A 144,179-nucleotide genomic window follows, 5' to 3' on the forward strand; every position below is an offset into this window, starting at 1 on the left:
TCAGATCAACTCATACACAGCCAATATAGTGGGTACAAATACTAAGGCTGTGTCCCCACAGCAACTCACACACAGAGCATCTTTATAGTAACTCACACAGAGCCCATAGTGGGTACATATACCTAGGCTGTGCTCGCACAGCAACTAACACATAGAGCAGGCATAGGCAACCCTCGGCACCCCAGCCATCCCGGACCACACCCTCCACGATGCTCTGCCAGCCTTATGGGGGATGCAGTCCACAACACCCGGAGCGCCGAAGGCCGCCTACCCTTGACATAGAGCATATAGTGGATACATACACTGATGCCGTGCCTATACTGAGGCTGTGTACACACAGTAACTCATACATAGAGCATATAGTGGATACATATACTTAGGCTGTGTTCTAATAGTAACGCATACATAGAGCATATAGAGGATACATATATTTAGGCTGTGTTCTAATAGTAACTCATACATAGAGCATATAGAGGATACATACACTGAGGCCGTGTTCTCATAGTAACTCATACATAGAGCATATAGTGGATACATACACTGAGGCTGTGTTCTCACAGTAACTCATACATAGAGCATATAGTGGATACATACACTGAGGCTGTGTTCTCATAGTAACTCCTATAGAGAGCATATAGTGGATAAATATACTGAGAGTGTCCTCACAGTAACTCATACATAGAGCATATAGTGGATAAATATACTGAGGCAGTGTCCTCACAGTAACTCATACATAGAGCATATAGTGGATAAATATACTGAGGCAGTGTCCTCACAGTAACTCATACACAGAGCATATAGCGGACACCTACACTGAGGCTATGTCCCCACAGTAACCCATACCTAGAGCATATAGTGGATACAAATACTGAGGCCGTGTCCTCATAGCAACTCATACCTAGAGCATATACCGGACACACACTGTTCATACATTAGAGCATGTAGTGGAAACATACCGATGCTGTATCACCACCAGTTCATGTACAGATACTGAGGCCCGGTGGTCTCCTGTGCAGCATATTCTTCCAATGTCTGCAAAGGCCTGCTTATTTGTGATAATGCACAGATAACAGCAATCAATGCCACATACCTTGATAGAAACAAGTGTGTGTGTGGACTTGGAGCTAGGTTTTTCAAAACCTGTCATATACATATGTGTACTTCAAACAGACACCCAGGAAGGTTCTCTTACCTTGGATATTCCTCTGACCCCAGGCTGTGGAATTCCAGCAGACTTTGTACAGCCAGGATATCCATTATTAGCACTCTTTTTCATAGCGTCTCATTGCATTATCAGCACTCCTTTGCACAATGCCTCCTTGTATTATCAGCACTCTTTTTGCATTATCAGCACTACTTTGCGCAATGCATACTTGTATCATCAGCACTCTTTTGGGTACATATACCTGCACCAAACAATATAAACTTACCTAAAATGCTCACCACACAAATCTCCTAAATGTGACCTATTTGTTAGAAGGAAGCCTAAAATAAGCAGCTGGGAGGGACTGAAAGAACAGAGACCCAGGTGCCTATACTAGTTTTAATCCAAACTACTAATGCACTCACCTGAACCGTTGCAGGACTGAGTTTCAGCGGAAAAAATGGGGATTTGAACAACTGACAGCCTAAACTGTTTAAACTACAGGCTTCCATCTGTACCCCATATGCCATTCATCATCACCATACAAGGTGGAACACAAATAATAGGTATACCCCGGCAGTCACAACTCTGTTGGGCCTCATGTATGCAGTGTACCGCTGTCAACCCTTCAGGGAGAGTTATGGGTTAGACTCCGGATTGCTGAAGGAGGTACCCAGGCTGGTAACTCCTACACATGTACCGTTTGCTGGGTCTCCAGGGATAAGCTTAGACTCAACTGGGTCTCATATATGCAGTGGACAACTGTCATTACTTCCAAGAGACAGACCCCTGGATGCTGAAGCAAGTACCCAGGCTGGAAACTCTTACCGGTATGCTGTTTGCTGGGCTTCATGCATACAGTAGATCACATACATCCCTTTAGGGGGTACCCAAGCTGGCCTGTTGCTGGGTCTTCAGGGATAAGAGGCTGAACCCTGGCATGCAGTGGACCATTTTCATCCCCTTCAGGGAGAGTTTGGGTCCAACCCCCGGTCACTAAAGGGGGTACCCAGGGTAGCAGCTTTTCATCTTAGTGCGTATTGCTGGGTCTTCAGGGCTTAGAGGCTGAACCCTGGCATGGCTACAAAAATATAGCCTGGTGAGCATAAAAGAAAACCTTGGCCTGCAGAAGCAGACTCCTTCCAAACTGCTTGTGAAGGACAGGAAAAAAGACTGCCTGATGGGTAGGGGGAGGATCTATATATACCAGTTTCAGAGTTCTGTTTCCTGTCCTTTCTGCTGTGAGGGGAGGAGCTACCCAAGAGTAAATGCTGCCATGTAGAATTGGTCAGGAAATATTGTTAATGCACATGTATATAACCAACTTTTTATATTCAATCTTTTTACATCTGCAATACTAATACTCTTCAAGCATCAAATGCTCATTATGGAACATTTACAAATTCACAGTTGGAACTCATAGACGTTCAGGACGTTTCAACCGGAACCGCAAAACCAGAAGGAGGAAGTGGAATGCACAAATGGTCCGGTGGACCGCAAGCCGAACGGACCCGCGAAAATCTACACCAGCAATTATATACATCAGCTGGTGTCATTACCAGGTCCAATGAAGATTGATCTACTTCTCTGCCCACCAATGAAAGTCCTTTGGAGTCCAGGCACACCTGATTGATCTACAATCAACTATTTCTACAATATGTATTTAATGTGACTGGGAGGGGGTGATTTATATACATGCTTGTTTCATGTACCATTGCTGAATTTGTTCTTATCTCTGATGAAGTCCACTGCGTTGGACAAAACGCGTTAGATTTTATTTGATTTTATTTCATTTTTTTATATTTTATTGGGCAATTGTGCCTAGATAAATCTCTTTTTTTCAAAATTTGGTTCCTGATTGTATCCTGAGCCTTTTGAGTCTGCTTACTATCCACCATCCTCCAGTGGAAGCGGTCCAGCAATATCCCTTAGTGGATTTCAAGGCGCATATTTCATTCAAATCTTGTGAGTGCAACCATTATTGCAGTGTGTTATCTAACCCAACTGTACATCACTATGTGTTGTTTGTTTTCTTTTTTATTTTAGCTCTTAGCTGCATCCCTTTTTCCTTATTTCTACACATCTGTTATTGAAGAGGTCTGAGTGGGAAAGACCTCTAGGGAAGCTATTTTGTTCTTATTAAGTTAAGTACATTTTATTCATATATGTGATATACGAATTATTTCTTTTTGTTACAAATAAACATGGCTTGTGTGTTTTTAAGTAATCCAGGCAACTAATACCTGGCTCATTAATTTAAATCATTGACACCCGGTATCTGTTCCGGCTTATTATTATTAACTTCATTCGTCACTTGCTTTCCAGTACTGGTCTGTCATAGAATTTTTTCTAATAACCAAACTGGGAGCGTCATACAACTGGTGTTTACACTGTATCACAATATGCAGACTGTAATATAAATTGGAATCATATATAATATTGAAAATATTAAAGATTCTTCTGTCATTATGGTTCTTAACATATAATGCAACAACCAAAGCACTTTCCTGTGCAACATTAATTTGTGCTTGACCATAACAATTATTTAAGTGCACCACTGTTCCTGTTAAAGGATATTGGACCTCATAGCGGTTGTACTTTTTTGCTATTTCAAGATTGTTGCTCTCTTAAAATAAAACATATTCTGAGAGCAACAATCTATACCATATAACATGTAACAAAGATAATTGTTTCAAACATATGAGAATATTATTCTTATACTAGCTAATGAGATCTGGATAATGAACAATTTAGTTAACGTACCAACAGCAGTTGTAATAACTTAACATAACATAAGGAAATTCTACAGGTGTCTTACAAGAGAATCGATTCTGATTAAAATATTATTTTAATTTTTAATAATTTTTTTTTTAAATCAATTTATCAACAAATACAGAATTTATAGTTAAAGAACTATTGCATATTTTCATTCTGAGCTGCAAACACAGATTTCAAATATACAGAGACTGTAATACCCAAAAGATATAAAACCTATTGAAAAAGTTTAATACAATATGAAACATAAATCAAAGAACAACGTAAAGAATTATAAATAGAAAAGTTTGGGGACATAGTAACATGTAATACACTTTTACCATCAAATAATATCTTTATCAGACATTATTTAGAACCCACATATTATACAGTGTTTTATAATTTTACAAAGAAGATAAAACAAACACCCTCAGATTGCAATATCTAATATCGTCAGATCTCTGCTTATTAAATTGACTGGAGAATCTGGACATACAGAAAAGGAATGCTGACTGTTAAAAATATGCCCAGTTATTGTTACCTCCCCATTGATGATGATTTGTGAGACCATGGTCTCCATCTTTGGACAGTTTTGACATCAGGATTCACTCTGAGCACAGTTAAAATATTGGCTACGCACACGAAGTGAACACAAGTGTCATCTTGGCTGCTCCCTGTCCCTGATACATGGAAATACTCACATCAGCTTCCAAAAAAAGTCATTCATTCACACTGGAATTTTTTAAACCACATTTTCTCTGGCTGTCTTGCACACAATCATTCTGCATCTTATTTAACAATTTCTGAGCTTTCATATATCCTGACTTGAACATTTAATTCAAGTACAACACCATTCTGTGTGTGTGTGTATGTGTGTGTGTATATGTCTCATCCTGTACGCCAAATTCAATTAATAAGCCAGGGGTGTGCACCACTGAAAATGGAAAGAATGAGGTTAAGAGCAGCCTTACAATTTAAAACAACTCTTAACAGTATACAACTTTATACAATTGGTGAGAAGGCTTAGATCTGGATAGAAAATACTTTGTTTTCTAAAACACTGGAAAGTCATCTGCTTTCCAATAACACTGGAAAAGCCGTACAAGCATACATCTACAGTGCATTTACCATCCATGTCGTGGGCGAGGGAGTCTACTGTCCCAACCAGGGATCAGTATTTTGGGTAATTGCTGAATGTGCAAAATATATCAAAGTGCCCTAAATGAGTGCAAAACATCTTGTGGGAAATAGTGTGTTTAAAACCCAAAAATAATTAACTTACAGTAAAAAGATCGATGTAGTGTAGTTAATACTCCATGTGAAGGAACATATAGGAGAGAAAAATGTATGTAGGGTAATATTTTACGACAAAAGAGATAACCAAAAGAGGATTGAAATAAAATCTGCTGTAACTGTAATCGCTCAATTCATAAATATGACTTTGCTGTAGCTATAAGTGGATAGACAAAGTCTTTATTAACAGGTAAGTAAAAGATGACAATCAGCTAAGGATTTAAAAGCCACCGTAATAGTCCGTCACTCGATGCGGCTGCCGGCTTTTGATGTTTTTAATAATCAAGCTAAGTTTAAAAGTCAAATTTAAACAAAAAAAATACCCAATAAAACTGGTAGAGGAAGCTAGGAAGAAGCCATTAATCATAATCAGGAAGATCTAGTCTTAAAATCCAATGCACCTAAAGAAACATAGAAACATAGAATGTGACGGCAGATAAGAACAATTCGGCCCATCTAGTCTGCCCGATTTTCTAAATACTTCCATTAGTCCCTGGCCTTATCTTATAGTTAGGATAGCCTTATGACTATCCCACACATGCTTAAACTCCTTTACTGTGTTAACCTCTACCACTTCAACTAGAAGGCTATTGCATGCATCCACTACCCTCTCAGTAAAGTAATACTTCCTGATATTATTTTTTAAACCTTTGTCCCTCTAATTTAAGACTATGTCCTCTTGTTGTGGTAGTTTTTCTTCTTTTAAATATAGTCTCCTCCTTTACTGTGTTGATTCCCTTTATGTATTTAAATGTTTCTATCATATCCCCCTGTCTCGTCTTTCCTCCAAGCTATACATGTTAAGATCCTTTAACCTTTCCAGGTAAGTTTTATCCTGCAATCCATGAACCAGTTTAGTAGCCCTTCTCTGAACTCTCTCTAAGGTATCAATATCCTTCTGAAGATATGGTCTCCAGTACTGCGTACGATACTCCAAGTGAGGTCTCACCAGTGTTCTGTACAATAGCATGAGCACTTCCCTCTTTCTACTGCTAAAACCTCTCCCTATACAACCAAGCATTCTGCTAGCATTTCCTGCTACTCTATTACATTGTCTGCCTACCTTTAAGACATCAGAAATAATCACCCTTAAATCCCTTTCCTCAGATGTTGAGGATAGGACTCTATCAAATATTCTGTACTCTGCCCTTGGGTTTTTATATCCAAGATGCATTATCTTGCACTTATCCACATTAAATGTTAATTACCACAACTCTGACCATTTTTCTAGTTTACCTAAATCATTAGCCATTTTGCTTATCCCTCCTGGAACATCCACCCTGTTACAAATCTTAGTATCATCAGCAAAAAGACATACCTTACCATCAAGACCTTCTGCAATATCACTAATAAAAATATTAAAGAGAATGGGGCCAAGTACAGATCCCTGAGGTACCCCACTGGTGACAAGCCCAAGCTTCGAATATACTCCATTGACTACAACCCTCTCTTGCCTGTCACTCAACCACTGCCTTACCTATTCAACAATATTGGAATCCAAACTTAAATATTGCAGTTTATTGTTAAGCCTTCTATGTGCAACAGTGTCAAAAGCTTTACTCAAATCTAGGTAAGCAATGTCTACTGCACCACCCTGATCTATAATTTTAGTTACCCAATCAAAAAAATCAATACGATTAGTTTGGCATGATCTCACTGAAGTAAACCTATGTGGTCTCTGATCTTGAAATCCATGTGTTTTTTGATGCTCAACAATCCTATCCTTTAACATGGTTTCCACCACTTTCCACACTACTGAGTAAGGCTTACTGGCCTATAGTTGCCCGACTCCTCCCTATTACCTTTCTTGTGAATGGGCACAACATTCGCTAACTTCCAATCTTCTGGGACTACTCCTGTTATCAATGATTGGTTAAATAAATATGTTAATGGTTTTGCTAGTGTACCACTAAGCTCTTTTAATAGCTTTGGGTGTATTCCATCAGGTCCCATTTACTTATTTGTCTTTACTTTTGACAGTTGAAATAGAACCTCTTCCTCTGTAAACTCACTGGTAATAAATGACTCATTATCCTTTTTCTTAACTGAGGTCACTTTCCTTCATTTTCATCTGTAAAGACCGAACAAAAATATTCATTGAGGCAGTCAGCTAGACCTTCATCCTCTTCTACATACCTTCCTTCTTTTGTTTTTAATCTAACGAATCCATGTTTTTCATTTATGTATCTAAAAAAAGTTTTGTCCCCCTTTTTTACTGACTGTGCTATTTTCTCTTCTGTGTGTGATTTGGAAGCTCTTATAACTAACTTGCTTAGCCTCTTTCTGCCTACTCTTATAGATCATTCTGTCTTCCTCACTCTGGGTTTTTCTATAATTACTAAATGCTAACTTTTTGTTTTTTACTATTTTGGCCACATCTGCGGAGTGCCACAGTGGTTTCTTGAATTTTTTGCTTTTACTGACAAGCCTAATGCAATTTTCTGTTGCCTTCAGTAGTGCAACTTTTAAATAATCCCATTTCTCTTGGACTCCATTTAAATGTTTCCAGTCTGATAATGACTCCTTTACACATATTCTGATTTTAGAAAAGTCTGTTTTTCTAAAGTCTAAAACTTTTGTTTTTGTGTGGTGTGACTCAGTCACTGTTCTTATATTAAACCACACTGACTGATGATCACTGGATCCTAAACTTTCACCTACAGTAATATCGGATACCAAATCTCCATTTGTTAACACTAAATCTAGTATGGCCTCTTTACGAGTTGGCTCCTCAATGACTTGTTTTAGAGACAATCCCAGTAGGGAGTTTAGAATATGTGTTCTCCTGACACAAGCAGCTATTTTTGTTTTCCAATTCACATCAGGAAGATTAAAGTCACCCATGATGATAACTTCACCCTTCATTGTCATTTTAGCTATTTCCTCAATTAGTAGATTATCTAACTCTTTAACTCTCCTGGGGGCCTATAAATCATACCTACACAAGTTACTGTGTGATTACCAAATTCTAACGTAACCCAAACGGACTCTATGTTCGCCTCACTAACTTGTATTAGGCTAGATTTTATGCTATCCTTCACATACAGGGCCACCCTTCCCCCTTTCTTGCCTTCCCTGTCTTTTCTATATAAAGAGTACCCTGGTATTGCTGTGTCCCAGTCATTTTTCTCATTATACCATGTCTCAGTAACAGCGACTAAATCTACACTATCAGTTGCCATTATTGCCACAAGTTCATGCATCTTATTCCCTAAACTGCGACCATTTGTAGACATGACTCTAAGCTTATCATGTTTTAACACACTTGCTACAGACACCTTCTGTCCTTGTTTTGGGGGACAATTGGATTGATGTTTTATCACCCATTTGCCCCCCCCCTACCCCCCCCTCCTAGTTTAAATACATCCTAGCAAAACCTCTGAACTCAATATGGGAAATATCTCAATATGGGGAAATATCGCACCTATTGTATTAGATTATAATAGCAATTGTAGAAGGATAGCATGTATTATAAATAAACATTGGCACGTTTTAAAAAAAGGTAATGAACTGCCTATCCACTTGTCTATCCACTTATATTGGCCACAGTGAAGTCTTACTAACACATTGAGAGCTTACAGTAAGAGCAGACTTCTCTCCTTTCCTCTCTAATTGTAATTTTTATTTCAACCCTCTTTTGGTTTTTATGTTTTGTCTTACAATATTACCCTATATACATTTTTCTCTCCTTTATGTTCCTTCATATGGAGTATTAACTACACTACATCCATCTTTTTGGTATAAGTTATTATTATATTTGGGTATTGAGTGTTTTTACACTTGTTTAGTGCACTTTGATATATTTTGCACATTCAGCAATTTTTGCACATGATAAATGTTACTTTCTTAGGGTGAAGTTATATATTGTGTATTATAATTTCACTCTATTTGTGTTATATATGAATTTTGTCTTAAAGACACAGCACAACATATTTGTTCATATATTTTGAAAACAAATTTTACATATATTTTTATATGTATTGTATATAATTTTGTCTTTTTTTAATAATTAACATTTTTATACTTTCCTAAATTTTTTAACATATTTGTATTACTTTTTTTTATAAAGGGTACTGGATATCAAATCCCATTTATCTGTTTTTTTGGTGCCTCATTCTCATTTGTATTACATATTAATAAGTATTAGCATGTTATGATCTTTTCCCTTTATGTATTGGTTTGTGTTGGCTAGTATTGTTTTTTTAAAGCAGGAAATACTAAATGTGGATGTCTGAAGAGACTCAGAATGTGCATGATAACCAGGAGTGCGTGATCATATAATTGTGAAAGACGGCAGTTGAACATGTCCAAAGTGACGCTAGAGCACATATTTTTATTTTTTTCATTTTTCATTTATAAATCTTTACTAGTTTTCACATATAAATTGTTAAAAGCAATTAATGTTAGCGTCTTTTTAACCAAATGGATATATTGTATTGAATGCAAATATACAGCTTATAAATATATAATACTAAAAACAAATAAGAACTCAAACAGCACAGCTCTCATCCACACAACCTTGTCAACCCCCCAAAATACAACATAAATAATAAACACATTAGAGGTCATACAAAGGGTTCAACAGTCTGTAGATAACAAAATAATTGTCTTTAATCGAGGAAGGTAGTTCCATCCCTATTATTTTTGCTTCTTACAACTCTATTATTTGATAAAAATACATTTTTGGGGCACTATTACAACATTTTTTATTTTTATTTCTTGCCATAGCGATGACTCTGCTTTTTTCAGCATCTGGCCATGCACAAGTTAGCTGCAAGAAGTATATTGATAAATAAATATTTAATATATTTATCCATAGTTGGATCTATAATCTATATGCAATATAAAAGTTTGGGGATTCAGCTCAGAATTTTGATTTAGAATAATCTGGAATAATTCTGATAACTTATTTTAAATTTCAGCAAGATTACACCATTCCCACCATATGTGAAGTAATGTGCCATCCTCTATGCTTGAGCACATATTAACATTCTGAGAAGATTGAAGATTCATTTATATCAGCACCATGTAGAACCATTGAGTGAAGAAGATATAGCCTATGCAGAGAAGGATAAGCAAAATGGCCACCAATGACTCCAGTAAATTAGCCCTATTTAAAGAACATTGGGTTGGAAGAATAGGCTATTGGTAATTGTTTGCATTTGGCTTTTTATTTGACGTAATTGTGACCCTGAGGAAGTCCACTGAGGTGGAGGAAATGCTTTTGATATTTTTTTTATTTCTTATTTCTTTATTTCTTTATTTCTTATTTCTTTTTCATATATTTGTTATTTTGTGCTGATTTGTATGCAATACATCACTTTGAAATACTGGGAAGATTCTTCATCCAACTGCCAACCTTTGCCCATATTGTTGGTGGAAAGGAGGTCAAGAAAGGTGATAGCCCCCAATTCTTAACCATGGGAGGCACCCCAAAGTGTATAATTTTCTGTGAGTGGATTTTTGTAACACAGATTGGGCTATACTTTGATATACTTCACCAGGTGATGTTTGTTTATCCCATTATATAGATGCATAGCTGAATCCCGATATTGTGTATGTATATTTGTGCTGATAAGCGGGGTGGTGATTTGGGAAAAATAACTGGAAAGCTGCATCATGTACACAAAATAAAGTACCACTACAAAACAAAGTCTATCTTTACATTACAAAATGAAACACAATAGAGACCATAGTAACTTGATATTTATGGTGATACAAAACATGGAAGCAAATTGGAGAGTAGAGATGTCGCGAACATAAAATTTTCCGTTCGCGAATGGCGAACGCAAATTTCCGCAAATGTTTGCGAACTGGCGAACCGGGCGAACCGCCATAGACTTCAATAGGCAGGCGAATTTTAAAACCCACAGGGACTCTTTCTGGCCACAATAGTGATGGAAAAGTTGTTTCAAGGAACTAACACCTGGACTGTGGCATGCCGGAGGGGGATCCATGGCAAAACCCCCATGGAAAATTACATAGTTGATGCAGAGTCTGGTTTTAATCCATAAAGGGCATAAATCACCTAACATTCCTAAATTGTTTGGAATAACGTGCTTTAAAACATCAGGTATGATGTTGTATCAATCAGGTAGTGTAAGGGTTACGCCCGCTTCACAGTGACAGACCAAACTCCCCATTTAACGCACCGCAAACAACCGCAAACAGTCCATTTGCACAACCGCAAACTCCCCATTTGCACAAGTTTGGATACCAAGCTAGCCATGTCCCGTTCCTTGTCCTGACTGATGTCATTGAAGGTCTCTTCCTCCACCCAGCCACGTACAACACCAAGGGTCTCCGAAAGGTGACAACAAGCCCCCTGGGACGCCTGCTGTGTTTGGTCTTCCACCTCCTCAAAGCCACCTTCCTCCTCTGACTCCTCTTCTTCAGACTCCTCTCTCTGCATTGCCTCTCTCTGCGTTATTATAAGGTGTGTTAAGTAGTACTATTCCTATCAGTTAAATCCCTGTTATGTCCCCTACCAGGGGACGTGTATATGGCATCAATTTTAGGAACCGGGAGATGGAAAAAGATGCTTGGTCGGTCCTCCTACTTCAAATTTGGGGCACTGCGCGTGCAATCTAATGTGCCACCAGATAGGAGTGGAGTGTTAAGTAGTACTATTCTTATCAGTTAAATCCCTGTTACGTCCTCTATCAGGGGACGTGTATATGGCATCGATTTTAGGAACAGGGAGATGGAAAAAGATGCTTGGTTGGTCCTCCTACTTCAAATTTGGGGCACTGCGCGTGTAATCTAATGTGCCACCAGATAGGAGTGGTGTGTTAAGTAGTACTATTCTTATCAGTTTAAACCCTGTTACGTCCCCTATAAGGAGACGTGTATATGGCATCGATTTTAGGAACCGGGAGATGGAAAAAGATGCTTGGTTGGTCCTCCTACTTCAAATTTGGGGCACTGCATGTGTAATCTAATGTGCCACCAGATAGGAGTGGTGTGTTAAGTAATACTATTCTTATCAGTTTAATCCATGTTACGTCCCCTATCAGGGGATGTGTATATGGCATCGATTTTAGGAACCGGGAGATAGAGAAAGATGCTTGGTCGGTCCTCCTACTTCAAATTTGGGCACTGCTCGTGCAATCTACTGTGCCACCAGATAGGAGTGGTGTGTTAAGTAGTACTATTCTTATCAGTTTAATCCCTGTTACGTCCCCCTCATCAGGCCTTTTTTAGTCGAATGTATCGCACACTGTCAGTCCCTTCGGGATCCATACCTCATTCATCCTAATAAAGGTGAGGTAATCTAGACTTTTTTGACCTAGGCGACTTCTCTTCTCAGTGACAATACCTCCTGCTACACTGAAGGTCCTTTCTGACAGGACACTTGAAGCGGGGCAGGCCAGAAGATCTATCGCAAATTGGGATAGCTCAGGCCACAGGTCAAGCCTGCACACCCAGTAGTCAAGGGGTTCATCGCTCCTCAGAGTGTCGATATCTGCAGTTAAGGCAAGGTAGTCTGCTACCCGTCGGTCGAGTCGTTCTCTGAGGGTGGATCCCGAAGGGCTGTGGCGATGCGTAGGACTTAAAAAGCTCTGCATGTCCTCCATCAACAACACATCTGTAAAGCGTCCTGTCCTTGCCGGCGTGGTCGTGGGAGGAGGAGGATTACTTTCACCTCTTCCCCTGTTAGATTCCCGTTGTGCTGTGACATCACCCTTATACGCTGTGTAAAGCATACTTTTTAATTTATTTTGGAACTGCTGCATCCTTTCCGACTTGCAGTAATTCGGTAACATTTCAGGCACTTTCTGCTTATACCAGGGGTCTAGTAGCGTGGACACCCAGTACAGGTCGTTCTCCTTCAGCCTTTTTATATGAGGGTCCCTCAACAGGCACGAGAGCATGAAAGACCCCAGTTGCACAAGGTTGGATGCCGAGCTACTCATGTCCCATTCCTCGTCCTCAGTGATCTCACTGAAGGTATGTTCTTCCCCCCAGCCACGTACAACACCACGGGTACCAGATAGGTGACAACGAGCACCCTGGGATGCCAGTTGTGATTGGTCTTCCTCTACCTCCTCAAAGCCACATTCCTCCTCTGACTCCTCTTCCTCACAATCCTCTTCCAGGGTTGCCACAGGTCCAGCAAGCGATGCTGATAAGGCTGTTTCTGGTGGTGATGGTGACCACAACGCTTCCTCTTCCTCTTCACGCTCATCTACGGCCTGATCCAGCACTCTTCGCAGGGTACGCTCCAGGAAGAAAACAAATGGTATGATGTCGCTGATGGTGCCTTCGGTGTGACTGACTAGGTTTGTCACCTCCTCAAAATTACACATGAGCCTACTGGCATTGTGCATGAGCGTCCAGTAACGTGGCAAAAAATACCCAGCTCCGCAGAGGCTGTCCTAGCACCCTGGTCATACAAAAAGTCGTTAATGGCTTTTTCTTGTTGGAGCAGGCGGTCGAACATTAGGAGTGTTGAATTCCTACATGTCGGGCTGTCGCAAATCAAGCGCCTCAGTGGCATGTTGTTTCGCCTCTGGATATCTGAAAAGGGCGCCATGGCCGTGTAGGAACGCCTGAAATGGCCACACACCTTCCTGGCCTGCTTCAGGATGTCCTGTAAGCCTGGGTACATATGCACAAAGCGTTGTACGATCAGATTACACACATGTGCCATGCACGGCACATGTGTCAACTTGCCCAAATTCAATGTCGCCAACAATTTTCTTCCGTTGTCACAAACCACTTTGCCAATCTCCAGTTGGTGCGGAGTCAGCCACTGATCCTCCTGTGTGTTCAGGGCGGACAGGAGAGCTGGTCCGGTGTGACTCTCTGCTTTAAGGCAAGTCAACCCCAAGATGGAGTGACACTGCCCTATCCGGGATGTGGAATAGTACCTGGGGAGCTGGGGGGGTGCCGTTGATGTGGAGCAAGACGCAGCAGCAGAAGAGGACTCAGCCGAGGAGGTTATGGAAGAGGATGGAGTAGGAGGAGTAGAGGAGGTGGCAGCAGGCCTGCCTGCAAGTCGTGGCTCTGTCACGAACTCCTCTGCAGAGCCACACGTTCCATGCTTGGCAGCCGTCATCAGGTTTACCCAATGCGCAGTGTAGGTGATATACCTGCCCTGACCATGCTTTGCAGACCAGGTATCAGTGGTCAGATGGACCCTTGCCCCAACACTGTGTGCCAGACATGCCATTACTTCCTTTTGCACAATCGAGTACAGGTTGGGGATTTCCTTTTGTGCAAAGAAATTTTGGCCGGGTACCTTCCACTGCGGTGTCCCAATAGCTACACATTTTTGGAACGTCTCAGACTCCACCAGCTTGTATGATAAAAGCTGGCGGGCTAAGAGTTCAGACAAGCCAGCTGTCAGATGCCGGGCAAGCGGGTGAATTTGTGACATTGGTTTCTTACGCTCAAACATGTCCTTGACAGACACCTGACTGTGTGCAGATGAGCAGGAACTGCTCAAGGTGAGAGACGGAGTGGCGAATGGTTGAGAGTGGGCAAGGAGGACAGCAGTGGTTGACGTGGCTGAAGATGCTGGACCAGGAGGAGGATGGCGGCTTTGAGTTTGTGTGCTGCTTGTACTCATGTGTTGAATCCACAGGTGTTTGTGATGTGTGATCATGTGCCTTCGCAAAGCAGTTGTACCTAGGTGGGTGTTGGACTTCCCACGACTCAGTTGCTTTTGGCACAGGTTGCAAATGGCATCGCTGTTGTCAGAGGCAGACACACACAAAAAATGCCACACTGCTGAGCTCTGCAATGACGGCATTCTGGTGGTGGCAACAGCATGCGTTGATTGGAGTGCTGTCTGGCTGACCCCAGGTGCCGACGCATGCTGTCTGACTGTGTCAATAGCTCCTTGCGACGACCTCCCCCTGCTTCCAACTCGTCTCCTCCTCCTCTCTGTCTCCCCATCTGAACTTTCCTTTTGTTCTTCTTCTCTTCTAGCGGGCACCCACGTGACATCCACGGACGCATCGTCATCATCAACCGCTTCACTTGTATCTGACAACTCAGCAAAGGAAGCAGCAGCGGGTACAACATCATCATCATCACACCGTACGTCCATGTGTGTAATGCTGCCTGACTGAGACATATCCCTGTTATCTACATCCTCTGGCAATAATGCTTGCGCATCACTCATTTCTTGCAACTGATGTGTAAATAACTCCTCTGACAGATCAAGTGAAGCGGCTGTGGTGCTAGTGTTGGTGGTGGCGGCAGACTGTCGAGTGGTAACTTGAGAGGTGCCCGAAGCTAAGCTGGAGGAGGATGGTGCGTCAAGGTTCCGAGCAGAAGCTGTAGAAGATTGGGTGTCCTGTGTTAGCCAGTCAACTATGTCCTCAGAACTTTTCGAGTTCAGGGTACGTGGCCTCTGAACACTGGGCTTTATTCTAGGGCCAAAGGGAATCACAGCACCACAACCACGATGGCCACTGCGGGGTTGCCCTTCTCTGCCTGTCATTTTTTTTTTTTCGATTAGTGGTACTATGCATGCAAGCTACTGTGACAACAGATATGAGTGGCACTGTGCACTCTCAGAAGTTGGCAGAGTAGACGCTGTAGGCCTGACACACACGCTTGCAGACAACTAACTGCTATTCAATATATTACAGTCAAAATTGTATTTATTTTTTTTAAATATACACTACTGTTAAACCAGATATGAGTTGCACTGGTGTGACACTGTGCCCTGGCAGGCCCTGAAACGCACACGTGTGAAGGAAACTGACTGCTATTATTTCACAGTCAAATTTCTAGTTTTTTTTTTTTAAATGTACAGTACTGTTACACCAGATATGAGTTGCACTGGTGTGACACTGTGCCCTGGCAGACCCTGAAACGCACACGCGTGAAGGAAACTGACTGCTATTCAATCTATTACAGTCAAAATTGTATTTTTTTTTTAAATGTACACTACTGTTACACCAGATATGAGTTGCACTGGTGTGACACTGTGCCCTGGCAGGCCCTGAAACGCACACGTGTGAAGAAAAATGACTGCTATTATTTCACAGTCAAATTTCTATTTTTTTTTTTAATGTACACTACTGTTACACCAGATATGAGTTGCACTGGTGTGACACTGTGCCCTGGCAGGCCCTGAAACGCACACGTGTGAAGGAAACTGACTGCTATTATATTACAGTCAAAAAAGTTTTTTTTTTTTAAATGCAAGCTATTGTGACACCAGATATGAGTGGTGGCACTGGGCAAGTGGGCACAGTATACGCTGTGAGCCTGACACACACGCTGGCAGGCAGGCAACTGCAATCAGATTACACAGGAAAAAAAAAAGCAGACTGATGTTCTAGCCCTATAAAGGGCTTTTTGGGGTGCTGTCCTTACAGCAGAGATCAGATGAGTCCTTCAGAACTGTAGTGGACACTGAATACACTAGCCTAGCTATCGATTTCCCTATTAAATCAGCAGCAGCTACACTGTCCCTCCTCTCACTAAGAATGCAGCTTCCGAATGAATCTAAAATGGATGCTGTCCAGGAGGAGGGAGGGTCTGGGAGGGAGGGTCTGCTGCTGATTGGCTGGAATGTGTCTGCTGACTGTAAGGTACAGGGTCAAAGTTTACTCAATGATGACGAATAGGGGGCGGACCGAATATCACATATGTTCGCCCGCCGTGGCGAACAAGCTATGTTCGCCAGGAACTATTCGCTAGCGAAAAATTCGGGACATCTCTATTGGAGAGGCAAAGACATGATTAGAAAGATGGGACAAATGGAGATGAAATGGATTTTTAATTTAAACACCATAACACCCCATGGTCTCAATAATGACTTCGAATGCACTTTTTGCTGCTAGCCACATAGATATTGATTTAGGTACCAATAAAAACTGGATGAGACATGTCTATTGATTTTATCTTTTTTTTTTTTTTAAATAATCTTTATTAAAAGGTTTTACCCTTTTTCTTTTTCTTTCAACAAAGAACAATACAAAACGACAATTACATACAAAGGGTAAAGAAGCATTGTTTACATTTGAAAAATACATCCATAAAAAATCACTCTGAACACTTCTATTAACCAGAGACAATACTTTAAACATACATATATATATGTATATATAGACAAAACAGAGCAGCAAAGGGAGGAGGGAAGAAACATGTCAAGTGGAAATGTGTATCTTATGTCTTATATTATCTATTGATTTTATCTTATCAAATTTTATACACATGTATTTTTATTCCATATATATTTTGTATAAATTTGAGTTGTGTATATATATTATATAGATAATCCATAAATGCTTTTTTGTATTTAATACATGTAACACTGGTTTCAATTTTGTGGCTTATTATATTAATTTAATAAGCACATATACGCCTCATGCAGTCTCTAATTATATACATATGACTATAAAAGAACTTTATATGTGACAACTGCTGATATACATTTCAGTTCCTTCCCTTCCTTTATATTTATCCTTCATTGCTATGTTGTCCTTTATCAACATGGACGTTTCTATGTAAGAATATGAACCCGGAAGTGACGTGACGTTGGACCCGTCACGTCACTTCCGTCAACTTTTACATTGCTGCGGTTGCCAGGACTAAAGCCCATTGATAAAATGGAGACTTAAGACGAGTGACGTGGTTGGGACAATGCCGCGTCACTTCTGTCTACTCAGGAGGAAAAGAGGGGTCAGCTGGCACCATCAACTCCCGCGTAATCTGATGTTCACATTTGGCCATTAATGAACAAAATAGACCAATAGGATCGCGTCTGGCTGATTCAAAACAATCCAGACATAGGAAAAGCCATGAAAAACAGTGAAACACGTCTCAGAAGGATTCAAGTACCTTACACTTCAGCTGCATATAGTTTTTATTGTTTTTTAGAGTTACTATATGTATTAATAAATATCTTCAGAATCTACTTCAACTCCTAGAGGGCAGTGTCCCCCTTAAGTGACACAAAAGCTATTTTACATGGAGTTTTGAGGCTCCTAAAGAAGGTGAGCAGTTTATTCACATGTTATGCACACTTTATATTTCTTGACATACTTCACTAGAGGCTGCTGCTTCCATCTGTTTTATTTTCTCCCTTTTGAGTATATTCACATCTGCCAGAGTGATTTGAGCCTATCCCATTGGCTCTACATTTGTGAGTGAGATACAATAAATCACTTTGTCACAATCTTGATTTAGACTTTATTGCGCTATATTGTGCTTTATTTTATAATATAGCTCTTATTGCATATGGTATCCCTTATTATATAAGGGTAAGTGTGACATTTTTATATTTTTAGCACTCCACTGAAAGCACTGGGTTAGAAAGAGGCCATCAGAACCATGAATTTGCATGGCTCAATTCACCATTATTATTGGTTCCTTAGACTAAATGAGCACATACTGTAACTGGATGCTGATATTATTCAGTGAGAGTCTCATAGGTATATGGTCTAGGATGATTCAGCCATGCTAATGTGATACAGGGTCTTTCTGTGCTGTCAAATCAAAACAGACTCTTTGGAGAATGGAACTTGATTAATATGCTTATTTGATTCCCTATTTTACTCACTGTTCCCTTTACTGACACTGAAATCAAATCACCTGCCACTCATTCAGCCACATAATAGTCTTGTTAATAATTTAACAAAGAACAAGTTGTTGCTATTATTTGTATAGAATGTGCTTTTCAATATATTCTATTATTCTCTGTCCTAAGTGATACAGGAATACTTGATAAAAGAAACATAAATGAACAATTTCTTCTATCACTAGTGTTTCTAATCTGTTTTTTAACACACATGATTATGTATGTATATGGTATAATCACCTATAAATATTTCATTAGTCGTGTCATCAAGGCACAGAGGAGGTATAGCAAGCTCAGTGTACCTTTTACTATAATATAAGATGCAAGCATGCAAATGTTAGGAACCCATGGTTTATTACAATCTAAATAATCAAGCAGTTTAATTTCTAATTGTATATTATTTGTAAAATGTTTCATTAAATTCAACTTTTCATTGGATTTCCAAATGGAAGACCTCATATTTACAAATCAATGTAATAGACAATCACTTTCTTGTTGTTGAATGCACCGGTCATTTTCAGATAAGAGATAGACCATAGGTTTGTTTTTTGCTCCATTACATAACCAGATCACCAGATGGCTCTGAAATAACTTAGCACAAGACTTGGATTGGCCCATTTTTGTGCCCTTTTGGTTCATGTGACTCGTTTTCCTAAATCTTTTTTTTTTTTTTTAACAGAAATAAGGTGAATCAAACCATCAAAATTCAGCCTCACAAAAAAGTTTTTATTTTCGGATAAAATACAAAAACATTTAACATACACAATTGTACTGACTTCTCAATTGTTTAAAATGTGCCTTGAAACTCATCTCTTTAGTAAAGCTTATGGCCTCCCAGAGTAACCACTGCCTTAAATACTTGTCTCTTGCTCTCTCCTAAAGGGCAGCACTCTACTCTCTCCTCCAGCTCTGCTTCACCTTATTTGATTGCTATTTCCTGTCCTAATTTATTTTATACCCCACTTCCTATAGACTGTAAGCTCATTTGAGCAGGGTCCTCTTCAACCTATAGTTCCTGTAAGTTTTCTTAATTGTCCTATGTATAGTAAATTCGCTCCTCTCATAATTTTGTAAAGTGCTACGGAATCATATAAATGTCAAAAATAATAATAATAATAATAATAATAATAATAATAATAATAATACTACGGAACACTGAACTAATAAGTAATTTTGTTCCACATGTACTAATTGCTATCAAGGTCATACCACAAATGGAATCATGCAGGAGACATCACCAAGAGTGGTCAACTTCCAATAGAAACTACATGTCCCATACCCAATGAACTTAAGGTATTTGGTGGCGGTCTGATAGGTAAGCTAGCTAAAACTTCTCAGTCTTTGTAGAATTCCATCAATTCACTTTCCTATTAAGACAAATTCCAACTGCATTATGGAGAAAATGTTAACCTTCCATTGTCATAGATTAAAACTGCAGTTCATTCCTTAATAATAATAATGAATATATAAAATATGCATTTATGGATACATAGGTACTAAACAACATATATGAAAACATCTTTAAAAAAAATGATTCTAATGGATTTGTATAATTGGTTATTGGAAAGAAAAACTAAAGTCAAGATACTTTGTAGCAATATGTATATTTTTATTAAATATTATTATTTATTATTATGGAACCTTTTACAAGTATTTTTGAACATTAATTTAGATATATTTATTAAAAATGCAAAGAACTACACTATAATGCGTCTTGGTGATCTTTTCTAGTCAGACTTATTTCAAGTCTCATTTTCTGCACAGAGTAAAATAGGATATAAAAATTTGCTTTTGGGCCACAAAATACAATCCCCTTTCTCATCAAAACCATCTCTCTTGGAGATACCTTTGACATTTGAAATAAATAAGCAAGAAGGCAACAAATTCAACACAATAAAACAAGAACAATAAAACGAAACAGTCACAAAAAGATGAATAATATCACATCCATCACTTGTGGGAATGAAATGAAACTTCAGATGTCTTATCCTAAAGGGGATCTCGATCCTTCTGCAAGCTGTAATCAAGTTTGAACTACGCTTGAACAGTATTTTCATGAGCATACACTGTGGGAAATATGGAAACATGTTCTTTTGAAGCTAGATTGAAGGAATGTGCATACTCAAAGTAATTTGGTGTATAGGTTAAAAAAGTCAGAATCATATTCATCAGTGAGGACAAAACTCAATTTCTAAAACTTTTAGGTTATTTGTAAGCTAAGAAATATACACATTAAACACACATTAAATACAAATTTACATTAAAATGCAAGGGTGTGCATTTACATAATGGCGTTACAAGCAGACAAGCCTAAATCAAATCAGCACACAAATACTATTATAGAGGCAATACTTGACTACTGCTTGCAGTTGTAGAGAATAACATGATAACATACATTAGAGTACTAGATAATAAATGTCATGTCTTGCTTTTTGTCTGATAGTGGCTTTGCAACAGTACATTAAAAATTGAGACGGGGGGGGGGGGCGTGGCTAACCGCGGAGCAAGATGGCCGCATGAAACTTTGCTCCGGCATCAGGACACCTAATCGAATGCAATCCTAGAACATCAAACGGCACCCACCACTATTATTTAGCAATGTCTCAGCACAAGAGCAAGAGGAGCTCGGCGAAACCGGACAAGCTCAATTTTTTCATCCAGAAACCATCTCCTGCGTCTCTGGCGGCGCAGGCCTTAACGGAACCTATGAATCCTGAAATGGACGATACTGCACAAGCTAATACCCGGACGACGGCTCAAGACACATCACAAATCACGAAAGCCGACCTGACTGCGGCCCTGGAGACTCTCTCCAACAAGCTTATCACCACATGGCAGCACACGTCGGATTCACTACGCAAGGACCTACAAGAACTGGGCACATGGAAGACAAATGCGACGAATTCGCCACGGCCCACAATGACTTGGCCACTAACGTGGAACGAATGGCTGCAGAAATCAATAGACTGGAGGACAAGCTAGCAGACATGGAGGATCGTTCACGTCGGAACAATCTCCGTCTGCGGGGAGTGCCTGAAGCTGTCTCCAATGAAGACTTACAGGCCTATGTGAGAAATCTGCTACACGCTCATGCTCCAGAAATACCGGCAGACATGCTGCTTGTGGACAGGGTGCACCGCATCCCCAAACCCCGGCACCTTCCACAGACTGTACCCAGAGATATACTACTCCGGGCTCATTATTTCCATATCAAGGAACATATATTAAGAAGCAGCAGAACGCGGGCAAAACCCCCGACAGATTACCCCACGGTCAGAATCTATGCAGACCTGTCGGCTGCCACTCTCAAGAAGAGGAGGGAATTCTCCCAAGTGATCAACACACTGTGGTCGCATGGCATTCGATATCGGTGGGGATTCCCCACTAAATTGATAGTCACGAAAGATGGTAACACGACGGTGTTGAACACCCCCGCGGAGGGAGTGACGAAACTGCTGGCCTGGGACCTGCCTGTGGAGCCGGTAACCACTTCCACACGCCAAGCAGGCACATTAAAACGGGACTGGGAAAAACCTCATGACAAGCATTAAACCAGACGACTACTGGTCTGAGACCACTCATCCCTTTCTGAGCATGGACCTTGAGAAACAACGTAACAAATGAACATTATGGACACCCACCAACTTCGAACAAGAGTTATCTGGACGGCCCATGTAAATAGCGACTCTGTGCGGAGTTTCATCTCCCTTTTTGCCTTGTCCTTTTTTTGGTGTGACCCTGAGGTATCAGATCGAGTCTTTCCGCCATCACTGTGACGAAGCGTGCGCAGAGCAGTGGCAAATTGCGGGAGAGCCTGGTCTGGACTGTTGCCCGAAAAGATGAGCCCCTATGCTCGACCATTCAAGACCATCTCTCTGACCCTCAGCCTTGGAGAACAAGACACCCGGAATAAAACTCGCATCTGAGGATGAGAGTACAAATCTGCCGGGCAGGATACCCGCATCACGAACTGAACTTATGATCAGCATTAAAGGACGATGCCCGCTGCCTATGACCCTACGGGGTTATGTATGCCCACAAGGTAAAGGGGACCTGTGACCCAGGCTCCCTAGCTGTATGGACTATGATGTATTGTAGGAATGTTATGTAGAGAGTTTTGATGGAGGGAGAAGGATGCTAGTGATAGGAGTTGTAATCGGACTTTAATGAGTACACTGTCTCCTGCACATGGGTTAATGCCGGGACGGGGAAACTGCAGGACACTATGTTTTACAATAAGGTAGGCCCAAACCGAGCTAGAACCTGATCGGTACCCCTGCCACAGCAGCACATGGTTAATCAGAGCTTGTTAATGGGACATACTAATTGCCAAGGACTATCTGAGTCCACCCCACACCGATGTCAAAGCATCAGATGAGACACCATACCGCAAGGTAATCTATCTTTGCGGATGCACCCCAATATGGTATACATAGGTGCCCAATGGCCACGCTATGGTAGAGAGTTCTCTCTTCCATTCCCCAGATGTGGTATACCCACATACTGTCTCCACACGAGACACTCTGTATATAGTTATAAGTTCTTTCCCTAGTTCATACCCCCCACCCCAAGTCACCAGGGATCAGACGTACAATCTCACAGGGACAAATTCGAAACTTACCCAATGCCACCACTTCCCTATGTCCATACTGCTAAAATTAACTGGGCTTATGCCGTGTCTAGCTCATTTGTTGAGACAATTATTGCAAAGGTCCCTCCCTTCGTATGGAGGGGAAACCAGTCTAACGCCACATTATTATTACTGCATTGCTCTGTACCTAACTACAAATGTTGAAGGTAATGACTATTAACACTCGAGGCATGAATACACCACACAAAAAGGAGGCTCCTTCTTGAAGACGCAAAACGCACTAAATCAGATATACTGTGCGTGCAGGCGACCCATTTTGTACACAATAGGGTACCTACATTTGCGAGCAAAGAGTATCCAATACAATATCACTCTACTAATTCATCCAAATCAAGAGGTGTATCATTCCTAATTCACGCCACTATCACATTTGAACTCCTGCATCTTAAAAAAGATACACAAGGCTGTTACTTAATTGTGCACTGTAAAATTAATAATGCTTTATACACGTTAGTGGGGATATACAGCCCTAATACTGACCAGAGGAATTTTCTCCAGAAAGTCTTACATAAAATCCCCCAGACATACCCCTCCTCCACAATTCTGTGCGGTGATTTAAATCACACCTTACAACCTAGGCTGGATACCACACAAACAGCTGAGTCCTCAAGAAGCAAAACACTAAGCAAACAGGCCGCGACATTGGTAAAAATCCTTATGGAGCATAACTTATATGATGTGTGGAGAGCACAAGACCCGAATGATCGGGAATTCACTTTTTATTCCTCGGTACACAAAACATACTCTAGAATCGATTTTATATTTGTCTCTGGCGATCTATTACCGACTACCCTAAGCAGTGAAATAGGTAATATAGTTTGGTCTGATCACGCACCTGTGATACTGACCCTACCAGACCAATTCCAATTCCGCATAGCCTCGCCGTGGCGCTTGAATGATGCTCTTTTACACAACCCTGATTTTGTCACTAAACTCACTGAAGAACTTGAATCGTTCTTCGCTATAAACCACACTCCAGACGTCTCTCTAGCCACGACGTGGCTGACGCATAAAGCCTTCATCCGTGGTCTACTGATCAGCCAGGCATCCTATTTACATAGGCAGGCAAAGGCAAACTATATAACACTTATGAGACGCCTCAGGGATGAAACATCCACGCACATAACAAATCCGTCAACACCTACTCAGCAGAGCATAGACCAAATAAAAAAACAGTTAAATGATATTCACGTCAACACGTCAGCCACTATATCCCACAGACTACAACTCAGAACATACACACAGGGGAATAGGGCGGGGAAGGCCCTCGCAACCCTCCTGCGGCAGAAAAGACTGAACTCAAAAATACCGTTTCTCATCAACCCAATGGGAAATAAGGTATACAACCCCCGAGACATTAACGATATGTTAGCAGACAATTATGATGCGTTATACAACCTCAAAAAAGATGATCATACATATCAACCACTTCCCTCGGACATTGACGAATTTTTAGCAGACGCAAACACACAACTCTCACAAATAGACCGCAAGAGATGTTGTTAGCTCACATAACCACTCTCCCCAAACCTGGAAAACCGCCACACAAATGCCAAAATTTAAGACCCATCTCGCTTCTAAATACAGATCTAAAGATACTAGCCAAGATCTATGCCAATAGATTAGGTACACTTCTCCCCAAACTAGTTCGGGACGACCAAGTGGGGTTTGTACGAGGCCGATTAGGTTCAGACGGGACTAGAAAATTGATTAACATCCTCCACAACATCCGAATATCGGGAGAACCCAGTGTGGCATTGTCGTTAGACGCGGAGAAAGCGTTCGACAGGCTACACTGGGGATACCTGATGGCTGTATTGAGGAAGTTTGCTTTCCCGGAGACTCTGGTAGCACTGATATCAGCTTTATATGATAACCCCACAGCGAAAATAGCCAATGGTGGCTTCGTTTCCAAATCATTCCAGTTCTCCAACGGGTCTCGGCAAGGTTGCCCGCTCTCCCCACTCCTATACATACTAGCACTAGAACCCCTAGCACAGCGTATAAGGGACTCTCCGGACATTGCGGGGATAACAATAGGGGGGAAAACGCTAGGCATGTGCATGGCGAAAAAATTCGGTTCGGTTCGGCATTCCGAATTTCGGGACTCCGGCACTTCGGCACTTCGACACCTCGGAACTTCGGCACTTCGGACCTTCAGAACTTCGGCACTTCGACACCTCGGAACTTCGGACCTTCGGCACCTCGGAACTTCGGACCTTCGGCACCTCGGAACTTCGGCAACTTCGGAACTTCAGACCTTCGGAACTTCGGAGACTTCGGAACTTCGGAGACTTCGGCATTTATTTGTTTTTTTAAACCGCAATGTTTACACTGCTAGTGGACCACACCAGCACCCAGACCACTTAATCTTAACCCTTTAAGGACCAAACTTCTGGAATAAAAGGTAATCATGACATGTTTAAAGAAGGGGTTTAGGTTTACTTAGGTTTAGTTAATAATTGCTAATATTTAGTAGTGTAGTGTTAGTGTAATATATATTATACAGTTTACAAAATGGTATTTATGATATAAATAATGATATTTTGATGTAAATAATGATATTTTGATTTTCACTGCACAGATAGTGCAGCCAATCAGGGAGTACTACCAGCATGCAACATTCTGCTCACTATATAAACCCACCCATGTGACACCATCTTTGTGGAGAGTTTAGGAGCAGAGAGTGAGCAAAGAGAGTGAGCAAAGAGAGTGAGCAAAGAGTGAGCAAAGAGTGAGCAGAGAGTGAGCAGAGAGTGAGCAGAGAGTGAGCAGAGAGTGAGCAGAGAGTGAGCAGAGAGAGTGAGCACAGAGTGAGCACAGAGAGAGTGAGCAGAGAGAGTGAGCAGAGAGAGTGAGCAGAGAGAGTGAGCAGAGAGAGTGAGTAGAGAGAAAGCAATTTGTGTGTGAACAAGCAAGTGAGAGAGAGCAAATGATGTCAGGTAGGGAGGGCAGTGTAGGGTCCCCCAGGGAGAGTGGTGGTAGTGGGGTAGTTTTAGGGGATTTGCCCAGGGAGAGTGGTGGTAGTGGGGTAGTTTTAGGGGATTTGCCCAGGGAGAGTGGTGGTAGTGGGGTAGTTTTAGGGGATTTGCCCAGGGAGAGTGGTGGTAGTGGGGTAGTTTTAGGGGATTTGCCCAGGGAGGGTGGTGGGAGGAAACGTAGACGTTCTAGGGGCAGGGAGGGTGGTGCCAGGGAAGCTAGGTGTTCTAGGGCCAGGGAGGGTGGTGCGAGAGAAGCTAGGAGTTCTAGGGGCAGAGAGGGTGGTGCGAGGGAAGCTAAGCGTTCTAGGGGCAAGGGTGGTGAGAGGGAAAGTAGGCGTTCTAGGGGCAGGGAGGGTGGTGCGAGGGAAGGTAAGCGTACTAGGGGCGGGGAGGGGGGTGGAGGTGGGGAGGGTTTGCCTAGGCAGGGTGGTGGGAGGGAAGGTAGGCGTTCTAGAGGTAGGGAAGAGGCTCCCAGGGAGGAGGGTAGAAGGAAGGTTGTTGGGGAGTGTGGCAAAACTAGCCACTTCTGGACTGTGGTTATTAAAGGTTGTCCGTAGGCTGAATATGTACTGTGTATTTTAACCTGTGTATGTACCGTATTGTGGCCGTTCGCATGCTGGCCGCCGTATGCGGCCAGCGCACCAAGCATTCATACGACGAAACACGGCTATCCTGGCCGTTCGCCGTACGAATACGGGCTCCCCAGGTCGACCACACATTCCCAAGTCGTGTGGTACCAATTCACCGATTGCAACATTGTTGCAATCGGTGATTAAGGGCTCTCCGAGGTGGTCGTCGATCCACTACCGACCATGCGGCGGTCGGCCATCTTGGATCCTTTGTCCCTGCAGCGGTGTTCGGTCGTCGAGAGCCTGGAACTGAAAACGGCTACTCGATGATCTGAACGCCGCTGGACTTCCAGCGCGTTCGGGAGTCCCGCGTTCGGTCCATTGTATGTCCCGTACTTATTCGATACTTTTAAACTCACTTTAATGTTTTATTGTATTATGTGCGGCGTTCGGTCAATTCAGCTGGGATCGGAGCGGTATTCTCCCAAAGTGTGCGCTCCGACCCCAGCTATCTGCCGAACGTTCAACTATTGCAAAGTACCGAATATTGTGTAATTTCTGTATTTTAGTGTCAATTGTCGGTTTCGCTGCACGAGGAGATAATCCACTTAGTCGTCCATTTTAGTGGGAGTATCTCCCTCGTGCAGCAAGGCCTGTTGGGAAAGTCACGGTGCATGGTGGGAGAAATCCCCTGGAATTACTGTCCGGAAACCCCTTGCATGGGGAACTGTATAAATATACTGCCTGTGAATAAACCGAGTTAGTTGACTCCCAAACTGTGTTTCGTCCGGTTATTGGGAGGATGGGGAATATTGCCGTGCTTTCTGTCGTGACTGTGGATTTCCTGAGGATACCAACGGATATCGTGGACTAATATACTGCGTTCCGTAACAATTGGTGGCAAGCGACGGGATCCGAACCTTACAGCCGAAAAACGGAGTTCGTGTAACTGGAACTACCGAACGAGGAAAGCAAAGGCAATTCGTATGGAGATTGACTATACCATACTGAAGTGACAGACGTTAAAGGAACTACTGGAAGCCAGAGGGAAAGTAGCCAGCAGCAAAAACAAGGCGACAATCATTGCCGAGCTGATGGAGGGAGACCAAGCCCGCAGCGCTACCCCCCCGGTAGTTATGGAGGAAACGCTCTATGAAAGAGAAATGAGGACCAGGCTAGCGTTTTTGCCGCAACCGATATCAGATGCCATGTTAAATATGGTAATGGCAAATGTGCAGGAATATGTTATGGCACACAGCCCGCAACACACCCTGGCTCGAACCGAGTCAAACCCAGGGTCCCTCTACAACCCAGTAAAGCCCAAGATCCCGTACCAGGCCTTCAGGGCTTTTTGCGAGGAAAAGGACGAGATAGACGGGTACTTGCAGGACTTTGAAAGACTGTGTGATCTGCATGAGCTAGAACGGTCCGTATGGGTGCAACTGCTAGCAAGCAAACTAGCAGGTCGGGCAGCCGAAGCGTACCGTGCTGTACCCAGTGAGGACAGCAAAGATTATGCCAAAGTAAAGCGTGCAATCTTGGAGAGGTATGCCATTACCCCAGAGGCATACCGGCGCAAGTTCCGACACTTACGCAAACCAGAGCGAGATTCGCACGCAGAATGGGCACACAAATTGGATCAAGCCTCCCAAGGGTGGATCCAGGCCAGCAACGCCACCACCATGGAGGAATTGCGCCAGCTGATGTTGCTGGAACAATTTTTTAATGGATTATCCCCGGAGACGCAAGAATGGGTACGGGATAGGAAACCCCTTACCCTAACGGAAGCGGCTAGATTGGCCGATCAACATTTTGATGCCCGGAGGCCCCAGGGACCCGTAGCCAAAAGCTACTCCCGACCCCCAGGACTACCTAGCGCCACAACACCCCTAGCGCCCACCGCTGCCCCGTTCCGTCCCTCACAAGGACAGATACCGCCACCGTCCAGATACAACGGGCGGGCCAACATCCAATGCCATTCCTGCAAACAATGGGGGCATATGGCCCGAGAATGCACCCAGAATCGCAGCAGGCCCACCTGGAATCAGGGCCGTCCAAACCCCGCACCCAGGGCGGCTGCTCACCATTACCAGAGGGACCCCGCCACTCAGGATTTATGGAGTGTGCAGGCGGAGGAACCTCTGGGCATTTTGCACGAAGTCATGTCGGTCCGAGCCACTGATAACCGGCAGCATCACCGACAACTGGTAACTCTTGAGGGAACCGAAGTGCAGAGTCTGCGAGATTCGGGAGCTACCTTAACCCTGGTAGCCCCCCATTTGGTTTCGGAGGGCACGCATACCGGCGGATCTGTGGCCGTTCGGGTAGCCGGGGGAGCTGTATACCGACTACCCACGGCGAAAGTACATTTGAACTGGGGTGCGGGAGAGGGGACAGTAGAAGTGGGACTAATGCAGAACTTACCAGCAGATGTTGTGTTAGGGAATGATTTGGGTCAGATGATCTCTGCCTTTGTCCCGCAGGCACCCTACCAGGAAGCCCATCCAGTAACCACACGGCAACAGGCACGCACCACGGCTACACCGATACACTCTGAGGCTCAGGTAAGAGACCACGACCCTCACCCGACTTCCATATCCTGGGATACCCCGACTACCTTTATCACCGAAGTACAGACCGATCCCACTCTACAAGTCTATAGGGACCGGGCACAAGCTGTCCAGACCGGGCTAGAGGGGGAGCATTACACGTGGGAAAAAGAGTTACTGTACCGTATCACGGCCAAGGACGTGGGGGGGTCCGTCACTTTGACGAACAAACAACTAGTGGTACCCCGGAAGTATAGGCAGGAGCTGCTCAGAATTGCTCACGATATCCCCTTATCAGGACACCTAGGGATGACCCGTACCCGGTACCGCCTAACACACGCGTTTTTCTGGCCCGGAATCTCACAGGATGTGCGACAATATTGCACGTCCTGCGACGTCTGCCAGAGGGTAGGAAAACGAGGGGATCGCCACAAGGCCAAATTATGCCCCCTTCCCATTATCGCCGAACCCTTCAGCAGGGTCGCCGTAGATATAGTAGGGCCCCTGCCAAAACCCAGTCCTTCTGGGAAGAAATACATTTTAACTGTGGTGGACTACGCCACCCGATATCCCGAAGCAGTAGCCCTCTCTAACATTCACGCTGAAACCGTGGCGGAAGCTCTGATAAAAGTATTTTCCCGAGTAGGGTTCCCCCAGGAGATAATATCTGACCGGGGCACCCAATTTACTGCTGAGGTTACCCAACAGATGTGGAAAGTGTGTGGCATTAAGCCCATAGTCAATTCAGCCTACCACCCCCAGTCCAATGGACTATGTGAACGCTTTAATGGGACGCTGAAGCAGATGCTTCGGACGTTCGGGGAAACCCACAAAGACTGGGAGAGATTTCTACCTCACCTGCTCTTTGCGTATAGAGAGGTTCCCCAAGAATCGACCGGGTTCTCCCCATTCGAACTACTGTTCGGGAGAAGAGTACGGGGACCTTTAAACTTAATTAGGGAGCACTGGGAGGGGGAGAGTATCGCTAGCGAAACCCCTATAGTATCGTACGTACTGGAGTTCCGAGACCGACTGGAGGCGCTAACCCAGGCCGTACACACCAACCTCCAGGCGGCCCAACAACGTCAGCGGCGATGGTACGATAGGGGAGCCAGGGACCGCAGCTTTCAAGTGGGGCAGAAGGTTTTAATTTTAAAACCTGTCCGCACAGATAAGCTGCAGGCCATCTGGCAAGGCCCATACCAGGTAGTGGAGCAGCGATGCGACACTACCTATGTGATTGGCCCCTGCTCCGGGGTAGGGAAGAGACGCATGCTTCACGTCAACCTGCTCAAACCCTACCACGAGCGGATAGAGGATGTGACGGCAATCTGTGCCTCAGCCCTGGAAGATCAGGAGAACTTACCACTACCTGATCTGCTAGAACAGGAAGAGCCGGTAGAGCCCTCCCGGGGGGTTCAACTGGGGGAGCGGCTAAGCCCTCGCGAGCGTGCCCAGATACAGGCGCTGATCGTAGCTAAAGGGGCTACGTTCTCTAATTTACCTGGGTACACTCCGCTGGCCACCCACCGAGTTGAAACCCCGGGACAGCTACCTATGCGGCAGGCCCCGTATAGGGTCCCGGAATCAGTCCGGACTCATATGAAGGCCGAGCTGGATGAAATGCTGCAGTTAGGGGTTATCGAACCCTCAGATAGCCCCTGGGCATCACCGGTAGTCCTGGTGCCTAAAAAGGACGGCACAACCCGATTCTGCGTTGACTACCGGAGGCTGAATGATAAGACCGTGTCTGACGCCTACCCGATGCCCCGTATAGACGAACTGCTAGATAAAATGGCACGGGGCCAGTATCTCACTACAATTGACTTATGTAAGGGATACTGGCAGATTCCTTTAGCCGATGATGCCATCCCCAAGTCGGCGTTTGTCACCCCGTTTGGCCTGTACCAGTTCAAGGTCATGCCCTTCGGGATGAAAAACGCTCCGGCTACTTTTCAGCGGATGGTAGATCGACTACTGGACGGCTTCCAAGACTATGCCTGTGCCTACCTGGACGACATAGCCATCTTCAGCCAGACTTGGGAAGATCACCTCCAACATATAGGGGCGATCCTAGATCGTATTGGGGGAGCGGGGTTAACGCTGAAACCGAGTAAGTGCCACATAGGGATGGCCGAGGTGCAGTATCTAGGACACCGAGTAGGGTGTGGGCAGCAGAGACCCGAGCCAGCCAAAATTGAGGCCGTGGCCAAGTGGCCTACCCCCAGGACCAAAACCCAGGTGCTAGCGTTTCTAGGGACTGCAGGGTATTATAGGAAATTTGTACCCGACTACAGTACCCTGGCCAAACCCCTGACGGACCTGACCAAAAAGAACCTTCCCCGACTGGTTGTCTGGGCCCCAGAGTGTGAGCAGGCATTCCAGCAGCTCAAGACCGCACTAACTAATGCTCCTGTGTTAATGGCTCCTGATCCAACTAAAAGATTTCTTGTCCACACAGACGCTTCAATGTTTGGATTGGGGGCAGTGCTGAGCCAAGTGGGAGCCGATGGCGGAGAACATCCCGTAGCCTACTTAAGCCGCAAGTTGTTACCCCGCGAAGTAAGCTACGCCGCCATCGAGAAAGAATGCCTGGCCGTGGTGTGGGCCCTTAAAAAGTTACAGCCCTATTTGTACGGACAACCTTTTTCTTTACTCACAGATCACAACCCGTTAGTGTGGCTAAACCGTGTGTCTGGAGACAATGCCAGGCTGCTGCGCTGGAGCTTGGCGCTGCAGCCCTTTGACTTTACTATCCATTACCGGCCAGGAAAACAAAACGGTAACGCTGACGGGTTATCTAGACAGACTGAACTCGAGAAGTGATCTGTGAGTACTCTCCCGGACATCCCCAAGCCGATCCGTTGGGATCAGACTGTGTATGCCGGCTTGGTTCTGGGGGAGCATTGTGGCAAAACTAGCCACTTCTGGACTGTGGTTATTAAAGGTTGTCCGTAGGCTGAATATGTACTGTGTATTTTAACCTGTGTATGTACCGTATTGTGGCCGTTCGCATGCTGGCCGCCGTATGCGGCCAGCGCACCAAGCATTCATACGACGAAACACGGCTATCCTGGCCGTTCGCCGTACGAATACGGGCTCCCCAGGTCGACCACACATTCCCAAGTCGTGTGGTACCAATTCACCGATTGCAACATTGTTGCAATCGGTGATTAAGGGCTCTCCGAGGTGGTCGTCGATCCACTACCGACCATGCGGCGGTCGGCCATCTTGGATCCTTTGTCCCTGCAGCGGTGTTCGGTCGTCGAGAGCCTGGAACTGAAAACGGCTACTCGATGATCTGAACGCCGCTGGACTTCCAGCGCGTTCGGGAGTCCCGCGTTCGGTCCATTGTATGTCCCGTACTTATTCGGTACTTTTAAACTCACTTTAATGTTTTATTGTATTATGTGCGGCGTTCGGTCAATTCAGCTGGGATCGGAGCGGTATTCTCCCAAAGTGTGCGCTCCGACCCCAGCTATCTGCCGAACGTTCAACTATTGCAAAGTACCGAATATTGTGTAATTTCTGTATTTTAGTGTCAATTGTCGGTTTCGCTGCACGAGGAGATAATCCACTTAGTCGTCCATTTTAGTGGGAGTATCTCCCTCGTGCAGCAAGGCCTGTTGGGAAAGTCACGGTGCATGGTGGGAGAAATCCCCTGGAATTACTGTCCGGAAACCCCTTGCATGGGGAACTGTATAAATATACTGCCTGTGAATAAACCGAGTTAGTTGACTCCCAAACTGTGTTTCGTCCGGTTATTGGGAGGATGGGGAATATTGCCGTGCTTTCTGTCGTGACTGTGGATTTCCTGAGGATACCAACGGATATCGTGGACTAATATACTGCGTTCCGTAACAGGGAGGATTTGCCCGAGAGCCCCTTCATCTGTAGCAGTACAGACTCCTCAACTGAGGAGGCACCCCTTGGAGGAATATCACGGGGCCCCCCTTTCAGCAACAATGAAAACTGTGCGCTGGTGGCTGCCATCATCCAGGAAAAAGACATACTCTTTTCTGCCAGATCATCGGGGAAGAAGGCTGCCTGGGCCAGGATAAGGGATGCTGTAAACTCTGTTGGAGAGGAGTGCAGGTCCATCAACTGTGTGAGGCACAGGTAACTAATTCTTATTCTTTCTATAGTCAGTCACCAATAGAAAAATTTAGTTGAATTTGCAGGGGAATTATAAAAACTAGGCCAATGTTTCTTTTCTGGATGAAGAGCTGAATAGAAATGTTATTGCAAATTCCCCATTATGACTTTTTAGTCATTATACTCTCTTAAAGGACCACTATAGTGCCAGGAAAACATACTCGTTTTCCTGGCACTATAGGGTCTCCAGGTCCCCCCCACCCTCAGGGATCCCCTCCTGCCAGGCTCTAAGGGGAGGAAGGGGTTAAAACTTATCTCTTTCTCCAGCACTGGGCTCCCTCGGCGCTGGAGACTCTCCTCCTCCTTTCTTCGTCATCGGCTGAATGCACATGTGCGGCATGAGCCACACGCGCATTCAGCCAGTCCACAGGAAAGCATTCTCAATGGAGTCTTCTCACTGTGAAAATCAGTGATAAGCGCGGAAGCGCCTCTAGCGGCTGTCAATGAAACTTCTCTGAAACTGCTATGTTTACAACAGAAAGGGTTAATCCTGGATGGACCTGGCACCCAGACCACTTCATTAAGCTGAAGTGGTCTGGGTGCCTATAGTGGTCCTTTAAATGTAAAAAAAAAAACATATAGGCACACAATATTACTTGTTCCAAAAAATATTTATTAACTTAGCATGTTAACAGCAGACAATAATACATGCAAATATTGTAATGTTTGCATAAAGTGTGCTATGTATATCTGCACTATTTAAAACTGGGTGCACATATTGTGTGACCTTTTTGAAGTGGCTTCACTAATTTTCATTTGTGTTTTTTTACATTTACCTCTTCGGTAATGGTAGGGAGGAGTTGCATGTTCTTGTAATGTCACATTTTATCACTTTAGATATAGATGGGTGTGTCAATGCACTTTTGGATTTACTACATTACACACAGAAATTATATTAACCTTAGTCTCAACTGATGATCACGGTTGTGAGCCTATATCTTCTTGCTTGGAAAATTAATGCAATTTGACGAGGTGGTTGTGGTGTTTTTTTGTTTTTGTTCCCCACCCCCTCTCTCTCAAAGACAACACAGGAGCTCTTCTAAGATTTGAAACTCCAGATTCAGCCACACAGTGCATATGATGCAACTGTGTTTAAAAGAATACTCAGAGAACCGTTACCTAAACAGAACACTGGTTATTGTACAAGGAGTGCCCTAAATCTGCCCCAGTGATGGTAGTCAAACTATGCTGTAGTGGTTATGGTGCAAGGAGTGTTTAAAAAAAAAAAAAAAAAATCACAGCGCAAGTCTTTTATTTTGGTTAAATGTAAATTAATGTCTGCCTAGGTTTAATGTAGAATAAACATGCTCTTTGTATCAGTTCTCAATGCAACTTCTAATGTCAGTCTTTAAAAACCTAGACTTTTTAAAAAGAATTTTATTGAAAAATTCTACCCAGATTATTATTTAATCTTATACTCCCCAGTCAGTGTGAAGGCTAACCTGATAATGAAAGCAAGCCGTCATATTTTTAATAAGAGGTTGTTAACATGTTGTCAATTTCTTATGTACTTAATAACTAATGCTGTTTTTTACAGGTACTATGATTGCAAGGCGGCGGTGAAAAAGAAGATGTCACAGTCCGCTGTGGGATTCAATGAGTGGCAGACTCGTCTCAAAGACGGGCTCCTTTCAGAGGCTGTCCCGAGTCTTGGTGCTGTGGATATGGAAGAGCCAGTTGTGCAGCAGCGAGCTGGTGAGTAAAATAGTTAAAATGGTACTGTGTTAGCCGTTGAAAAACAGGAAACAAGTAGAGTTAAAATTATACCACTAAACACAATTCCTAATAACAAATCATAGTTAACGGCTTTGAGAGAGAAAACAAGGAAGGGGGGAGGGGGAGGCCTGAAAGACACAGGGTATTAAAGAATGTTCCCTGCAGTAAATTAGCCAGTTCTACAGGGATCCAACAGATAAAATCAGTTTGGTCAGAGCATCCCAGATCACTCCACTCCCTGGTTAGGGGGACAATAAAACAATTAGACACATGCCAGATACAGGAAAGTGTCAAATGTTTGCCATTTGAAATCAGTCCACTGCAGTAATCCAGGGCTTGTAGAAAGATTATTAATTAGTAAAGTAATATTGTGAAATAAATTCACTGTCTCTCTTAAGGCCTTAAACTGGCATACTGGCTTGACCTCCCATATTTTTCTCTCCCGCTCCCCCAAAAAGATCGTTCACATCCTGGATACTGTGTCCATGTTTGACAGAAATGTTCTCCAAACAGATTTCTCTTTAATCCCCCACTTTTTTCCCCTCTCTCTCTTACAGCTGTTAAATCTGATTTGTTATTATGAATTTTGTTTTGGCCTCATTAATGCATGCAACTTTGTCTTAAAATCTTACAAATCAGACTCTCAGTGGGTAAAATGAATATCATTACATTATAATGATGACATTGTTGTTTTGAAGTTCACTATACTGCACTATTACAAGTGTGAACTTACTTTTTGCTTTCCTTTTTTTTTTTTTTTAAAGGTCCATCAACCTCATCTGGTGTGGGATCAGCTCCAAGCACATCTCAGCCAAGTTCTGGTGAGTACACTAACACAAATAATGATGAACAGCATTAAAGGGGCACTCCACTGCCCAAATAAAACAAAACAAATACAAATCACTGTTTAGAAGATGTACCCTCAATGAAAACATGCATGCATTTAATTATGCATTTTTCATTAGGACTATGTCTAACAGCTTGCAGAACCAGCAGTTCTCTTGTCTGCAGTCTTTGCAAGCACTCCCCTTATAACCCCCCCCAGACTTTCTGTGGCTGTCCAATCACAGACGCCCCAATGCAGCTCAATGAGAAGTCTTTGCAAGGCAGGTGCTCTGGGCAATTTACTGCCTATTGAGTTTAGCTCAGCTGAGCTAACCAAATCCGGAAGTAAATTGACCGGTTGTCTGCTTGAGTGTTACCAAGTTAATTTATATAAAGTGACAATTTCTATTACAATGCACTTTTTTATAAAATTAAGGGGAAAAAAAATAGGACAAACTCATAAATAAAGCATTACTTATTATAAAGCGTAACTCGTGCCAAGAGTACCCTGGCCCTCTTTCTGGGCACCCTTTCTGCTGTGAAGCAGGATTTGACATCTGGCTTATGCACAGCATAATGCAAATCCTGCTGGCTATTCATTCACTGGCTGAGCGCTTTAGATTCAGCAGAATGTTATCAGCCAATGAATGGCACACCAGTTAACGTTGCCGGAGGTTGAGTTACACCTTCGGGAGTAAAGGGCTTAATCTCTGTATGTGCAGCGCTTCCCAGCGAGACTCTGTACATGCAGACTCCAGACACCATGACCACTTCAAATCACTGATGTTGTCATGATGGTTGGATTAACTCGTTAAACAATGCCATTCTTGCTAATCCAGCCAATCTATGCAGAATTTGCTTACAAAACTGATAAGTTGCTTTTTCACTTCACTCCCAAGGCTCCCTTTACCTCCAGTAGACAATTCAATAGCCAGATTAGTCTAAGATTTACTCGCAAAAGGTCAAATATCTGCTGAAATCCCAAAATGGCATATACAAAATTACTATTGGAATATTGATGCGCAAAATAATTTTTATTTTAATTATTGGATACCTTAAAAACGTATTTGCACTTTTCATCCATCTTTAACAGACTTCCGTATCCCACAAGGGACACCCTCTGAAAGGCGACCTGGGCCCATTTCTCCTCCACGTAAGTAGAAACTCCATCTAAACATGACTCGCCATTATTACCTATGCATTACACACAATGATGAGTCCTTACGATATAAAACACTTTAAATTCGTTCATAATCCGAATCTATCTTCACACACACACAAACTCTCAATCAGCTCTAACACTAGTTATCAGACAATTATACATTCTCAGGTAGTACTAAGATCACAGTACAATTATAAATGCATTAATGTTGTTCTTGTATATACAGAAAATATCATACAAGTGCATACATAGATATCATACAGCAGAGTTACTGTATCTTTTTAACCAAATACAATTTTTATCTCCTAAAATGACCACTGTAGGCACCCAGACCACTTCCGCTCAATGAAGTGGTCTGGGTGCAGGTCCCCCTAGTCTTAACCCTGCAGCTGAAAACATGTTTCAGAGAAACTGCTATGTTTACACTGCAGGCTTAATCCAGCCTCTAGGGGCTGTCTGCTTGACAGCCACTAGAGGCCGCTTCCGCGATTTACTTGGAAAAAAAAAAGTGGTTGCACTTTTCTGCCGGCACATGCGCTTTCGGCTCCACTCGGAAGCTGACGTCAATGGATAGGTCACCAGTGCCGATGGAGCCCGGCGCTGCATTAGGTAAGCAAATAAATCGTTAATTTATAAACGGTGAAATATAACAAACTGGAGGTATAGGCGCTCACTATATAATAGAACAGGCTGCGGTATACAATACAAGGATTCCCAAAAACCTTGTGTGGTGAGAGAGTGGTTTTCCTACAGTTACTTTTCTATTTGATCTCCCAATTGTATTATACTGTATTGCACTATCGTCTGTTTTTTTTTCTTTTTTTGAGGTTCACTACGCTTCCTCCAAGGTCTATGTATGCATAATATTTAGGCGCAGTATACGCTATATCCTGTTTAATTTATAAACGGTGACTAGGGCTCTATAGCGTTAGGAATACAAATTTGGAATACAAATATAAATCCGCCTTAGATAGAAATTTCAAAATTTCCTTGAGTAACACTATTCTTTTTACAGCCACATGTAGTCTATGTATGCATAATATTTAGGCGAAGTATACGCTATATCCTGTTTAATTTATAAACGGTGACTAGGGCTCTATAGCGTTAGGAATACAAATTTGGAATACAAATATAAATCCGCCTTAGATAGAAATTTCAAAATTTCCTTGAGTAACACTATTCTTTTTACAGCCACATGTAGTAATGTCTACAACATGTCCACAAATCAATTTGTTTGCCTATTAATAACATTGCCTATCTTGTCTATTTCAGGTCCAATGCAGTCTGTTGGGAGAGGCGAAGAGGGCAGCTCGCTTCAGTTACCTGTCCTCCAGTCACATGAGGACAGTGTGATTGAGGCGGCGCTGTCCTCAGAATCTTTTGCCTGCTCCTTGGAGGAGGAAATGGGCCCAGGGTCTGTCTTTGAGACTGCCCACAGTGTGACTGTAGAAGAACCACCTGTCCAGCAACTACCACCTCTCCAGTCAGAGTCCTCACCTGGCCCAGGAGGATCCATGCGGCGAATGGAGGAGCTGATGGAGGATATGATTTCGGCCATAAGGAGGCAGACCCGGGCCATAAGGAGGCAGACCCGGGCCATCATGAGTCTAAGTTTGTGGACCGTGTGGTGTCCCGGGTCAGCACAGAGCAGCGCCAGGCGATGGAGAACATGAGAGTTTCCATTATTGATGAAATCGTGCGTCGTGTTTCTCCATCGTCTGGATCATCGGAGTCCAGTCCAATATCCTCCACCCCGCCAGGACCATCCCCGATGATTCCGCCAGGGACCAGAGAAGGCAGCCACCGGCGGAGATGGGGGCCTCGTGACCGGAGGTCCCAGTAATTTAAATGAAAAGTGCCCATGCACTCCCCCTTTTTGTTTGTTTTTATTTTCTTTTAGAGTCCTATAGTGCTCTATATCCTTTGCAACCAAATAGTCATAGGTCCCATAAAACATCTGCTTTTCCAGAACCATTTGTGCTACAGATTTACATATTGCTGTGCATGGTCATGTTGTTGTGACAGAGTCATGCAAGAAATGTTATTTGAAACTTTTCATCCAAGAACATTTTAAGCTGAAAACCAGTTGTTAGGACAATGTGAAATTTGGCACACATTCACGCCAATTACATGAAGGTGCTTCATGTAATTGTTATACTGATCTATAACATTTATTATATAATTTAAAATCTAAATTTTTGAATGTCCTTTATCATATCAAATATCATTCTATGCGTGTGCTGTATCCATGCTTTTAGACTTGTTATCCTCTCTACTGGTTAGTAGTACTAGTCAGTCATGTGCTTTGTCAGCCACTTTGTAATTGGTGTCACGAATGTTTAAAATAACTATTTTACTAGTACTAACCACAAAATCAAACATACTTGGTGTTTATCCTGGCACCATGTGTCATGAGGTCTGTTGGCCTTATTGAATTACATGACCTAATTTTCCAAATTGTACAAGTTTATCTGCCGTCACATTCTATGTTTCTATAAATGCATACATAGCCTTAGTTTCATTTTTTACTAAGAGATGTATTGTTCATTAACAAAGCACTCTGAGCAACGTTTTCATTCCTAAAGTTCACTTCACAAAATATATATTTATTTATTATAAAGATAACGGCTCTTGTGTATATGTAAAATAAACATATATTGAAAGGGAACAGCTTTTCAATGCACAATGTAAATTTTTTAAATTGTGAATTAGATTTTTCGATGTGTGTGTGTATATACAAACAGTTTTGATTGTATATGATATATATTATATTTCCTTCTTAACTAGATATATATATATATATATATATATATATATATATATATATTGTTTCATTGTATAATAAAGCATATTTAGTTTATTGATTATTGTGGTTTCTTCTTTTCAATTCATAACTTATATGGTTAAAGGAATACTATAGGGTCAGGAACATAAACATGTATTCCTGACCATATAGTGTTAAACCCACCATTTAGGTGGCTTGCCCCCTTATAAAAATGTAAAACTCACCTTATTTCCAGCTGGTGCTGCCCCGCCCCCTTGGTCAGATGGTGCTGCCCCGCCCCCTTGGTGACATAAAAATTGACAATGTTTAGCCAATCCATGGGAAAGCTTTGGATTGGCTAAAATTGGCATGCCCCATTTTGGCCAATCAGCACCTCCTCATAGAGATGCATTCAATCAATGCACCTCTATGAGAAAAAAAATCAGTGTTCCCATGGAGATGCTGAATGGCACTGCTGCCTACTGTGCAGCACTGAGCCAGGAAGCACCTCCAGTGGTCATCTGACAATTGGAGGTGTCCCTAGGGGCAATGTAAACACTGCCTTTTCTCTGAAAAGGCAGTGTTTGCATGAAAATGCCTGAAGGGAGCTATTATACTCACCATAACAACTACATTAAGCTGTAGTTGTTTTGGTGACTATAGTGTCTTTTTAAGTATTAAAGTAGAGATTGTAGCCGTATTAGTCCAGTGATGTAGATGTAAAAAATATTAAATTTGTATCTTGTAATACCTTTTTTATTGGACTAACAGATTTTTATTAATGAAACGCTTTCGGGAGAACCTCCCTTTCTCAAGTCTGAAGCATTTCTGACGACACATAGAATTCAAAGTTGAGTTGTGATACATGGATTAAAGCGACATGGTGCAGATAAGTCACAGGTATGTTAGAAAATAGGCACCAGATGGTTGTCAATCAATATCTTGTGTGAAGATCAGAGTGAGGTGGGAGGGGGGACATTGAGGGAGAGGGGGTAGAGGCCTGTCGGTGGCCCATCTACACACGCTTATGATCAAAAAAGGTTATTTACCTTGGAAGTCTTCATGTATGATTCTGAACGAATCCCCTGATGCACCAAAATATGTTGGCAACAACAGTCAATGACAATGCCAGCGACCTTTTGAGGAGAGTATAGCACGGCCACACAAGTGTGATCTAAAGGTTCAGTTAATTACGGACCAGGTCTCATTGTAGGCTTGCTCGGCAAGACAAAGATGCTGTGTGACAAGCGAGCGGCCAGGCCTTGAATCCATATCTTGTGTCACCTGTTGGAGATATGAATTGTTGTGAATATACATATGGGAAGAGTGCGGAGGATTGTCATGTCAGTTTATAGTGTGAATGTGAAGTACACTTGCCTCTCCAACTTTATAGCGATTGGAAGCAGTTCAGTGAAAGTTAAGCAGTGCACTAAACCCAGGGCAGGTTGTGCACAAGTAAAAGTATAGAAGCTGTGGCTACTGTGTGCATTCATAACTTATTTAGTGTTAGAATTGTGTTATACCTTATCCACAGCAATGGTGAATTGCACAGGTGTGTTTGAGATCAAGCTTACTGGGTGTGTTACTGCATGTGAGTAGTGATGGGAGTGTTAAGAGTGCAGGTGATGGAATGTCATTGCCTGACGTGTTGCCATACCATTACTTACCAACCAACCATCGGTCAGGGAATCCTCCTGTCTCTCGTTTAGGTCACAAAGCAGAGTCATATCCAAGTCGAAAAAAAGTCCACGGCAATGGCTCTTATGGCACCTCCGTGAGTTGTCCATCTTCAGAAGCCAAATTTCATATTTCAAGCGAGTACGGAGCTGTTCCATCCAGAACACATCGACGAGGAGTTGGCAAACTATTACACAACCCAGCACACTATTTCTTTAGATCAATTCAACAAATTAAGAGCAATGATATTTGCAATTTTGTTCAGAACTCGGAAGAAGAAAAACATAAATTTTGTATTATAAAGTAGTGGGTGTGGTATGAATTGGATACTGCCTCTCTGAATGCTTTTTATTTTTAAACAACTAGCTAGTGCGATACATAAAAAAACTAAATCAATCAATAAATTAAGGTAAACAAAGAACAAACAACCGTTCCATAGTGAGTTACGTGAGTAAAAAAAAAAAGAAAAAAAGAACTTAAAGCCCAAAACCCAAAGCGCGTTTCAGCGCTAACATGGTACCTTTCTTCAGGAGAAAACAAGTGACTGGATCCTAGAAGGATTTAAATAGGATCCCATGTGTAGATAGAACAATACTTGGACCAATCATAGTAGTCGTTGGGTGCATAATAGATTAGCCACATGTATTGTGGCCAATCAATAAGGAGTACGTCATAAAGTGGGCTTGAGTGAACGATTAAACAGAAGAGAAAACACTGTCAAGGAAGGTATATCCCGACACGCAAACCTGAGACACAGATATCTACTAAGGAAAGATAGTAAGCGTATTACCGGTCCTTAGAGTGGCCGGGCTTAACGTAGAAGTATAGAATAATGACAAAAGAGAGAAAAACAGATGGAAGGTATTGACAAAGTAGTTTAATCGGTGTCAAAGCTAAGAGTGGGGTAACCCAACTTGGGCAGATTGACTTTTAGGAAAGCCATTTGCTCCATGAGCCGCGGTGCCAGTTGGGATCGCTGAGGGCAAAGTATGTTTCCCGTAACAGAAAACACACGTTCACTCTGGACAGTGGTTGGGGGACAAGAAAGGAGCTCCTGGGCTAACAGAGAGAGAGCAGGCCACACATCCCTTTTCTCATCCCAAAAGCTCAAAGGATCTGTAGTAGGGGGTATAGGTGGTTCACCAAGGAAAGCCTTCACCATCTCTTCAGCACTACTTCCTTTTCTTGAGGGAACCGTAGTGGGTCCAACAAAAGTATCCAGGGCTTCAGCCCAAAACGCAGCAGCTCCAGTGGATTGAGCAGTGCTGCTTACACTGGTAGATGATGGTGCTACACTATCAGGCTCCTCCAGCTCTTCTTCCTCAGACAACCTTAACCTCTTTCTTTGCACATCACGCACCCTGTCAATCAATTTATCCCTCCAAGCGGTCAGGGAATTCATGTGGAGTGCCATCTTGCCCTTTATTCTTGGGTCACACATGCACGCAAGCATCAACTCTTGGCAGGACTCCATGCGCTCGTTGAACCTACGTGTTAGTTGCTCCTGGAGCCTCCTAACAAGTGCAGCAACATCACCAAGTAATTGGCCACCAGGTACCACTTCCTTTTTAGAAATTAAGCGACTCAGCTTATTTGAGAGGTGGGTGAACAAGGGAATTACTTGACCAAGGCTCGCATTTTCTTGGCTTAAATTCTCCGTAACATCCCTGAATGGCCTAAGGACTGCTACTAGCTGCCCAATCATTAACCAATCCTCCCTGACTAAGGAGCTATCGATCCCGATGTAATGCTCGTAGGACATGGCATTGATTGCTTTCTGCTGCTCCAGGATGCGCTCCAGCATCTCCAAAGTGGAGTTCCACCTAGTCCCTACATCTTGCTTGAGACGATGCTGGTCAATGCCTGCCTTCTTTTGCTCATTTCTCAGGAGCTGGCTATCCTTCACGCTACGGTGGAAGTGGCCAGCAATCTTTCTGCATTTCTCAAGCAGGGTTGCCAACCATCCACTGCTTTCGTGTTCAATAGCAGCCTTCACTACTAAATGAAGGATATGAGCTGAGCAACGCACGGCTACAAAGCTACCATCACGGAGAGCCTTCACCATGTTTGCTGCTCCGTCAGTCACCACAAAACCCATCTGTGTGTTTGCCTGCTGTCCTACCCACTGCATCACCATCTTTTTTAGTGCCTTCAAAATATTTGCTGAGGTATGTTGTTCGTCCATCATCTCAGCATGGAGGAGGAAGGAGCAGTGCTTGCTCTCTGTGCATGACGTGGTGACATCTCCTGATACCTTGGGCTGCCACCAATGTCCTGTCAGGAAAGCATGTTGGCCACTAGGAGCACTCCACAAATCAGTTGTGAAGTGCACTGACTGGCCACCAGCCTTTGCCAGATGCTCCTTCAACACCGCAACACAGGAACGGTAGAGTGAGGGCACTATGTTCCTGCTAAAAGTTCGCGATGGAATTACATATTGCGGTGAAACAGCCGCCATAAGATGCTTGAAGGGCTCCCCTTCTACCATGTTAAAAGGGGCAACTCTTATGACTATCAGCTCAGCAATGAGCCGAGTAATTTTCCTGGACTGCTGCCTGGACATCCCCCTAGAGTGAAACCCACGAAAACCCAGCATGAATTGGATGACTGGTGGGACTATGCCTTGCAGCAGAAGTTCGATGATCCCCCTTCCTCTTGACATGGCTAGTGGTGGTGGCACTACTACTTCTCCTAGTACTGCTAGATGGAGGAGCCACACTGCTTTCTTGCCTTAGCAAGATGGCCTTGTGGTGTGTACGAAGATGTTGGTTCATCCCAGAGTTAGTAAGATGACCCAACACCTTCCCACGGCCGACTTCCCTACCACACAGTTTACATTTTGCCAGACGGCCGTCTCCAATTGTTGAAAAATGTTCCCACACTGTGGAACGACGAGTGCCACTACTAGTTATGGGGGTGGAAGACTGTGCAATTTCACAATCAACTGGAGAGGCAGTTGGCACTGCTGGAGTTGGGGGGGGAGATATCAGTAGGGGAGACTGAGTGGGTGGTGGTGGACTATCTTCAAAAGAGAGATCCTCGGGCTCATCATCATAGTCTAGTTGCTCATTTCCTAGACTAGAGCCTTGGTCCATATCTCTGCTGCTGAGAAACAAAGATATGTCACCAGCAGCTGAAATTGGGGCAAACTGATCAATTCCCTCTTCTCTCTGGCTACTGGAAACTACAATATCTTCTTGTATTATTTAATCAATTATTGTGCTGCTGCTGCTGCTATGAGAGATGGTGGCAGTAGCAGGGGTAGTAGTGGTGGTGGCATGAGTAGCACTAGCATTTTTTTCCTCCTCTAACTCCAATATCTCCCTCTTAGGCTGCCTAAATGGATGAGCAGCGGTAACAGGCTGTGTTGAAACTGCCCAGCTGCTGTAAAACATAGCAGTGGAGCAGGCAGTAGTGGAGGTAGAGGTACTACTGTCACTACTAGCAATGCTGGTGGTTGTGAGGGGAGTAAACAGCTCTCTACGAGATTTGGATGGTGGCTGCTTTGTGGACCTAGGAGACCTCTCAACCCTGCCACTGGAAGGCATCTGCTGCTGCTTTTTGGTGCCAAATGGCTGAACATTGAGACCTGCAGTTTCCCTCTCTGCCCTCTTCAGTTTCATAGGTGGGCTAACTGGGCTAGAACTCTTTCTAGTGCTACTGCTGGCTCTGGTTGCAGGAATTGGAAGCGCTAGCAGCTCCTGCTGTTTCATTTGCCTCCGCTTCAGGTGAGTTGAAGAGGAAGCAAGTGTACCACTACCTGTACTGGTGGAGGAGCTAGTAGTGGTACTACCAGCAGCGATATGGCGGCTACCAGTTTCCTCAGTAACTTTGCTTGAGGGGAGAATGTGAGGACTTGGAGGATGTTGACGGTCCATTATGATTTCTTTTCTGTTATGATTATTTTATTTAAATTAAATCACAGAAAAAAGAAAATAAAAAAATACAAAATGTATCACTGTAGCAATCAATCAGGCTACCTGCCAACAGCTAAAAAACTCAAAATTAATTACTTCAGTAAAATCACAGTGCAGCAGAGAGACACTGACTCTGGCAATCAGGCTGTCTTGCAAATACACAAACTCTCTCACCCTCTTAAAAAAATAAATAAATGGAATGTTGTTTACCTTTCTCAGTCTCTTTGTGCTATCACAACTAGCCTGCCGTCTGGTCAAATGAATGCAAAACAACACCTGACAGCCTGATTTATTGCTATTCCACCTTAATGACTCTGTGTGTTTTCATTGGCCAAGTGTCAGTGACAAAATCACCATTAATTGGCTGTCCTCTAACATCAAACAAAACATTTGCTCATTTCATTGGACAGGGAATAGTGAAACCGGATTGGGCAAGCAAGCATTACATTGCACATAAAAAAAGTAACCAATTGATGGAAAATCAGGAAGAGCAATAAAATAAATATATCAAAATATGGAGGGCTGTAAAGTAAAATCTATATTTATATATTTATACAATATGATATATTAAGTATATCATATATAAATATATAAATATAGATTTTTATTTTTTTTACTGGTACCTACCCCTCTTTTACTTTGTAAACACACACACATTGCACAAAAGGAATTAGCTTATTAACCCCTTCAGGACGGAGTCAATAGTGCACGTTCTGATCAAAACAAAACGTAAACAAAAACTGGAGTTTGCGCTACATGTCTGTTCAACCGTAATTCACCTCTTTCATATTAAATGCACCCACACTTATTTTATATAATTTTATTCAGGGGAAACAGGGCTTTAATTTATAATTAACTATTCATATATGGAACATAATTTATTATGAATACAATTTAAAAAAATGTGAGAAAGATAAGATTTTTTTTTCAATTTGTATTTCCGTCTGACATTTTAGCTGTGAATGTCATAATACTGTTAGTTTTTGCTGAACAAAAAGGAACACATATTTGTAATCAGCGATGTCTCACGAGTACAACAGTACCCCCCATTAACAGGTTTAATGGTGTTTTGGAAAGTTACAGGGTCAAATATAGAACGTTCCATTTTCAAATTGAAATTTGCCAGATTAGTAATGTTAACTTTGAGATGGTGTGGTCAGGGCCGGCCTTAGGGGTGTGCGAGCTTACATCCTGGGGGCTTCAGCTGTTACGGCGTTCTATACCGCCGCAACGGCTTTAAAGCCCTTTAAAGCCGCGACGGCATAGAACGCCGTAACGGCGTTAAGGGGTTAATTTATTTATTTATTTTTAATTCTTTATTTTATTTGTGCACATTGTGAACAACCCTGTTTGTACTGCCTTATTGATTAAGATTCCTGTCATCATTCACATAATTTTCCCTCCCTCTCTCTTGTTTTCTTTTGACACTTCGGCACTTCGACACTTCGGAACGTCGGCACTTCGGAACGTCGGCACTTCGGAACGTCGGAACGTCGGAACGTCGGCACTTCGGAACGTCGGCACTTCGGAACGTCGGCACTTCGGAACGTCGGACCTTTGGACCTTCGGACCTTCGGGATATCAGCACTTCGGAACTTCCGAACTTCGGAACTTTGGCACTTCGGAACTTTGGCACTTTGGAACTTTGGCACTTTGGAACTTTGGCACTTTGGAACTTTGGCACTTCGGAACTTTGGCACTTCGGAACTTTGGCACTTCGGAACTTCGGAAGCGTCCGAATGTCCGAATTCCCGAAATTCGTCCGAATACACATTCGGACCGAAACGAATTGCACATGTCTAGAAAACGCACAAAATCACATTGTTTGCCGACGACGTGATGCTTACCATATAACACCCTGACGCCTCCCTGCCACATCTTCAACACATACTGACACAATTTGGTCAATGCTCCTATTATAACAACAATAAACAATACACAAGATCCAGCGCACTCTCCTATCTATTAAACAGCAACTTCAATGTTGACAGATTTATTAGTTTTTAAAAGGTTTTGTTTAAAAACACCTTATCTAGGCAAAAAATAATGGGGATTTAGTTACATTATATGATCATACATTGCATAAGCCTGCCACAACGTCAATGTACCCCATCTTTGGCAGGTCCTACTCTCACAGTCTAATGTCTGCTCTTATGAGATTAACCCACTTACTTGGGGAACAAATTCCATCTGAGGCTCTCTGCAGTACAAGACTAAATAGGGACCTGAGATGAGGCACCTGTGACAGGGAGGGGTGCAAAACCAAGGAGTTGGCTAGACTCCCAAATATATACATATGGAACATGGGGGGGGTGGCTGCACTCACCTGAACATGCTTAAATGGGGTGCTGCTGGGGGCCATATTATACAATAAACAATACACAAGATCCAGCGCACTCTCCTATCTATTAAACAGCAACTTCAATGTTGACAGATTTATTAGTTTTTAAAAGGTTTTGTTTAAAAACACCTTATCTAGGCAAAAAATAATGGGGATTTAGTTACATTATATGATCATACATTGCATAAGCCTGCCACAACGTCAATGTACCCCATCTTTGGCAGGTCCTACTCTCACAGTCTAATGTCTGCTCTTATGAGATTAACCCACTTACTTGGGGAACAAATTCCATCTGAGGCTCTCTGCAGTACAAGACTAAATAGGGACCTGAGATGAGGCACCTGTGACAGGGAGGGGTGCAAAACCAAGGAGTTGGCTAGACTCCCAAATATATACATATGGAACATGGGGGGGGGGGGTGGCTGCACTCACCTGAACATGCTTAAATGGGGTGCTGCTGGGGGCCATATTATACAATAAACAATACACAAGATCCAGTGCACTCTCCTATCTATTAAACAGCAACTTCAATGTTGACAGATTTATTAGTTTTTAAAAGGTTTTGATTAAAAACACCTTATCTAGGCAAAAAATAATGGGGATTTAGTTACATTATATGATCATACATTGCATAAGCCTGCCACAACGTCAATGTACCCCATCTTTGGCAGGTCCTACTCTCACAGTCTAATGTCTGCTCTTATGAGATTAACCCACTTACTTGGGGAACAAATTCCATCTGAGGCTCTCTGCAGTACAAGACTAAATAGGGACCTGAAATGAGGCACCTGTGACAGGGAGGGGTGCAAAACCAAGGAGTTGGCTAGACTCCCAAATATATACATATGGAACATGGGGGGGGGTGGCTGCACTCACCTGAACATGCTTAAATGGGGTGCTGCTGGGGGCCATATTATACAAACCTTTTAAAAACCTATTCAGTCTTGTACTGCAGAGAGCCTCAGATGGAATTTGTTCCCCAAGTAAGTGGGTTAATCTCATAAGAGCAGACATTAGACTGTGAGAGTAGGACCTGCCAAAGATGGGGTACATTGACGTTGTGGCAGGCTTATGCAATGTATGATCATATAATGTAACTAAATCCCCATTATTTTTTGCCTAGATAAGGTGTTTTTAAACAAAACCTTTTAAAAACTAATAAATCTGTCAACATTGAAGTTGCTGTTTAATAGATAGGAGAGTGCGCTGGATCTTGTGTATTGTTTATTGTATAATATGGCCCCCAGCAGCACCCCATTTAAGCATGTTCAGGTGAGTGCAGCCACCCCCCCCCATGTTCCATATGTATATTGTGGCGAAACCAACTTCGCCACTGTGGGCTGGAGAAGCCTGGCTGCTAGCCTCCTGCCCGCTGACTATGGCCCCTGGACATATTACACTTTAAAGACTATATTTGGGCATGTATAATTTATATTGCTGCTACTGGCCCTTTAAAATCAGCGGTGGACATTTTGGGACTACTGTCCCTTTAAGACTGTGAAGCATATTCTATTATACTGCCTGTATATTGTATATGTATTTATGTATGCAGTTAACCTGGGTTATGTATATATGCAGCCTTCATCTGATTGTTCGGTAGAATCACTCCATTCATTGTATTGAGGAAACTACCAAACAACCAGACCACCCAGGACTAAGTGTGCCTCCAATTACCGTTTGCAACAATGTTGCAAACGGGTAATTGGCAATCATGTAATGTGTTCTGTGTCCTCTGGGTGGCCGCCATTCGGGAAACAAACACGTGGCGGCGGCCATCTTAAACTACCGAACAGCGGTGTTTTGCCGTCGAGTGTCTGGAACTGAAATCGGACACTCGACTAGGCAAACACCGCTGAGACCTCCATACTTCCAGAAATTCGTATGGAAACTACCGAATGACCAGCCGTTCGGTAGAAAGAACCCCATAAACAAGGGAATTCATTCAAACCCTCTCCAGGCTCTATAACACAGGCAATTCGCCTGTTTTCATTCCCTTGTTTGTGACCGACCGCAGGGCCAAAATGCATGGAACTGTTTTCGGATACTTTACCCATGCGGTCGGTCAATACTTTAAAGTCCCATAACTCCTGAACCATTTATCCGAATGGGCTGATTCTTGCATATGTTGTCCCCCTGAATAAGGGCTATCAGGGGATACCTGTTTTGGAGGTGTAGCATATGTATTTGGGGTACATCCAGGAATTGGGGAAAAAGGTGTACAGTATAATTGTGTTAAGTGTTAATCTAAGGGGAGGAAATGTGTGGGAGGTACATCCATGTGATTGGTTAATTTCATCCTCCCCCTGGGAGTGTCCTGTATGTACTTGTTGGTAATAAAAGCCAGACTGGGTGTCCCAGTCTTGAGTTCCTGTTTTACCCTCAAAGTGATGTGTCGTCTCATTATTGGGGGAAGGATTTATTGTATGCTGTTCCAGTTGACTGCTAGGAGTACAAGTCTATTCGTATGGTTTCTATTCAATGGTCTACAGCATTCATACGCTTGGGAGAATTTAAAGGTTTCTCGGATTCGGTGATTATGGTGTCTGCCAGAGTGCTTGGAGTCCTCAGGAAGCACTAGGAGCATCCATTAACGGAGGTACCAAGTCGGGGTGCCAGGTGATCCGTTACATTGGTGGCAGCGGTGGGATGGCGTCCTAGTGCGAGGTATAGCAGCTCAGAGACACTGTTTGGATTTACAAATTGAGGGCAACGCTAGCAGTCGTGCAGCGCCCCTGGGAGCAGACAAGTATGGAAGGTTCTGGCTCTGGAGAGGATTGGCTGGCCGAGGTGAGGCAGCGAGTGGCCGAGTATGGGGATGATATACCCATGGAGACACGCCGGGTGATCTGGAACCAGGTCATGGCTGAGCGAAACACAAGGCTGGACCGAGAATTCCGGTTGGCAAAAGAGAGGAAGTATGCTCAGCAGCAGGAGCGGTACAGCAGCCGAGTAGAGGCTGCATCCGAGGAGGTTAGCCGTCTTTCCCTGAGGCGGCGGGAGGAACCCGAAGTGGGGGTCCTCATAGACTGGTCCTGTGAGGAACCACAACAGGCAGGTAGAGATGGGACCAAGGTCTCTCCACCGGGCCCTTACTCACAAATGTTGCGGGGCCTCACGGATTGGTCCTGGGAAGACCCACAGATGGCAGGTGGAGATGGGACTGCGGTCTCTCTACCGGCCCTACAGGGATGCTGGGCAGTCGGCCCAGATCCCCAGCGGCAGTGTGCGTTACAGGGAGCTGAAGGTGCCGTTCTTGCTCCCCAGCGGCAGTCTACGGTGCAGGGAGAGGAGCCTGTTATCCCCTCTCCCCAGCGGCTGAAGGTGTGTAAGGGAGAGGAGTTTGTTATTCCCTCTCCCCAGCGGCAGCTTAGCACACCAAGGGGAGACAGTAAGCCCCACACCAGCGCAGATGGGACCGTGGTCTCTGCGCCCAAGTTACAGGGAGCTGAAGGAGCCGTCCTCCCTCCCCAGCGGCAGTGTGATTTGTTGGGAATTGGGAGCCCAGTCTCCATTCCCCAGCGGCAGGCTGAGTTACAGGGGGCAGAGGTAGTTGGTCCTACCCCCCAGCAGCAGAGTGATATGCCGGGAAGGCAGTGTGAAGTGCAGGGAGAGGAGAGCAGCGTCCTCCCTCCCCAGCGGAAGGCTGAGTTACAGGGGGCAGAGGTAGTTGGTCCTACCCCCCAGCAGCAAAGTGATATGCCAAGAAGGCAGTGTGAAGTGAAGGGAGAGGAGAGCAGCGTCCTCCCTCCCCAGCGGCAATGTGTGCCCCAGGGAGCTGATGGTGTCGTCCATCCTCCCCAGCAGCCGTGTGTGCCCAAGGGAGCCGAAGGTGCAGTCCTTCCTCCCCAGCGGCAGGCTGAGTTACAGGGGGCAGAGGTTGTTGTTCCTGCCCCCCAGCAGCAAAGTGAGATGCCAAGAAGGCAGTGTGAAGCGAAGGGAGAGGAGAGCAGCGTCCTCCCTCCCCAGCGGCAGTGTGTGCCCCAGGGAGCTGATGGTGTCGTCCATCCTCCCCAGCGGCAGTGTGTCCTGCAGGGAGCAGAGACAGTCAGTCTCGCACCCCAGCAGCCGGACAAGAGAATGAAAGGGGAGACAGCTGGTCCCCCTTTCCACCAGCAGGGAGAGGAGCCTGCTAACCCCCCTCCCCAGCGGCAGTTTACCGTCCAGAGAGAGGAGCTTGTTACACCCTCTCTCCAGCGGCAACCTAACCCACCAAGGGGAGATGTTAAGCCCCACATCTGTGCAGATGGGACCGTAGTCTCTGCACTTACAGCCCCAGGGGTAGGGACGGTCGGTCCTGTCCCCCAGCCACAGAGCGATATATCTAAAGGGGAGACAGTCGGTCTCCAGCAGCCAGGCTCCCACCAGACTACTCCCGTGGTAGTGCTGGCAACAGGACAGAGTACCGCTGGTCTCTGTCCCCTCAGCAACCCACCAAGGCAGCCTATCAGTCTCTCACCCAGCCGTGGGGAGGCACCTGAACTTGGACAAAATTCTCTCTCACCCAGATGTGGTAACTGTTTATTATGGGTGGGCTGCTCTACTACTTCTGTTCTGTGGGTGGGTTGCTGGACTAACCAGGGCACTGACCGGCAGGAGGTCAGATACCCTGTTAGTCTAATTGGTAAAGGGGAGAATTGTGGCGAAACCAACTTCGCCACTGTGGGCTGGAGAAGCCTGGCTGCTAGCCTCCTGCCCGCTGACTATGGCCCCTGGACATATTACACTTTAAAGACTATATTTGGGCATGTATAATTTATATTGCTGCTACTGGCCCTTTAAAATCAGCGGTGGACATTTTGGGACTACTGTCCCTTTAAGACTGTGAAGCATATTCTATTATACTGCCTGTATATTGTATATGTATTTATGTATGCAGTTAACCTGGGTTATGTATATATGCAGCCTTCATCTGATTGTTCGGTAGAATCACTCCATTCATTGTATTGAGGAAACTACCAAACAACCAGACCACCCAGGACTAAGTGTGCCTCCAATTACCGTTTGCAACAATGTTGCAAACGGGTAATTGGCAATCATGTAATGTGTTCTGTGTCCTCTGGGTGGCCGCCATTCGGGAAACAAACACGTGGCGGCGGCCATCTTAAACTACCGAACAGCGGTGTTTTGCCGTCGAGTGTCTGGAACTGAAATCGGACACTCGACTAGGCAAACACCGCTGAGACCTCCATACTTCCAGAAATTCGTATGGAAACTACCGAATGACCAGCCGTTCGGTAGAAAGAACCCCATAAACAAGGGAATTCATTCAAACCCTCTCCAGGCTCTATAACACAGGCAATTCGCCTGTTTTCATTCCCTTGTTTGTGACCGACCGCAGGGCCAAAATGCATGGAACTGTTTTCGGATACTTTACCCATGCGGTCGGTCAATACTTTAAAGTCCCATAACTCCTGAACCATTTATCCGAATGGGCTGATTCTTGCATATGTTGTCCCCCTGAATAAGGGCTATCAGGGGATACCTGTTTTGGAGGTGTAGCATATGTATTTGGGGTACATCCAGGAATTGGGGAAAAAGGTGTACAGTATAATTGTGTTAAGTGTTAATCTAAGGGGAGGAAATGTGTGGGAGGTACATCCATGTGATTGGTTAATTTCATCCTCCCCCTGGGAGTGTCCTGTATGTACTTGTTGGTAATAAAAGCCAGACTGGGTGTCCCAGTCTTGAGTTCCTGTTTTACCCTCAAAGTGATGTGTCGTCTCATTATTGGGGGAAGGATTTATTGTATGCTGTTCCAGTTGACTGCTAGGAGTACAAGTCTATTCGTATGGTTCCTATTCAATGGTCTACAGCATTCATACGCTTGGGAGAATTTAAAGGTTTCTCGGATTCGGTGATTATGGTGTCTGCCAGAGTGCTTGGAGTCCTCAGGAAGCACTAGGAGCATCCATTAACGGAGGTACCAAGTCGGGGTGCCAGGTGATCCGTTACATATATATTTGGGAGTCTAGCCAACTCCTTGGTTTTGCACCCCTCCCTGTCACAGGTGCCTCATCTCAGGTCCCTATTTAGTCTTGTACTGCAGAGAGCCTCAGATGGAATTTGTTCCCCAAGTAAGTGGGTTAATCTCATAAGAGCAGACATTAGACTGTGAGAGTAGGACCTGCCAAAGATGGGGTACATTGACGTTGTGGCAGGCTTATGCAATGTATGATCATATAATGTAACTAAATCCCCATTATTTTTTGCCTAGATAAGGTGTTTTTAAACAAAACCTTTTAAAAACTAATAAATCTGTCAACATTGAAGTTGCTGTTTAATAGATAGGAGAGTGCGCTGGATCTTGTGTATTGTTTATTGTATAATATGGCCCCCAGCAGCACCCCATTTAAGCATGTTCAGGTGAGTGCAGCCACCCCCCCCCCCCCATGTTCCATATGTATATATTTGGGAGTCTAGCCAACTCCTTGGTTTTGCACCCCTCCCTGTCACAGGTGCCTCATCTCAGGTCCCTATTTAGTCTTGTACTGCAGAGAGCCTCAGATGGAATTTGTTCCCCAAGTAAGTGGGTTAATCTCATAAGAGCAGACATTAGACTGTGAGAGTAGGACCTGCCAAAGATGGGGTACATTGACGTTGTGGCAGGCTTATGCAATGTATGATCATATAATGTAACTAAATCCCCATTTTTTTTGCCTAGACTAGGTGTTTTTAAAAAAAACTTTTACAAACTAATAAAATCTGTCAACATTGAAGTTGCTGTTTAGTAGATAGGAGAGTGCGCTGGATCTTGTGTATTGTTTATTGTATAATATGGCCCCCAGCAGCACCCCATTTAAGCATGTTCAGGTGAGTGCAGCCACCCCCCCATGCTCCTATTATAAGCTTAATGTTAGTAAGACGCAAGCCATGGGCCTTTACCTCACGGCGGACCAACTCACTAACCTACAAAATAAATACACATATGACTGGAGACGGGATCACTTGACATTCCTAGGAATTCACCTGACACCAACAACTAAGAAGCTGTATAAAGCAAACTATCTTCCGCTACTCCGTAATATTAAACAACAGCTACACGGTTGGAAGGGTAAATATGTTTCCTGGACAGGCAGGATAGCGGCAGTAAAAATGATGATACTACCCAAGTTACAATACCTGTTCAGGACGCTCCAAATTTGCCTGCCAAAGGATTTTCTCACTGGAACTCAACGCTTGCTTAATAGCTTTATATGGTGAGGTAAACGATCTAGAGTGGCAGTGACCACCATGTATAAACCCTTTAAAGAAGGGGGGATGGGAGTACCAAAAATCATGAGTTACTACACAGCGGCCCTCATAAGTACCCTCATAGGGACGTTCCACCACACCACGATGCCACCATGGCACCAGATTGAAAGGGTAAACACCGGTGGACTGACGTTGCCCACCCTGGCCTGGATCCCCAAACATCAAAGGCCAAAATACATTAACGCTTGCCCTACAACCACGGCTACTCTCGTGGCATGGGATAAATATGTAACAAAACATTACCCGGTGTCTTATATATCCCCAGCATTGCAAACACAAGCACTCCATGTACTTATCCCGGGATTCGATAATGGCCTGTGGTATGACCACGGGATCAAATGCCTATCCCAGATTATGCCAGAAGGCCGTCTACTAACCTATGACTCACTCTCTAAAACATTTGGTCTGCCCCAAAGAGCCTACTTTACCTATTTACAACTGCACTCGTGGGTGCGGAAACATGCCATTGCAGACAATACACACAAACAGGGAACCCCTCTGTCACCACTAGAGAAAATATGTGTAACCAACCAGCAACCGCAAAAGCTACTATCTTTCTTATATAAACTATCTAGAACCCAAACACTACCTAAAACTTTACCCTTTGTGCGAGCTTGGGAACAAGAACTACACACGGACATGTCCAACGAAGCCTGGTCAACAATTCTGCAGGCTCACAAGCATCTCACACTAAACACGTCACATGTAGAGACAAGTAGGAAGGTGCTATATCGCTGGTATACGGTACCAAAAAAACTACACAAATATGATAAACGGAAGTCGGGAAATTGCTGGAGGTGTCTTAGAGAGCCTGGTACGATGCTCCACATATGGTGGACATGTCCAAAGTTACAACCCTTCTGGAATGGCATCTCACATACCATTAAGAAATCTATAAGTAATGACATACAACTCTCCCCAGAAACCTTCCTGTTATTAGCGTTACCTCAAGACCTACAAAAAGCAGACCTATATCTCATCTACCATATAATTATCGCAGCTCTCACATCCATAAGTAAAATGTGGCTAAATGCAAATACTCCAGATGTTAGTAAGTGCTTAGACATGGTGGAAATCACCAAATCCTATGAAATAGCCGCAAGGCAGCTGAAGAAAGGGAATAAGTTCTGGCAGGCAGCGTGGAAGAAATGGGATGCCTGGAGACAAGCATCAAAAGGAGTAAATTACTAGGTGGTTCCAATAAAACGTGTATCCCTGATAGGGAACTGACCTACACCCCCCTGACACCCCTGGGGAACCCTTCCCCCCCCTCCCCCCCTCATTGTTGTTCACTAGTTCATTTTCACACTAGATTAAGGAACACTAAAAGAGATTGACATAACGTTCGCACAAGGTTGTAAGAGGAAGATGTAATAACAGGAAAATGTGTCTCTAATAATTGACCTTCTGTTCAATCACCTGCATAGCACCCTGTAAACATCAGCTACCACAGGGAATGCGATATACCCTCTTATGTTAGTAATTTTCACCTGTAATTATGTGAACGCACTTTGTACCAAGCTAATATTATCCTGTGAATATTATCCTGTGATAATTGTTTCAAACTGTTTCACTTGTGTTCTGAAAATGTGTAAATTGTATATGGATTGGAAAACCCAATAAAATATATTACACAAAAAAAAAAAGCAAAAAAAAGAAATTGAGACAGAAACGTTGTTACACATTTACATGCATCTAATGCTCGAGATAGAGTCACTATAGAATATGTCCTATAAAATATATCTCTCATGTAAGTCGGTCCATATACTGCATAATATATGTATTAGATAACACAGCAATAGCTTACATTTCATATTTTATTATGCAGAATGCAAAATACTTGACAAAAGTCTAGAAACCAGGCCTTTTGTTCCATTTGTAAGTGACACACAGAGTGCTCAGCTGTCTCAGAATTCCTTCATTTAAACACATTAAATGACAGTTCGATAAACAAATGTCAATAAATTACCATCAGTGTATGTTGAATATAACTGGGATAGTGTTATCGTTCCAATGATACATATTGTCATGACTGGATATTTTGGATGTTCATGTGAGATGGGTATTTTCTTTTAGAAAATGCTAAATACTTCTGTTAAGCAAGCACCCTCATAACCACACTTGCCCGCGAACCCAAACAACTATTTCACACATTTAACTCTCTTCTTCACTCTATTGTTCCTCCTCCATCTACTAACTTGACTACCTCGGACTTTGCAACTCACTTCACTGACAAGATCTATACAATCAGGGAAGAGATCTCTCATCTTTCTTCTTCCCCTTACAATACTTCCCCTAACTTCACTCCCTCTGCTGTTCTGTGTTCATTCGCACCCGCTACAGTGGAAGAGGTTTCTGCTCTGCTCCAGTCCTCCCGCTCCACCACCTGCTCCCTAGATCCAATTCCCTCTCATCTCATCTGTACTCTGTCTTCTTCTCTTTCTCTACCTCTCACTAAAATTATCAATCTCTCTCTCTCCTCTGGCATATTTCCATCATTGTGTATGCGAGATTGACAGACTTCTTCAAGTCCAATTCTCTGCTAGACCTGCTTCAGTCTGGTTTCCGCGCTAAGCACTCTGTAGAAACGGAACTGAACAAAGTATCCAATGATCTACTTGCTGCAAAATCTCGTGGTCACCACTCTATCCTAATTCTCCTTGACCTTTTTGCAGCTTTTGACACTGTTGATCATCAACAGCTTCTTCTCATCCTCCGCAATATCGTTCTACAAGATATTGCTCTCTCCTGGTGCTCCTCCTTCCTCTCCCAGTGCTCTTTCAGTGTTTCTTTCTCTGGCTCTACTTCTTCTCCCCAACTTTTCTCTGTTGGTGTTCCCCAAGGTTCAGTCCTTGGTCCCCTACTGTTCTCCATCTGTACTGCCTCCCTTGGTAAACTCATTAGCTCCTTTGGCTTCCAATATTCTATGCGGATGACACGCAAATCTATCTGTTCTCTCCTGATCTCTCCCCATCCCTCTCGACTAGTGTCTCTGACTGCCTCTCTTTCTGCTGCTATTTCTATCTGGATGGCTGCCCACTTCCTTAAAATCAACTTGACTAAAACTGAGATTCTAGACTTTCCTCTCTCAATTGTTGCTACTCCTGTGACTGTCTCCCTCCAAGTCTTTGTTGCTACCATCAGCTCCACCACGCAGGCTCTCTGCCTAGGTGCTTTCTTTGACTTCAACCTCTCTTTCACACCTCATGTTCAGTCTATCACCAAATCCTGGTGCTTCCATCTCAAAAACAATGCGCGCATCCGACCCTACTTAACGCCAGATGAGACTAAGGTGCTGGTCCATTTCACTGTCCTTTCTCGCCTTGACTACTGTAATCCGAGGGGAAATAGAACACAAATGCAGGGTATGGTGATGGTAACATGAATGTTAATTTTAAATCTGATTTATGAATTTCTTATTATGAAGTGTTATAATCTGCAAACTCATTGACCTATCTTAAATTTGTATTTGTTACCGAAACAAAAGAAATTGCTTACTTGTAATATGATGACTTGTCAGACAACCCTTTTCCTGTCCAAGTTTCCCATGAACTAGAGTTAAAAAGAAAAAGTAAAAAAAGCTTAATGTTAACATGAGATTCAAAGAAACAGATTTACCTAAAAAAAAAAAAAAGATTATGTGAAAACAGAAAAAATAAAAAGATGAATGAGATAGGAAGGCAATATATTATTGAAATAGAAACTTTTAAAATAATTTGAATATAGGAAAAAGATCATGTATTAAACTAAATTAAAACAATAACAACAAAAATGTTATGGGTTTCTATAAATATATATTTAAAAGGTGGAAGCCAGCATCTGATATATACTCAAAATGGGAAAAACTGACAGCAGCCATCAATGAAATCACTGATGTTTTTTCAAGATTTGCAATCCATGGATGGATACCTTTACTCCTCCAGGCCTTCCACTGTATATTCTCATGGTATAGCCTCTATGGTGGATCCCGACCCACTATTCCTCTGCTCATGCTCTCACATCTGATGCTCACCTTTAGCACTTCCCTAGCGTGGCACTGTTCCTGTAGAACTTCCTTCCCTGTTCCATTAGTCTCTCATTTAAAAATCTTTAAAACTCAATTCTTATATTTATTATTATTATTATTATTATTCTATAGTCTGGTTAAAGTGTAGACAACATTCTAATTAAGCATGTTTCTCCTCAGTTTTGCATATCATCATTATTACTAAACTGTGGAATTATATGCTTTTGCTTATTGTTGCAGAAAGTCAAATCTTTCTTGAATACATAAAATAAACACAAGGGCATATGATCATGTGTATAATGTTATGTTAAACATCTATAATATGATGCAGAACAGGAATATGTTTCCCTGAGTGGGAGTGTGGAAATTGCATTATAGTTTGAAAGTAGTTTCATGTTACACAACTGACACAATTTAAATACTTTGATTTTAAAACATGTCTTAGAATTGTAACACTGAACAAACATGAAATGTCATGAATGACCTGTTGTATGCATATAACAATGTTTTATTGAGGAATGTTGCATTTGCTGCATCTCCATGTAATATATGTGGGTAGAACTGTGATTCTTTCTCCTTTTTAGACAGAGCAAAATCCTTTTGTGTATGACAAGGTTTGATTTGTTAAACAGAAATAAAGAAGAGTCTGCAACACTTCAGATTCTTTGACTGGTGACTAATTTCACCACAAGTGGACCTGGAATTGTTTTCACTTACTCATATATCTACACATATATGCTATTTTTTTTTATCACTATTCAGTTACTTTTTGAGGTGAATTTCTATATGAGTGGCAATCTGACATGAACCCTCAGACAAGCCTAAATTCCTTTTAGATTAGGGTAACTATATGATGGAGATTTTCTTGAGTCTTTTGATTCTTAACCTAACCAAGCTGCCCCTAACCTAAAATTAGTACATTTAGTAGAGGGCCCACTGCATTGACCAAGTTTAAGAAAGAGTGGGACATACTGCCTGTTAAACAAACAAACAAACAAAAAGGTTGTTGGCTCGCTGCCTGGGAGAAAAGTAGGATAGCAGTGCAATGACACTAGATAGTTACCTGTAACTGTTTACCCAAAAGAATGGGGTGACCCTAATTGAATAATCATTTAAAGGAGAGAAAACCACGGGGGGCATGGGTGAGAGAATAGAAAAAAAAACAATAACAATACTAACCTTTATTATTACTAGGAATACTTTATTATTATTAGGAATACTGAGTAAAAAGACTTGCAACAAAAAAAATGCACCATAAACACCCAAAGGTAGTGGGAATCCTAGATAAACTATAGCCACCAATAGAGCCATATATCAAGTACTGAACAAAAAACAAATACAGAAAGTAGTATCTATATAAATGACAACTATAAAACAATAGTGAATGACAAGGTAAATTAACTATAACTCCTTAGAAATATGGAACCAAGTCAACAAGAAGCTCCTACACAGGATAAATAATATAGCATAACAAATCAGCATGGAGCAAATAAGCCACTAGATTTGTGGTAATATCAAATGGTATGACCAAAGAACAATATCATATCATAACAAACAAAAATTAGATGCATAGCAAAATGTAAACAGAGGGGAGAGTGGAATAAACTAAAATAATAAGAAATCCAGATGGAACAGACTGCCCCTACATACCTTGTCACCACGAATAAACCACTAGAGCCTACCTTAACCAACAACTCCTTTGGTAACTGAAAAGTGTACTAAAAACAAAAATAAAAGGTGCTTCCCATAGTGGATAAAAAATCCAATGTAAGTGTAACGGATCACCTGGGTACCTTCCGTTGACGGATGCTCCTAGTGCTTTCCGAGGGCTCCAAGCACTCCACTAGACATCATAACCGCTGCAGCTTGGTTGGGGTCTCGCCATCTTACACCCACTCTGGACCCAAGACCAGGGTCCAGCTTCAAGTAGGTAGACCTCTCTTGTAATCCAGAGAGCAGGAACAGGAATAGCTCTTAGAAGAGCTAGTGATTATACCCTGGGGAGTATAGTGATTATAGCAATCCCCAGAGTGAGGTTCTCTAATCCCCCAAACATGAACCAAGACTTCATGAAGGGTAGAACAGGTCTGTTTAATGCAAGAAAGCACTCACAATTTATACAATTTCTCAGGCCAGAGGCACACCCCCTGGGCCTGATGGAACACAGGCACATAAACCAATCAAAACAATACAACAATGTCTGACCCTCCCACATTCAGCACACAAGCCCTTTCCTCTGCCTGTGATACAATCAACTAAGACAATGGACTAACTCAATTAACTCTAAGCAGAAAAAACATACATTATTACAAACCCCAAAAAGTACCCCAAAATACAACATATCCTCACAAAAGCCACATCCCCTGATAGCCCCGATCTGGGTGAACAACATAACCAAAAGTCACCCAGATCAGTTCAGGGGTTCGGGAATTTCCTGGAAGTCTAATTTTTGCCCCACCGTGCACATGGCCCCATGCCCAAAACAGTTTCATACACTCGACGGCAAAACACTGCTGGACAATTTAATATGGCCGCTGCCACATGTTTGAATCTGTTCCAGTTAAAAGTCCAAGGGGCAGAAACAGTGCCTTTAAAATCTAAAAAGTGATGAGGAGTGAACGGTGTGGCTGGACAGGAAGATAATGACTATATGATTGTATGGAGAATAGTGAAGTGGGGGAAGCCGGATGCTCCAGCAGTGTTCAGCAGTTCTGGAACAATTATTGAGGCATAGAATCAGCTTGGTGGGTCAAGGTTGTTATTGGGGGTGCTTGCTATGTATACATGTAGGAGGTGCCATGACATCTGATTGAGAGGAGAGGGTGGAGTTGTAGAGGGAGGTTGCACAGTTAAGGCAGGTAAGGTTTGAGATAGGCAAAAGGAGAGTTTGGAGGTGGGTGGAGAATCACTGTAGGTCTTCTTGAGACTGATGTACCAAGGATGGTATAATTTGCGTAGAGGTTATACAGATGTCAAAGTTTAGCAGATGGTGGTCAGATAGAGGAAATGGAACATTGGAGAGATTAGAAATTAGAGATGTTACAGAGATTGGATACATATTGACAAAGTTTGGACTGGTAGGGCTTAATGCTAATATTGAGGAGCTAAACATAAAGCTTGACAGGGGAGAGAAAAGCTTGAAATAAGCAGAGGTCAAGTAATACAGAAATGTTTGTTGCAATCTGTTGAGCAAAGGAAAATCAGGACACCAAAGTACAGGAACCACAAAATAAGTAGCCAAACAGAACCAAGGAATTCCGTTACAATATTGAACCATCAAGTTAACAAAAGCCACAACATGGGACCTCTCTAGTCATTCAAACAGCAGACCAGTGTGCCCCATGGGTCTCAGAAGATGAAAGTGACTTCTGAAAGTTGAGGTCCTAGTGGAATGTCCAGTGTCAGAATAAAATGCAGACAGATATAGAATGTGAACAGTGTCACTCGGGACTGAAGGATAAAAAAAAAACATTGGTAGGGTATAATATTATAATAAGCTTTCTATTAAAATATATGTTTCATGTCAAGTTATGTTAAACAGTTATGAGACTTTTAGCTGGTAAGAATAAAAATATAATCTCAATTGTTTTCTTCTATGTATCCCTCTACATTAAAAATTAGTAAAGAAGTAGGCACACCATTAAATGTAAGTCTAATTGTAGCTGATTATTTTCATAATGTGCATCCATGGAATACATTTATAAATGTGGACATATGCAGATAATTAAGTCTTTTTCCTCAAATTTTTTTTTTTATGTTGCAGCCCTATACCACAGTTGTGAAAATATTTTTTATCACATCAATCTAGACTCAATACCCCATGATGACAAAGTAAAATAAAAAAGATTTTTGTTGTTGTTTTTTACATCATTGCAAATATAATAAAGACAAAAACCTGAAATATCACATTAACATAAGTATCCCCTTCCCGACCTGTGACGTACCAGGTACGTCCGCCAAAAAACAGTCGTTAAAGACTGTGGACATACCTGGTATGTCATTTAGTAAATCGGGACTTACCTGATTGATGGCGGACTTCCTCCGGCGATCGCGAACCCCCACTACCTGATTCAGTCCTCCCTGGCCATGTGATCGTGTGGTCCTTGCTCACAGGATATCCCCCTAAAGCTTGCAAAAAGTTTTAAAAAGTTTATAAAGTACATAAAAAGCACTTAGATCATATATACATATGATCTAAATACTTTTACATGCACATAAACACACATACACCATTATTAAAAGTGTATGTTAACATTTATTGGATATATATATATATATATATATATATATATATATATATATATATATATTCCTGAAAGAGTGCACTCAAAGGACTTGAATAAATTTCAAATAGATACTTTAATGAAGTATTATATTGCAAGAAAATACGGATCGACGTTTCAGTCCAAACGGACTTTTATCAAGACAGTTTTCTAACGTGCAGGCAATGGTTAAATATACAACAGTGCATACTGATTGGAGAGTGAAAACTGAAATCGAGGTTCTGTGATGTCATCAATGACGTGAGCAGATTCAAAAAACGTAATGTGATTGTATTAACCCCTGCAAGGGAGGGGGAGGAGAGATTGAGTGATGCTCAAAAGCTGAGCTGAAGTGACAGTCATAAAAATACCTATATATATATACAGAAGATTATTTACAAAGAACTATTTACAAGCCACGGATAGTAGTCAAAGAAGAAGAGGCAGATAAGGACAGCAGGACCCGCTGAGAAACCAACAAGAAAGAAACAGATACATAAATCATGAGATAAAAATGTTCGTATGCGAGTCCTAATCCCCCCTACCTTTTACAAAGGAGGACCCTTAACTCACCAGAAACAGTATTGAAAAAATGACACATTGGTACATTGGTACATGCTAAAAGTACATGCTAAAAATACATATAACAAAGCATATGGTGTAGCATGGTATACACGTACTCTAATTCAAACATTCATAGTTTCATAATTTCATAATACGATAGCACTAGAAAACAGACAGCATCTATACTATAGAGCTAATAAATGCAGACAATGTAACAAAAAACTGAAAAACTGATAGTTCATTCACCGTCTCGGAATGAAACAGTATAACGGATTCTTCTCATTAAGTCCGTGCGGAGACAGAGTCCCCAGTGTGTGGATCCAATACGCTTCTCTCTTCAGAAGCTGATTGTCCCGATTACCTCCCCTAGGTGATAAAGGTACATGATCTATACCCATGAAGCGGAGTGATGGTAAGGTATGTCCTGCTTCTAAGAAATGTCTAGCCACCGGGGTAGTGGCCGAGCCACTAAGTATTGCTAATCGAATAGCTGATCGATGTCCTCTCATCCGTTCTCTAAGATCATTAGAGGTTTTTCCAATATAAATCAAACCACACGGACATATGATCCGATATACAACATGAGTCGTAGTACAAGTTATTCTATGGCGAATTTTGTATATTTTTCCAGTTCTTGGATGAGGAAACGATTTCCCTGGTATCATATTATTACATGCCATACAGATTAAACACCGAACACATCCTAGGTTTTTATTGGGTATCTGTTCCTGTATACGGGTAAATTGATCCGTGTGTACCAAAAAAAATCTCAAGTTTTTTCCTTTCTTGTAACTAATCACAGGGGGTTGCCTGAATTGAATAGGGAGAGAGGAGTCTTTCTTCAAGGTTTCCCAGTTGGCTCGTATTACAGAAGCCACCTCCTGGGACTGGGTGTGTAGTATCTGAGGGAAGATAAATCTATCCCCTATCCCCACAGTCGATGTCTGGTTCATCCTTGGTTCCTTTGCTTTGGATAGTGCCGTCTGTATAGAATATTTAGAGTACCCTCTTTCAAGGAACTTCTCAGACATATTCAGTATCTGCGCCTCTGCATTCTTTGGGTCTGAATTGTTCCGTATTACCCTAGAAAACTGTGCCACAGGTAATGAATTTTTCAAGCTCTGGGGGTGAAAACTAGTGGCATGTAAGATCGTATTCCGATCTGTCGGTTTTGAAAAAAGAGTGTATCCCAGTTTGTTGTTGTCGACATAGATACGTAAATCCAAGAAATCGATTTGTTGATCATTCAATTGGTATGTAAATTTAATCGGTGATACATGATTATTTAATTCTTCCACCATCCGATGCAGTTTTGGTTGTCCTCCTGTCCAAATAATCAAAATATCGTCAATAAAGCGAAAATATTTCTGTATGTACTGGCCGTAAACTTGCAAGATATTTTCTGGGAAACCTTGAAGAAAGACTCCTCTCTCCCTATTCAATTCAGGCAACCCCCTGTGATTAGTTACAAGAAAGGAAAAAACTTGAGAATTTTTTTGGTACACATGGATCAATTTACCCGTATACAGGAACAGATACCCAATAAAAACCTAGGATGTTTTCGGTGTTTAAACTGTATGGCATGTAATAATATGATACCAGGGAAATCGTTTCCTCATCCAAGAACTGGAAAAATATACAAAATTCGCCATAGGATAACTTGTACTACGACTCATGTTGTATATCGGATCATATGTCCGTGTGGTTTGATTTATATTGGAAAAACCTCTAATGATCTTAGAGAACAGATGAGAGGACATCGATCAGCTATTCGATTAGCAATACTTAGTGGCTCGGCCACTACCCCGGTGGCTAGACATTTCTTAGAAGCAGGACATACCTTACCATCACTCCGCTTCATGGGTATAGATCATGTACCTTTATCACCTAGGGGAGGTAATCGGGACAATCAGCTTCTGAAGAGAGAAGCGTATTGGATCCACACACTGGGGACTCTGTCTCCGCACGGACTTAATGAGAAGAATCCGTTATACTGTTTCATTCCGAGACGGTGAATGAACTATCAGTTTTTCAGTTTTTTTTTTACATTGTCTGCATTTATTAGCTCTATAGTATAGATGCTATCTGTTTTCTAGTGCTATCGTATTATGAAATTATGAAACTATGAATGTTTGAATTAGAGTACGTGTATACCATGCTACACCATATGCTTTGTTATATGTATTTTAAGCATGTACTTTTAGCATGTACCAATGTACCAATGTGTCATTTTTTCAATACTGTTTCTGGTGAGTTAAGGGTCCTCCTTTGTAAGAGGTAGGGGGGATTAGGACTCGCATACGAACATTTTTATCTCATGATTTATGTATCTGTTTCTTTCTTGTTGGTTTCTCAGCGGGTCCTGCTGTCCTTATCTGCCTCTTCTTCTTTGACTACTATCCGTGGCTTGTAAATAGTTCTTTGTAAATAATCTTCTGTATATATATATAGGTATTTTTATGACTGTCACTTCAGCTCAGCTTTTGAGCATCACTCAATCTCTCCTCCCCCTCCCTTGCAGGGGTTAATACAATCACATTACGTTTTTTGAATCTGCTCACGTCATTGATGACATCACAGAACCTCGATTTCAGTTTTCACTCTCCAATCAGTATGCACTATTGTATATTTAACCATTGCCTGCACGTTAGAAAACTGTCTTGATAAAAGTCCGTTTGGACTGAAACGTCGATCCGTATTTTCTTGCAATATAATACTTCATTAAAGTATCTATTTGAAATTTTTTCAAGTCCTTTGAGTGCACTCTTTCGGGAATATATGGAGTGGCTGGAGCTGTTGCACCGAGGCATTGAACAAGACCGGTTAAATTGAGTGCGGGGCATTCAGATTTTATATATATATATATATATATATATATATATATATATATAGTTTTATATATATATATATATATATATAAATATATATATATTGTTAAAATACACTTAGAATGACATTAATCATATATATATATATATATATATATATATATATACACAATTATATATATACATATATGTATATATATATATATATATATATATATATATATATATAAAATAATAAAAAATAATAAATACATAAATAAAAATAATAAAATAACATTTTAATAAAATTATATATCGGTTGAAATTAGTTCTAACTGTATTTTGATATTAATATACATATATATTTCAATCAAAATTCAATTAGAATGACATTATAAATACATAGCATGGCAAATAGGAGCCCTGGACTTACCTTCCCCTGCGTTCACGGTCAGGGGGTACTGCTGGAGACCCCAACAGTCCCCCTGCAGCAGCGCTGGTCACCCCAGCCCTCCAGGGCCATGTGATCACAATAACCACATGTCTGTAAAAGGAGTATATGGAGCTGCCAGCAGAGGCATTGTCTGAGCTATCAGGCAGTCCCCCAGGCTGCTAAAAAGTAAAAAATAAATACATAAAACCATTATACATATATTATATATGTATAGTATATTATAAAATAATTAAAGCATTTTATAATATATTATACATATATAATGCATCTATATGATTTCATTATAAGTGTACTTTGAGATATATACACAAATATCTTAAAATACACTTATAATGGAATCATATGTATGCATTATATATGTATAATATAGTATAACATGCCTTAATATATATATATATATATATATATGTATATATATATATATATATATAATATAAATATGTTTTTAATATATACACACTCACACATTATATAAATATATATATATATATATATATATATATATATATATATATATATTTAACTATTAACTACATCATTATTTGATTTTATTAATTATAATTTAAGGGACCTGCCTGACAGCCGAGGCAGACTATACAGATAATTTAATTGGAAAGCCCTATATTTAACCCTGCAACTTTCCAAAACACCATAAAACCTTTACATGGGGGGTATTGTTATACTCGGGAGACTTCGCCAAAATCGAATATGAGTGTTATAAAAAGTAAAACTTATTACAACTATATCACCAGTAAAAGTGCAGTTTTTGTTTAAAAAAAAAAGCAAAAAATAAAGACTGGAACTACCCTATTTTGAAAACCCTGGGTTGCCTACATTTGAAAATGGTATGCCATGATCGGGTTAATTTACATTCCTGGGCTACCATATAGTCTCAAAAGGCAACATAGACCCAGCAAACAAATCTGGCAAACTAAATTTCGCAAGCCCTATATTGACCCTTTAACTTTCCAAAACAGCATAAAACCTGTACATTGGGGGTATTGTTATACTCTGGAAATGTTGCTAAACAAAAATATGAGTGTTTAAAACAGAAAACTATCACAAAGATAAAATCACCAGTAAAAGTGCAGTTTTTGAGTAAAAAAAAATGCAAAAAACTAATAAAAATGCTAACCATTGACCAGCATTTGTGGCTAAGTGGCTAAGTGGCTACTACAAAAGACTGGACATACCCCATTTTGAAAACCTCAGTTGTCTACCTTTTCAAATGGTATGTCATGGTGGGGTTAATTTTCATTTCTGCGCTACCATACCGATTTACAAAAACAGATATTGGCAAATTGTATATTTGACCCTGTAACTTTCCAAATCACCATAAAACCTGTACTTGAGGGGTACTGTTGTACTCGTGAGACATTAATCTACACAGATATGAGTGTTTTAGAGTAGTAAAATGTATTACACTGACAATATCATCGGTGAAATGGCAGTTTATGTGTGAAAAATGCAATATAACAAATGTAAATGCTAATTATGGCCAGGGTTTGTGACTAAGTTGCTATTAAATAAACTGGACATACCCCATTTTAAATACTGTGGCTTGTCTACTTTTACCAGTGGTATGCCATGATGGGGTTAATTTTCATTCCTGGGCTACCATACTGTCTCAAAGGCAACATATGCCCAGCAAACCAATCTGGCAAATTTCAATGTGCAAACATGGAAAAGGGGAAAGTCCTACATTTGACCCCTGTAAATTTGCAAAAACCCATACAACATGTACATTTGGGGCACTGTTATAATCAGGAGATGTTGCTGAACACATACTTGGGTGTTCTTTGTCAGTAACACATAACAGGAACTGGGAATCCATGCCTAAATTACAATGTGAGAGAAAAATAACACACAAAAAATGACTACCCATATGTTTGACAAAGACTGGTGATAGAATTAGTGCATTGAAAGTGTTACAATACCACAATTTGAAATACCCTAGCATGTCTACTTTTCACAAATATATGGTTTGATGGGAGTAAATTACATTGTCAGGCTTCAAAAATGTCCCAAATAGGACATGGGTGCATGATGACCTGCTGTGAAAATTCCAAGTTGGAAAACTGGAATGCGCACCCTACAAATAAGGTATTTTAGCCCCCAGAGAACCTGACACACGTATACATGGGTGGTATCACTGTACTCAGGAGATGTTGCTGAACACATATTGGGTTGTCCTTTGACAGTAGCCCTTAAAGTTCTCAGTGCATGTATTCTTAAATTGCTATGTGTGTCAAAAAAATCACCAATTCATTTATTTTTTTAAAGTTTGGTATAGATTGGTGGTAAAATTGTTGCATGAAAAGTGTCAAAATACCCAAAGTTTAATACCTTAGGTTGTCTTCTGTTACAAAAATATATACATGTGAAGGGTTATTCAGGGATTCCTGACAGATATCAGTTTTACAATGTAACTTTGGTAATTTTGAAAAAAATGGTTTGAAAATAGCAAAGTGCTACTTGTACCTATTGCTCTATAACTTTCCAAAAAACAACTAAGAACATGTTAACATTTTGTATTTATAAACTCAGGACAACATTTAGAAACTATTTAGCATAGGTGTTTTTTTTGTTCGAAAAAGTGTTTTGTTTTGTTTTTTTAAATCACCATATTTTATAATTTGTTTTATAGTAATGCTATAGATAATGCTATCTTTAGAAAGACCATTTAATGGCAAGGAAAACTGTATATAATATGTGTGGGTACAGTAAATGAGTAAGAGAGGAAGATTACAGCTAAACACAAACACAGCAGAAATGTAAAAAGAGCCCTGGTCCTTAATGGTAAGAAAATTGAAAAACGGTCTGGCACTAAGGGGGTATTCAGATTCTTTGCACCTTTGGCAGTGATTATAGCCTCAAGTCTGTTTCAATATGATGCTACACACTTTGCACATTTCTTTTTCTGTAGTTTATGCCATTCATAAGGCATATGTGTATGATGCTACACACTTTACACACCTCTTTTTGGGTAGTTTATGCCGTGGCACACTAAGTCAACTCGCTACCTGCAGAGATGCTCCAATTTAGCTGAACACTGCTGGAGGAAGTCTCGCACCTTGTCAGACTGTCTACACTATAAATGTGCCTTGCACTCATACAGTGCAGCCCTCACCCTTGCTAAACAGTCCTACTGTTCTTTTCTCATTAGTTCATGCTCCCACAATACTAGACATCTCTTTAATACTTTTAACTCTCTTCTTACCCCTGCTGTGGCCACCCCAGCCGATAGCTTTGCATGTTACTTTACTGTCAAGATTAAACAGTTAAGGAATGGATTCTCCCCCCTTCTCACTTCTCTATCTCAACCTCACTTGGACCATACCACCCCTGCCCTCCAAGACTTCCCTCCAGCTACTGAACAGGAAGTGGCTGTGCTTCTCCCCTCCTCTCGTCCCACCACCTGTCCGCTTGATCCAGTACCTCAGGTACTTAGTTAAAAAATTAAGTAAAATCACAAGTTTACAAAATGTCGGGTGTTATTGTTATACTGCATTTTGTAACCTTGTGCTTTTACTTAATTTTTTACTAAGTCCCTGAGGAAGTTCCAATATTGGAACGAAATGCATAGGACTTATCTTGGTTTCATATACCTTTTAATTATTGGCAATAAACAATGCTTTTTTACTACCCTCCTGATTCCTACTCTGTTCATACTGCTGAATATTGCAAAAAAAAGGAAAGGAGAGGAAGACTACTCTAAGCCCCCCAGTGCTATCAGGGGAGGCACCCTACAGGCGATTGTTAGTCTGACATTTTGTGAGTGCACTAAATTGACGTGTCATACATTGTTTAAGAGGATACTACACTAGTATATTTCTCATCTAACATTAGCACCCTTACTATTTTTATAATTCCACAATTAATATCAGTGACAGTTAAAAACAGACTGTTAAAGATTATACAAGGCCAGCAACCAATTATAAGCTGAGACCTTCATGGTATCGGATTGTCTCCCAACAATCCATGAATGCAAACAATAGAATATAATTGTTAAAAAGCCAAATGATGAATGACACATAAGAGTAAAACATATCTAAGTTAGCGATATATATTAAAATAGCTGTTACTAAAACTGCCAAACACACTTAACACTTATCAACACAGGTAAGTGTCATTTTCTAAAAAGTTGTGTTATATTACTAAAAACAGTTTTTATGCAACTTTAATTATGAAAAAGTACTCTTACTAAAAATGTGATAGCAATACACTCTGAGAGGTAGGTGCACAAGCAACCTTATTTTCTCATTTAACATAACTTCTGTGTATGATGGAAGGTACATTTTAATTAAGAAAAACAAATGATGCAGAATATTGAAAAACAAAGAAACAGAAATAAATTCATTTAATCAAGCCGAAGTGTCTGTTTAAATGTCAGCTATCTTTCTGCAGTATCATTGAAAATGCCAGTCAGCTATTCTAGAAGGTGGATGCTGTGCCAAACTTGTATGCAAAGGATTAGGTTCAACCTTATGAAATTCTTCATCTTTATTGAGAAGTTGTCAGTCTGAAGTGGTTGTGAGTCCATGAAATAAGTGATCTGAATTGCCAATTAAGAGAAACCACAGATAAACTTACAGAAAGGAAACTGAGTGAATTATAGGTCTATTGTTGGTTTAATGCAGACATTGCAGAAAAATTGTGTGAGGTTATTTGGCAATCCTGTTTCAAAATATCTGAAAACTGAAACCTCAAACTATAGATTTAGATCTCTAAGTATATATCTCTATAACAAAATGAACATAGTATTTAATGAGCTTTTTACAGAGTTTACACTTAGGTAACTGAGATTTTGTAGCTCATTATCACCTAACACTTAAATGACATCAGTTGAAGCAACCGTATATCTAGACAATAATTAAAAAGAAGGTAGGTGCAATAAACATAGAGCTGAGAGAACAGATCTTCAACTGTTATTGTTAAAATAAATTGCCTCCAAAAAGTGGCTTTACCAAAAGGATTGAAACTACACAAGGACACGAGGAAAGAGAAGAAATACTTTAAGAGCTGATTATTGGACACTGAAAAAAAGAATAATTAGATTTTCCTCAGTTACCTCTGGGAGAATGGTTCTCTAAAGGGAACATTGCACATATAACAAAGGTGCCAAAGAATCAGCTTATGGTTCTCAAAGAAAATATGCAACCCTGTGAGCCTAACAAAATTCTGTATATGTGTGAAATGTCTAACATGGCCAAGTCAAAAAGGGACAAGAGGCACAAACTTGGAGAACAAAATACAAAAAATGTTATAAAGGGCACTGAATATGCATGACACTTAAATTCTATAATGTAAACATAGGCATTTTATATTAATTTTATTTGTCTATTTTTAGGGTTTCATTTTGAATACTAACCTGAGAACCAGGAAGACTTTATTACTGTCCCTAACCACATCTCCACTGGCTATGTCTTACAGTGTTCCTTTACACTTCTTGAAAAACAAAGCTTAATTTTCACCCTCTGATACATTCTGTGTTGGTACCAGTGTTTACTTTTGGACTTGCCTTCAGTTGAGCCCTTTCTTATCTCCCTGCTCAGAGCACTGTGTGAGATAAGGTTGTTACAAGAAGATTGAAAAACCATTAAACCCTGCAGATCTCATCTAGACAGCATTTTTCCTAATTTCCATTTTCACATATGATCTTACAGATATCTAAAGAATTTAACATAGAAGTCAACAAAGTTTTCCATTTTCTTTAAAGAAATTATACTTTACAAATATAAATCATGGCCAAGATTAGAGGTATGGAAATATACGAGTAATGTCAGGAAATGTTACTTTACAGAATACGTCTAAAGCGCTGTGGAATAGATTGGGGCTGCATAAATGCAAAAATTATAATAATAAACTAATAATAATAATAATGTCTGTGGATTTGTAAATATTCTGTCAGTACTCGTAGGCACTAACAGCTGTATAAAAGTTCTGGAAAGCTCTGGACAGATACATTGTATCCCTGACCATGAAAAGAATACAGCACTTGATAGATTTTAAGGTGTGATTCCATGTTCCTATGATTACTATAATCATTTGAACAAAATATTGATTTTATGTCAAGACACGGAGGCTCATATTGCTTAACCCTTTCTTTACTGTCCACCAATAGCAGCAAAGTATATTAACAGTAAGAAAAAACAGTAACCATAGAGATAGGACACTCCCATATCCAGTCCCAGTATAATAGGCAGCACCTCCTCCTCCAATTCCTCTCTCTTTGCTGCTACCAGACAGATAAGTACCTCACAAATTATTTTTCTCTGCTGACATTTTGTACCATTCACTGGTTAATGTATGATTGTATTTTGTATTTACTTGACCTTCTGTTGTATACCTTGTTTGAGCCCAGGGTCCCAGACCTTCCCTGTCCGGCTTTATCCTGCTCTACTTTCTCTGATTCCCTTGGTATCGCTCTAAACTTTCCCTCTATTACTCTGCCGGTCTGCCTGCCTATTCTCCTATTGCTGCATTCGAATTTTTCATGTGAACGCCGGATTCACCTGTTTGATGTGAACCAGTCTGCCTGCCTATTCTCCTATTGCTGCATTCGAATTTTTCATTCGAATGCTGGATTCACCTGTTTGATGTGAACCAGTCTGCCTGCCTATTCTCCTATTGCTGCATTCGAATTTTTCATTCGAATGCTGGATTCACCTGTTTTATGTGTTCCCCCGGCGGCCATTTTCTATCAGTCACTTTGGCGCTCTTTTTCCCTCCGTTCTCCTTATCTGCCGGTCTGGACCCTGGTGAGCTCCCTCCCTTTTCCCTGTTATCTCTGCCTAGCCTGGGGTGATTAACTCCTGCTAGTGCATCCTCCACATTGTTAGCAGCTCTATTTCTTTTACCACAGAATATATATATATTTCACTTGTATCCCTATATACACTATATATATTTGCCTATATAGGGAAATATTGTTTTGAGTTTGACATTACTCAATATAACTATTATTATGCCTAAACCTAAGGGACCTGTCTCCCCTCTCTCCCCTGAGGATAGGGATATTCCCCAGGCGCTGGCTGGCCCTAACTCTGCCAGCTCTGGTCCCCCTTCTTCTGCGGGTGACCCTATGTCTGTGCCGGATGATGCCCAGGCCATGGCGCTGCAACGCTCAGTTACAGACGCCATCATGGCCGCCATGGGCTCAATGTCCTCAGCCTTGTCCCAGTCTATATCTCAGGCTTTATTGGCACAATCTATACCCGCAGAGGCACCTACCATGCCTACACGCTTATCTCGTTCCTCAGAGAACAACCCAGGGGACAACCCTAGAAAGGCTAAGGCCAAATCTAAGCACCTGACCCCGCCCGCCTCCAGAACCACTAAGACTGGTGTTAAAATATCCACCAAAGATAGCGTGCCTATATAACGCAAAAGAGCCTTTCCGCGCCAGGCAGAACGGGCGCGGCACTGGAAATGTGCCAGAGCACTTACAGAGAGTGACTCCGACTCAGAAATTGGGTCTTGTGAGGAGGCTATGGATGAGTCTGGGGATGACTCCAAGAACGAGTCTGACGGGCAGGACACTGACCCCTTTGCCCCTACCCTACCAGGATTGGTAATCAGTGACTCTCGCAGTGACTCTCCCGCTACCGCGGGTTCGACCCTCTTAGACCCGGTTGGGGAACCTATGTTTGACCCGGATGCTCTCCATCACCCGAGGTCAGCAGAATGGCTCCCAGCCGCCCATGTGGCGAAATACCTTGAGAACTGGGTTAGGCGCCCCCTTAGCAAGACGGCGCGCAATAAGCTCAGGGCGGAATGTCCTAGACCCCTTATCCCTAACAAAGTCTGCGAGACACCCATTGTGGACCCTAAAATGACGCAGTTTCTGGCCAAGATGGGTTGGAATCCCCGTAAGGGCCTGGAATCTGCGTTAAAGTCATGCCAGGACAAACACCTGGACATTTTTGGCCCCCTGGCTAAATTATTCGACATGGCCGAGATAGCTAGAACAGAGAACAGACAGGTCGACCCGGAGGAACTCCGTGGTTGGGTGCAGAGGGCTATCTGCATAGCCGGTAGCGTAAACACTTCCCTGTCTATAGAACGGCGTAAAGCCATCCTCTTTAAAATCGAGCCCAAATTGGCCAACCTCGCCCTCACTGAGGCAGGTAAAGAGGCTCAGGGCCAGCTATTTGGAGACTCCTTTATTAAGGATTTGGGGCGCTTCGTTGGTGCTTTCACAGCCCTAGACAAGGCCCAGTCCTCCATGAGGAGGGTGTTTCAAGGACGGGTCTCTTCCAGGGCCGGCAGATTCAGGAGCCGTCTGTCCGGCCGGTCTAATTTGAACTCCTGAGGATCGGGACGAGGCTCTTATACCCAGAGGCCACCGTATCAGGACACAAGACACCAGTCTCCCTTCTTCCCATCTCGTGGAAGACCATGGCGCTCCAGAAGCTTCAGAGGGAACCCCGGTTCCAGACGCCCTTACGGTAAGACCACACATACCTTGTGTTTTTTCCAATATCTGTGTAGGGGGCAGACTCCGTCATTTTTTCCATGCCTGGTTAGAAATCACCTCAGATCCCTGGGTTTTGAACACTGTGAAGGGGTTCCACATAGAATTGGTAGATACCCCGGGCCACATTCCTTCCCCTCACCCTATGGTACTTTCGAAGGCAGACCGCGCCTTAATAGACGAGGAACTGTTGTCACTCCACACGAAGGGAGCGATAGAACGTGCCCCGCTGGCACATTCTGGGGTTATAAGCAACATCTTCCTGGTAGAAAAGAAAGGCGGCCAGATGCGCCCAGTTATAAACCTTCGGGCCCTGAATTCCATAGTGCGCTACCGCCACTTCAAAATGGAGGGGATCCACCTCCTGCGGGACCTTCTCCTCCGCGGAGATTGGATGGCAAAGTTAGATCTCAAAGATGCCTACCTGACTGTCCCGGTGGCCGAGTCATCCAGAGACCTACTAAGGTTCCTCTGGAAAGGCGAAACATGGCGTTTCACATGCCTCCCATTCGGACTCTCATCCGCTCCGTGGTGCTTCACCAAGTTGATGAGACCGGCCATGGCCTGGCTACGCAGTCGAGGAGTCAGACTGATAGTCTATCTGGACGATATCCTCCTCATGGCACAAGATCGGAGAGCCCTCCTAGAACACCTTCAATGGACAATGGACCTCCTACGTCAACTGGGTTTCCTACTCAACGGGGAGAAGTCCTGCCTCTCCCCTTCCCGACACATGGAGTTCCTAGGGTTCACGGTCGACTCGGAAGCGGAGTCTCTCAGTCTCCCTCCAGCCAAAATACGCTCCATCAGCAAGGAACTACGACGTGCCCTCACGAGACAACAGCTGTCGTTGCGACACCTGGCACGAATCATTGGACTACTGACCTCGTCCATCCAGGCGGTGTTCCCGGCTCCGCTCCACTACCGAGCTCTCCAACGCCTGAAGATAGCACACCTCAACAAAGGGGCTTCGTATGCAGACTTGGTTCCCCTGGACACGGAATCCCGAGACGAGATGACCTGGTGGATCCACAAACTATCCGCCTGGAATGGCAAGGCCATCTTCGGCTCCCAGCTGGAGTTCACGGTGGACTCGGACGCGAGTCTCCACAGCTGGGGCGCACACTGCAACGGGGTGACCACTGGGGGTCGGTGGACAGACGCAGAGTCCCGACTCCACATCAATGCCCTAGAACTACTGGCTGGTTCCTTTGCGATCAAGAGCTTTGCGAACGGCACGACCAGCACATGCATCAAGCTGCGGATGGACAACATTTCAGCGGTTCGGTATGTCAACCACCTGGGCGGCACACGCTCTGCGGTGCTGGCCCGCTTGGCGAAAGATTTCTGGACCTATTGCCTAGACAGGAACCTGACGGTCCAAGCGGAATACCTTCCTGGCCTTCACAATACCCATGCGGATTGGAGCTCACGCTATCTAGCAGACAGCAGCGATTGGAAATTGGATACCGAGGTGTTCTCCACTGTCTCATCCCTCTGGGGACCCTTTTCCATAGACCTATTCACTTCCAGACTCAACACCCAACTACCCAGTTTCTACAGCTGGCGCCCGGACCCGGCCGCGGAGGCAGTGGACGCTTTCCTACAGGAATGGCCCGAATCGCGCCTTTACGCCTTCCCGCCATTTGCCATGATCCCCCGAGTGCTACTCCAGGTACGTCGCCAGATGGCGGAAATGGTCCTACTAACCCCATTCTAGGGTACCCAGTCGTGGTTTCCACAACTCCTAGAACTGGCTATAGACATCCCTGCTCTTCTACCGCCCAGCCGGGACCTTCTATGGAACCCGATAGGCCAACAACATCCACTCCTACTGGACGGATCATTGCGACTACTCGCATGGAGAATCTCGGGGATCCCTGGGAAGTCCCAGGAATTTCGGACGCAACTCGACGCCTCTTGGCTGACGCATGGGCTCCCGGCACTAGACGCTCATACGGGACCGCTTGGAGAACTTGGACTGGTTGGTGCCTGGCTAGGAACCTGGATCCCGTGGCGGCTCCTGTGACGACGATACTCCAGTTCCTCACATCATTATTTGAAGAGGGTCGTGCATATCGCACGATCAACCTATACAGATCAGCCATCTCGTCAGCTCATCATGGTTTCAACGGCTGCCCAGCGGGCCAGCATCCCCTGGTATGCCGCTTACTCAAAGGGGCACGCCTCTCGCGTCCTCCCAGACCTCGATACACAGCCACATGGGACGTCACCTGCGTCCTATCGCTGTTTTCCTCCTGGCCTCCCAACTCGGACCTCACCTTACAACAACTCTCTGCCAAGTTGGTATGCCTGTTCTGCCTCATCTCCTGTAAACGAGTCTCGGAGGTACGTGCCCTGGACCACGATGCGAGATCCTTCACCCCGGACGGGGTGACATTCAATGTCTCCAGAAGGACTAAGACGGCCATACGCTCAGTCTCGTACCCGAGTTTTCCTAATAACCCGATGTTGTGCCCAGTGACATGTTTGAAGGAATACGAACTTCGGACGAAGGCCCATAGGTCGGCTACAACGCCTCAACTTTTCCTCTCCATCCGTCGACCCTTCACCCCAGTATCCAGCACGACTCTGGCTCGTTGGGTGAAGTGGATTATGTTGCAGGCGGGGGTGGACACATCCATCTTTAGCGCCCACTCCACACGTGGGGCTTCAGCTACGTCTATGGCCTCTTCGGGAGCACGCCTGGAAGACCTTATGAGGATGGCGGACTGGTCCAGAGAATCCACATTCAGGGAATTCTACTTCCGACCTCAGCCACACGTTTTCTCGTCGGTCATGGATCAGCTTTAAACTAGCAATATGAGCCTCCGTGTCTTGACATAAAATTACATGATTTTGCTATTTCATAACGAAAAGTCATGATTTTATGAAAGACACGGAGACGAGTATTGCCCCTCCCTATTACTTATTTATAGAATTTCCCCCCCTGTCTTTTCTCGCTTCGGGCGGTAAGTATAACATTGCCTTCCATGAATGTATAACTTATATGTACATCTGACTCATGACACTTCACATACATGGGTACTCTTTACTCAGGTACGAATGGGGGTACACTAACGGGTGGCTTGGTTTCCAATGTACCGTATCTTGGCATGGGCAAATAGTGTTAGTACCGATTTAACCTTTGGGCTCCTGTCATTATGTCTTCACAGGTTGATCCACTTCTAAGCGCATCGCATGAAGGACGTCTCTATGCTCAGGACTTCCACAAGTTAGCTGAAGTTCAAGAGTTGACAAAGAGATGGACTCCCTATGGTTAAAAGTTTCACCATTTGTTCCCGGTTTTGCCTATGTTCAAGGGCATCCGCTGTTCCTGTATCAACAAGGACTCTGGGCCGTGGCCCTTCTAGTGCTGGATGGTTTCCTGACTTCAGGTTAGCTATTGGCGGGTAGCATCTCCAAAGAAAGAGGAATTGGAGGAGGAGGTGCTGCCTATTATACTGGGACTGGATATGGGAGTGTCCTATCTCTATGGTTACTGTTTTTTCTTACTGTTAATATACTTTGCTGCTATTGGTGGACAGTAAAGAAAGGGTTAAGCAATACTCGCCTCCGTGTCTTTCATAAAATCATGACTTTTCGTCATGAAATAGCAAAATCATGTAATTTGCTTATTTACAGAAAAAGGTAAAACATCAAACTCCTCTATGCTTTTGATGCCTGTTGACAGTAGTATGCATTTTATTTTGCAGTTTATCTGCTTAACCCCTTAACGCCGTTACGGCGTTCTATGCCGTCGCGGCTTTAAAGGGCTTTAAAGCCGTTGCGGCTGCATAGAACGCCGTAACGGCTTGCAGCCCTGGAGGTCCGGCGGTACTGAGAGCCCAGGCAGCCCCCCTCTGGCAAATGAGGCCCCCGGGGGCCATGTGATCGCTCTCAAAGAGCGATCACATGGCCCCCTATAGCTGGCTATGGATCTGCCAGCAGGGGGACTGTCTAAAATATTAGACAGTCCCCCTGCTGGTAGGTAGTGTAAAAAAAAAAATAATTAAGATTTTATAAAATAAATTAAATGCCTTTTTATATATATAATATATGTATATATATTATATATATAATATATATACATATTATATATATGTAACGTCATACGTAATGTATTTTAATACTAATATAAGTATATATATTAATATTAAAATACACTTAGAATGATGTTACATATATAATATGTATATATATTATATATATAATAGATCTACATATATATATATATTATATATATATATACGTATAATTACAATAATAAATAAATAAAATAATTAAATAAATAAATATTGAAACAAAATTTAAAATAAATTATATATTCATATGTAATTTCATTCTAACTGTATTTTGTTATTAATATATATATATTGGAAACAGAATACACTTAGAATAACATTCTATATATAGCTATCTATATATAAAATACAAATAACCGCAAATATATATATAGAGATAAATACATATAATTACATAAAAGATTACATTGGTATACACGTTGAATTTAAATACCTATAAATGCATATATATTAAAATTCTACGTGTATATTTAAGTAATTTTTTAACATAATTATGTCATTTGATTAATTAAAATTTGATTGACATGCCTGACAACACAGGGAGAAAGTGCAGAGAATTTAATTCACAAGCACTATATTTGACCCTGTAACTCTCCAAGACACCCTAAAACCTGTACATAGGGGGTACTGTTTTACTCGGGAGACTTCGCTGAACTCAAATATTAGTGTTTAAAACTGGTAAATTGTATTACAACGATGATATTTTAAGTAAAAGTGACGTTTTTTGCATTTTTTACAAACAAACGGCACTTTTATGGACTATATTATTGTTGTAATATGTTTTACTGTTTTAAAACACTAATATTTGTGTTTAGTGAAATCTCCCAAGAATAACAGTACCCCCCATGTACAGGTTTTATGGTGTTTTGGAAAGTGAGAGAGTCACATATAAGGCTTGCATTTCATTTTTTTGACATTGAAATTTGCCAGATTAGTTATGTTGCCTTTGAGACCGTATGGTAGCCCAGGAATAAGAATTACCCCCATGATGGCACACCATTTGCAAAAGTAGACAACCCAAGGTATTGCAAATGGGGTATGCCCAGTAATTTTTAGTAGCCACTTAGTCACAAACACTGGCCAAATATTAGTTTTTTGCTTTTTTCACACAAAAACAAATATGAACGCTAACTTTGGCCAGTGTTTGTGACTAAGTGACTACTAAAAAAGGCTAAACATACCCCACGTTCAATACCTTGGGTTGTCTACTTTTTCAAATGGTATGCCATTATGGGGGTAATTCTCATTCCTGGGCTACCACACCGTCTCAAAAGTATCATTACTAATCTGGCAAATTTCAATTTGAAAATGGAACGTTCTATATTTGACCCTGTAACTTTCCAAAACACCATAAAACCTGTTAATGGGGGGTACTGTTCTACTCGTGAGACCTCGCTGATTACAAATATGTGCATTTTTTTGCAGTAAAACCTAACAGTATTATGACATTTACAGGAAACATGGGGGGATGGTTGCACTCACCTAAACATGCTTAAATGGGGTGCTGCTGGGGGCCATATAATACAATAAATATACAAGATCCAGCGCACACTCCTATCTACTAAACAGCAACTTCAATGTTGACAGATTTTATTAGTTTGTAAAAGTTTTTTTTAAAAACACCTAGTCTAGGCAAAAAAAATGGGGATTTAGTTACATTATATGATCATACATTGCATAAGCCTGCCACAACGTCAATGTACCCCATCTTTGGCAGGTCCTACTCTCACAGTCTAATGTCTGCTCTTATGAGATTAACCACTTACTTGGGGAAAAAATCCATCTGAGGCTCTCTGCAGTACAAGGCTAAATAGGGACCTGAGATGAGGCACCTGTAACAGGGAGGGGTGCAAAACCAAGGAGTTGGCTAGAATCCCAAATATATATAGGAAACATGGGGGGATGGTTGCACTCACCTAAACATGCTTAAATGGGGTGCTGCTGGGGGCCATATAATACAATAAATATACAAGATCCAGCGCACTCTCCTATCTACTAAACAGCAACTTCAATGTTGACAGATTTTATTAGTTTGTAAAAGTTTTTTTTAAAAACACCTAGTCTAGGCAAAAAAAATGGGGATTTAGTTACATTATATGATCATACATTGCATAAGCCTGCCACAACGTTGGCAAAACGTTGTGGCAGGCTTATGCAATGTATGATCATATAATGTAACTAAATCCCCATTTTTTTTGCCTAGACTAGGTGTTTTTAAAAAAAACTTTTACAAACTAATAAAATCTGTCAACATTGAAGTTGCTGTTTAGTAGATAGGAGAGTGCGCTGGATCTTGTATATTTATTGTATTATATGGCCCCCAGCAGCATGTTTCTGTTTCTCCTGAACAAAATTATATATAATAAGTGTGGGTGCATATAATATGAAAGAGGGGAACTACGGGTGAACAGACATATAGCGCAAATTCCAGTTTTTGTTTACGTTTTGTTTTGATCAGAACGTGTACTATTGACTCCGTCCTGAAGGGGTTAAATGGTCATAGGAGTAACTTATACATTTAACAATTTTTAATGCAAAGTTCTCATGTGTTGAAATTTAATTATCTTGTGACCTTATTTTTAATCATTAACTAAAAGTGCTGGATAAACATGTTCAGTAGAAGGGAAGCTAGAGGTACTTGCTGAAATAGTTATAGTACCTACGACATGGGGGCAATCATAAAAAGATAGTCTAAAATCCAAACACTGAAGTTAGGAAAGTTAAATAAATATGTCTCCAACTCCCATCACCCAGTGCCAAAATAGCATTAACACTCCTTCCCCTAATGCTAGAAGTTTAGCCGAAGCTGATTTACACTATTTTGGCACTGGGTGATGGGAGTTGGAGACATATTTATTTAACTTTCCTAATTTGGTTGTTTGGATTTTAGACTATCTTATTATTATGATTACCCCCATGCCGTAGGTACTATAACTATTTCAGCAAGTACCCTCTAGCGCTGATCTCTTCTCCCCTTCTACTGAACATGTTTATACAGCACTTTTAGTTAAGTTTAATTAAAAGTTATGTTTTAATAGATATCAGTCTACAGGGGTTGTCTCAAACTAAAGATTTGGTCTGGAATTCTCTAAACTTATGAATCTATGACCTAACCTTGTTTGTTCTCTTTTGTATAAATGTTTCATACATAGGTTACCCCCACTAATAAACGGCAACCTGACACACTCTCCCTACCTTTATCTCTATCTATATAGTAAGTCTGTTCACACATAAAATGTGTGATTTTGTGATATTTTATATGTAGTTTGGTATTTGTTGTTATTGTTATAAAAAGTGAATTTCCTGGAAAGTAGAAGAGTAGAACAGAACATTATTGCTCCCAATAGTGCTTGTTATTTTAATTAGCTTCATGTACTGACAGGTGCAGCCCACATTAACACCTCATTAAACTGGCACAAAAAATGTGTTGTGCTGATTTTTTGCATGCTTGAGCATGCCAGTGGGCATCATCAATGTAACATCATTTATATATATATGAGTTAAAAAAGACAACTTAATAGCATTAAGATGCATGCAATTAATAAGAATCATGAATAATTTTAAAAGTAAAATAATATAGTTAAGCCAAGTAAACAAAAGATGTAATACCTACTATCAGTATAATAACTACATTTAGAATAATAATTGAAACACAAGTGTAAATAGAACTACACAATTTACTTTTGAAGATAGAAATTGTTCTCTAAGATGGAAATATAGCCAGTAAAACTGAAAGTGTTAACCAAGGCAGGCATAATAAATGCTTCTGCATAAGCTGATACTAAAAAATCTAAATTTTATAGTGTTACCTTATTAAACCCTTTTTGTTGTTTTTAGATTTAATTCTTATTTAAATGATCATTCTACATTTAAAAATGAACATAAGTCAAGTAGTGTTTTCTAGTTTTATATGTCTGCTGTGTTCCTTAGTATCTTTACACCCTGACCCCCTTTGTTAAAAAAAATTAACACAAAATGTAAAAACAAATACCTGTAATCCAACTTCAAGATTGTCTCCTCTTTGCAGTCTCATCAGCCTACTGTGAGATCATCAACACTGATGAGCTCTGTCTAGTCCATAGTATTTGGAATGGAATCCATAGACACATGTAACCTGCACTTAAACCATTCATATGGATGAATGGTGGGATGGAAGGATGGAGAAAGAGATGAATAAATGGAAGCATGAATGAACAAACATTAAACATATAAAAAAACAAAAACAAATATAACTAAATAGAATTTAAAATGCAATGTAGCATTAGAGCAGGCATCGTTTTTTTAATTATAAACAACTAATTATTATAATAGTGGAGAGCAGAGCATAGAAATCAATACTCTACAGTGGACTTCTACCTGGTAAAATGTTTGATTCCGTAGAAAAAAAACCTGGATGGGCGGTCCAAAATCCATCCAAGTAATGTTTAGGTATGGCCAAATTTCAAACGTGGAAAAAATGATTTGCACAAACCAAAATAGCATGCAAATGGATTGACTGGTGCACTGCAAAATATATCAATAATATACATATTATAAAAGCCTAATGACAGTTCAGTTGGGAGTGAAACGTTTATATGTTTCAATATTTAAAAAGCTCTACTTCTAATGTTATTATTTTGTATATATTTTGCAGTACAGTTATAGGTGCATTCTCCTGCCCAACAAAATTTAGTTTTTTTTCGTATTCGTTTACTAAAATATAAACAAAAGCCCTACAAGCGAAATATAAACGAAAAGGCAAATTACAGAGGTCCCCCTATTCTCCCATGGTGGAGAACAGAATATAACTAACATGGGGAGGGGGCATAGTGCACCCCTTGCACCTCTACCTGTGACCCGCAGGTGGGGGCTATTATTATTAACGGGGGGACCTAATGTCCCCCCTGGTCCCCACCCATGAGTGATGGATGGGGACTTTAATTAATTAAAGGGGGGGACCTAATGTCCCCCCCAGGTCCCCACCTGCCACTCATGGGTGGCATTTTGGCATCTCCCCTAAATAAATAAATAATGGGGGGACCTAATGTCCCCCCTGTTCAATAACCTATGAGCGGTGGTGGGGTCCCTAATTAATTAAAGGGGGACCTAATGCCCCCCTTTCCCCACCCATGAGTTGCGGGTGGGGACCCTAAATAAATAAATAATGAGGGGCACCTAATGCCCCCCCCAGGCCCACACCTTTTTATTTTGAATTTTTATATGGCCTTTTTTGGAGCTGAAGAAAGAACAGAAAAGAAGAAAGAAAGACATCAAATGGTAAGTATGAAATTGTATTTTACAGGGTTAGTCCCCCCTGACTATTATTATTAGGTAGGGTATTTTTATTGGGTGTGAGTGACTAGGGGCTTGGGAACCCTTAGTCACTGTATTATTTGTGGTCCCCACCAACTGATCATGGGTGGGGAACTGGGGGGGACATTAGGTCACCCCCCATTTATTTAGGGTCCCCACGCTCACTCATGGGTGGGGATCAGGGGGAAATTAGGTCCCCCCTTTAATTAATTGAGGTCACCACCCACTGCTTATCGATGGGGACCTTGAGGGACATTAGGACCCCCTTTAATTAATTAGGGTCACTACCCACCACTCATGGGTGGGGACCTGGGGGGACATTATATTCCCCCATTATTTATTTATTTAGGGTCCCCACTTGCCGCTCATGGGTGGGGATCTGGGGGGATATTAGGTCCCCCATATTATTTATTTATTTAGGGTCCCCACCTGCCGCTCATGGATGGGGACCAGGAAGGACATTAGGTTCCCCCATTTATATTAATAGCCCCCACCCGTGGGTCACGGGTGGCGGTGCAGGGGGGCACTATGTCCCCCCATTTTAGTTAGTTGTGTTCCCCACCATGGGGGGAATGGGGTGACCTGTGACAGGTCTCCTCTTATTGCACTAGCGACTGGGCAGCAACATATCAATACCATTTGATATGCCTACAATCAATTTGTGTTTGTGAGTGCAATATACACCATTTTATCTTATGGTGTTTATACAATATACTCTATGAGTATTTTGTTTCCTTTTTCTACTGTAGATATTGTGTGTTTCTACATCACATATTCTGTTAGCAGTCATGACGTGGTCAGGGATGAATCGGTTTAAAGCTAAAGTAATTATAAGGATGCATTGCAAACGGTTATTATGTAATCATTACTTTGAGTAGGAGGATAACAAAAATACAGTGGAAACATAAAATTAACTGAAGCATTATAATAATGCCAACATTTCTCAGGAACTGTAAAGCATACCTGGATTTTGAGATATTGAACGAATACTATTTCATAAAATGTACAAGCACTTTCTGTTTATAATTATATCTGTTCGGAATAATAAGTCATCTAATAGGGCTATGATTATCATATAATCATTGATCCCCTTGATTTGCTATGGATTAATTATTGTAATGTTCACCGTATTTAATGTGCCATTCAGCTTAGTCAATAGTGCTAAGCTGCAATTACTTAAATTTACTGTGAAACATTATTGCTGTTTGAAAGGAGTATTTATTATACAGGAAGCCATGCTCAAATAAATCAATATCTCATTCCACTTCAGCTTGTTTTGGTGTTCCTAGGTGAGCATAGGTGTGACTCAACCATCAATAAATCCTATGTTATGCTTAGTTCTAAATTCTCTACAATAAATAAACTTATTCTAATTTAAATAATTAGATGTGAAGTGTATGCATGTTCAGGTGAGTGCAGCCTCTTGTATATATTGATATAGTAAACTCAGGAAGTGCAATATAGTATTTAAAGAATTTTTGCTTTTATTGAATAGTTACACATAAGTCAGACCAGGACCAGATCTTGATGAAAGTTCTCATGAAGGATTTAATTAAATATAAATAGTCACGATGGGAGATACCCCCAAGGGCAGATGAGAATGATAGGACTAAGTTCATGTGGAACCTCAAGAGCCAGACACACAAGCAAGTACTAGCCAATGAACTTGATATTGTGGTTGTAGAAAGACTGTAGTGATGGTGGCAATATCCAATAACTATAACATCACGAAGAAGGAAGATGAGAAGGTGTATACAGATAAGGGACTGAATGATGAGCTAGAAAGCATGAACCCAATTGTGACAGGAGCACTCAGGGCTATAAAGGTCAAATTAGGAGAGTGTTTTCAGCAGATTCAGGTGGGACATCTGAGATCTCTGTCCAGAAGAGTACAGTTCTATGATACAGCACATAACCTTCAGACTTTGTATATATTAAAATTGAGGAAAGCTTTTTCTCATCTAAGCTCAACAATCTTGGTTCAGCAGATGTAATATTTTGACACACAGTTACAGGCAGACAGTCACACGCACACAGTCACATGCAGACAGTCATACATACAGTCATAGGCAGTCACACACACAGTTACAGGCAGACAGTTACACACAATCATTTACAAGCAGTCAAACACAGTTGTAGCCAGACAGTCACGCACACAGTTACAGGCAGACAGTCACATGTACAGACATAGGCAGACAGTCACACACACCGTTACAGGCAGCATCACACAGTCACAAACAGACAGTGACAGACATGGTTACAGTCACACACACATAGTCACATGCAGACAGTCACACACACAGTTATAGGCAAACAGTTACACACACAGTCAGTTACAGGTAGTCACAAACAGTCGTAGCCAGACAGTCACACACACAGTTACAGGCAGACAGTCACATATACAGTCACACACACACACACACACACACAGTCACAGGCAGACAGTCACACACACAGTTACAGTCATCATTACACAGTCATAGGGAGACAGTCACACACAGTCACTGGCAGACAGGTACACGCAGTCACAGGTAGTCACACACACACGGTTACAGACAGGCAGTTACACACACACAGTTACACACACACACACACACAGTTACAGGCAGACAGTCTCACACACACTAACACACACACACATAGCCCCAGGCAGTCATATACACACAGACACACACACACACACACACACACAGTTATAGACAGGCAGTCACACACACACAGTTACAAGCAGACAGACAGTCAGTTACACAGACACACACAGTTACAGGCAGGCAGACAGTCTCACACACACAAACACACACACACACACAAACACACACATACTCTTACTTACAGATAGTTGGCTGGAGGAGGGGTGGAGCCTGTTAGTTGGGGAAGCAGGGAATCCTTCTTGCTGCACCTCCATGTGCAGCAGTAACAGCAGCAGGTAAGGGCTGTGTTAAGCTCCGCCCCAACCTTTCTTAGTCCCGCCCCCATTTTCCTCCCGTGCGATCAGTTCAGCTGGTAATTGCTGGTCTCTGCACTTGTGAGCTGTGCCGGCCGCCCGGCACCCTAGCTGTCATGGGGCACAGCTCACACATCCCCCTCCAGCACCCAGACCAGGATCATGGCACCCCCTACCTGGTGGCACCCGGGGCACATCGCCCCTCCCCTCCCCCTTAGCATGCCACTGTGATACAGTTATTATTTAAATGTTGCTTTAAAGGACCACTCTAGGCACCCAGACCACTTCAGCTTAATGAAGTGGTCTGGGTGCCAGGTCCTTCTAGGGTTAACCCATTTTTTCAGAAACATAGCAGTTTCAGAGAAACTGCTATGTTTATGAATGGGTTAAGCCTTCCCCCTATGTCCTCTAGTGGCTGTCTCATTGACAGCCGCTAGAGGCGCTTGCGTGCTTCTCACTGTGATTTTCACAGTGAGAGCACGCCAGCGTCCATAGGAAAGCATTGTGAATGCTTTCCTATGTGACCGGCTGAATGCGCGTGCAGCTCTTGCCGCGCGTGCGCATTCAGCCGACGGGGAGGAGAAGAGGAGGATCGGAGGAGGAGAGCAGGAGGAGATCTCTCCGCCCAGCGCTGGAAAAAGGTAAGTTTTTACCCCTTTCCCCTTTCCAGAGCCGGGCGGGAGGGGGTCCCTGAGGGTGGGGGCACCCTCAGGGCACTCTAGTGCCAGGAAAACGAGTATGCTTTCCTGGCACTAGAGTGGTCCTTTAATGCTGTTGTTTGCAGTCTATTGAATTACATAAAAATGGACTGGTTATTGATACAGAAAAAGACCGATTATACAAAGTTGTTACACATTTATAATGATCTTTAAATACTATTAATACATGAATAATGTATTGAAAAACAACACTCAATGCCCATTCACTAACTCTAGTGGAAACAATCCTTTCAATCATATACACATTTCTTTGAGTAATTGCAAATATTACTTGTTGTTTTAAGTTTATATGCTGCACTATCACTCATTCCAGCCATATGCAAGATATATCAAGCTACAAGGATAGAATAAAATGTAGTTTTTGGAAGAGATGTGAGTTCCAATGAGAGACTACTAACAGGACTATTGGTTCACATGGTAACTATGACTTATAAATGTCTCCTACGCCACTAATCAATAACTTTTTCCCTCTGTGTCCTAAGCCATAGCCTCAACAGCAAAACGTATACATTCACAACGTATATAAACTACCATGTTTTGAGCCAAAGACCATTACCATGTTTTGAGAAAACATGTTGTGAAAAAAACTTAAAGGAGAACCCATAATATCAATTAAATAGAAATTTGATCAATTTATACAAAAAGGACAAGAACTTAAATAATATAAATAAGGACAAGAATACTTAAAGGACCACTATAGTGCCAGGAAAACAAACTTGTTTTCCAGGCACTATGTAGTCCTTAGGTCCCCCCCCCCACCCTCATGGCCCCCCTCCTGCTGGGCTGAAGGGGGCTGAAGGGGTTAACACTTACCTTTCTCCAGCACCGGGCTCCCTCGGCGCTGGTGAACTCTCCTCCTCCTGCCGACGTCAATGCTGTCAATGCTTTCCTATGGACGTCAGTGTCTTCTCAATGAGAATCGTGGAAGTGGCCTCTAGTGGCTGTACCCGGCCTTTGATCCCAGAACATGCATGCGCATCTCTTACGTGATGTCACAAGCACATCGACGTTGTCAGTCATATTGGTTTGGATCTGCAGCAGCCGGCATCCTCCAAGATGTCGCAGGAGTCAGATATATTGTCGCATGACCGCTGAACGGCACTTCCACATTTATCAGGAAGGCAACTACTGCAAATACCGGTAAAGCTGAACATGTTACATTAAGAAGACCGCCCACCGGGCAGGCAAGACCAGGTTTGAGAGGAAACTTGGCATGAAAAGAGCGAATCTTGCGGCCAGCATGAATGTCAGAAGCGGGTAACCAAGAGCACTCGGCAGGCCCATACACCTTCCAATCAACCAAATATTGCAAGGAACCACGAGAAAACCTGGAATCAATTATGTAAGAGACCTTATACTCCTCCTGTCCAGAAACAATCAATGGGTGAGATGAAACACTGGGGACTGTATACCTATTGTAAATAAGTGGTTTGAGCAAGGAAATATGGAAAGTATTGGGAATACGCAAAGAGGCAGGAAGTGCCAAAGAATTTGAGAGAGGATTCATTCTTTAAGTGACACGAAATGGACCAAGGAACCTGGGAGCATACTTCATGCTAGGAACCTTCAGCTTAACATTGTGCAATGATATCCATACCCTCTCACCCACTTGATAGACAGGGTTGGCACCCCACCTTTTATCAGCATGAAACTTGAAACAAACGGCTGCAGTTTCGAGAGCGGACTGAACTTTGATCCAAGTCTCACGAATAGCAGTGAGGTGATAATCCAGAGAAGGGATAGCGGTGTCAGAGAAAACAGCTGGCAGTACTGTAGGATGATGACCATTATTAACAAAGAAAGGGCTATGAACGGAAGAGTCATGGATAGCATTGTTCCTAGCAAACGCAGCGCAAGGAAGTGTCACGGATCGCCTGGCACCCCGACTGGGTACCTCCGTTGAAGGATGCTCCTAGCGCTTTCTGAGGGTTCCAAGCAGTCCAGCCGACACCATAACCACCGTATACTCCTTCAGAGAGCAAGACAGGAACAAGCTCTTACAAGAGCTTAGCAGTGACTATAGCAAGTGAGAGTATGCAGAGCATAGCAATCCCTTGTAGTGAAATAGCAATTCCCCCAATAAGAGACAGGACTCTAGATTGATGGTGAAGAAGAACTAACAGAGCTGTGTGTTTATTGTTCTTATATACACATTCTTACACATTAGTATCTCCCACACAAAATCCTCCCCTCTGCCTGTGATACAATTACCTTACACAATGGGTTAATATAATTATCACAGGCAGGAAAATACACAGTTTTACACAATATTCATAACTTTAAAAGTATGCATCAAATTCACATATTACATTACATTTTCAGAATCAACATACGTCAAAATCATACAAATTGGTCCAGTGGGTCAAACGTTAGATCAACGTCCTTTGTGACCAAATGAAGCATGGCTTTTCTGCCCAAAACCAGTTCCACAGAGTCTTCTATCCTGGGGATAATTGGGAAGTAATCCAATTATCTCCAAGGACAGAGGCAAAACTCCATTAGCCACATGGTAGCAAAATACAATAAAATAGATCAAAATATATAAAGGTGCAGCTATTGCATAAAACAGGTACATTCAACATATCCCCAGATAGCTTAGATCTGAGCGCACATTATTACTGAATGGCGCTCAGATCACATACATACAGTTCAATTGCCATGGAGCCAAAGTCTTTCACATAGTCTTTCATTATATGAATGGGCTCCATGACATAGCTATCTGGGTTAACACTGCTCACATAGGGAAAGTACCGAATGACCCGACTTTGGGGCCTTTTCAGGGGAAAATTAAGCATTTCAACAGGGGGCCATAGTCACAGGGCAGGAGGCTGGCAATCAGGCCCCTCCAAAAACCAGTGGCGAGGTCACTTTCGCCACAGGAAATAGTTCAGACCAGTTATCGTGAGTGCTATTAGTAAAACAACACTAATATAATTCCAACGACTGGTTAGCCCTATCAGCCGTGCCATTGGTTTGAGGGTAGTAAGCAGAAGAAAATGACAATTCAATGCCCAACTGTTTGTTGAAAGCCCTCCAAAACCGGGACACGAACTGAGAACCTCTGTCAGAAACAATATTATGAGGAATGCCATGAAGTCGGACAATTTCTCGTATACAGATGAGAACCAGGTCTTGTGAGGAGGGCAATTTCTTTAGTGGAACAAAGTGAGCCATCTTAGAAAAGTGGTCAACCCAGTGGTGTATTTTGGTTTGGTGCTGCCCTAGGCATGACTAAACCTGGGCACCCCCTAATCTAATTTTCTCCACCCCTACCGGTCAAGGCCACACCTCTTCCTGATTAATAACCCACCCCTTCCTCTGTAGACTCCACCCTTGTAAAGTGATACTATAGTGCCAGGAAAGTTTTCCTGGCACTATAGTTCCCTATAGTGACCCCCTCCCTCTTGCTCTCACCCCTTACTCGGCACTGAACGTTAAAACTCCTTCAGTCACTTATCTGAATCCAGCGCCGATGTACCACAGTACTGGGTCAGGCTCCTACTCCACGCTTGCATTACGTTTCCCCATAGGAAAGCATTGTATCAATTCTTTCCTATGGGGATTTAGCAGATGCTGGGTGTCCTAATACACAGAGTGAGGATGTCCAGCATCAGTTAGGCGACTTTTGGTTGCCTAACCACCTGGAAGGAGTTAACCCCTCAAGGTAATTATTGCAGTTTCTGAGAAACTGCAATTATTAAACTTGCAAGGTTAAAGAGGAGTGGGACACTGCACCCAGACCACTTAAATTAGCTGAAGTGGTCTGGGTGTCTATAGTGTCCCTTTAAGCACACATTGACAGGCATACACACATTCACTAACAGACACACACTGGCAAATACACACAAATGTCACTGACAGACACAGCCTCACTGATTTGACACACACACATTCCCCAACAGACACAGACTGGCAGATATGCACTGACAGTCACACACACTCAATGACAAACACCGACTCATTGATCTGACATGCACTCATTCATTGACAGACACACATATGCACACTGACAGACACACTGATAGTCAAACACAGACTCAATGACAAACAGACTCTCGCTGATTTGACAGACACTCAAACACACAAACTCAGACACTCATATGCACACACATATACTCACAGAAAGACACTCATATGCACACTCACACACTGACAGATACACTCATTCACACACTCACACACTCAGTCACTCATACACTCACAGAAACACACACTCACTAATTATTATAATAATACACTTGTTTTACCCAGCCTTCCTACCTATTGTTGGGGGTCCAGTGGGGCTGCTGTGAGGCGGGCGGCTGTATTGAAATGCGAGGCGACGAGGGAGCTGTCACCTCCCCGTTCTGCTCCCTCGCAGTCTGTCTACTGAAGCCAGGAGCCGGAATATGATGTCATATTACGTCTCCTGGCTTCAGTAGACAGACTGCGAGGGAGCAGAGCATCAGCAAACGGCGCGCGAGGGAGCAGAGCCGGGAGGTGACAGCTCCCTCGCCTCCTCACATGTCAATACAGCCGTATGCAGGGGGGGAGGCATTAAGGTGGCCAGCAGGCCTGCCCTGGGACTCCCATGACAGAGAGACCACCGGGGACGCCCAAGTGGGTGTTTGGGGGGCGGCAATTTTGGCTGCCCCCTTGTTAGTGCTGCCCAAGGCAAATGCCTAGTTTGCTTTGAGCTAAATACACCACTGGTATAGCCATTAGAATTTGGAAGTTCCACAACGAAATCCATGGAACCATAGGAACCATAGGTACATGAAGTGGTTGTAACAATCCACACAGAAGTTTATGGAGAAACTTAGAGATTGCACACACAGAATAGGCCTCTACATATTCCTTGACATCTTTCCTGAGAGAATTCTACCAAAAAAGATCTAGAGACAGCGGTAATAGTCTTATTAATACCCTGATGCCTCGCAGTCACATTGTCGTGGAATATCCTCATTATTTCCTTTCTGTCAGATAATGGAATAAACAATTTATCCAGAGGCTTATTGCAAGGTGCCTGGGCCTGAGCCGCCATGACAGCACAAAGAAATGGGGATGACAAGGAGAGAACAGTGGAAGCAATGATACACTCCGGAGGAACAATAGGGAACGTTGTCTTGTTCTGATTCAATATCAAACTGTATAGAAAGGGCATCAGTTTTAAAGTTTTTGGGACCAGGTGATCCCATCTAAGTGATAATAAAATGAAAGTTTAGCATCACCAATATATGCCAATTTTTTGTGATCAGTGATGATCAAAAGGGGATGCTTGGAACCCTCTAAAAGGTGTTGCCATTCTTTAACCCCTTAAGGACACATGACATGTGTGACATGACATGATTAACTTTTATTCCAGAAGTTTGGTCCTAAAGGGGTTAAAGGACCACTATAGGCACCCAGACCACTTCAGCTCAATGAAGTGGTCTGGGTGCCAGATCCCTCTAGTTTTAACCCTGCAGCTGAAAACATAGCAGTTTCAGAGAAACTGCTATGTTTCACTGAGGGTTAATCCAGCCTCTAGTGGCTGTCTCACTGACAGCCGCTAGAGACGCTTCCGCAATTATCACTGTGAAAATCACAGTGAGAAGACGTTGGACGTCCATAGTGAAGCATTGAGTAATGCTTTCATATGGGCTGTTTGAATGTGCATGGCTCTTGCCTCTTGACGTCGGCAGGGGGTGGAGAGTTCCCCAGCACAGAGGAAGCCCGGTGCTGGAGAAAGGTAAGTGGCTTGAAAGGGTTTTAACCCCTTCTGTCCAGCGGGAGGGGGCCCTGGAGGGCGGGCTAATGACCCTACAGTGCCAGGTTAACTAGTTTTTTTTTTTCCTGGCACTGTAGTGCTCCTTTAAGCGCTAGTATAATGGCCATCAATTCACAGTTACCAATATAATAATTACGCTTGGTCGGGGACAACTTTCTAGAAAAGTACCCAAATGGATGCAATGGAGTATCCTGACTCTCCGTCTGAGATAGGACAGACCCCACCCCAGTTTCAGAGGCATCAACTTCCAGTATAAAAGGTTTGCTGGTGTCAGGATGTTTCAATATGTCAGCAAAAGTTCAAAAGCTTATCTAGCTTGCTTAGACCATATCGTACAATTAGCCCCCTTACGTGTCATAGTGGTAATGGGGGCTATCACAGAAGAGAACCCTTTAATAAATCTTCTGTACTAATTTGCAAACCCTATAAATATTTGAATGGCTTTTAATCCATTGGCTAATGGCCAATGTAGAACAGCCTCTAGCTGGGATAGGCATTCTTTATGTTTATTTTGTTTAATGCTCTGTAATCAATGCATGGGCGTAATTCACCATCTTTTTTAGGTACAAAAAAGGACCCTGCACCAGCAGGCAAGGATGATATATGTATGTGGCCCTTACTTAGGGAATCTGTAATGTATTCTTCCATTATTCTACTCTCCTGTGGAGATAAGGCATACACTGCCCCTTTAGAGGGCATAGCGCCGGGTAGCAGATTTATGGAGCAGTCATATGATCTGTGAGGAGGTAGAATATCTGATTCTGACTGAATACCGCATTTTAGGCATAGACCCTCTTTTCTACTATATTATATTTCTGCCTCTGACAGTCTAGTGACCCCCAAGTGCATAAGTTCGGGTTCGGACTGTGTAGGGAGGTCAGGAACGACAGGTCTGGAGAAGCAAGGTGCCTAATGGTTTGAATGTTAATTTGAATTCCGCAAGGAATTCCTGGTAATTATGTGCAATACTCCTATTACTCTCCCATAACGGATTGGCCCAAGCGAAGGCTTTACCTTTAAGTTGGTTCATTAGGTAACTAATCTTAGCTCTATCTAAGGGAAAAGATCCCGATGAGGCCTCAAAATGATACTCAATTTGATTCAGGAATCCCAAGCATTCTTGAATATCACCATCAAAATGTGGTGGTGGAGATAGGGAGATAGTAGGTGCCTTAAGTACTTCAGCTGGAGGTACACCAGGCGGGGGTAACATAGTCGGAGAAACCGCAGACTGTAGATGCGCTGTTTGAGTAAGAAGCGTACTGAAAGCCTCTGCAAATTGATCCATACGATGATCATTCTCCTCTAGCTTTCTCTCGCAAGCTGCTATGTGCTGACACAATTGTACAGGATCCATGGCCCTGTTGTAATGTCAGGATTACAAGTTAATCCAGCACATAGAACTGTATCACACCTAGGACTAGATGGTAACATCTTACTGGGCCTTAGAATGGCACCAAAGAATAGTCAGAATACTTGCTGAGGTTGGGGACACAGAATGGGACACAACGATAAGGGAAAGCCAAAAGTCAGGGATACCAGAATACAGGGAAGGCGTGATGCTGCTCTAAGAGCATAAACGTTCCTTCTACTGAACCAGTTACTTTACATGCTCAAGTCCATGTGAGTTGATACATACCACAAATATATTAAACTATTAGCACTCTATACCATCTGCACTATATTCTCAATGTGTTTTTATTTCATATGTTCCATCTGATGCCACATTTCCCCTACATACCTTGAGGTGTAAGCATTATCATTTATGCATGGTTCACTTTCCACCTAGCGCTCCACTCTAATATAGATCTAGTATCTATATATTCCTTTTTTATCACGACTTGGTGTGGGGAGGAGATATTCCCACACGAGTGTTGTTAGAGCTGCTTATTCATCTTTACCTTAAGTGCTATATACACACTAATCTCGCTTTACTTTATAGCTTACTTTACTTAGTTTGTTCACCTGCTTTTGTCCTGTAGAGAGTCCATTGCTGGCTCCAATGTGAGGCAGTAAAAATGCACACTATGAGACCGAGAGAGAGCTGGACTAAGTCAGAGATAAAGTGTGTTTCTGTGTGCCAGGGAATGTATCTGTGCATGTGTGTCTGTGTATGCATCTTTACATGTGTTTCAGTGTTTGTGTGTGTTGGTGTTTGTATTGGTGCATATGTCAGTATTTGTGTGTCAGTGTATGTATTTGTGCATAAGTGTCAGTGATTGTGTGTGTCTGTGTATGCATCTGTACATGTGTGCCAGTGGTTGTGTGTCAGTCTATGTATCTCTGCATGTGTGTTAGTATTTGTGTGTTTGCCAGTGTTTCTTTATGTGCATGTTTGTCAGTGTATGCATCTGTACGTGTGTGTCAGTGTTTGTGTTTGCCAGTATATGTATTTGTACATGTGTGCCCGTGTTTGTGGATGTGTGTGTGTGAAATTGTGCATGTATTGTAGTCAATGTAATTGTGCATGTGTGTCAATCTGTGTGTGTATTTCTCAGGGGGAAACTGTGTGTATAGGTTCCTATGGACATTTTTGTGTGGCTGTACATGTATGTTTCTGTATATGGCAATACTCCCCTGTATGTGTGCGTGTGTGTTGCACGGCATATGTATTTGTGAATATACAATCACCAATATTAACCCCTTAAGGACACATGATATGTGTGACATGTCATGATTCCCTTTTATTCCAGAAGTTTGGTCCTTAAGGGGTTAAACATAAATCCACCCCTGCATTTAAACACCAACAATGCACACAAAAGAAGTTCTACATTTAAATGACAACACTATACATAAACACACCCCTGCATTTACATGTAAACATTACAGACAAACACACTAACACTAACACTATCTCAAAAATATTGCATTTAACACTACACTACACAAAAATCCTGCATTTAAATGCCAACACTACACACAAAAAGACCTCTGCATTCAGACATCAGCATTATACACAATTACACAAACATTCACACAAGTCTTCTCCATACAAAAACATGAATACATTCACAAATACCGTATAAATTTAGATCTTAAAAGAATAGGTAAATGGCAGATCCACAGCTGGAAAAGCATCATAGGATTTGTACGAAAGCTGAAGATATACCTATTGGCCACGTCTGCTCTATAGCGTATGCAGGGCCGGATTTAGATGAAAAGAGGCCCTAGGCTATTGAGGCCCTTTCACCTCCCATTTTTAAGTTTGTAAATTACATGAGAGACAATAAAATACATCATTACTGTGATATATATCAATATGTTAAATGAAACATGTTGTGATTGGTACTAACCTTTATAAAAAATGTGGCACGGATAATAAATTTGATTGTGAGAGGGGGGTGATTGTGAGAGGGAGGGTGATTGTGAGAGGGAGAGGGGTGATGAGGAGAGAGGGGGTGATTGTAAGAGGGAGGGGGGTGATGAGAAGAGGGGGGGTGATTGTGAGAGGGAGGTGGTGATGAGGAGAGGGGGGGGTGATTGTGAGAGGGAGGTGATTGTAAGAAGGAGAGGGTGATGAGGAGAGGGGTGGTGATTGTGAGAGGGGTGGTGATTGTGAGAGGGTGGTTATTGTGAGAAGGAGGGTGATTGTGAGAGGGAGGGGGGTGATGAGGAGAGAGGGGGTGATTGTAAGAGGGAGGGGGTGATGAGGAGAGGGGGAGAGTTTTGCAAAAAAGAAATGCTATTGAAAAATTCCATAAAGGAGATGCATATATGTGTACTAGGCAAATACAATTCACACTAAAAAAAAAAAAAAAAACACACACAAAGTATATAGTAAAACAAGTCCACTTCTCAAGATGTCCCATAATTTATTATAGGGACATGTATCCTTATATTTGCTGAATGATGTTAATCCATAGAAGAGGAAAAGAGAAGAGAAAAGCAGAGGTAGGAAAAGGAAAAAAATCCACATCCTTCACATACGGCAGATACTGTGTGGTGCCAACTCACATGCCATGAGCACAAGATTTATAAATATTTTTCTGTTTTGCCACGAATGGTCTCCAGCACCTTTGTATTCTACCCGACCCATCCATTGCTTATTTTGAAAAATTTTCTATTTGGGGCTAACTCAAAACATTTAGAAGTTTGGTGTGCTCATTCAACGTGATACTAATTTTTGTGAAATGCTTCAAAAGTTAACTTTCTGATTTCTCTCTTATGGTCCTAAATAATTATGTTCGTATTTGCTATTGACAATTCTGCCTTTAGTAAAAAGCGTAGCTGCAAGTGCATTTTCTCTACAGTAGTACTTAAACTGTCAAGTCCTAGACAATTAGCCAGCCCTTTAAAGATACTCATAACTGTAAGCCTGGAGGGTTCATGTCACACTCACCAAGGGTTCTACTTGCCAGCCAGGGCTATGGCTATATCACCAGTAGCAAGTGGCAAATGGAAATTTTGAGCCATATTATACAGCATTAAAATACTTTTTTTTTTTAATTCTGCATTTCTGAATATATTGCAGTACATTATAAATGCATGAAAAGATGTTGAACTCAGTCAGAAGCTCTGGTATCACGCAGACATTTCTTATTTACATAATTTGCAAATTATTTAAAAAAATGCATTATTAATAAATGAGAATCAGAGTAATTACTATTTTAAACATTCTCTAACACAAGTTTTGCGATAAATGAGAAAACACTGCTTATTAAAATGTATTTAAATTTAAAGTGAAATATAATACAACTGTATGAATATATGTTTATTTGGACACTCTGTATTTTCTATTTCTTTTGTTATTTACAATAACTTGACAAGCTATGCCATATATTTAGTGGCTGTTTCATTATTCTGAAGGCACTAATATCTTTTGTTAACAGTTTAAAATGAATACAACAAAAAAAAGAAACTTAAAATTAGGTACTATATGTACTTTCCCCTAGCTCAGCATGCCTTAGACAGAGAATTATCTCCACTCCATCTCAGAAGGGTGCACCTCTCCCTAAACTCTAATTAGCCTGTGGAGATCTAGTTAATCCAACGATGGCTGCTGGTCTATTTTTCATTTATGGGAATGTAACTGTGCTCACGCAAAGGAGCAGATTTCCAGCTGTTATTAGGATTAGATTGTAATTGTAATATGAAGTGCTTCCAGCTTAATCATCCCTTAATGTTATCAATGTAAACAGTGCTAAGAACCAACAAAACATGATGAAATGTTTTAGCGAAATTCTTTTTTAAAACACTGTGTTATTTTGAAAAATGGATACGTCTTTTATTAAAGGCAAATAGTTATTTAGAAAGTACTGAACAGCTAGTATATAGATCCCAATCTAGTATATAGATCCTATTCAAATGTGATGTAGAATATACAGTTGCAATAAAAAGTATGTGAACCCTTTGGAATGATATGGATTTCTGCACAAATTGGTCATAAAATGTGATCATCATCTAATTCACAACAATAGACAATCACAGTCTGCTTAGACTAATAACACACAAAGAATGAAATGTTGCCATGTTTTTATTGAACACACCATGTAAACATTCACAGTGCAGGTGAAAAAAGTATGTGAACCCTTGGATTTAATAACTGTTTGAACCTCCTTTGGCAGCAATAACTTCAAACAAACTTTTCCTGTAGTTGCAAATCAGACGTGCACAACGGTCAGGAGTAATTCTTGACCATCCCTCTTTACAGAACTGTTTCAGTTCAGCAATATTCTTGGGATGTCTGGTGTGAATCACTTTCTTGAGGTCATGCCACAGCATCTCAATCGGGTTGAGGTCAGGACTCACTTCAGAAGGCGAATTTTCTTCTGTTTAAGTCATTCTGTTGTTGATTTACTTCTGTGCTTTGGGTTATTGTCCTGTTGCAACACCCATCTTCTGTTGAGCTTCAGCTGGTAGACAGATGGCCTTAAGTTCTCTTGCAAAATGTCTTGATAAACTTGGGAATTAATTTTTCCTTCGATGATAGCAATCCGTCCAGGCCCTGACGCAGCAAAGCAGCCCCAAACCATGATGCCCCCACCACCATACTTCACAGTTGGGATGAGGTTTTGATGTTGGTGTGCTGTACCTCTTTTTCGCCACACATAGTGTTGTGTGTTTCTTCCAAACAACTCAACTTTGGTTTCATCTGTCCACAGAATATTTTGCCAGTACTGCTGTGGAACATCCAGGTGCTCTTGTGCAAACTGTAAACGTGCAGCAATGTTTTGTTTGGACAGCAGTGGCTTCCTCTGTGGTATCCTCCCATGAAATCCATGCTTGTTTAGTGTTTTACGTATTGTAGATTCGCTAACAGGGATTTTAGCATTTGCCAGTGACTTTTGTAAGTCTTTAGCTGACACTCTAGGATTCTTCTTCACCTCATTGAGCAGTCTGCGCTGTGCTCTTGCAGTCATCTTTACAGGACGGCCACTCCTAGGGAGAGTAGCAGCAGTGCTGAACTTTCTCCATTTATAGATATTTTGTCTTACCGTGGACTGATGAACCGCAAGGCTTTTGGAGATACTTTTATAACCCTTTCCAGCTTTATGCAAGTCAACAATTCTAAATCGTAGGTCTTCTGAGAGCTCTTTTGTGCGAGGCATCATTCACATCAGGCAATGCTTCTTGTGAAAAGCAAACCCAGAACTGGTGTGTGTTTTTTATAGGGAAGGGCAGCTGTGACCAACACCTCCAATCTCATCTCATTGATTGGACTTCAGTTGGCTGACATCTCACTCCAATTAGCTCTTGGAGATGTCATTAGTCTAGGGGTTCACATACTTTTTCCACCTGCACTGTGACTGATTACATGGTGTGTTCCATAAAAACATGGCAACATTTCATTCTTTGTGTGTTATTAGTTTAAGCAGACTGTGATTGTCTATTGTTGTGAATTAGATGATGATCACATTTTATGACCAATTTGTGCAGAAATCCATATCATTCCAAAGGGTTCACATACTTTTTATGCAACTGTATGTTCTACAAGTATGCAATTTTAGTTTTTCAAAAAACAGTTCTAAGGATAGCCCTAAAAGTGATTGTAGATAGGTGTGCTTTAAATGTATTTTAAATGTGTATAATGTAAAGTGCATGTGAGTTATAAAGAATATGTTATACATAATTTAACACTTTCGACGTTATAAAAAGGTGATGCATACTGCACAGTTACTGTGGAAAAAAATACCCCTTGAATGTTACTGCAGAATCATCAATAAAGAATATTCGACAGGGCATCAATATTCAGGTTTGGCCAAATCAGTTCAGCAGAAAAAAAATATTTAATTTTTTATTGGGTCGACTGAATTTCATCAGTGCAGGGGTATGGCTTGTCAAAATATCATCCTTGAAAATGATTCAGGAAAACCTATTTGAACAAATCAAAAGGGTGCAAACAATTATATATTGTGACGAGCTGAGCTTCGTCACGTGTTCTTGGAGGGGCCTGCTGGACAGCCTCTTACCAAAAGACTATGGGCCCTTTAAAAATAAAACAGACTTGGTTTATGAAATTTCATATTTGGTTCGGGAACCATACAGCCGCACGAACCAGAGACCACCCTGGAGCTTTTTAAGCCTAATTGCTACTTTGTAGCAATTTCCACCACAGTGTTCTAAGTGTCCATCTGGGTGGCTGCAGTTCCTATAGACAACCACGAGGTGGCGGCCATCTTGTTACCTCGAACGCAGGCAACGGTGTTTGGGCATGAATCTCATGGAACTGAAAACGGACACAGAAACTCCCAAACACCACCAGACTTCCAGCACCGTCTGCGTTCGGTTCTACAACACTTAGAAAGGCGCTGTTCAGTGGAAACGTTTCCATGAACAAAGGGATCAAGCTCCAAGGTAAGACTATTGATTCTGTTCGGTAGTTTGTTTGTTTTTAAACTACCGGACTAGACTGACCGCAAGCCCTGATTCTCTGTAACTATTTTGGGCATGGGACCATGGGTCAAATTATGACTTCCAGGAAATTCCTGAACCCCTAAACTGATCTGGGTTATTTTTGGATATGTTGGTTACCCAGATCAGGGCTATTAGGGGATGTAACGTTTTTTTTCTTGAGGGGGAGGGGGGGGGAGTTGCGTTATTTTAAGGTATTTGTGAGGTTTTGTAAAAATGTATGTTTTCTGTGACTGGAGATAATTGAGTTTATTACAGTGCTGACTCAATTATCTCATAGGCATAGGGGAGGGATTTACATATTTTGTATGGGTGTGTCCTGCACCCAAGTGCCAATGTAATTGTGTATATGTTTTTACTGTAGTCTACTCTCAGGTTCATGGGTGAGTGCCCATTGATGGGGACCTGCATATCAGGCCAGTTGTGGCTGCCATTAAACAGATTCATTTTACCCTCCATGAAGTCTAGGCTCATGTTTGGGGGATTGGAGAGCTACATTCACTTTGGAGATTGCTATAATCCATGTACTCCCTTGGGTCACAACAATTGCTCTTGTAAGAGCAGCTTGCTTCGCTTTCTGGACTAGGAGAGGTCTACCCGCTAGAAGCTGGATCCTGGTCTTGGGTTCAGGGTGGGTGGAGGACAGCGAGACCCCAACCAAGCTGCTGCAGTTTACAGTAGTTATGGTGTCCTAGGATTTCTAGGAAGCAGCGAATGACAGAGGTACCCAGTCAGGGTGCCGGGCGGTCCGCCACATATATATTTTTCAGTGCAGTGATAGGAACATATTTACTCTCATCTAATTAAGCTAATGCCTGTAAGAATTTGGTCAACAGAATTCCAACCAAATAGAATGCTAATTTACCATTCAAAATGTAATCCTTATTCAGTTTAAATTAGTGATTTTGAGCATTCAGTTGCCTATTCTAAGTGTTTGTCTGGTTGAACACTGGTTTATTTCTTTATTATTTCTTGATTGATTTATTTATTTGATTTAGTGGCTGTCCTGTAATCATACATAGTTTATTTTATTTTTTTGTGCCATAGACCAAACCCTGGATCACTGTAGTTTGTTTTGTGATATATTCATATGGAGCTTTGTAATTACAGAATTCAGGTGACCCGCCAATTGGCCGAGATTTGGATGATTTACTATTTGTTTCAAATCAAATGTACAAGCATAATGAAGAATCTAGAATGATTAGTTGGGTATTAAGTAGGAAAATTGGAAAAAAAATGTGTCAAGGATCTTCATCATGTATTTTCATCATTGTAAATAAATACGTCTTCCTCACACATAAAAAGTACACCTCCCTCCTCTTTTCTGAAGGGACCAGATGGCTCCAAAAATAATATTTAGTTCACTGCCAAAAAACTAATTGTATTTTAACTAAGAAGTAATATTAAACGTCACTGACCTGGTTAAATTATTTTCCACGTAGTAGTTATCCCAGTCAGTATCATGAACATCATGATATACATTAAATGTGTGCATTTAGTCTCAAATGAATTGTGATTAGTCTGAATTTTCGGCAATTGGTTATTCGGCAGAATTGTGCAACCCTGGAAAGCAATATGGACATATCATAAAACAACAGAAATGCAAGAAATGCAAAATACAATGGACAAGCCATTTTGTTTGTTTTGTGATTTGGAGTTCTGTTTTGGTGCCAAATAAATAGATAATTGATGGTTAGGGTATAGCCTATACATGTTGATTTCATTCACAGATCAAGAGGAGTGTTCAATAGTAGGGAAAAAATGGAGGAACAGTAAAAAAAAAAAAAAAAATTAACAAAATGTTTTTTTTGTTTTTTTTTGCTGTATACTAATAGGTACATTTATGCACCATTTTGGTTCATGTTAATTTTTCCCAGCACCATCACATGGAAATTTATCTAGACCAAAATGCCACATGTATAAAATTTGTCTAACTGAACCAAATGTATTCCCCAAAGAGAATCAATTGAGACAAACATATTTTTTTGTTGCTGTGCAAATAGTTAGTATCTATTAGTTCAATAAAGAGGTCAATTAGGTTAAACACATCAACTTTTTAAGGGGTGCTTATATGGAATACATGAATTTTAATTTTAGGACTCTAATAATGATCAAATATCAAGTAAGAAATGTCCAATACGCCAAACTGGCGACGACAGAAAATTATAAGTCCCTCTAATGAAAAAATAACATATAGTTTATTGAAAAAAATAAAAATAAAAATAAAGGGACATAAATAACAAACAGTTAAAATTGTTGTAAATGCAAAGAAGGGGGAAAGAGCAGATGCATGCAGATAACTGAGGTATATACAATTAACCTTTAGATAGGTCCTCTATGCTTCTTGCATAGAATGGACTCTAAATAGTAGTTAATCATTTCACAGGAGGAGGTTGTCTGGATTACACCCTAGTGAAAACATGCTCTAAAAGTTAAAATAATAACACTCTGAAAAGCTGATATGACAATCAAGTCATATCTACCACCCCCTGTGATCTTTGGGCATCTTCAAACGTTTATCAAAACTATGAAAGATAACACTGGAGATACCAGGCATTGAAAAATATAGGACATAATGTCATAATAATAAACCTTTATACACCAATTATAAATAGCTGCCACATCAAGAAATCAAGAAATGCTTGATTTCCACCAGCTAGCACTCATGGAAGGTAAGCAAGGGGGGAGGGGGGAAAGTGGACTGACCCAGGGACTCCCGTGCACACACAATTCAGCCACCACACATACAAATCTTAAACAGCACACACTTCTCACCCTCTTTCACATACTCACACACACAACATTCAGCCACCACACATATTACTTGCAGAAACAGGCCCTGGGCTCTAGGGCGGGGCCCCAATTTGGCATTCTGCCGGGCCCTGGGCAAACTTAATCTGGCTCTGCATGAACATGAGCTATTTAATTTCAGAACTATGAAATGGTGCCAGTATACTACAGTCACGATCAATATAATGAGGAACCATAATGAATAGAAACAAGTTGTGGTAATGTAAGGAGCTAGTGTTAATGAGAAGAGCTGGATCTCTCATGAATGTATCTTAATAGGTTACTATTATATCTGACAATAATATTCCCTGTTTTATCAATTAAATCTAGTCTTGATCTCTGGCTCTCAGGTCGGCTTTCCTGACTATCACAGAATCATACGATGTTTCCAGAAATCAATTCATCAAGAAGTCCTTCTCATAATCCACCAATAAAATAATATATCTTCTGATCCTTGCTAATTGACCAAGAGGGGCATTACCTATCCGTTGTGGATGATGGCCATTCCCTTAACGGCAGATTAACCATGGCCGAATTATGAACCCATTGGGCCTGGTGCTGACAATTATCATGAACCTCATTACAGACTCTTATTGACAGAAAACACTCATACCTCCCAAGTGTCATGTATCTGGTGGAGGTGGTGCTGGAAGAAAAATCACAGGATTCATCTATGAATCTCTCACTTTCATCTGTCAACAGCATCCAGTGAAGCAGCACGTAGGTGGTGTAAAAGGGTGGTCCACTGATGCAAATCATGTAACAAGCACTACCCAAAGGGTTGGACCTGCCCACACAGGTGGTGGGTCTTCCAAAAGAAATGGATGCATTTGAGACTGATTGCCAAGCATGCAGGCTGGCAGACTAAGAGCATACTAAGCAGTCAGTGCTTTTCCAGTACTCTGAGTTTAATGAAAATTAATCTGATAATATATCTACTCTACACTTTTCGGGGACTGTAATTTAGCACTCCCTTGTCTACTCCTCTCTTTATCTTCTTATTAGCAGAAGAAGATCATGGTATGGTGCCTGGGAAAAAGTGGATGTAGTTAGGATAGAAAGACCAATGCAGAAGTAGTTAGGATAGAAAGACCAAACCAGAAGGAGCATTTGCACAGTATATAAAGTCAGCTTTGCCTAAACTAAACATTTTGCTGCCCTACATTCCTCTTAAGTTTCACTACTTAATTCCCTCTGCTCAAACTAAAAGAGGGGGGAGTTAAGACCAACAGATACAAATAGCAGATGCTACATGTAGCGGAGAGCTGATTTCCCACAGCTATTCTCCACTTAAGGTCCCAGTGAGGCTCAGGAACAAGTCAATAGTAAATCCACAAGCAGAGTTTCCAGCAGGTAAAAGGTACATCAATATCCCCACAGCAATCCCAATAACTGGACGACACACAGTTTCAGGAGCAGAACTGACAATCTTTTATTCCAGGGTTCCTTATAAAGCGTGCTCCCATGCAAGGGAGGGATTCACATTAATTAGGACAGTAGCCAATACAGTACTTGTCCCCTCCCACACCTCTCCTCCCCTCAGAGTGACTCATAATCCCCTTAACTTATACAGTCTTTTACCCCAAACATGGATATACCCCTAAACCAACACATAAGCTAAATATTAGGGTACCGCTAGGTAGCCCTGATCTGGGTGACTATCATATCCAAAATTCACCCAGATCGGACCAGTGGTTCGGTAGTTAGGTGGAGGGTGAAGTTTGACCGACCGCACACGAGGTGGTATCCGAAAAGGGTTCCATGTGTTTGGGCCCTGCGGTCGGTCTCCGTTCGGCAGTAAAACCATACCATTATATTCGCCATCCGCATTTCAATTCACCTGGATATTGGTTCCCTCATTCGGTACTTTGTTTCTACCGAATGGGGATTCGTTAGGACTCTCCGTTCTGCAGTTACGGAGCTCCGGAGGTCTCAGCGGTGTTCGGTTGTTTGAGTGTCCGATTTGAGTTCCAGACACTCGACGACCAAACACCGCTGAGATTTTCATGCGTAAGATGGCCGCCGCCACGTGCACGCATACCGAATGGCGGCCACCCAGATGCAATCCTAACGAGCTTGTTAACCTGCGGTTAGAAAGAATGCGAACCTTAATTGCCTACACACTTCTCCCTGGGGTGGTCCCTTAGTTCGGTAGTTTCCACAGGCATATTGTACGGATGGAAACTACCGAATAACATAAGATTAATACATAGAATATAACAAATAGGAAAATTAACACAGGCAGGATATACTGAATACAGTTACATAGGCATTTTACAGGACAGGCTTACTGCATTCCGCTACACTGCTCCCGCTTGCCCACAAGCCGGCATACACAGTCTGATCCTATACGGATCGGCTTGGGGATGACCGGGGTGCTCACGGATCATTTCTCCAGATCAGTTTGTCGTGACAACCCGTCGGCGTTTCCATTTTGCTTACCCGGGCGGTACTGAATGTTAAAGTCAAAAGGCTGCAGCGCCAAACTCCAGCGCAGCAGCCTGGCATTGTCCCCAGCCACCCGGTTCAGCCAGACTAACGGGTTGTGATCCGTGAGCAGGGAAAAAGCCTGTCCATATAAATACGGTTGCAACTTCTTCAAGGCCCACACCACAGCCAGGCATTCCTTCTCGATGGCGGCGTAGCTTACTTCTCGGGGTAACAGTTTGCGACTGATGTAAGCCACGGGGTGTTCTCCGCCATCGGCCCCGACTTGGCTCAGGACTGCCCCCAATCCAAACATAGAAGCGTCTGTGTGAACAAGAAAACGTTTAGTTGGATTGGGAGCTGCCAAGACAGGGGCATTAACAAGTGCATCTTTCAGGTGTTGGAATGCCTGCTCACACTCCGGGGTCCAGGTTACTTGGCGGGGAAGGTTTTTACGGTTCAGGTCAGTGAGGGGTTTGGCCAGGGCACTATAATTGGGGACAAACTTCCGGTAGTACCCTGCTGTCCCTAGGAACGCTAACACCTGGGTTTTAGTCTTAGGGGTAGGCCACTGGGCTACTGCCTCTACTTTGGCTGGTTCCGGCTTTTGCTTACCACAGCCCACTCGGTGGCCCAGGTACTGTACCTCGGCCATCCCAATGCTACATTTAGCTGGTTTCAAGGTCAAACCAGCTTCCCTGATCCTGTCTAGAACCGCTCCTATATGGGCCAAGTGCTCCTGCCAGGTATTGCTAAATATGGCAATATCATCGAGATATGCGCAGGTATAGTCTTGGAACCCATCTAGGAGGCAGTCCACCATCCGCTGGAAGGTAGCCGGCGCGTTTTTCATCCCAAACGGCATGACCTTGAATTGGTACAAGCCGAATGGGGTGACAAAGGCGGACTTAGGGATGGCGTCCGGTGCCAATGGGATCTGCCAATACCCTTTACACAGATCAATAGTGGTAAGGTATTGACCTCTGGCCATCCGGTCTAGTAACTCATCTATCCTAGGCATCGGGTATGCGTCGGATACTGTCTTCTCATTCAATCTCCTGTAATCCACGCAAAAACGGGTCGTGCCATCCTGTTTTGGTACGAGGACCACTGGAGAGGCCCAGGGGCTATCCGAGGGTTCAATTACCCCTAGCTGAATCATCTCTTCAATCTCCTTGCGCATATTCTCCCGTACCGCTTCAGGGATGCGGTACGGGGTCTGGCGCATGGGAAGCTGTCCCGGGGTCTCTACTCGGTGGGTAGCCAGAGGGGTGTACCCAGGTACATTAGAAAAGGTCTCCTGCTTTTCTTGCAGTAGTTGTTGTACCTCGATACGCTCTTGTGGGCTCAACCGATCCCCCAATACAACTTCTCCTAAATCCCCAGATAGCTGTCCGTCTCCAGCATATCGGGGAGGGGTAGGCTGTCACATTCTTCAGAGGTGGGTGCGCAGATTGCTGTCACCTCCTCTGAACGTTCCTGGTAGGGCTTCATCATGTTCACATGGATCATGCGTCGCCCTCCAGTTCCTGCGCAGGGGCCAATTATATAGGTGGTGTCACATCGTTGTTCTACCACTTTATAAGGGCCTTGCCAGGCGGCCTGTAGCTTATCATGTCGGACAGGTTTTAAAATTAAAACTTTCTGCCCGACCTGGAAGCTACGGTCCCTGGCGCCCCTATCGTACCAGGTGCGCTGACGCGTCTGAGCCGCCTGTAGGTTCTCCTTTACCGTCTTAGTTAGCGCTTCTAGGCGATCCCTGAGGGCCAACACATATGGTACAATAGGGGTGCCGTCGGCGCTACGGTCTCCCTCCCAATGTTCCCTAATTAAGTCTAGGGGCCCCCTTACCCTCCTCCCGAATAGCAGTTCAAATGGGGAAAATCCCATAGATTCCTGCGGCACCTCCCTGTTAGCAAATAATCGGTGAGGCAGGAATCTTTCCCAGTCTCTGTGGGTTTCTGCAAAGGTTCGGAGCATTTGTTTTAGGGTGCCATTGAACCGTTCGCAGAGCCCATTGGTCTGGGGGTAGTAGGGAGCACTAATTATGGGCCTGACTTTACAAAACTTCCAGAGGTGTTGGGGGACTTCTGCCGTGAACTGAGTACCCTGATCCGAGATGATCTCCCTGGGTAACCCCATCCGGGAGAAAATCTGCATCAGAGCCTCAGCCACGGTCTCCGCATGTATGTTAGTCAGGGCTACCGCCTCGGGATAGCGAGTGGCGTAATCCACTACGGTTAAAATATACCGTTTGCCCGATGGGCTAGGTTTCCGGAGGGGGCCTACGATATCCACTGCTATCCTATAAAAGGGTTCTTCAATTATGGGTAACGGGTGTAACTTAGCCTTACGTTTATCCCCCCTTTTTCCTACCCTCTGGCACGTATCGCAGGTATTGCAATATTTGCGCACCTCCTGGCTAATCCCTGGCCAGAAGAAACTTTGGGTCAGCCGATATCTGGTACGACTGACCCCCAAATGTCCGGATAGCGGAATATCGTGCGCTATTTGGAGTAAGTCGTTTCGGTACCTCTGAGGTACCACAAGCTGCCTTACAACAATTGGGTCTGACCCAGCTACCTGCTTATCCGACTCTCTGTATAGTAACTGCCTGTTCCACACAAATCTTTCCCCCTCCGCCCCCGGTTGGTCAGAGGTGACCTTGTCTCTATATACCTGTAGGGTAGGGTCAGTGATCACCTCTGCCGCAAATTCGTCAGGGGGGGGCAAGGGATACAGTCTAGGGGAGGGGAAGGATCTCTTACCTGGACCTCCGGCAGTGCGTTGTAGTCCTGGGTGCGGGCCTGTTGCCTGGTTACTACTGGGTGTGCTTCCTCAGTAGCTTGGGGCTCAAATGCAGAGGTGAGTTTGCCCAGATCATTCCCCAATACCACCTCAGCAGGTAATTGCGGCATTAATCCCACTTCCACATTCCCGGACCCCGCACCCCAATGCAAGTGTACCCTGGCGGTGTTTAGCCGATACACAGCTCCCCCTGCAACCCTGACAGCCACAGTCTTATTGGTTTTGGCCCTGTCAGAAACCAAGTGACTCTGGACCAAGGTGATGGTAGCTCCCGAGTCTCTGAGCCCCTGCATAGGCTTCCCCTCTAGGTATACGGTTTGCCTATGATGCTGCCAGTTATCCGCTTTTGCCTGTAATGGGTTGGCCTCATGCAACACTTCCCACTGTTCCACAGTTGTGACTGGAACTGCAGAGCCATAGGGAAGTTGTGTCTCATCCTGGTAGTCGTGCGCTGCCGCTCTCGGTGGTGGTGGTGGGGGCCCTGGTCGGATCCAGGTGGTGCGGTCTCTAGACTGCGGGCAATCTCGCTGAAAGTGTCCCCACCTCTGACACCGGTGACATTGCACAGAAGCAGATGTGCGGTATCTCGGCTGTGCTGCTGCCGGTGCCGGTGGAGGGAGTTGTCTCGGTGGGGGCTGCGGGTTAGTGGAGAAAGAGTTTCCTCCCAGTGGTCGCATGGCAGGTTTAGCACTCACTGCCTTGGTTTGTCTGCGGGCATCCATAAAATCATCTGCCTTTTTAGCAGCTTCGGTGAGGGATGTGGGGTTACGATCCCTCACCCATTCCTGCAGTTCTGTGGATAGCCCCTCATAAAACTGTTCCAATAACATCATTTGTAACAAGTCCTCCATGGACCGTGCTTGGTTTGACTGTATCCACCCGAGAGCTGCCCTTTCTAGCCGGCAAGCCCACTCGGCGTGCAAGTCCTTTTCTGCCTTTTTCATTTCCCTGAAGCGCCTCCGGTATGCCTCTGGTGTCATTGCATACCGGGCCAGGATAACCTCTTTTACACCGTTATAGTTTCTGATCTCAATGTCTGGTATAGTACGGTAGGCTTCAGCTGCCCTTCCTGATTGCCGCCCTGCTAATATGGGTACCCAGTCTTCCCTTGGTATGTTATGCAGCGTACACAGTCTTTCAAAGTCTTGGAGGAAGGCATCTATATCCTCCTCTGCTTCTACATACATTTTAAACGCTTGATAGGGAATGTTGGGCTTACCCTCTTGTGCCACAGCTCCTGCTGGACTTCTTTCTGGCGTTTGTGGTCTCCTTTTGCGCATCACAAACTCCTGCACCTCTGTCATGGTTTTAGAGATAATCTCTGTTGGTGGGTTTTCTCCATAAAAGGCCAGCCTGAACTGTACTTGTCTTTGGAACTCCTCTTGCTCTGTTTCATTTCTTTGTTCCGTGGCCGGAACCTCCTCTGCTCGGTATTCTGCCATTACTTCAGCAATGAGTGTTGCCTTTGTTTTGCTGCTGGCTGGAACACCTTTTGCTTCCAGAAGGTCTTTCAATGTGGATCTCTTTAGTGTAGAAAGGTCAATCTCCATTAATCCTTGTTCCTCTGTGAGTCTGGATCCCAGCGCTGCCAACCAATGTAGCGGAGAGCTGATTTCCCACAGCTATTCTCCACTTAAGGTCCCAGTGAGGCTCAGGAACAAGTCAATAGTAAATCCACAAGCAGAGTTTCCAGCAGGTAAAAGGTACATCAATATCCCCACAGCAATCCCAATAACTGGACGACACACAGTTTCAGGAGCAGAACTGACAATCTTTTATTCCAGGGTTCCTTATAAAGCGTGCTCCCATGCAAGGGAGGGATTCACATTAATTAGGACAGTAGCCAATACAGTACTTGTCCCCTCCCACACCTCTCCTCCCCTCAGAGTGACTCATAATCCCCTTAACTTATACAGTCTTTTACCCCAAACATGGATATACCCCTAAACCAACACATAAGCTAAATATTAGGGTACCGCTAGGTAGCCCTGATCTGGGTGACTATCATATCCAAAATTCACCCAGATCGGACCAGTGGTTCGGTAGTTAGGTGGAGGGTGAAGTTTGACCGACCGCACACGAGGTGGTATCCGAAAAGGGTTCCATGTGTTTGGGCCCTGCGGTCGGTCTCCGTTCGGCAGTAAAAATATACCATTATATTCGCCATCCGCATTTCAATTCACCTGGATATTGGTTCCCTCATTCGGTACTTTGTTTCTACCGAATGGGGATTCGTTAGGACTCTCCGTTCGGCAGTTACGGAGCTCCGGAGGTCTCAGCGGTGTTCGGTTGTTTGAGTGTCCGATTTGAGTTCCAGACACTCGACGACCAAACACCGCTGAGATTTTCATGCGTAAGATGGCCGCCGCCACGTGTACGCATACCAAATGGCGGCCACCCAGATGCAATCCTAACGAGCTTGTTAACCTGCGGTTAGAAAGAATGCGAACCTTAATTGCCTACACACTTCTCCCTGGGGTGGTCCCTTAGTTCGGTAGTTTCCACAGGCATATTGTACGGATGGAAACTACCGAATAACATAAGATTAATACATAGAATATAACAAATAGGAAAATTAACACAGGCAGGATATACTGAATACAGTTACATAGGCATTTTACAGGACAGGCTTACTGCATTCCGCTACACTACATAAGTGTATAATTCCTACTAAACAAATCTACATCTACCCTTGATAAAAGCCCCAACTCTTTTTTTTTTTTGTAATAATGTAATATTAAATATACGTCACTCTATAAGATATAGAAATGGAAATAATGCCATGTTTTATAAGTATATTAGAGGATGAGGTATTTTTTGTCTCTCAAAACAATATGTGAGAATTGTCACCTAAGAAGTACTCTATTCTACATTCATAATAAGTTATTGTAATTATCCTGATTACACAATTATGCTTTCCATAGTGCCAAAGAGCTCAAAGGTATGACATAAAATGCACCTATTGCACATTTTTCTTCTATATTATCTTAGATCACTTGTATTAAACACCATGCCCAGCCCCATGATGCGTACTGTAGGTTGCAATATGTTTAGAAAGTGAATTGCATAGTTTTAATGGTACTATAAAGGGAAGTGATACTGTTGCATCCGTTTTCCTAGCAGATGAATATTTGCAACAAGAGAGCATTTCCCATACAGAGAGAAATATTTTATTGCCCATCAAAGTCAATATATTTATGGCCTGCTAGCCATATCCAACCAGCCCAGGTGACTGCAGACAACCATTAATTTAGTTTATGGTTTACAACAATTCCATTTTAGTTCGTGATTTCAACCGTACATCATCACTTTGGTGACCTTCTGTACTTGTGCGTGATTCCCCTATGCTTTAATTTTACTGTACACATTTTACACCTTGCAATATATTTTAAATTACTTCACATAACAGGATTCTCTTCATTCAAAGCTAGAGGATAGAACAGTAATTGATAATGTATGCAATGGAAACATTAGAAACAACATGTCCAAGGGCATCTGTTTTGCTTGATACTTACTCATAAATGCTGCCTTTTAGAGACTCCCAATTACAGATACATAGTATGCAAATTGTTCTTTTGCAGAATCCATCTCAATGAAACAGATCCTGCTGGGATACAGAATGATCTGACAGCTTTTAGATTACTTATTTTTCTTTAATATATTCTGGCTTTTTGAAGATCTTGCTCTCCATTTTCCTGTTAAAATTTGTCTACTGAAAATAAACATGTGTTCATAATTTTTAAGACAGGGATATTCAACTTTTGAGTATATGGAATTAAAAGGAGAAGTTAAAAATATTCATGTTTATTGTAAAACTATATTGTATTGAGAAACAAAAATATAGTATGCCTATAATAACTCTTGGTGTTTAGTTAAAGGGATACTCCACTGCCCAAAACAAATAAAAAATATACTGTTTGTGAATATACCCCCAATGAAAACCAACATGCACTTATTTAGACATCATTAAGCTTATAGCTAAAAGGGCTACATTCTCTTGTCTGGTTCATTTATAAACGTACCAATTTCTATTCAAATCTGCAATTTTTTTATATTGACAAAAAAGAGGGCACGTTCTTCACACATGGTAAAGTGTTTCATGGGGTTTAGATGTTAAATTTTTATTATCTGCAGAGGCCTCTTAAAGAGTAAAAACTAATCCTAATCATTCAACAAGGGTCTATCTAATTATATAAGATATATAATATATGGCCACACATAGGTGAACAACACTACTAATGAATTAGATTTCAGTGTTTCAGCCTCATCCATTAACAGGTGCATAAATGCCAGCACATACCCATGTATCCTCCATAAACAAATATTGGCAGTACTAAAAGAGTTCTGGTCAATTGTTAGTGCTATTAGTCTAAAGTAGAAACAACTCAAGTGTAATAACCTTTTATTTAAGTGAGTCTGTATTCTGTAATGAAACTATTATTAACTGACACAACCACTCCTACACCAGAATAAGATACAGAAAGTCTCTAGTGGCACAGTGTATGGAATGCAACAAGCATAGATAATACATCATATGTAACAGGCAGCTATCCCTAGTTAACAATTTTTTTTTTTATAAAAAGAAAAATATACATAAAGTTATATATAGTACAAAGAGATGAATACAAATGCAATATAAAAAAATGTGCATTTATGTGATACCAGAATTTTCCTATGACTTTGGTTTGATTGCCTGTCAATAACTGGAACACCTAATTCCTGAATTTTCTGGCACTGTGCCTTTTATGTTAAGAAAACATTCAGGGAAACATCCTTCAGAGCTTTACTCCATCAGCATTGTGCTGTTTATCTGGTTAGTTTTCCCAATATTCACCTCTGAAACACAACTTAAACTTTGCCTCTCAAGCTACTATAGGTTTCCACTTACCTTTTACCTTACCTTACCTGAGTTTTGGACCATGAGTCAGTTTCCATGGAGTTTAGGCCATCTAACTCCTAGATTATAGAATATTTGTTTATTGTTTTTATTGATTTTAACTGCTGTTGTACCCTTTTAGGATTTTGAAATGTGGAAGCCACTTACACAGGAGTGGAGGGAAAAACTGTCTATTGTCTATTCAATAGCAGTTGTTCATGAGATACAGTGAAATCTATTGGAGTGGTATAGTAGTAGAGTATGCAGAGATACAGATCTTGGTTGGTTGGGCTGCTTGGTTCAAAATGTTTTTTTGTTTTTTTTTAAATTTACACATATTTATCAGCTATGTCTTTGTTTGTGGCTTATATAGGCTGCATAAAGTATGTTTGAAATCCAATTCCCTTGTGAAGTTTGCAAATGCTCTTGATGTGTATTAAATCCCATTATCTGTATTCAAGTCAACACAGATCCTATGTCTTGCCACAATGGTAGTGGGACCATAATTATCTCACCTTTAACCACAAACCCATCCTTTCCTTTCTCATGTGGCTTTATTTCCTCTTGAACTTTGGATGTTGACTTTGGCCAGCCTTGCCTTATAATTTTGATCAATTTGGACATAGGTTTGTCCTTCTCTGTAGCTAAATGTTTTTTTTTTTTTTTATCAGTAGTTGGCAATTGTACCAAAACAGAACGCACATGCTTCTCCAAGTCTGTTTCCTTTATATTGTTTTGGTCCTGGTACATATACTACAGTTTCATTATGTTTTTGAAGGCTTAAGAGCATTCTTTGCAGCCTTGGTGGAGCTGAAAGCATATTTTCCACTAGATATACAAGTGGTTTGTGATCACTGTTTTTTTGTGCTCATAGATGTATTGATGAAACTTTTCACATCATATCACAATGCTCCCCATCTCATTTTCTATCTGGGTATAGTTGAATTTTATGTCAATGCAGGAGGCTTCATATTTGGTTTACTTTCTTTACCAAATAACTTCCCAAAGAAACTGTAAGAACATAATTTGTTGTTTTTTTTAGAATACACACAAGATAGACCATAATGCAATAAGACTCTCCACATTCATCTCTTTGCTTTTGGCCTCCAAGGTGAGTCTAATCCAGTTTATGAGCCTATTCTATGTTCATATAAATTTCAAGTGCCAGTGACCACCTCTCTGTCTTGGTGCCATTTTGTCACTTCCCATATAGCGTGCATAGTGTACCCCCCTTAGTTATTCCTCTGCACCTGTATCAACCTACATATAATTTATCTTGTGAGTACAGGTCTATACTTTAGCCAAATGTATTGCTCTGCTTTATCTTGTGCTTACATTGAATCATAGGGATTATATTAGTTTTTCCATTATATATTGCAGGTGTTTGTTTTGTTTTTTCTCTACTATATGTTCCTCATTGGTGTTTGCTGGGATCTAGGCCAACCTTCCTGTGCAAGACACCATTGTTTCCACTGCTTTATCATAACTACTCCTAGTGGATGACCCCCACTAGTTGATTACTCTAGGTGATCCTGGGTTAACTTAGGATATGGGTGATCCCCACTATTGTATTGGGTGACCACCTTACCCCTTGAGTAATCCCACTTTTGTATTGTGTCATCCCCAAACTCATGTGGCCCTTTATTACTATAAATTATCTCTCCCATGGCCTATATTTTGCTCTTAAATATCTCTTAATCAGGGTGACCCCCAAGGTGTGTATATTCAATTTTGTTTTGACCCCAATAAACCTATATACTAGCTGTTTAGTTATTAGCACAATTATGGCTTATAACCAAAATATTGCTTTGTCCAAGGAATTGAAGGCATGGTTTGTTTCTGCTATTTTAGAATACCGAAACCTTTGGCAATTTCAGAATACCAAAAGCTTTGGTGACTCTCCAAGTCTACAAACTACCTTTAATTCTGTTCCTCTCCCAACTAACCCTCATGACTCAGACTCGAATGAGGGAATATGTATCACGTAAGCGACCCTGGAAGGATTACAGTAAAGACAAGGCATCGGCAAAAACTCCAAAGATTTTACACCCCTCATCTATTTTGAAAGATATGGACCTTGAAGGCTCTACATCCTGTGACTTAGCAGTTTTTACTGAATATTGTGTATGATATTCTGACGAGGAGTGTCCTTTCCAAGAACAGGGCAAGAATTACACACCCACTCAATTTTTCAAAGGGATTGTGCTGGGGAAACCTGACCAGGCTTCCCATGGATCCACTACTCATCAACATCTGAAGAAGAACCCAACTCAATTGCTAGACAAAGCTGACCACCCACTATTTGAACCCACTTGCACACTGCGGAATGGGCTCCTTCAGGACATATTGCAAAATTTGTAAGAATGTGGCCACGCAAACCACTTGAAAAAGAGATAAGAGCAAAATAGACAGTGATATGCACCTACTCCACTATTCCTAATAAAGTGACCTTATGCACTTCAGTTTCTTAGGGTTTGGAACAAGACATAAAAGCACCCCAAGATTAGCTGCTTGATGTGGCCAGTTCACTTATACAAATATTCATCATCTCCGATGAGGTCATGTCAGGTAAATCTTTTGACATCTCTATGATACAAGAGTGGGGACAGAGAACACTTTTTTCTATTAGTGGCTATCTTCACAGAAACATGAGAGGCTGCTTTTTAGAAAACTGATGCAAAACTAGTAGGCTTGGACACCTAAAACACTAAAGATTTCTGCATATGCTAATTTGTGTGTTATGTCTTTTAAAGTGGTTAGACTATACTTGTGTGCATAATTGCTCTTAATTTAAATCTCTCAGATCAATAAATAATGTCCTGAGTCCACAAAACATTGCATTGATACGATAGGGTACAATAAAATACAAAAACAATATTATAATAGACAATATATACAACATTTAACATAGAACAGGTAGGAAATATATTATCAACCATGACAGGTGCATTCTGTTTTGAGATATGTAGAGAGGGATCTCTTAAAGGATTTTAGGCCTGGGAAAGATTTGAAAGTGTGCGGGAGGTTGTTCCATAATTGCAGAGCTCTGTAGGAAAAGGAGGATCGGGCTGCTTTCTTTTTGTATTGAGGTAGACTAAATAAAGTGCTGGTACTGGATCGGAGGTTACAGGAGGTGAGATCAGCAGTGGAGAGCATTCTGCTCAGGTTTTGGAATTATCATCAGTGAAAATAACTGAGGATAATTACATACCACCTATGCCCTAGAAGTGAGGATCATTTCACTTCACGCTAAATACACATATCCCATCTATTTTCATATTCAATTCTGTATTATTTACTACACCATTGGAGTTCCATTGTTTTCCCTTGTGTCTTGCATATACCTCTGGAACGATAAGAAATCCTTCAAGAACATTTTTATCACATCAAAGACTTTTTTTATTACTTTTTATCTGTATTTGATATATTTACTGGATATTTTATCTTAGACACATTATTTTACTATACATATTTTTGTATATTTTATATATTTTGGGCGCAACCTTATTCTCTTTCTCCTTTTCTTTCTGCTAATTGTGGGGTACTAGGAGGGAACCCCTCTCTATCCTTAGGCATGCTGCCCTAAATCCAATTTTATTTGTAACTTTATTAAGCGCTGACCCTTTCTTGCAATGTTTAACCCCTTAAGGACTGAGCCAAATGCACATGTTGTGATCAAAACAAAACATAAACAAAAACTTTAATTTGCACTATATGTCTGTTATGGCGCAATTCGCCTCTTCCATATTATGTGCACCCACACTTATTATATATAATTTTATTCAGGGAAAGCAGGGTTTTCATTTAACATCAAATATTTAGCTATGAAACATAATTTAATATGAATAAAATATTAAAAAGTGGGAGAAAATAAGTTTTTTAAAAAAAAAATGTTTAGTTCTACGTGACATTCTAACTGTGAATGTCATACTGTTTGCTTTTACTGCAAAAAAATACACATATTTCTATTCAGAAATGTCTCACATGTAAAACAGTACCCCATATGTACAGGTTTTATGGTGTTGTAGGAAGTTACATGGTCAAATATAGCATGTTACATTTTTCAGTTTTTTCACATTGAAATTCGCCAGATTGGTTACGTTGACTTGGAGACCGTATGGTAGCCAAGAAATGAGAATTACCCCCATGATGTCACACCATTTGCAAAAGTAGACAACCCAAGGTATTGCAAATGGGGTATGTCCAGTCTTTTTTATTAGCCACTTGGGCACAGACACTGGCCAAAGTTAGTGTTAATATTTGTTTGTGTGTGAAAAATGCAAAAAAACTAATTTGAACTCCAAAGCCTTTTATTTGACTCTGTAACTTTTGAAAACACCATAAACCCTGTACATGAGGGGTACTGTTATACTCAGGAGACTTCGCTGAACACAAATATTAGTGTTTCAAAATAGTAAAACGTATCACAACAATTATATTGTCCGTGTAAGTGCCATTTGTGTGTGAAAAATGCAAAAAAAATTACTTTCACTGACGATATTATAGTTGTAATACATTTTACTGTATGGAAACACTAATATTTGTGTTCAGCAAAGTCTACCGAGTAAAATAGTACCCCCTATGTACAGGTTTTATGGTGTCTTGGAAAGTTACAGGGTTAAATATAGTGCTAGCAAATTAAATTCCCTGGACTTTCAGTCTGGGTTTTTAGGCAGGTCCCGCAAATTGTAATTAATAAAATGACCTAATTATGTAAAATTATTACATAAATATATACGTAGAATTTTATATATACATATATATATATACATATACGTGTGTGTCTTTGTGTGTCCTGATGAAAGTCCCAGATTAGGGACTGAAACGTCGACTTGACAATAAAATATTTCTGATGTTGGAAATCCAGGAGTGCCGGCAATCGTTAGTTTTCTATATCACAGTGTGGCTGAGCATCCGGTATCATTGGCTGGAGGTAGGAATGCAAAAGTTCTTATATTGCATATATATGTGTGTGTGTGTATATATATATATATATATATATATATATATATATATATATATATATATATAATTTTCAAAAAAATATTTGTATTTATATATAGGTATATATATGGTGATATATACATATATACTTATATATGTCTATGCACCCCTCCCTGTCACAGGTGCCTCATCCCAGGGCCTTTAGTCTTGTACTGCAGAGAGCCCCAGATGGAATTTTTTCCCCAAGTAAGTGGGTTAATCTCATAAGAGCAGACATTAGGCTGTTAGAGTAGGACCTGCAAAAGATGGGGTACATTGACGTTGTGGCAGGCTTATGCAATGTATGATCATATAATGTATTGGAGTCTAGCCAACTCCTTGGTTTTGCACCCCTCCTTGTCACAGATGCCTCATCCCAGGGCCCTATTTAGCCTTGTACTGCAGAGATCCCCAGATGAATTTTTTCCCCAATTAAGTGGGTTAATCTCATAAGAGCGGACATTAGGCTGTTAGAGTAGGACCTGCCAAAGATGGGGTACATTGACGCTGTGGCAGGTTTATGCAATGTATGATCATATCATGTAACTAAACCGCATTATTTTTGCCTAGATTATTTAAAAAAAAAAAAAAATCTTTCAACATTGAAGTTGCTGTTTAGTGGATAGGTGAGTGCGTTGGATCTTGTGTATTGTATTATATAGATATATATATTATTTCGTTCTATGTGTATTTTGATATTGATATTGATATATCTATATATATATATATATATAAATAAATAGAAAAAGTGCAGAGGCGGGCTACAAAATTAATAAAAGGAATGGAACATATCAGCTATGAAGAAAGGTTAACAAATTTAAACCTATTTAGTTTAGAAAAACGTCGCCTGAGAGGGGATATGATAACATTATACAAATATATTCGGGGCCAATACAAACCATTGTGTGGAAATCTATTCACAAACCGGACTTTACATAGGACACGAGGCCATGCGTTTAGACTGGAAGAAAGAAGATTTCGTCTAAGGCAAAGAAAGGATTTTTACTGTAAGAGCAATCAGGATGTGGAATTCTCTGCCTGAAGAAGTGGTTTTATCAGAGTCCATACAGATGTTCAAACAGCTACTAGATGCATACTTGCAAAGACAGAATATTCAAGGATATAATCTTTCAATGTAGGGTAATAACTGCTTGATTCAAGGATAAATCTGACTGCCATTCTGGGGTCAAGAAGGAATTTTTTGTCCTAGCTTGTTGCAAAATTGTGCTTCAAACTGGGTTTTTTTTTTTTTTGGATCAACAGCAAAAAACAGGTGTGAGGAAGGCTGAACTTGATGGACGCAAGTCTCTTTTCAGCTATCTAACTATGTAACTATGTAACTATATATATATATATATATATATATATATATATATATATATATGTATTAAAATACAGTTAGAACGAAATTACACATATATAGAATTTTATTTATTTGTTATTACTTTTTATTTAATTTTTTTACGTATTTACAAATGTATTTATTTTATATTTTATATATATATATATATATATATATAATCAATATCATTCTACATGTATTTTGATATTAATATATATACACTGCTCAAAAAAAGGAACACTTAAACAACACAATCTAACTCCAAGTCTAACTCAATCTAACTCCAAGTCAATCACACTTCTGTGAAATCAAACTGTCCACATAGGAAGCAACACTGAGTGACAATCAATTTCACATGCTGTTGTGCAAATGGGATAGACAGCAGGTGAAAATTATAGGCAATTAGCAAGACACCCCCAATAAAGGAGATGTTCTGCAGGTGGTGACCACAGACCACTTCTCAGTTCCTATGTTTCCTGGCTGATGTTTTGGTCACTTGCTCATTGCTGGCGGTGTTTTCACTCTAGTGGTAGCATGAGACAGAGTCTACAACCCACACAAGTAGCTCAGGTAGTTCAACTCATCCAGGATGGCACATCAATGCGAGCTGTGGCAAGAAGGTTTGCTGTGTCTGTCAGCGTAGTGTCCAGAGCATGGAGGCGCTACCAGGAGACAGGCCAGTACATCAGGAGAAGTGGAGGAGGCCGTAGGAGGGCAACAACCCAGCAGCAGGACCGCTACCTCCGCCTTTGTGCAAGGAGAAACAGGAGGAGCACTGGCAGAGCCCTGCAAAATGATCTACAGCAGGCCACAAATGTGCATGTGTCTGCTCAAATAGTCAGAAACAGACTCCATGAGGGTGGTATGAGGGCCAGGCGACCACAGGTGGGGGTTGTGCTTACAGCCCAACACTGTGCAGGACATTTGGCATTTTTCAGAGAACACCAAGATTGGCAAATTTGCCACTGGCACCCTGAGCTCTTCACAGATGAAAGCAGGTTCACACTGAGCACAAGTGACAGACGTGACAGAGTCTGGAGACGCCATGGAGAACGTTCTGATGCCTGCAACATCTCCAGCATGACCGGTTTGGCAGTGGGACAGTAATGGTGTGGGGTGGCATTTCTTTGGGGGGGGCACACAGCCCTCCATGTGCTAGCCAGAGGTAGCCTGACTGCCATTAGGCACCGAGATTAGATCCTCAGACCCCTTGTGAGACCATATGCTGGTGCGGGTGGCCCTAGGTTCCTCCTAATGCAAGACAATGCTAGACCTCACGTGACTGGAGTGTGTCAGCAGTTCCTGCAAGACAAAGGCATTGATGCTATGGACTGGCCCGCCCGTTCCCCAGACCTGAATCCAATTGAGCACATCTGGGACATCATGTCTCGCTTCATCCAGCAACGTCTAGTTGCACCACAGACTGTCCAGGAGTTGGCAGATGCTTTAGTCCAGGTCCGGGAGGAGATCCCTCAGGAGACCATCTGCCACCTCATCAGGAGCATGCACAGGCATTGTAACGAGGTCATACAGGCACGTGGAGGCCACACACTGCTGAGCCTCATTTTGACTTGTTTTAAGGACATTACATCAAAGTTGGATTAGCCTGTAGTGTGTTTTTCCACTTTAATTTTGAGTGTGACTCCAAATTAATTTTGAGTGTGAAATTTTGATTTCCATTTTTTTATTTTTGTGTGATTTTGTTGTCAGCACATTCAACTATGTAAAGAACAAAGTATTTCAGAAACATATTTAATTCATTCAGATCTAGGATGTGTTATTTTTGTGTTCCCTTTATTTTTTTGAGCAGTGTATATAATTATATATGTTAATATTACAATACACTTGTGTGTGTATATATATATATATATATATATATATATATAAAACACTTGAAAAATCCCCCGCACTCACGCTTTGTAGTGTATCCAATACGCCGGGTGCCTGGCATGAACTCCAATCGACATATTCCTGCAAAAGACTGCCGCTCACCGGTCTTGTAAAAATCCAAATTTTATTGAAAAAAAGTTAAAAGAGAGACCAACGTTTCAGTCCCAGCTCGGGACTTTCCTCAGGGTAACAAACAATAAATACAAAAGCAAAATACCGACAATATATAGGCAAATCTAATTGATAAAACTCACCCAGGTGCAGTGAAACCGTTTCAGCCGTGTGCAGTAGCCCTTCCGGGTCTGCGCGCGCATTCCCGCTAAGGCTCCACCCACTTTACGTGCACGTGATGCGTCATGTTACGTGTATTGTATAGCTGTTGCTAAGCAACATAGTGTGTCCGGCAAATGCCGTTTGAACTGGAATAAAGTGAAAGAAGAGGCTGAATAATCATGACAGCTTTATGTCAGGGGACTGCTGTCTAAATGTGCATATAGTGAATGTTATTAAACATGTGTGGTTATAATCAAGAGTACAGTGTGTTCCATGTTATTGCAGAACATAAATAAAGATATAATGGATAACCTCGAGAATTTAAAGGTATATATACCTCAAGAGAAGTGTGATTAATGTAAGTGCTGCTCTAATGCAGATCATAATATCAGATATTGTCAATGGACATACTGGTGTAGATACCCCTAAAAAATTATCACCCGTGCAACTAACACCTGTTACAGTGTAGGGGTATGCAACCCTAGTCTCTGCACTGTAGATATGTGACAAAAAAATTATTAATACAAAATGAGTATCATAATAACCAATAAAATATTTCTCTATATGAAAAAAGACAAGTACCCGAGTACACTATAAATCACAAGGCCTATCATAATAATAGAAAACATATAATACACTGTAAAAAATTGGTACAAACTATAGGAGTTAAATAAATGCATACTGCAGGAGTTAAATAAATGCAAAATATGGGATGTTCTCATTTAGCCCTTTAGGAGCCATGGTATCCAACTGATGAATCCAAAATGCTTCTTTTTGGAGCAGCATCCGACCCCTGTTACCACCCCTTTTAGGGCAAGGTACATGGTCTATACTCACAAATTTGAGTGAGGATAATGGATGTGCTTTCTCCAGAAAATGTTTGGCCACCGGTTTGTCAGATTGGCCATCTCGATAGGCCAGCCTAATACTTGACCGGTGGCCACGTATGCGTTCACATATGGGGGTTTCCGTCTTACCCACATAAAAAAGCCCACAAGGGCACATGAGCTTATAGATGACATAGGGTGTCTTACAGGTAATGGTATACCTGATGTCATACATTTTATTAGTGTGGGGATGGCTAAACCTCTTAGATGGGATCATATGTCCGCAAGTCACACACCCAAGATATCGTACGCTGCCGCGTATGTTGGACTTCAATGTCTTAGTGTAACTGTCCACAGGATCTGTATGTACCAAAATGTCACGTAAGTTTTGATTTCTCCTGTAACAGATCATTGGCGGTTCCTTAAAAATCTTTGGCAATGAATCATCAGTTGAAACCATCTTCCAGTTGTCCTTAATTAGTGCTGTTACCTTGTCTGCAGAGTTATGAAACGTCAATGGGAACACCATACGTTGTGAGGAGTGAGCCTTATCCTTACTTGGGGCTAACCTGGCTTGGATGAGTGCTTCTTGCAGCACTCTATCTTCATACCCTCTATTCACAAACTTCTGGGTCATTGATTTCAGTTGTAACTCCGCTGTCTCCATGTTTGAGTTATTCCGTATAACCCTCTGATATTGCGCCTTGGGTATAGACTTTTTCAAGGCCCACGGGTGTGCACTCTGAGCATGCAACAGGGTGTTTCTGTCGGTTGGTTTTGAAAACAAAGTATACTCAACTCCATTTGTTCCATAGGATAATTCCAAATCCAAATATTGGACTGAATGTTCACTGATATTAGAAGTGAACCTGATTGGTGTAGATAATTGATTCAGTGAGTCCACCATGTTCTGAGCTTGATCTACCGTACCGTTCCAGATTATGAGGAGATCATCAATGTAGCGGTAGTACCCCATTATTGATCCTGCATATGGAGTGAGTATATGTTGTATTTCATACATATACATGTATGCATTCGCATATCTTGGTGCTACTGCCGAGCCCATGGAGGTTCCCGCTGTCTGTAGGTACCATTTATCTTCAAATCTGAAGTAATTATTATTCAAAATGAACAGTAATAGCTCCAGTGCAGCTTCTATAGGGGGGCCTTGATACAATGATGTATTGCATAGTACTTGCCGCATCGCCTCTACCCCATCTATGTGTGGGATGACTGTGTATAGATTGGATACATCCATGGTAATAAAAATCGGTATGGTATCTCCAAACTCCAATGCTCTGAGTTGTTGTAATAGAGACTGTGTGTCTTTGACACAGGTGTAAAGGGCTTCAACTGGATTTTTGAAAATAAAATCTAGCCACTGTGCAACGGGTTCAAGTATGCCATCTATGGCTGAGACTATGGGTCTCCCAGGTGGTTTCTGTGCATTTTTATGTATTTTAGGAATACTGTATATCACCGGAGTGCGGGGGTGGGTTTTGTTCAAAAATTGATATAGGTCTATATCTATGTATCCGGCCCTTAAAGACATATCCAATATGTCCACAAGTCTCTTTTGTATGTCTTCCGTGGGATCTCCCTGTAATTGAGTATACGTGTCATTGTCCATCAGCTGTTTTTTCAGATCCTCGGAGTAGTATCCATAGTCCATCAGGACGATACCACCTCCCTTATCCGCAGGACGGATGACTATTGTGGAGTCATTGGATAGTTCTCTAAGGAGCAACCGCTCTTGTTTGGTAATATTGTGCTGTAGTTTGAGTCTGCATGCAAAAATTCCCTGGGACATCTTAGCCGTGGAAGATAAAAAAGTTTTGATCGTATGTTTGGTACTGTGCGGATCAAAGGTGGAGCGTGTCCTGAATCTACCAGTTCCTTAGAGAACTATCCAATGACTCCACAATAGTCATCCGTCCTGCGGATAAGGGAGGTGGTATCGTCCTGATGGACTATGGATACTACTCCGAGGATCTGAAAAAACAGCTGATGGACAATGACACGTATACTCAATTACAGGGAGATCCCACGGAAGACATACAAAAGAGACTTGTGGACATATTGGATATGTCTTTAAGGGCCGGATACATAGATATAGACCTATATCAATTTTTGAACAAAACCCACCCCCGCACTCCGGTGATATACAGTATTCCTAAAATACATAAAAATGCACAGAAACCACCTGGGAGACCCATAGTCTCAGCCATAGATGGCATACTTGAACCCGTTGCACAGTGGCTAGATTTTATTTTCAAAAATCCAGTTGAAGCCCTTTACACCTGTGTCAAAGACACACAGTCTCTATTACAACAACTCAGAGCATTGGAGTTTGGAGATACCATACCGATTTTTATTACCATGGATGTATCCAATCTATACACAGTCATCCCACACATAGATGGGGTAGAGGCGATGCGGCAAGTACTATGCAATACATCATTGTATCAAGGCCCCCCTATAGAAGCTGCACTGGAGCTATTACTGTTCATTTTGAATAATAATTACTTCAGATTTGAAGATAAATGGTACCTACAGACAGCGGGAACCTCCATGGGCTCGGCAGTAGCACCAAGATATGCGAATGCATACATGTATATGTATGAAATACAACATATACTCACTCCATATGCAGGATCAATAATGGGGTACTACCGCTACATTGATGATCTCCTCATAATCTGGAACGGTACGGTAGATCAAGCTCAGAACATGGTGGACTCACTGAATCAATTATCTACACCAATCAGGTTCACTTCTAATATCAGTGAACATTCAGTCCAATATTTGGATTTGGAATTATCCTATGGAACAAATGGAGTTGAGTATACTTTGTTTTCAAAACCAACCGACAGAAACACCCTGTTGCATGCTCAGAGTGCACACCCGTGGGCCTTGAAAAAGTCTATACCCAAGGCGCAATATCAGAGGGTTATACGGAATAACTCAAACATGGAGACAGCGGAGTTACAACTGAAATCAATGACCCAGAAGTTTGTGAATAGAGGGTATGAAGATAGAGTGCTGCAAGAAGCACTCATCCAAGCCAGGTTAGCCCCAAGTAAGGATAAGGCTCACTCCTCACAACGTATGGTGTTCCCATTGACGTTTCATAACTCTGCAGACAAGGTAACAGCACTAATTAAGGACAACTGGAAGATGGTTTCAACTGATGATTCATTGCCAAAGATTTTTAAGGAACCGCCAATGATCTGTTACAGGAGAAATCAAAACTTACGTGACATTTTGGTACATACAGATCCTGTGGACAGTTACACTAAGACATTGAAGTCCAACATACGCGGCAGCGTACGATGTCTTGGGTGTGTGACTTGCGGACATATGATCCCATCTAAGAGGTTTAGCCATCCCCACACTAATAAAATGTATGACATCAGGTATACCATTACCTGTAAGACACCCTATGTCATCTATAAGCTCATGTGCCCTTGTGGGCTTTTTTATGTGGGTAAGACGGAAACCCCCATATGTGAACGCATACGTGGCCACCGGTCAAGTATTAGGCTGGCCTATCGAGATGGCCAATCTGACAAACCGGTGGCCAAACATTTTCTGGAGAAAGCACATCCATTATCCTCACTCAAATTTGTGAGTATAGACCATGTACCTTGCCCTAAAAGGGGTGGTAACAGGGGTCGGATGCTGCTCCAAAAAGAAGCATTTTGGATTCATCAGTTGGATACCATGGCTCCTAAAGGGCTAAATGAGAACATCCCATATTTTGCATTTATTTAACTCCTGCAGTATGCATTTATTTAACTCCTATAGTTTGTACCAATTTTTTACAGTGTATTATATGTTTTCTATTATTATGATAGGCCTTGTGATTTATAGTGTACTCGGGTACTTGTCTTTTTTCATATAGAGAAATATTTTATTGGTTATTATGATACTCATTTTGTATTAATAATTTTTTTGTCACATATCTACAGTGCAGAGACTAGGGTTGCATACCCCTACACTGTAACAGGTGTTAGTTGCACGGGTGATAATTTTTTAGGGGTATCTACACCAGTATGTCCATTGACAATATCTGATATTATGATCTGCATTAGAGCAGCACTTACATTAATCACACTTCTCTTGAGGTATATATACCTTTAAATTCTCGAGGTTATCCATTATATCTTTATTTATGTTCTGCAATAACATGGAACACACTGTACTCTTGATTATAACCACACATGTTTAATAACATTCACTATATGCACATTTAGACAGCAGTCCCCTGACATAAAGCTGTCATGATTATTCAGCCTCTTCTTTCACTTTATTCCAGTTCAAACGGCATTTGCCGGACACACTATGTTGCTTAGCAACAGCCTATACAATACACGTAACATGACGCATCACGTGCACGTAAAGTGGGTGGAGCCTTAGCGGGAATGCGCGCGCAGACCCGGAAGGGCTACTGCACACGGCTGAAACGGTTTCACTGCACCTGGGTGAGTTTTATCAATTAGATTTGCCTATATATTGTCGGTATTTTGCTTTTGTATTTATTGTTTGTTACCCTGAGGAAAGTCCCGAGCTGGGACTGAAACGTTGGTCTCTCTTTTAACTTTTTTTCAATAAAATTTGGATTTTTACAAGACCGGTGAGCGGCAGTCTTTTGCAGGAATATATATATATATATATATATATATATACTTAGATCATATATATAATACATATACTTTAATATATACTTAGATCATATATATAATAAATATACTTATATATATATATATATATATATATATATATATATTTACTATTTATATATGTATATTTATTATATATATATATGATCTAAGTATATATATATACTTAGATCATATATATAATACATATACTTTAATATATATGTATATATATATATATATATATATATATATATATATATATAATAAATATACTTATATATATATATATATATATATATATATATATATTTACTATTTATATATGTATATTTATTATATATATGATCTAAGTATTATTATATATATGATCTAAGTATATATATATATATATATATATCTATATCTATATATCTATATATCTATATATCTATATCTATATCTGATCTAAGTATATATAATTTCATTTTACACTGTTTAAACTGTCTTTTATTTTTTTTTCAGGCAGCAGGGGGAGTACCTATCATTACAGGCACTCCCCCTGCTGGCCCTGCCTTGGACGGCTAGGGGGGCCGAAGAGGAAGGAGGGGGACTCCCTGGACTCCCAGGTATGTCCCCATACCTCGATCGCCGGTGTGGGATCGCCGGCGAACAGGTAAGTAGAAAGGACGGTGGGGACATGCCCCCCGGCGTTTAGAGCCAGGTATCTAAGGATGGCATAGCACTCCCACCGTCCTTAAGGGGTTTAAGGCAGGTTAATACTGCAAAGAAAACATTGCAGTTCTTGCATAATAGCATTTTTTTCAGCTGTAGGGTTAAAAAGGGACTCAGGTGACTTTATTAAGATTAAATAGTCTGGATGCTTATAGTTTTCTTTTAATGTAAGTGAGATACATAATTATCATGGTGTAGCTTAGTGAAACCACTCCTCCCACAAGAATAAAACACTGATGTATCTAGTGGCTGGAGGTATGAAATACAACAAGCATCAGTGACTGACCTCACAAATGCTTGGCTGAATAGTCACAATCCAGTATTTTGTGCAAAGCCTTCACAAAAGCGTGTAAGCTATTATAGCTACAAAAAAAGGTTCAACACCATATTAGTGACCATGATTTTTAAAATAGGATGTCCAATAAGCTCTTGTAGTTTTGATAGTCTGATATCAAAACACTGGAGTATCCCTTTAAAATTCAAGATTCTAAATTGTGTGTGATGGAGAAAGCTTCCGCAGAGCCATTTCTTTATGGTCTCTTATCAACATAAAGATGTATCCTTTCTACTCCTACAAGGATTCAATAATTCACCATTATATGTTTATTTTTTATTTGGTCCTCAAAATCCTGTGTTTTTGAATAACTTCTAATAACACTAGTAATTTGTTTTTTTAGAAAAATACTTAATCCATGGTTGATAGTGTATTTACAGGGATAATAGTGACCTTTTCAGGGTTATTTTTTTCATTTGATTGTTACCGTATATACTCGAGTATAAGCCTACCCGAATATAAGCCAAGGCCCCTAATTTTACCCCCAAAAACTGGGAAAACTTATTGACTCGAGTATAAGACTAGGGTGGGAAATGCAGCAGCTACTGGTAAATTTTTGAATAAAATTAGATCCTAAAAAAATTATATTAATTGAATATTTATTTACAGTGTGTGTATATAATGAATACAGTGTGTGTGTATGAGTGCAGTGTGTATATGATGAATGCGGTGTGTGTGTGTGTGTATGAATGCAGTGTGTGTGTATGAATGCAGTGTGTGTATGAATGCAGTGTGTGTGTATGAGTGCAGTGTGTGTATGAATGCAGTGTGTGTATGAGTGCAGTGTGTATGAATGCAGTGTGTGTGTGAGTGCAGTGTGTGTGTATGAGTGCAGTGTGTGTATATGAGTGCAGTGTGTGTATATGAGTGCAGTGTGTATGAGTGCAGTGTGTGTGTGTGTGTTGCAGAGCCTTGGTGGGGGGGTGGGCATTTTTATTATTATTATTATTATTATTATTATTATTTTAATAACAATTTTTTTGTTAATTTTTTTTAGTTAATTATTATTATTTATATTTTTGTAAAACATTTTCGTCCCCCCTCCCTGCTTCCTTGCTGGCCAGGGAGGGGGGCTCTCCTTCCCTGGTGGTCCAGTGGCATTGGTAGTTCAGTGGGGGGGGGAGGGGGCTGGCAGAGCTGTAACTTACCTCTCCTGCAGCTCCTGTCAGCTCCCTTCTCCTCCGCGCCGGTCCGTTCAGCTCCCCTGTCAGCTCACAGTGTAAGAGACTTACACTGGGAGCTGACCGAGGTGCTGAACGGACCGCCGCGGAGGAGGAGGGAGCTGACAGGAGCTGCAGGAGAGGTAAGCGCTCGCTGCCAGCCCCCAGTCTGTATTATGGCAATATAAATTGCCATAATACAGACATTGACTCGAGTATAAGCCGAGTTGGGGTTTTTCAGCACAAAAAATGTGCTGAAAAACTTGGCTTATACTCGAGTATATACGGTAGTTTTATTTAGAGGACTCCATACGCCAAAAGCACTTCAGTTTGCTAAAGTGCATTATGGATGAGGGGTATCCCAGTTTAACCCCAGTTTATGAAAGTGCTGATTTTTTTTTTTTCAATTCTTTATTTTCATTGTGCATGAAATAACAACAGGCGTGCAGAGCCACGATAGCAGCTGCAGGCTTTTCATAACATTTTTACAAATTATATTGTGGCAGATTAGACAGCACTTTTTTTTTTTTTTTTGTAAAACAAACATGTGAACATCTGGCTTTATAATAGTAGTAGATATATTTAGACATACTAAGCTATACGATTCTATGAGTTGTCTAGTTTAATGACGTTTAAGATTATATTAAATGTTTTGTCACATAGGTGCAATATCTGAGTTATGCTATGCATTTTAAAGTAGTAAGGTATGCAGACGCTAGTATGCTCATTCGTATTCTGCGCTTGTAGTTGTAGTTATACATTAAACAATCTCGCTTTGAAGAATGCAGGGACATAAAACATGGGATGAAGCGTAACTCAAAAATGGCAATTACAAACATCGAGAGTAAATCAGGGCATTGTGGCTTCAATCTGTATTACAAGCTATAAAAGTACCACTGGTGTCTGGTCCTAGCATTAGAAATTGCAGAACATGTTAATTCAAATTGCTCATACAGTCAAGGATGTTGGTGTAGCGTTATAAGTAGGCTGGGGGATATACAGCAACAAGTGCATAGAGAAGATTATTTATGTTTCCATGTTGAGTCTCTCATCGGGTAAGTCCAGTTACTCGGCTTCCCCTTTAATTGACTGGGCATCACGGTTGCGGGTCGGAATACCCGCTCAGCCTATTCCCACCAGCGGCAAAGATAGTGCAGGCATGGGGACGATATTGCTTTTAATTCGGTCTTCTGTGATGGGGACCCGAAGTGAGGCAGGATGCTGTGGGCTTATGGATCTCAGTACGTCCAAGTGGTGACGATGGAAGCAGCAGTCCCGGGCATCCGTGGGTCCAACCAAGCGCCTTCCCTCCGCCCCTGTCTGCCGTGATGAGCGGGTCTGCCTGCTTAACGGTGAGCATAAGAGTGTTGACCGATAAACGGTCCGGGGTGTGCCGGTCTGCTGGTACAGGGACTTGGCTGGCGACAGTCGGTTTGGGTGCAGGAGCTGATGCCTTAATTGGGCTTTTTCCCGCTTGTGCTTGCGTGGAGGGGGATTCCCGCCAAGATGGCGTTGTGTTGCTGGGCGAATCCATGCTGCCACCTCCTGTATCGCCCTCATGTAGGCCGTTCTCTGAGTGTGTAGCGTGGTCCACAGGCTGGCACAAATCCTGTCAAAGAACACCCCTATGTGCTGGGGTGGCGTGTGGAGTATACGGTTCCTGTTAGACCGTGTTTGTGCCGCCATCTTGATCAGGGCCTGGTTGCTTCTCCTCGTTTCAGTCGTTGTCTCTCGTGCTGGTCGTGTTGTGGGGGTGATCGTCCCCAACGAGGACCGGGATGACCCCCGCCGGTCCAGAGGGGGGGGGGTTGGAGGTGAGCACTGCGTGGGTATCACCTGCGAGGTTACCATCCAGGAGAGCGGCCGCCTCTCCCTGGCTCGATCACGGTTAGGCCTCAGGCCGGAATCGTGGGGACCCGATGGGGTACGGGTGTGTGTCTGGCATCAAAACGATTCCCTGGGCCTCCCCCACTCAGTAGGCACCTTCCCAGCAGTGAGTGAGCGATGAATCGGGGTATATCCCCCATTTTAGTCGTCGGTGTGCAGGAGCACTCGTGGAGCACGTCCACCCTGCTAGGAAGCTAAGCTCCGCCCCCGAAAGTGCTGATTTTTATAAGATATCAGCACTTTTATAAATTGACTCTCCCTGACTGTTAAGGGAGGTTTGCAGCTTCCTTCTGTTAGCTCCCCTGAGCTAACGGAAGTTTAAGACATGCTCTACTTGAGCGAGCCTGCCTCCTCTTCCCCCTCCCTTTCAGACCTCTGATCAGCTCCTCGGTTTCAGACCTCAGACCAAATGTGCACACACGTGCACAAGCAGATATGTTTGCACGCGACAGAGCACGCATGCAATTAAAATCTAGAATATCTGTTCAATCCTAATTTATCTCTTTAATATTAAGTTCACCCACACACATTATATATCATTTTGTTCAGGAGAAATAGGGCTTGACATATATGTATGTATAACACATGCTTTAATATGAATCAAATCTAAAAAAGTGTGAGCAATTATAAAATGCGATTTTCTTCTGCATGGCATTTTAACTGTGAATGTTTTAATACTGTTAGCTTTTACTGCAATAAACAGTGATGTCTCACGAGTACAACAGTACCCCCATGTACAGGTTTTATGGGGTTTTGGAAAGTTACTGGGTCGAATATAGGGCTTTTCCCTTTTTTCAGTTTTTAGATTGAACTGTGCCGGATTGGTTTGTTGGGACTATGTTTGAAACTGTATGGCTTTCTAGGAATGGAAATTAACCCCATCATCAAGCTTTGTACACAATGTGTTGTTTGCATATGCAACAATGCAAAGTAGCAGGTTTAGAAAGGTGTTATAGTAATGAATAATGTAAGGTTCAATGCTCTTAAACTAGCTAGTTTACTTCTCTAAGTCATTATGTGTTTGAAAACTACTGAAAGTTAAAGCCACAATGAAGGTGATATGGGGCTGGAGTCCTAGGGTAATGTCTTACCTTCAGGTGTTTAACTGTTTAACCCTAAAAGTTGTCCTCAAGTTGTCTCTGCTCCATAACTCCTCCTCTGACTGTTATACATCCTATCCCTGTCTGCCCACTGCAAGTAACAGTATGTAATGTTACTCACAATGAGCCACAATGAGCCACCAAAGCCTCAGAGAGTCAGCTAGCACTCTCAGCCTAACACTAACTACTAAGACAAAACCTTTTTTATATATGCAGTGGCAGAATAAGCCTGAGGGCGGTAGTGTCGATGGACACTGTGGGGACACTTTGCGGTTAAACATTTAAAAATGTATATTTTTATCATAAATATTTTTTATTTTTTATTTTTTGAGAATGCTTAAATAAAATGTGGTATAATAATAAATAATATTTAATAAAGTAATGCTGTAATTTGATTTTTTTATATACATATAATTATTCCTTAGACATGAATAATGGGATATGTGAAGGTAAAAACAGTTAACAAGATTCTTTCATCTATAAATTGAAAAAAGAAAAAAATAAGTCTTAGCTGATACAACACTATATTTACAGACCTGTTGAAGGCAATGATTTTTAAGACACTCAATCTCATTTCCTTGATAGGGTCTTCATGCTGAAGCAGAACTATAGAGATTTAATCTTCTCAGCTTTATTTTTTCCCTAGTAAGAAGAAACGCATTTGGTCTCTAGGGACTGTTAATCTATAAAAATGTTCTTGCCCTCATATAACCTCCTAACCTATGACAATAATTATGATGGCTGGCACATATTTCTGTTAACTTTAAAATGGTAATAAAATAATAGAATTAAATCTGTTCTGTTATCTGTAAATGCAGCACTTATTTTCATGCTGAGTGAAACAGTCAGTGGTAGATATCATTTAATATCATAAATTTAATATCAATTAAGAAAAAAAGTATGTTTTCAAGAAGCAATAAATTTTCTCTTATAATTTTTTTTGAAAGAGAATTACAAAATCCTTCATCATTTTGTAATTAATCATGCTGATTATTGTTGTTGCTGTTTTGGGTTTTTTCCCCATAAATTTCACAATTTTAAATGTAGACCTCTGTTGACTAAGCATGCACATAATATATTTATGTAATTATAATACATTTTAACAAAATTATTTATGCAACATATTACTAACATTTTTGTAGTCTTGATGGGATGCTGATGTCTTGTGCTATGTTCACCTTGCACAACATTATTCATGTACACCTACCATCTACACTCCTCATCGTCTTATATCTCTAGTGCCAAGCATTAGCATTTGCCTCCTTTTGGACATATCAATGTTTTGAAATGTTGCAACCTGTTATTAAAGTATATTTAACAGATACTTAGCTTTAACAAGCTTTATAAAGTATATCTAATAGACATGTGCAATTAGTTTCGTACCAAATGTACATTTGGACGAAATTAGTGTTATTTGGACATTCGGATGCTTCCGAATGTCTGAAGTGCCAAAGTTTCGAAGTTTGGAAATGCCGAACCGAACTGAATGACATTGGTCCGAATTGCCGAAGTGCCGAAGTTACATGAATGATGACAGGAATCTTGACGAAAAAGCTAATTCCTGGCACTGGAAGCCCGATAGATGTGTAAGTAGTTGTGGTGGCAGTCCAGGCACTGTGAGCCCTACAGATGTGTAAGTGGTTGTGGTGGCAGTCCAGGCACTGTGAGCCCTACAGATGTGTAAGTGGTTGTGGTGGCAGTCCAGGCACTGGGAGCCCTATAGATGTGTAAGTGGTTGTGGTGGCAGTCCTGGCACTGGGAGTCCTATAGATGTGTAAGTAGTTGTGGTGGCAGTTCAGGCACTGTGAGCCCTACAGATGTGTAAGTGGTTGTGGTGGCAGTCCAGGCACTGTGAGCCCTATAGATGTGTAAGTGGTTGTGGTGGCAGTCCGGGCACTGGGAGCCCTATAGATGTGTAAGTGGTTGTGGTGGCAATCATGTCACTGGGATCCCTACAGATGTGTAAGTGGTTATGGTGGCAGTCCTGGCACTGGGAGTTCTATAGATGTGTAAGTAGTTGTGGTGGCAGTCCAGGCACTGTGAGCCCTACAGATGTGTAAGTGGTTGTGGTGGCAGTCCAGGCACTGTGAGCCCTATAGATGTGTAAGTGGTTGTGGTGGCAGTCCGGGCACTGGGAGTTCTATAGATGTGTAAGTGGTTGTGGTGGCAATCATGTCACTGGGATCCCTACAGATGTGTAAGTGGTTGTGGTGGCAGTCCTGGCAATGGGAGTCCTATAGATGTGTTAATGGTTGTGGTGGCAGTTCAGGCACTGGGAGTCCTATAGATGTGTAAGTGGTTGTGGTGGCAGTCCTGTCTTCCACAACTGCTGAAGTCCTAAATTGCTGAAGTTCTGTATTGCTGAAGTTCCAAATTCCTGAAGTTCCGAATTGCCGAAGTTTCATATTGCCAAAGTTCCAAATTGCCGAAGTTCCTAATTTCCGAAGTTTTGAATTGCCGAAGTTCTGTATTGCCGAAGTTCGGCAGTTTGGAAGTTCTGAACCAAACACAATGCCATTGGTCTGAATTGCAGAAGCAGACTAATTTTATTACTTACAGAATTTCCGAACCGAACCAAATTTTTTGCCCATGCACTTCCCTAATATCTAATATATTATAAGTGTAAAGTTTTTTATTGTGACACAATTGTGATTATTGTAAGGAGTATGAATACATATGTAACCAAATATCTGCTTTTGAGAATACCCAAGAAGGTATAGTGCTTGAAATACACACATGTGATGGGGATCTGCAGCCCAGTCTGGAGTCTATCTTTTCTGACCAAATAAAGAACGCATGTAGGGAGAGCTGGGGATAACCTGGAAATGTCATCAGATGGTGTGTAACAAAAAAGGGACAGTATATAGTGTAGTAGATCTTAAGTAATAGAGTGTGGGGTAAGAGCTGCACTTACAGTATTTAGAGCTAGAATTTAGCTCTGTTGTGCGCTTGAACGGTAGAATCCACACTTAAGAATGTGTGGTGAATCCTTTGGTCTTAATTGGTAATCCTAGGAATAAACAATAAAACTAGAATAAACACCATATAGTGCGGCATGCTTATTTGTCATAGGCTGAACAAGTAAGTAAGTGGAAATTCACTCACATGTAGTGGAGGCCCATAGTAGCTATTAAAAGACAGTGTGGAGTGGTACAATTGCAGGTAAATGACATTCTACGTACTGATGTAGAGCAAACATGGTTTTGCTCAAGCCAAAAGGCTTTATATCTATTTTTGTTTTTCTTTAACTATGGCTTGTATCTTCAAAGTGTTAGGTAAAGCTAGCAGTTTGTGTAAATTACTCAGTGTAATATATGCAACACAATTTTTATTCATTTTATAGATGTAAGTGAACCGCACAAAAAAAATCCCAACACTTTATTAAACTATATTCTTGGGGCAGCAGTTAATTTATAGGAAAATAAACTCTAATCTATGAAATATAATAGACACAAACTCTGTATAACAGCACTTCTGTGTATGAGGGAAGGTACATTTTAATTAAGAAAAACAAATGATGCAGAATATTGAAAAACAAAGAAACAGAAATAAATTCATTTAATCAGGCCGTGTCTGTTTTTGACTTGGCCATGTTAGACATTTCACACATATACAGAATTTTGTTAGGCTCACAGGGTTGCATATTTTCTTTGAGAACCATAAGCTGATTCTTTGGCACCTTTGTTATATGTGCAGTAATACAATAAAGTAAACTCAAACTAACTGCAAATGTCTTCAAAATATCCTCTTAAAGGGACTCTCCAGTGCCCCTCTCCCTCTCACCCCCCATCCCATGTTGCTGAAGGGGTTAAAACCCCTTTAGTAACTTACCTGAATCCAGCACCTCGGTGCTGGGTCAGGCTCCACCCACACTCCATGCCCACGCCCAGGCTCTGATAGACAGCCACTAGAGGAGGACTTAAACCTGCAAGGTAATGATTGCAATAACTACACTTGCAGAGTTAAGGCTGGAGGGAGTTGACACCCAGACCACTCCAATAGGCAGAAGTGGTCTGGGTGCCTGGAGAGTCCCTTTAAGGGTATTAGAAGGTCAGATTTCCCCTAAATTCACTTTCTTTGTAGCTTATTCAGGAAATGTGCAGTTAAAATAAAAAAGGAGGGGAGGAGAGATAAAAGTAGCTGATAAAGTAGTATATCAGTGAATTAATTGAAATGTATTAAATATAAATATTTACGATGCCAGAATACCAGAGTATTGCAATGTGCAATGCAATGATACCTTTTTGATTTGGCTAACATAATATTTCATATAACTAATTAAAATATAGAACAAATGTAGAAGTTATAATCTCACATTTAGCTGTAAGTTGTAATTTAGCAACCTGGGGGATCTGTTTGTCTTAGTTCCATATACACCGATAAGGCTTTGGAAGAAAGGAGATTTCATCTAAGGCAAAGAAATGTTTTTTTTTACAGTAAGAGCAATAAGGATATGGAATTCTCTGCCTGAAGAGGTGGTTTTGTCAGAGTCTATACAGATGTTTAAACTGCAATTGGATAAATACTTGCAAAAACATAACATACAGGGATATAATTTCTAATTAGTGGGGTAATAGCTGCTTGATCCAAGGAGACATCTGACTGCTATTTTGGGGTCAAGAAGGAATTTTTTCCTAGTTTGTTGCAAAATTGGAAGCGCTTCAGACTAGGTTTTTTGCCTTCTTTTGGATCAACAGCAAAAACATATCTGAGGAAGGCTGAACTTAATGGACGCAAGTCGCTTTTCAGCTATGTAACTTGTAACTATGTAACTATGGTTCCTAGAGGTGTCAAGTAGACATATGCAATTAGTTCTGAATGTACATTCATATGAATGTCATGGCATTCGGACATTCGGATGCTTACGAATGTCCGAAGTGCCGAAGTTCCAAAGTGCCGAAGTTAGGAAGTGACGAAGTTTGGCAGTTCGGAAGTGCCAAAGCTCTGAAGTGCTGAAGTGCTGAAGTTATTTGGATTTCTGAAAAGTAGCAAAAAAAGATAGAGCGAGGGAAAATTACATGAATTATGACAGAAATTTGGCCAATAAGCTTATTCCTTTTGTGCAATGTAATGCTTGCTTGCCCAATCCGGTTTTACTATTCTCTGTCCAATGAAATGAGCATGTTTTTTGTGATTGATGTTAGAGGACATCCAATTAATGGTGATTTTGTCACTGACACTTGTCCAATGAAGGCACACAGAGTCATTGAGGTGGGAAACTTGCAAACTTGAGGAGCCACATTGCTTTCAAGTGTGTGTTCCAGGAAGAGAAAGTGAGTTGCCATTTTTTCTTCTGCATTTTGTTTCTTTTTTTGAAGGGGGGATTAGAGAGTGTGTGGTTGTGCAAGCCAGGTAGTCTAATTGCCATGGTGTCTCTCTGCTGCACTGCAACTTTACTGCAGTGATTAATTTTATGTACCAGCCATCACTTGCTCTCAATTTGCCCTCTCTCTCTCACACACTCTCACTTGATTGTTCACACACAAATTGCTTTCTCTATCTGCTCTCACACTTTGCTCCTAAACTCTCCACAAAGATGTGTTGCATGCTGGTAGTGACTAAACTAACACTACTAATTATAAACTAAACCCAGACCACTTCTTTAAGATTAAGTGGTCTGGGTGCTTCTGTGATCCACTATGCAATGTAAAACATTGCTGTTTTAAAAAGAAAAGCACACAAATGTTTATTTTTCAAAATGAATGACATTCTGAACTGCTGAATGCGTGAATTGAATGACATGCCGAACTGCCGAATGACCGAAATAAATGTTCCGAACCGAACTGAATGCCAGTGGTCCGAATAGCCGAAACAGACACATTTTTTACTTGACTGAATTTCTGAACCAAACCAAATTTTTTGCCCATGCACATCCCTAGTGTCAAGTAGTGTTAATGTAGCGTTACTTACCTTATCCAGGGGCCGGCCGCGGTCCTCTCTTCGAGCCGCGCGCGTTCCTGCTGCTGCACGAGCCATGCGCGGCTCATCCGACGGCTTCAATAGGAAGGCGGGCAGTGACCGCGAGAAGCGGTCACGTGTCCCGCCTGAATCTAAGAGCGCACCGCGAGTCTCAGACGCGCTCTTAAAGAGACAGTGGGAACCTAAATTGCCAAAAGGCTCCCATTGGCCCCTGTCATGCCATCAATCACCAAACGTGTTTCTCCAGGATTCCAGCTTTGTCATTGGTATCTTTCTATGAGGGCATCACCTTCTAATTACACCCCTATTGTTTTATTTAAGTGGGTGATCTCTGGTGTGAGAGCAGCATTGTAAAGTGCCTTGACTACTGCATACTTGAAAAATATCACATACTTATAATGTACAATCATATTTATTGTGGGATACTTAATACAACTTTTCTTCTTGTGCTCAAATATCAAAAGCGTAAAGTTATTATAATTTTTAAAACAAGGTTGCCATGAAAACCTGCGCAATTTATGAAGCACTTTTTTCTTCTTTAAACTATTAGCTGTAACTATATCCTATCTCTTTGGGTGATCTAATCCTCTATTTCAGTTGTTCCCTTATCTCAAGTGGATAGAATATTCATTCTTTTTATTATGTCTCAGGAAGTTAATTATCGGACATGTGAAAAGGAAATGGGTTGTCATAGGAACCCTATGTAGTTTCAACAATCAAATGAAATGCATTATGAACATGACCAAAATCAACATATGCATTAGACCTGATAAAGTATTGTATTATTTTATCTGTGTGGATTAAAGCATGGGAACTATTTATTATTAAGGAAGAAATAGGTTACCATAGAAATCCAATATTATTTATGTTGTGTTCGGTAATGCAATTGTGGTCTGCAATAGAAGATATCCATTTGGGTCTCGATATTCGGTTATGCGAATGTTGACTGAAATAAAGTTATGCATTTTGGTCTGGGAAAGGTGGTAAATAGGTGGGTAAAGATAGAGCTTTTGTTGAGGCAAGAGTCAATATTTTTACATAATAAGCCCCATTCATGTGCAACTCAGTTGCCATTGTAACGTATACAGGTGATACTCGAAAAATTAGAATATCGTGCAAAAGTTAATTTATTTCAGTAATGCAACGTAAAAGGGAAAACTAATATATGAGATAGACGCATTACATGCAAAGCAAGATAGTTCAAGCCGTGATTTGTCATAAGTGCGATGATTATGGCTTACAGCTCATGAAACCCCCAAATCCACAATTTCAGTAAATTAGAATATTGTGAATATTGTGAAAGGCATTATGGTTTTCCCTAATCTCTCTCTAGAAAAAAACAAGCAAGTTTTAAAGAGATCACCAAGAAACTTGTAAAATGTAATCTACAGTTTCCCCTACCAAGTTGGTAGCATCATTTGAAGATCAAAATATCACCCTAAATGACCCAATTAAATACTTAGCCAGACTCAAAGATATTGGTATATTGGATTAGTTGTATGGTTAAGCATTATAATCGTATTGGGCTATACTGATATGCAATAAAGTATGTTTTGTTTTTCATATATGTATTTTTTTAACCCCTTAAGGACCAAACTTCTGGAATAAAAGGGAATCATGACGTGTCACACACGTCATGTGTCCTTAAGGGGTTAAAGAGGAAGGAAGATTTATTGTTTTTTTTTTCTTTTTTTATTATTTTCTTTTTCTTTTTTTCTCTCTTTAATGTATTTGCATGTTATATATTCACAAAATGGCTCTCAAACATTGTAGTAAAATAGAACTTATCTTTACTTCAGTACACACACATAATTACATAACACAAGAGAGACCAACAGAACAGAACAAGTGCATAACTTCACGATGCTGCCATCTACTGGAAGGTGGACTGCATAAACCCCAATACATAACACTCTCTCATTTTTTTTTTCACTTTTATTCACTGATGCAGAAATGAATATATAAACTGCTCTTATCAAATTAAATAGTTGGGGTTAATTTAAAGAAATATAATTGGTAAGATGAAGAGGACTATTGAAATATTGAAATATTAAGAATAAGAAAGAGCGGTAACTATATGCACAAATGAAGTATCATCTAGTTAACAATACTTATTATAATAGAATCTCAGAATAAATCTCAGAATAAAATATTAATTTGGACTCATTGCACTAGAGGAATAATATGAGATTACACATATGAGCAACGAAGATTGCATGGTTACACATGAGTATAGTATATAACACCTGGGCATGATAAGAATTAATAAATTAGAAAAATTATATTAAGAGTTCACATTGAGTAATGTACAGAACAATCTTTTTTTTTTTTTTTTTTGACGAAACATTTAGCCCATTTAATTAAGAAAGAAAGAAGGCAAAAGGGGAAAAAAAGAGAGAAACACCAACAAGATTTATCATAGTGAATAGGATTGTAAATATAAGACTGGTAGGGTGATAACAGCTCTATTAGATATAACTAATTTAATATTGAAACCTAGAGTTGATAGTATTGTTTATTAGAAACTATCAACGATAATAAGAAATATTGGCACTTGATAAATGGTTAATTGAAAGCTTAGTCACCTCAAGTTACATTCAGTCAAATTTCTACCAAAGTTTTTAAGATACAAGTTATAAATATAGTCATTATCACCACCAGCGTTTGAGTACCCCTGGAAAATGTATGAATCTCAGGGGAACCGCCAGATAGGTTGCTATTGAAGGCGGAGTATTGAACTCCTTTTATGTATATATGTTATGTGTTTTTTTTTGTAATTATGTATGGATTTATACTACAAGGTTGTTTGATGTGCTGGGAAAGCTGAGAAAGGATGAGAGTATTCGCAATTTGATGGATACAGAGCAGTCTCGTACAAGAAATAATAATTAATTAATGTTGATTAAAATATTATCTATAAATTCCCAGGGGTTGAATAATTCCATAGACAGATGTATATTATACAAGAAACTAATATATGACAATATAGATGTTTGTTTTATACAAGAGTCTCATTGGAAAGACAATACTCAGGATCAATGGAAATTTTCTAAATATCCAACTGTTTTATGTGCAAACTTAAAGGGTAAAAGAAAAAGAGGGATAGCCATTATCTGTGTAAATACAATCAAGTTCAAATTAATATTTATAGAGAGAGATCCTAATAGCAGATATTTAATAGCAATATGTAAACTAAATGATAGGATATACACTATAGGATAAACTAAATTATAGGATATACACTATAGGAAATGTATATGCTCCAAATGTGTTCTTGCAGAAGATCTATAAAAAGTTATGTAGCAAGATTGATAAAATAAAAAAGGGTATACTCCTAATAGGGGGGGACTGGAATACTGTTTTAAATGAAAAAATGGGACAGAAAATCAGATACAGTTTGTAAAAGAATGAAAGTTTATAAAAGAAGGTCTAAATGGTTCCAAGATATCGTAATAAACACGATCTCTTTGATATATGGAGAGTCCAGCACCCTAGTGAAAAAGATAATACTTTTTATTCTAAAATTCATAATAGCTATTCTCGAATAGATTTTTTTTTTGACTGATTCAGTAAATTTAGTAATTTCACAAATTCAAATATAGGTCTTATTACATGGTCTGACCATGTTCCAATAGGAGTCAAAACTAAAAATGATTTGGCCTATAAAACCAACCATCAGTGGAA

Source organism: Pelobates fuscus, chromosome 1 (assembly GCF_036172605.1).
Source record: "Pelobates fuscus isolate aPelFus1 chromosome 1, aPelFus1.pri, whole genome shotgun sequence".
Classification (NCBI taxonomy): domain Eukaryota; kingdom Metazoa; phylum Chordata; class Amphibia; order Anura; family Pelobatidae; genus Pelobates; species Pelobates fuscus.